At 38.4% G+C, this 144,179-nt stretch overlaps 8 protein-coding genes across 17 annotated transcripts in view; 3 read left to right on the top strand and 5 right to left on the bottom strand.

Annotated features, from left to right (window-relative positions):
- Positions 1-213, bottom strand: part of wdr35 (WD repeat domain 35) — a 31,314-nt gene extending 31,101 nt beyond the window's left edge. For both annotated transcript variants that reach the window (XM_079843551.1, XM_079843552.1), the window contains exon 1: positions 1-213. This exon is cut by the window's left edge and continues 36 nt beyond it. The gene's annotated coding sequence lies outside the window, so the exon portion shown is untranslated.
- Positions 214-1,058: 845 nt separating this feature from the next.
- matn3b (matrilin 3b) lies at positions 1,059-5,370 on the bottom strand. The gene is given in 7 exon segments (XM_079842416.1): positions 1,059-1,463; positions 1,699-1,800; positions 2,012-2,143; positions 2,397-2,972; positions 3,635-3,902; positions 3,908-3,981; positions 5,162-5,370. Coding segments are annotated over 7 exon segments (1,383 nt in total). The 5' UTR covers positions 5,343-5,370; the 3' UTR covers positions 1,059-1,413.
- Positions 5,371-5,725: 355 nt separating this feature from the next.
- Positions 5,726-11,315, top strand: mtres1 (mitochondrial transcription rescue factor 1). Of its 2 annotated transcripts, XR_013818501.1 has the most exons (5): positions 5,737-5,817; positions 7,693-8,132; positions 8,367-8,439; positions 8,659-10,174; positions 10,214-11,315. XR_013818501.1 is itself a non-coding variant. In XM_079843676.1 (4 exons), exons 2-4 carry the CDS (start codon positions 7,702-7,704, stop codon positions 8,839-8,841), a joined length of 687 nt encoding a protein of 228 aa, XP_079699802.1. In that variant the 5' UTR covers positions 5,726-5,817; positions 7,693-7,701; the 3' UTR covers positions 8,842-10,364. The 2 variants fall into 2 exon arrangements, 1 of the variants encoding a protein (XP_079699802.1); XM_079843676.1 differs by having other exon boundaries at positions 5,726-5,817; positions 8,659-10,364.
- On the bottom strand, positions 10,369-17,204 carry bend3 (BEN domain containing 3). 3 transcript variants are annotated; one of them, XM_079843675.1, is made up of 5 exons: positions 16,869-16,998; positions 16,428-16,667; positions 16,075-16,129; positions 13,830-13,984; positions 10,369-13,138 (listed from the first exon to the last, which is right to left on the bottom strand). In XM_079843675.1, the coding sequence occupies exons 3-5, from the start codon at positions 16,124-16,126 to the stop codon at positions 10,886-10,888; spliced, it is 2,460 nt and encodes an 819-aa protein (XP_079699801.1). In that variant the 5' UTR covers positions 16,127-16,129; positions 16,428-16,667; positions 16,869-16,998; the 3' UTR covers positions 10,369-10,885. The 3 variants fall into 3 exon arrangements, with proteins under 3 accessions (XP_079699801.1, XP_079699799.1, XP_079699800.1); XM_079843673.1 differs by lacking the exon at positions 16,428-16,667 and having other exon boundaries at positions 16,869-17,204; XM_079843674.1 differs by having other exon boundaries at positions 16,075-16,667; positions 16,869-17,002.
- A 7,351-nt stretch (positions 17,205-24,555) lies between these two features.
- Positions 24,556-64,613, bottom strand: pdss2 (prenyl (decaprenyl) diphosphate synthase, subunit 2). Its single transcript, XM_079842395.1, has 8 exons — positions 64,034-64,613; positions 51,162-51,296; positions 44,867-45,065; positions 37,142-37,216; positions 32,097-32,258; positions 31,820-31,948; positions 29,014-29,049; positions 24,556-24,984 (listed from the first exon to the last, which is right to left on the bottom strand). The coding sequence occupies exons 1-8, from the start codon at positions 64,258-64,260 to the stop codon at positions 24,829-24,831; spliced, it is 1,119 nt and encodes a 372-aa protein (XP_079698521.1). The 5' UTR covers positions 64,261-64,613; the 3' UTR covers positions 24,556-24,828.
- Positions 64,614-72,726: 8,113 nt separating this feature from the next.
- Positions 72,727-118,181, top strand: sobpa (sine oculis binding protein homolog a). Its single transcript, XM_079843553.1, has 9 exons — positions 72,727-73,066; positions 83,814-83,885; positions 85,136-85,271; positions 87,687-87,884; positions 94,579-94,730; positions 95,714-95,737; positions 105,625-105,708; positions 111,083-113,131; positions 115,838-118,181. Exons 1-8 carry the CDS (start codon positions 72,971-72,973, stop codon positions 113,123-113,125), a joined length of 2,805 nt encoding a protein of 934 aa, XP_079699679.1. The 5' UTR covers positions 72,727-72,970; the 3' UTR covers positions 113,126-113,131; positions 115,838-118,181.
- Positions 118,182-127,710: 9,529 nt separating this feature from the next.
- slc66a3 (solute carrier family 66 member 3) lies at positions 127,711-132,134 on the top strand. The gene is made up of 7 exons (XM_079843554.1): positions 127,711-128,210; positions 128,964-129,046; positions 129,126-129,195; positions 129,335-129,392; positions 130,443-130,563; positions 130,641-130,682; positions 130,755-132,134. Exons 1-7 carry the CDS (start codon positions 128,065-128,067, stop codon positions 130,844-130,846), a joined length of 612 nt encoding a protein of 203 aa, XP_079699680.1. The 5' UTR covers positions 127,711-128,064; the 3' UTR covers positions 130,847-132,134.
- The window catches only part of rock2a (rho-associated, coiled-coil containing protein kinase 2a), a 60,245-nt gene continuing 47,971 nt past the window's right edge, over positions 131,906-144,179 (bottom strand). For 2 of the 6 annotated variants that reach the window (XM_079843549.1, XM_079843548.1), the window contains 8 exons: positions 144,007-144,179; positions 143,749-143,917; positions 143,339-143,409; positions 140,719-140,807; positions 140,508-140,586; positions 140,118-140,373; positions 137,844-138,057; positions 132,108-133,394 (listed from right to left, as the gene is read on the bottom strand). The exon at positions 144,007-144,179 is cut by the window's right edge and continues 19 nt beyond it. In XM_079843549.1, coding sequence (XP_079699675.1) covers positions 133,391-133,394; positions 137,844-138,057; positions 140,118-140,373; positions 140,508-140,586; positions 140,719-140,807; positions 143,339-143,409; positions 143,749-143,917; positions 144,007-144,179 — 1,055 coding nt within the window. In that variant the 3' untranslated portion in view covers positions 132,108-133,390. Of the gene's footprint in view, positions 134,807-135,203; positions 135,592-137,843; positions 138,058-140,117; positions 140,374-140,507; positions 140,587-140,718; positions 140,808-143,338; positions 143,410-143,548; positions 143,611-143,748; positions 143,918-144,006 lie in introns of those variants that run through there. The other 4 variants (XR_013818490.1, XR_013818491.1, XM_079843547.1 and 1 more) reach the window with 4 other exon arrangements.

The following is a 144,179-nucleotide window of genomic DNA, read 5'->3' as shown; positions in this document are numbered from 1 at the left end:
TTAGCTTGTTAGCCTGTCACAGCGTTTATGGACCGTTTTTGGACGCTTATTGGGTTTTTTGGTCCCGATGACTGTGGGTGATTTCAGCGCTGTCTTCGTTTAAAGGAACTGCATAATAAACCAGTTCTTCAAGGCATTAGAATTTTCTGTGTATTTTCCATGTGTGTATGCTGCTGTAAAGCGGTTTGCTTGGTTTCTAGGTAACCAAAACCCGGAAATGGTGTTGTTTGATTATATAGAGTTCATGGTATTTGTAGTTCTCTTCTAGTTCTCTACTCATGGCATTATAGTATTTTTTTACGGTCAATGACCGGTACATATACTTTTTACATTTATCGTTTGTGATAATATTATTGTAAATTTTTTTCAAATTAATCATACAATTATTTTAATAGATTCTAAGCATAGTTATAATTATGGGTTTTGGAAAACTGACATTTTGAAAAGGACATTTCCTGCAGTGTGACTGGTGTGGCCTGCTAAACTCCATCTCAAAGTATTTAAACAGCATTTGTATAGTTATTCAGTAATATCCACTATGTTCAATATTTACTACATGGACTAGTAAATGTAAAATGCTAATTTGACGTTTTTCTTTAAAATAAGCATTTTTGTCAGTCTTCTATGTATAGGTTTCTACTAAGTACTGGAACTTCTGAATGGGCTGAGGCTGGGATTTTGTGGGTTTGAAGTGAAAGTATTTTATGAACGTTAACTATATGCGGAGAGCATTCACTCAGTATTGTTATCTCGTTTTTGACCGAAGTGGCTTTTAGAGGCTTTTGCATCTGAACTCTTCATATATATATACAGTACTTTTATAGTTATTACAACACCAGTAAGACTCTAAAATATACACTTACCTATTGATACAAGTTGAAGGTTTTTTGTATTTAAGCTAAAAATGAAGGTTTATTTAAAAAAACTGTTATGCATCAACTCATGTATATCCCTATGCACTCATGTGTCTTTGAATATACATACAATTACAATATTTGAATATACATACAAATTCAATTACAAAACCCATCTTATAATATAAAGACATCACAGAAAAAGACATCAAATAATATTTTATTTGTTCATATATATTTCTACAAGTATCCAAAATAACGAACAATATAAAATAATGTGCATATACTTTACATATTACCATCACTTACATATGTACTTTTACTATTTGTTCCCAAATTAAAAGGAAACTTATTCGGCAAAACATTTAACATTTTGTGTCAACAAAGTCAATATGATATATGTTGATAGCTCAAAAATCATACTCAGAAGATACTGATATCTAAAATAATAAGCGCAATATGAATTAAGACATTTAACAGATTAAATTAACAAAGTGAGGAATGCTACAATGAGAGATTAAATAAAAAAAAATTTTTATTGTTTGAACAATCAGTTCCACTAGGCATGACGGAGATCAAACTGCTGCACTCTGTTTGTGATGTCATCCAGTAAGAACAGTTAAGAAAAACACACCACACATCATGATCATCATGGTTCGTTTTCTGAATAAGCCCATCTTTGGACAGAAAACAATATAAAAATAGAATGACGAATAAAAGACATCATAAATTTGAATCGTTATGTGAAAAATGGCATAGAATAGAATGCACAGAACGTTTATTAGACTGAGTGGTTGAATTAGGATAGGTGATAAACAAATGCTGTATTAATCTGAAAGGATATGTCTGCTGGTGAGCATCTGTATGCTGTTGTGAACCTTCCTCTGAAATGCGATTTGAGCCTCACACATGCAGGCATTCTCAGTCAGATCTCCTCTTGCCTCTTCTGAAAGAGAAACAGGCATGTTTTACTGTATACACACTCCTCAATTTATAGAGCACATTAAACATACAATTATTTTGATTGATCTGATTTTGATACATTTGATATTTATATGGTATTTAGTTTGATGGATGCATTTCTTTAGAATGCATCATATTCTTTACATTATGCATCAAATTTTTCAAATAATTTGATGCATATTTTTATGACAAACCGTTGGCCTGCTTAGAGCATGTTTTCTTGTCAGAGTTGATAACATATCCCTCTCTGCACTTGCAGAAATAAGAAGCATTGTTGTTGACACAAATATGTTCGCAGTTGTGCCCAAGTGCACAAGCGTCGAAACCTGCAAAATCAGCTGAATGAGCAAAAATCTTCAATAATAATATAAAATATTATACAAATAATATTATGTATGAAAACATTAAAAATATTTCCTGATGCGTCAGTGAGGCATTCATTTCAAATGTATTTTAAATTTAGTTACATACAAATAAAAATATTATTCATTATAATTAGTTATAAAACATATATTATTTTGATTGCCTTATGATTCGAGATTAAATTCAAATGTGATCCAATTCCCTTGATTCTCTTACCACAGAGTGTCTCCCTGAACTTGGATGTGAGTTTCTCAATCACGCCGTATGTTTCCACATAGAACACATGGTCATCGAGAGGCTGACTGGCCATCAGTTTAAGAGACCGCATATCTGCCCTGTCCACTCCAACGGCGTATATTTCAATCCCAGAAGCCCTAGCTGCTGCTGCCACCTCTTCAACTTTATCTTGCGGCCTTCCATCGGTCACGATAATGGCCACCTTACCGATGTTCTTTTTTAGTGGCCGGGCCCCAGCAGTCTCTGTGAAAACCAGCTCCATGGCGGTTTTGATGGCCAGGCCAGTCATGGTTCCCGTTGAGAGCGGATCGATACGGGAGAAGGCCTGCTTGACCTCGGCCTTGCTAAAGTACTTTTTCAGAAGGAACTCAATGGAGACGGTGCTGGCATAGTTGACCAGGGCGACTCGTGTGGCATCGGATCCGATATCTAGAGAGTCGACCATTTCAGAGAGGAAGATCTTGACCTTCTCGAACTCTGCAGGACGGACGCTACGGGAACTGTCGATGATAAAAACCAGGTCTAGCGGACGGCTCTTGCAGAGCTCTCCTGGAGCTGTGAAAGAGAAATAATTCATTAATACTGAAAAATTTTGTCATATTATTATGATTAAAAAGGACTTTTTTTAAAGTGTGATGCTGAAAGAGATTAATATGTAAAAACGTTGATTGTTTATGTAAAAGAGAGGCTCCTCGGTTAGCAATGCAGCACTGTGTCTGAAAAAAAATGGAAAGAAACTGATTCCGTTAATTTGATTTGTTCTAAATAAAAAGCAGAATATGAGGACAATATACACAAATAGCATTAAGGCGATAAAAATAACATTTTATCATAATGTTGATTAATGATAAAAACTTTGACATCCAATCAGAATCCGTCCTGCTTTAAAGAGCTTCAACATTTAAAGCGGCAGACAACATAATTGACAACGAGTAGTACAAGAGCGTTATTGTGGACGGCGCTAATGGTTATCGTTATAATTATCCTTCTTAGTGTCTTTAATGAGGCCGTTAGTTTTACTAATGCTGAATTATATATATTTTTTCTAATTAATTCTATTTGTGTATAGAAATATTCCACAATCCTGCTTGTTTAAAGCTTCTTTTTTTCATGAATTCTCCTTGAAGAGAGAGAGAGAGAAAGAGGAGCAAATGATTAAGAGGGACTGAAGAGGACCAGACGGGTCGTCTGCACCCGGTGGGGAGGGATTGGTCTACCTGGGTCAGTGGGAGGTTCGGCAGGGGCAGCAGTTGTGTCACGAGGGGTACTGACCGGCTGTGGAGTGGTTGTAGTGGTTGTAGTGGTTGCAGTCTGTGTTGGAGGTGGCGGGGGATGGGTGGCTACCGTGACGAGTGGCATGGGCACTGTAGGGGCAGGTGACACCACTGGCATTCTGGGCTGTGTGGGCACAACTGTCCGGACAGGTTGGACAGGTGAGATGGGCCGGACAGGCGAGACAGGACGGTGGTAGATAAAGGGAGGCCCTTCCAGGGCGGCCGCTGGTGATGATGTTGATGAGGGTTGCGATGATGATAGCTGTAAAACCTGTGATTAAAGCCATGAGCTTTGTTTGGTTAGAGAGAGAGAGAGAGAGAGAGAGAGAGAGAGAGAGAGAGAGAGAGAGAGAGAGAGAGAGAGAGAGAGAGAGAGAGAGAGAGAGAGAGAGAGAGAGAGAGAGAGAGAGAGAGAGAGAGAGAGAGAGCGCAGGTGAACAGATATATTGAAATACATTGGAAGAGAGTGAGAGAAAGAGAGAAAATGAATCCACAGATAAAAATGAAAAATAGAGGAGAAAGACAAATAGGTGGATTAAAAGGAGTTTCAGAAGGAGAGAGAGAGAGAGAGAGAGAGAGAGAGAGAGAGAGAGAGAGAGAGAGAGAGAGAGAGAGAGAGAGAGAGAGAGAGAGAGAGAGAGAGAGAGAGAGAGAGAGAGAAAGGAAAGAGAAGAGATACATTAAAGTTGGTTTAAAGCAGTATGATACTGATGTGGGTTTTGTAAAGACACTTTTTGATTGTTAGTAAAAGCATGAGCAAGATCTTTGTGAATGACTGTAGGTCTATATCCTGTCAACCTGAAGGAAAAACATGCTGTAGCACCAGATCCACTTAAAACTAAATATTTATTTATTTAGGGGGACAGAAATAGATAGCATAACTAGATTAATGATTTCAGTTGGACACTGTCAGAAATGTAGGGGGGGGGGGGGGGGGTAATTGTAGTACAACTTATATATCATATGTGTAGAAATATATACAAATCATGTAGATTGTAGCTAATACAGAGCTTATCATTTTGAGAATATGAGAGAAAAAAATGAAAATCGAAAAACATTATACGATTTTTGGGAAGAATAAGGAAATGTCATTTTTTTCCCCCCTGTAAAATAGTCAATAGAACCACTGCTCACAGTTTTGGAAGTCTAAAGGTCCCTGATCTGTCATTAAGCACTTTAATGGGCTAATAATAGGCCTACTGTAAAATGAATGTCCAGCTATGTGTAGATTACATCATTTCAAGAGACTGCAGCAGTAGGTTACTCAAACTTTTTAAATCTTTTTAATAAATAAATAATAGGCCTACTCAGTGTTATTATATATTTAAATGTAAATTTAAACCAAGGTTTGAAAATAATTACAAGTATATTTCACTTTTTTTTTATGTAATAATAATTATTATATATAGGCTATAATATATAAAATATATATAAAAATGACAAATAATAGTAATAAAATGATTCGGCTACCTCCAAAGTTGATGGAGTTGCCGTGTCCAGGCATATTGGGGAAGAGGTGAGATCTCTGCCGATCCGCGTACAGCTGGTTGTGGTTCTGGTTCTGGTTCCGTGCATAAGGGCCATACGTGCCCTCCACTTCCATTAAAAATGCAGACAGACAAAAGACAAAAGTGCCAATAAAGGATGTCATGTTGATGAAGATGGATGCAGAAGTGTCCGTTCTTGTGTATTCCGCCTCACGGTGAGAGTTTTGACAGGAGGAGGCGCTCACATGATGTTTTAAAGCCGCTGGCCCCCAGACGTCCACCGCCAGCCACCAATCCAGACAAACAAGTGCGTTTGACTGGGCGGGCGTTTACTCTTCTACAAAATGTAGATGATATACTAGAACGGCATATATAGTACATATAGAGCACAGCAAATTTTGGAAATTCTAAAAAATAAATAATAATAATAAATACCAATGTAGCCTATATTTATATAACTTTATATGATATCACCATGTGCATTATACCAATTATTCTGCATTGTGAATACTAATTCATCCCGCCTCTAGATGGCGCTGTAATAAGTGCACTACTACAGCAGCAACGCCTGCTGGTTTGTTTTTACTGTGCTCGTTGGTCAGTTCGAGAGTCAAGGGGAGATCACGCAACTCAAAATAGGTAAAATCCGCCTTTATGTCGTTGTTTAACACAAAAGTGCTGTTTTTGCATTTGTTGATGTTGACCTATCCTTAAGTATCGGCCTGAGCAGTGGTGTGGGGTTGAGGCACATTATATAGTTGCTGTCTATGCAAATTCTAATTATGTTGTCATGGAAATGAGTCCGATTTTTACAAATGATATCACGCTATTCCTTATGTCTGTATCAGGTCTGTATATAATAATGCTGCCTTCACGTGCTATAGGACATTTCATACTTCCGACTTCTAATGTCGTGATTACGAGCTCATCGCATTCAAGTTTTGACTTGAGAGGGCGTTCACTTCATGTCCAATTTTTCAAAGAAACTTGTAACGTTAATTACGATAATTCCGAAAGTGCGTGAAGGCAGCATAAATATAATTTTGGTTCGCACTGACTAAAAAAATAGAAGAAAAAATAAATATATCAGAACACTCATTCGCAATTTAGTTATTTAATTTTGAGAAGTGACATGTCCTTTGGCATTAGGCTATATGAGGTTTAGATAAAATGAAAGCCATGTCATAGTTGCAAGTGCTGTCAGCTGCATGTCTTTCATGTTTACAACTTAACCAAAATGTAGGTGTTGAAATTCAGCTGAGCTTTCATGATGATAAATACAAACTACAAATGTGTACAAAATAGACACTTTATATATATGCTGTCAAATCGATTAATCGCATCCAACATAAAAGTTTGTCTTTACATAATACATGTGTGTACAGTGTATAATTATTTTGTATATTTTAATGCACACATACATGCATATATTTAAGAAAAATGTGCAGGTATATACTGTTACTGTGTATATATTTATAACATTTATATTATATATAAATATAATTAGTTTATATATAAATATTACAGATTTTTCTTAAATATAAACATTTGTGTGTGTGTGTGTGTGTGTGTTTATATATATATATATATATATATATATATATATATATATATATATATATATATATATATATAATAATTATACACAGTACACATATATTATGTAAACACAAACTTATTTTAATGCAATTAATCGATTTGACTGTATATATTTAAAATTTGTATGTGATAGAATAAATTATATATAAATTGTGAATGATGTAAATGATTCACAAAATTAAGCATACATAGGAGCTCCTTTATACTATTAAAAAAGCATTCTAGGATGCACCTCATGAATGTTTGCAATGCATGTTACTAGATCTGCACGATTCTGGATAATTGAGAAGCATGAATTTTTTTTATTCTTTTTAACAGAGATCCCGTTTCCCCCATGATTCTGAACTAAACAAAATAACTAACATTAACAGTTTGATGTTAAAATGTTAATTTCTGCATTCTAATTAAAAAGTTTAATTAATCAGAATCAGAATGTTTTTTTTTTTTTTTGCCAAGTATGCTTCCACATACAAGGAACTTGTATGACAGAAGCTTCCAGTGCACAGCGACAAGACAGATAATAAAAGTCAAATAAGTGAATAAAAATAAAAATATAAAAAAAACACAATATACAAAATAGACAATAGATAGTATATATATGTATAGTATATACTTATTGTGAATAAGAGTTATGGATTGGAATGCTAAATATAAATAAACTTTAGTTATGTTTATTTCCCAGTGGGGGTATTTAACTGTTCATGAGGTAGATGGCCTGAGGAAAGAAACTTTTCCTATTCCTGGCTGTTCTGGTGCTCAGTGCTCTGTATTGACCATACGGCAACAGTTTAAAGAGGAAGTGGCCTGGATGTGAGTGGTCCAGAGTGATTTTGTCAGCCGATCTTTTACAGATTAATCCTGCATCTCTAATGTTGCCTTATTTCCATGATCTCTTCCGCTTGTGTCTGCGTTCAGAGTAACAGTATGCAGAGTCTGTCAGTGCAGGCACTGACTCTGCGGCAGCTGGGCAGACTGAACTCCCTGCAGCTGCTCTCTCCGTGCCATGGCTCTGGCCTCAGCATGTGGTGCCCACGGACGTTACATGCTCGTCAGCTGTGGGGTTCAACCACTCCCCAGACACACCGGACAGCTATGTGGCCCAAATCGTGGGATGCTCGGCAAAGCTGGTTGCTCCATCAAACACGGCTCAAGAGCACAAGAAGGAAAGGGAAGCAGAAAGCAGTGCAGCAGGAGGAAGAAGAGGAGGAGGAACAGGAGGCCGCAGAGGCTAGTGATTATGAGGACGAGCTTCAAGATGACCCAGGCCTGCCAAAAGACTACAAAGACCATGAGAAAACGGTCCAGTCTCTGCGTTTCGATCTGGTTTTGAAGGCTGGATTGGACATCGCACGACAGTAAGTCAAAAAATTGCTCATCATGCTCACAGTTGATGATTGAAGAAGTGTTTTCAGTTCCAATTGCAGCTGTGATTATGTAGTTTAATCTATATTTAGCAATGGATGAATTATTTATATATATATATATATATATATATATATATATATATATATATTATTTTTCTGTACTTTTAGTGTGTGGTGTTTTGGCCAGTGGCAGTGACTAACATACACCATGTATCTCTTTTACAGTGGTGTGGAGGATGCTTTTTATAGCCTCAAATTGAGACTGAATGGTCAGAAGCTCTCAAAAAAGAGCAAAATGGTGAGTCAGCGCCCCCTAGTGGTCCAATCAGAAGAACTTTCCTCATAAATACTGTATGTAAAACCAGCTAAACAAATTATGGACAAAATAATGAAACGTACCCTGGTTGTGGTAGGTGTCCTATTACTGGCTTAAATAAACGGATGTGAGTAGTGACTGCGTAGTACAAGCAGAAATGGCACCTTAATATAACAGTCAATGGTCTGCTGCCTCCTACAGGTTAAAGTTGGGGATACACTGGATCTGATTCTTAATGAGGACAAGGAAATGGACACAGTCTTGATGAAAAGAGTGATCTTAAAAAAGGTGGTTGGAGAGACAAAAGATGCAGAAAAGCAGAGAGTCGTTCTAAGAAGCTGGAAACACCTACAACTTACCAGAAAGGACGTGTACAAGCAGTGAAGACCAATGCGTTTTATAGGCGAAAGATCAGAAACTGGGACAAAAGTGGTATTTCCTATTCCACTCTCCAGCCGTATAATTCAGAAACTGCAGATTGGTGTTTTCACAACAAAAACTGAAGGTCTTTCTCGCATCTTTTCACAGACGAATAGTTCTCATAACTGTTTAATACTACTTGAAGATGGATTTTATGAACTTTACAGGTCACAAATGGAACACAAGCACATCCTATATTGTTTAGAGGTGGTTTAGGTTATATGTATTTTTATTATTATTTGGTATTTACTAGATTCACAAAAATACCATTGTGAGATCGATCATACAGTTTTTGAGACATCAAATGTTTTCAGGATTTCTGATCCCGTTTATAGCTTATTCTGCTTCTACTATAGATTTTCAGTGGGCAGTTTTTTTTTCAGGAAAGGTACGGAGTGCCTCTGCCTACAAGTGCACTGACCAAACCAGACTTAATAAAAATGTTTTGCACAGCATGTTTGCAAATGATTCAAAATTGAGTCCAAACCCAAACAAATACAGGTTCCAAAAGTATATTTATATATTTTTCTTTCTTCATTATGATGCAAAGAACACGAATTTGATCAGTCTTGATAAACATCAAAGATAAAATTATCTGTCCTACACAGAGAAAAAAGGTGTCAAAATTGTACCCAAGGTGTCAAATATGTACCTTTTACAACAGCTTGTCACTGGGGCAGTATCCTTGAAACAACATATTTGTACCTTTTTTACTTCTAAAAGGTACATATTAGTAGCCTGACAAGCCAGACCCACATCAAGATGTTGGGTCTGGGAACTCACCATTGGCATTGCTCAATCCGAGGGGCGGGATAAACGGTTGTCTTTCAAATTCCCTCTGCATGCAATATGATAGAGCTGCAACCAACTAGAGCAACGAATAAGGTGAAGCGGAGCTAGTTGATAGATTAAACTTTTGCCGTATCCGGTCGTCAAAACTCCGAACACATCTTCCTTTCTTAAGAATGACTTCAGTGCCGTTCTTTATTCTTTTCTCAAAGAAAAGCTTCGTCTTCCAGAGTCGCGGCCAAAGCCAGTTCGAAAGACCGCTGTTCACCAGCTTCTTTGTTTACAAGTAGCACGCGGAACCGCGGCAACTCTCCCGTCATTGTGTTAAGCCCGCCCACTGGCTCTACACGATGTGATTGACCTGACCAGAGTTTGGTTTTTCCAGCTCGCAAGCCAACGGAGAGTTGCTAGACTACCCTGGCTCCAAATTAGATTTGCTGCCGCTAGGGTGCGTCTAGATTTCTAAGCTAGCATATTAGCACCTCAGAGTACAAATATGTACCTTAAGGTACTACAATGAACCTTTTTGTGGTAAAAAAAAAAAAAGGTACAAATATGTCCTTTTAAGGATACTGACCCAGCGACAAGATGTTGCACCCTTTTTCTCTGTGTGTACCTTAGGATTTCTCTGAGGATAAAACGCTCCCGCTGACCCTCCCTTGTGTATATGAAATATAATAAAAAGGATCATGAAACCCATCTCGGCTAGGAAGTGAATTTTTATTTAAAAATATATAACATATAACCTGGTGCTATAGTTTAGTACAGATGAGTAAGATTGACTTCCTGTAAGGCAAGACATACTTCAATATGTTGATAATTAGAAAAAGCCAGTGCTGCAACTTAAAACTTTATATACCTTCTCTGCCCTCACCCCAAACTAAAGTGATCTATTATTTTTCAAGAACTAAATGTTTACATTTAAGTTGATTTAGGGCTAACGTTAGCTTATCTATTAATCATTAGAATAACATCAATAATATTTTGGCTTATAAATAGTAACACTAATATCTGTCACGTGATAGTGGCTTCAATCACACACTTTTCTGTCAACTACCATCCCATCCTGTTTAAAGGCCATGGACGTGAACTCGACCAGCCGAACTGGACCTTAAACAAGGACAAGTTTCAATATGCTTCAGCTTATGGACTTGTGCAAATAACAGGTATGTTATGTAAAATATAGGACAACAGGTCTGCGCTTTGCAGGAACATTGTTTTAAGAATAAGTCACAGTGTTGTTCGATCTCTTTGCCTTCTTTAGAATGTCACATTTCTTGCGATTGGGGCGCCTGCAGCGCTCGTCAATGCTTGGCACACATTCATAGTGCCACACCTCCTCCATTTTGTCAACAGGGTAGACGGCCTCCACGTAATGACGAATAAGTCGAAGGCGCACAGGGTCCAGCTGTTTCTTGTTGCAGGCCCCAGAGTGGTTGTACTGCAGCCGTAAATTTTCCTGCGTGAAAAGCTCTGGGAAGAGACGGACGAGAAGGCGGGCGGCAAAATTTCCCACAGACAGACTCTGTTGGACAATCTCCCTCACTTCAGCATCCGTGAGCAGGTAGTCGGAAGGCACTGGGAAGTCTGGACTGGACACCGAGAGGTCCTCCAGAGGAATCTTGCAGAAGTCTTTACTGCTTTTCTCCAGGGGTGAAGACAGGACTTCAGAGTCCTCTTTCACACGATCTGAAGTGAGAACATTGATTTGGCTAGCAGTTAGCAGAGAGACCTTTGGGTCAGGCTCTTGGTCGGGCGAACAGGCCTTCCGTTGTTGCTGGTATGACCGTCGTTGGTCAGTATCCCGTCGCCTGCAACGCTCATCAAGTTTGCCGACAAACTCAAGGGTCCACACGCGGTCGTTCTTGGCTTGTGGGTAGAGTAGCTGGACGTAATGTCGGATGAGATTGATTCGCATAGGATCCAGCTGTTTCTTTCCTAGAGATCCGCTGCAGTTGTAGTATTTTCGTGCGTTCTCGTAAGTGAAGAGCTCAGGGAACATGTGAACCAGGAGACGAGATGCAAAGTTCCCAATTGATAAACTGCACTCGTAGTTGCTTTTTAGCTGTTCCTTAGTAAGTAAATACTCCTGTGGAACATCAAAGTCTGGAGGAGGGATCGGTAGTTTATCGAAATCCACAGGCTCGAGCCATGATTTTTTAGACCTGCGATTTGGTTTCTCGTAATCACACAGGTCACCGATCTTAACAATGGAGATGTTATCAGGGAGACGGGTGGTATCATACATCTCTCGGTTGTCACGATCACCGCCATTTACTGAAGGGTTCTCCAGTGCTTCCTCCATTCGTTGTACGCACAACTGGAGCCAGGTTTCCTCCGGGATATCAGGGAAATTGGCCTCCATGTATTTTCGTATAATTTCCAGTCTGTCCGAGTCAATGATCAACTGTCCAATGCTGTTGTGGCCCTCTGGCAACTTGCCCTCCTCAAACACCTCCGGGAAGAGTCTGTTCAACAAAAAAACCACTAGCTCCTCTGGGGAAGTTAAGTCTTCAGAGTCGTCACCAGCAGCCTCATGGGGGTCGAACCCTATATCTGAGCTGACATTATTGGGATGAACATCATTATTCTCTCCAGAGTTGAGGGAAAGACTCTCGTCCTGGGCATCTTCACTGATGAAATGGAAAGTGTGATTCGGTTCCATGTCAAACCCGCCAACCATTGGAGCCTGTTTGTCACACATCTGACCACTCTCCATGTCCTTCTGAGCCCAGAAACGATTCAAGAAATCATTGATCTGCAGCAAGCACTCCGTCTGCCAGACATTTTCATTTTTCACCAGCGGGTAACAGACTTCCACATAGTTACGTATTAACTGAAGGTGCAATGAATCTAATGTCCGTTTAGTTGTAAGGCTGCATGTGCTGCAGTCGTCCTTTGTTGTGAAAAGTTCTGGGAAAAGTTGAACGAGGAGTCTGCAGCCGAGCTCGCCCGCAGTGGACGTTTGCTCCATGAGCTGGGTGAGCTCATCAGTAGTCAACTGGTATTCAGGAGGAGGTTGAAATTCCATGACCATCTCAGAGGGCTTCATCTGCTTTTTAATGCGCGTCACTTCCAACGAGAGCAAGTCCACCTTACTGTGCAGCTGGGTCATACTGGAATTCAGTGTGTTGAGGAGGAAGAACATCTTCTCGATGAGCGGGTAGAGGTGAGAATCCAAGGCCGCAGGAGAACCCGTGACCCCCAAAGTAGGGGAGGCCTTAAACATGTGGTGCTTTTTAGAATTGCCCAGTTTTTGGAAGTGGACACCATTATGGCTTGCTCTGACTCCATTTTGAGCTCCGGCCTGATCCAGATTGGATGCAGATTTACGCTCAGAAATACGATGCGTGATGCTGTAGAGTGGTTTCCTGTATGAAGAGATGGAAATCTGCTCTTGAGGAGATAATCTGTGGCCGTGAGAGCATGACCTGCTTCCATCATCGGAACTGCCGTCAAGATGTTCTCCTGCCTGGAAAGTAAGTGTGAAGTTTTGCTGTTAATAGTTTGCACCAAAAAAAATGTCAGACCAGACACCGCCTGTTCTTTAAAGGGTTAGTTCACCCAAAAATGACAATTCTGTCATTAGTTACTCATTAACCTCATGTAGTTCCAAACCCATAAGACCTTTGTTCATCTTCAGAACACAAATTAAGATATTTTTGATGAAATCCAAGACCTTTCCGACCCCACATAGACTGCAACGTTATTGCCACTTTCAAGACCCAGAAAGGTAGTAAAACATTGTTAAAATAGTCCATGTGATTACAGTGATTCAACCTTAATGTTATGAAGCGACGAGAATGCTTTTTGTGTGCAAAAAACAAACAAAAAATAATGACTTTATTCAACGATTTCTTCTCTTTGTTGTCTCTGACGCTTGTAAACACAGTGCAGCACTCCCGGGTCCCATGTCAGAACGCCTGCTCCTGTGTCCCTATTCCCAAAAATATCTTAATTCATGTTCCAAAGATGAAGGAAGGTCTTACAGGTATGGAACGACATGAGGGTGAGTAATTAATGACTGAATTTTCATTCTTGGGTGAACTATCCCTTTAACAAGTCTTGACAAATTTTATCCCAAATACAATGTTTAACCTGTAGAAGAATTGAAGTTGTGCTTGTAACAAATGTTCCTTTTCATTAAAGCCATTTGATCGTACCTGTGTTGTCACCTTGACCCTCTTCGCGCTAGTGGACCGTTCCACCTCAGGGCCTGCATGTGTTGCGGAACGTTTTGTAATGCGCTCAATGAAGCTCTCCATCTTTCCCTCTGAGTTTTCAAATATGTCCTCTGCATCTTTCTCGACTTTAACTTCTGAAGAAAAACCCAAGCGTTCATAACTATACAAGAATGTGGAGAAATGCTGATAGACATTATCTCTGCACAACTTTAATGAGGTTACAGGATACTTGTTTACAAAAAACTTGCCTTGTTAACACCTGGGGGGTATTCCAGAAAGCAAGGCTATCTTACCGTCATATATACCTTGAACTCGCGCTTGATTAACCCAAACTTTGCTTACTCAAGGTATGCTGGTTCCAAAAACAAGTCCGGGAGTAAGTTCAGCCAACTCAGAGTATGTTCCCGGGTAACACACAAGACATTCTCAACACAGCGACGAATCGATGATTCACCATGGAAACAGATGCTTAGAAAAAGCGTGCCATTCTACTTCCTCTTCTTCTTTTGTTTAATGGCGATTTACCTACTTAGTAACCTACTTAGTGCACATCGCCACCTATTTGGTGGTTATGCAATAATTTTTTCAATGTCTTCGTTTAATGAGTAATCTTCATTCACTGAGAATAAGGATTATATTGTTTATTTGATGCTAATTAACTGAATGCAGATCCATGTGTGAAATGACAAATAAATAATAATATATTTTAATTTAATTAACATTTAAACATTACCTTGTTATTTTTTATTATAATTATTTAGAATTAAAATATAATATTGTATATTATATAACTGAAATTTGGTTATATTAATAACTATATTAATTATATAAAAGACATCTGAATACCTCTTAAGCTCTGGGACCATTTTTGGGATTTCCGTCTAGATTTGGCCAACCCAAATTGAAAATTTCACCCTGCAGACACTTTGGGCTGTTTCCACTAGATTCCAGAAAATAGTGGAAAAATTACATAAAAAAGGTAATATTCCTCCATTCAGATTCATTTGAAAAAATCTTACATACATGATCCACACAAAAACCTTTTTTCCAGTATTTTCTGGAATTTAGTGGAAACAGCCCAAACTGTCTGCAGGGTGCTGGAGCTCACAGGGCCTGAATAACACACTTAAAAAAATTTATTTATAGCCATGTTATGTATATGTATATGTATATACATGTTTATCACTTTTAGCAGTGGCTTATGTAACTTCAAAGGGTTTCCTGTAAAATGACACCAACATTTTGAATTTAGACCACTGTATGTGGGTATGGGAAGCTTTTCAATTTGGGTAGGCTAAATCCAGACGGAAATGGTACCAGATTAATTTAGTGTAAATACGTTACTTTGTGTAAAACAAATGCCAAAGTGATGCATATTTCCAGAAAGTAAAGACTCTAAGAGGTCAGAGCTCCTCCACAGACATTTCAAATTGAAAGTATATACCTGATGATGTCATTCCGGACCCTGTACCGGGTCCGCAGAGTTGAAGTGTAAGCAAACTAACCCTGGAACATAACCTGCTCTGGAGCACGTTGTGTTCAGAGAGTGAGTTGCTATGGCTACTTACATACCCTGAAAGTTACCTCCGTTTTTTGGAACCGACAGTTGAGCTTATCCGCTTACTTACTCTTAAACATACCAAGGTATGTCACATAACCTGCTTTCTGGAATACCCCCCTGGTTTTAAGATCTGTCTTGAGTGATCTGATCACAAATCACCAGCTGAGACAGATGAACATTTATAGCTGGTAGTAACATGCATCTCCTGTGACCATTTACATTTTTATCTTTAATGGGCACTTGAATTTACCCCAAAAAAATGATGATGTGCACAGATAAATTTATAATGAACACTACAAAAAATAAGAATTGTCCATTTTGATTTCATAGTGACTTTAAAGTTGCAAGTTTTAGGGCAGTGGTTGATTTTACAGGTGAGCATTTACATTACAAATGCAATGTCATGCCTTTTTGATGACATCAATATTTTTGATAACTGTATTTATTACTGTCTACTTGATTCCCGTTTCAGGTGATGCAATCACCAGTGATCCTAATGCCAAGTGCACTTTCAATACAAGATCTCCATTTAATGCTATGGCAAGTTTCTCTGGATCATTTGATTTGTTTATTTTGATGTGATGCATGTTAGTACACAGCGAAAGTTGCATTGTTCAGTGAAAGTTCTCAAGGGGCATTTAATGTGAATTGTTATTTACATACTTTTATCAGGCACTTGTCCGTCTGCATTAACCATGCACACAGAAGAGCTCATATCCTGGGAAGAGACACACAAGACCCATGTCTGATTACTGATATGATCTGATAATCACATGATCTGACCACAAACATTGCACTTTTCCTTTACACTTGTCAGTCATCATAGCAGCTGTTCAGGGAATGAAGGTTTAGAAATATCTCACTAAACATGTTGACAAAATATTTCTGTATAATGATTTGTTTTAAAAAGAGGAAGCGTTTGGCCTGCTGAAAGACAGTGGTGTAAATATTACACACGACTGATCATAAATGTCATGGCAAAGCGTGAGAAAATTATGATGCGTGTACAACTTTACATTCCCAGAGTGAATTTTCTCCACGGTGAAGTTCTGTGAGATTGTTTTCCTATTTGTTTTTCATGACTTGCACCGTGAGGTCTCGCCAGAGCACCGGAGAGGCGCTGCTTCACCGTACCGACCCCCGTCCACCGGCTCCACTTCCTCATTCTTCCAGTGGAAACCCCACGGATCGGTACAACCGGGGAGACAGACGGACAAGCGGCTCCCTGCTGCGGTCCTTCTGTGGACTGCATATGCCTTAAGGAAATAATGTACACTTTATGTTTTTTTTGCAGTAACACGGAGACCTGCCCTTCTCTCTCGTGATTCCCCTCCCTCCCCGTGCGCAACTCTCCCTCTTGCGTGACGCGGCAAGAAAAACATCCACCGATGAGTTTTCGCTCCGTCTCCCGCGACACGGCGCGCTTAAACTACCTGCGCGGCTGAAATCAAACTCACCTTTGCGACGCCGGGCAGCCCTGTGCAGTAGGTTAGGAGGCATCAGCCATGGTCGCGTCTTTAAAACCAGTGGATTTATCCACGGGGAACTGTTGTCCGTGTTTCTCTCCGCTGCTTTTTTTTTTTCTCTAGTCAGTGCCCTCTCGCGTGACGTGACGGTACTGTGTCATTTCCGCACAGCTGTGGGTTTGCTGTGGGTTTTTGCCAGCCAGCCCACCCCACGTGAATCCTTGAGCTGCGCCGTGGCCGTGAGTGGCGTGGGACTTCTCGTGACTCGCAGTCATTTCAAGAGGCCACACGAGTCGCGCGCCCAGTTTCATGAGTGTAAAATCGCCTGCGTCATAGACGCGCGTGACCACACAAATGCAGCCTACATTACAGTATATGGTTGAATTTGTTTTAGATAACTTTTAATAACTATTTATGTTCATTTTGCACTACACCATAATGACTTAATGAACAACATAATGAATGCATGTGAATATATTCTCTCTATTACGCAAAACACTGTTTTTATTTTGTACATATAGTGCAAATAGTGCACTGCTGTTTTATTCTAAAACATTGATTTGAAGGTGGTGCGATTAAATAAATGACGTTCTGGAAATTCTGAGTAATGAGATTGGAAATGTAAGCAACACCAAGAAAACCAAATGATAGGCTACCACGAATTGTTTGGGTGTACTTTGTCCTCACAGAAAGTTTTGCAATTTAATATTTGGTTTTCAATTCCCTAAAAGCTTATAATTATTAATTTACTAAAGGAATTCAAATGCTGTCAAAATAGATATCTGTAACATTCAGGACATTTTCTTTTGAGTTTGAACGGACTAAAACAGTTGGTGTGTTTCACCAGATCCGCATTCTGAATAAAGGTTAGCACATATTTAACTTTATCAGCACATAAATAGGTTTTGTCCATGATAGCCTACAACAAGCGAACTACATATTAATAAACTGTCCCAGACTCAGCGCTTTTGTTGTTGTTTACTGCCGGTTACAATGAACCGCCGTCTAGTGGATAAGACAAGTACTGCAGGGCACATTTGCTTTGTATAAATCTGTTTTGCTGTCAAGTAATATTTTTGAATTCTATTGTATATTCTGTTATTATAGCTGTAGTGTTTTTTTTAAAACAGCATTTAATTATTTATTTTATATATTCCTACATTGGAAGCAAAACAAGCATCCAGGAGGTTTAATTAAACTTTATACATGCATATACACTGATCAGGCATAACATTATGACCTGATTATGACTATGAATATAGTGTTGGTCCCCCTTTTGCTGGCAAAACAGCCCTGACATGTCGAGGCATGGACTCCACTAGACCCCTGAAGGTGTGCTGTGGTGGTATCTGGCAACAAGATGTTAGCAGCAGATCCTTTAAGTCCTGTAAGTTGCGAGGGTGGGCAATGCTTTGGTAGGTGGACCGTGTCAAAGTAAAATCCACATGGATGGCAGGAACCAAGGTTTCCTAGCAGAACATTGCCCGAAGCATCACACCACCTTCGCTGGCTTGCCTTCTTCCCATAGTGCCTCCTGGTGCCATGTGTTCCCCAGGTAAGCGACTGATGCTCATGTGCCCAATGTTGGTGCTTTCGGCAGTGGACTGGTCAGAACCAGTATTATCTTTAGCAATTTGAGCTACAGTGCATCAATGAGCCTTGGCCGCCCATGACCCTGTCACCGGTTCACCACTGTTTCTTCCTTGGACCACTTTTGATAGATACTGACTACTGCAGACCGGGAACACCCCACAAGAGCTGCGGTTTTGAAGATGCTCTGACTCAGTCGTCTAGCCATCACAATTTGGCCCTTGTCAAACTTGCTATCTTTACGGCTTTCCTGCTTCTAACACATCAGCTTTGAGTACAAAATGTTCACTTGCTGCCTAATATATCCCACCCACTAACAGGTGCCATGATGAAGAGATAATCAGTGTTATACACTTCACCTGTCATAATGTTATGCCTGGTCGGTGTAAATCTACTTCATGTGATGATCTATGTATAGATGATGTGAGTAACATTGTCTGTTACAAACTAAAACCACAAAACAACATACAGCATTTCGCACTATGCTAGCTAAGAGGTGAAATAAGTGCACTGCTGTCTGAGACTATGTTCTCAGACACTCATCAGTTGCACCCGATGTGGCCAATGTCCCGTAACGCGCATTAGTAATGTCTGCATTAGTGATGTCTGCATTAAGTCATGGAGCCGTGGCTCTTTGAGATGTGGGTGTGATGAGACGCCGGTCATTATTCAGGTAATGTGGGCTGTTTGATCCATCACGCGCTCATGCGATGACGCTCGCGCCTCTGTTCTACGGGACGCGCGCGCAGTGAACGAGAGTCTCGCGCTGCTCGTTAAAGACTCGTTTCAGCATGCGCTCATCTCTTTTTTTTATCTCATGAGAGAAAGAATCACATCCGTCAAATCGAGAGAGAATATTTTATTGCTTTAGTGCCAAAATAAAGAAGAGTAGGCTACTACAATAAGAACACATTTCAAACCTGCAGTAGGCTAGGCCTAAAATACTCTTAATCTTAAATCATGCATTCTATTCTTCAAACTAAAACTCTAATACATCGTATTTATTTATTATTATGAAAATAAAGTCAGTTCATTGTTTTTTGTTTTATAGGCTATTGTAGATGCATGCAAATAAAAAAAGTATATGTTCAAGTATACTTTATGTAGTACTAAGTAGCCTATACTAATATCAATGTGTAGCCTACTAGTAGTAAAATAAGTGTACTATTTCAATACTGCTTGGAAGTAAATGTATAGCCTACGTTTAAGTGTATAGGCTACTATAAGTGTTAAAGTAGTAAACTTTAAATGCACAACTAGGTTTCTCATTCATACTGCATCTGTACTACAAGTGAACTTAAAAGTATACTAGTAGTTTACTTATTTTAATACAAGTATACATTTTTAATTTATGAAAGTACACTTTGAAGTGTACTCTCATTAGTTTATACTGCAAGTACTTATATGTTTTCTTTAAGTGAACATAGCATTATACTTATAGTTTACTATTTCTATATACATTTGCACACCTGTATACTATTATGTTCAAATGTAGATATAATTTTTTATAGGCCTACTTGAAATAGACCTTTAACTGTACTTTAACTCATTTTAAAAACATTTTATTATAGCTTCATGCATCCTTTTTTATCGCTTGAATGTGGGTAAGTTTCATAAAGAAAGGCAACATTTTAAACAAAAAGAAAATACAATTTTTGTCAAAGACTCCATCAGAGTCCATCAACACCCCCAAAGCTTCACAGTAGGCTAGTTTCCTCTTCATGGGTTCGACATTTCATTCATTACAAACTATGTAAAAAAAAAAAAAAAAAAAGTATATTTAATAGGCTATTCAATCAAAAGATTCAACACAATTACAAGCCAAGTATACTTTGAATATTTAAGTATATCTCAATCAAAAGATTGAGTACAAGTATAGCCAAATACCTATACTTAGACTTTTCCGTCAGTATAAGTTATGTATACTTGAGTGCAATTTTAAGTATATTTCTGAGAAGTATATAAAAAGTAGACTGAAAGCTTTTTTCTTATTTTTAGTTTAAAAGTAGTAAGCTATACTAATAGCACATTTGAATAAACTTCTTTTTCATAAGGGTAGGCTGTTGCAGAATGTTATGTTTTGAATTTCAGCCAACCCATAAAGGTTTTTGAAAGCAACAGGAACAGAAAACATGACGTGATGCGAGACTGGTGCTTGAGATGAGTTTACAGATCTGTCTGTGGAGAAACTAGAGCACAAGTCAGCCACCATATTCCTAAAGCAGATTGGTTTGAAAGGTTAACACAAAATGCAAGAGCTACATGAAAAACCGTTTATTCATTTTATTATCTAAGACCTAATACATATGTCGCATAAAAAAAATTGAAATGTTGAAAAATTGAAAAGTTTCAATGCACAGAGACCAAATCTAGGTGACGGCTCTCAGACCAGAGGCCACTCCTGTCCCATCTCTGACCCAAACACATAAAGGAGCCGGAGAGTCGCCTGTGTGATATGGAATAAATTTGTGTTTTAATACAGTAGATTGGAGGTTTGCTGAAGTTGAGCTCCTATGCTCTCTCTCTCTCTCTCTCTCTCTCTCTACCTGTGCAAATCCAGCCACCATGTCATCATGGGCTCGGATAGCCACGAATCGCCAAACCGCAAAAATCATTTCTATGCGCAAAAACAGAGACAGTATAATGTTACCAGGGTGATGATACTGACGGCCATAAACTCACACTGCAAGTCTGTGTATGTCTGACTTCCGTTAGGCTGCTGTCTGACTCACACGTTTGTTTGTTTTTTTAAGAAAATAAATGTCCAAAATACAAACTGGTTGTAGGCTACAATTTCTCAAAAAATAACCCTAAATAACCAAATGATGAACTAAATAAACAAACAACTAAAAGAAAGAAAGAACTAGCCTAAAAACATTGAAGTTGATTCTCTAAAAACAATGATTTATCCCCCAACCGCAAAGGTTTGAAATATTTCATAAATTATATTTGACTGAAATACTTGTTTAGAAATATTTTACCCTACCTAATTTTCAACCAATCTATATTCAACCAATGATAAAACTGTGCCCACTGGTAGGAGCACATGTGTGCAGAAATGTGTGAAAACAACCAAGAACAAGATCTTAAAACTGTAAAAATCTTAAGGATATAAAAACAGACAACTTGTGTGTAATGCATATCGGTGACTAATATGTAGGCCTATTTCAGGTATAGGATTGACATATTTAGAGTTTTGGTATTTGTGCTAGTTTTGTATCAGGGTGTATTTTGTTATGCAGATCTGGCAACCCTGCTAGTAGAGCAGAAATTTCATTTCAGCTTAAAAAAAACAACAACCACCTGAGGAATCTGAGAAGTGTCTACCAGTTTTACAGAACAAGGACAGCGGTGTTGCCAAGCCTGCTTATAAGCAACCTTACTACTGCCAATATATACACGACACGCTGCCGTGAGCCAAGTGAGACATGCTACTGTTGTAAAATGAACACACAAAAAATTACCCGTAGCAGATCTATACAGGTGGAGCTGGGGAAGGTGGAGGGTTTCTGAAGCATGCTGCAAATGCTGACCAAGTATTTGAAGGTTGAGCAATGAGCTCATTTGCTACTGATACAGCAGGAACCAATCAGCTGTGCCCTATAGAGAATGATGTGATAGCGAGCAAGTTGAGTTAAGGACCTGTCAGCCTGCGCCATCTAGAGATTCATGACAGAACTTTGTATTTCACATAAACAACTTACACGAGTACCCTATTGAACCATGGAAATTAATCATTAAAAACATAAATGGAAATCTGTTTTTGGTCACAATTTAAGGTCCAATTTCACTATTAACTATGACTTTTGTCTCAAACTCCTAATTACAGCTTCTTAATAGTTAGTAAGGTGTTAAGATTTAGGTATCGGGTAGGATTAAAGGATGTAGAATATGGTCATGCCGATTAATATGTGCTTTATAAGTACTAACAAACAGCCAATATCCTAGTAATATGCATGCTAATAAGCAACTATTTAATAGTGAGAATTGGACCCTACACTAAAGCGTTACCCTGTTTTTATATACATAATAATTTTAAAATAAATAGAAAATAATTATAATGTTGTGTAGTCTAGACAGAATACATTTTCTCATTGAGAGATTTATTGGTGAGGGGATAGTTCTCTCATAATTTTATTGGAGCCTTGCACACATTACATACAGTTGGTGACAACTATTATACAGTTGCTTGAAGCAGTGCAGGAGATGAAGATAACTTAAAAATGTAAAAAATTCTGTCTGCTGTGCCATTAGAAATATGTTATTGACTCTTATATGTTGTCATTACGTTGCTATTTGACACCAGCCAATCATGGCAATGCTGATCGAGTATGGTTTCGAGTATCGATATATCTGCCCTTTCCAATGAACACGCAGTAATATCAGACAACTTAATCCATATATTGGTTACACTTTACAAGGTTTCATTTGTTTACTACATTAGTTAACATGAACTGACGATGAACAATACTTCTACAGCATTTATTCATCTTAATGTTAATTTCAATTGTAAAAAAAGTTGCTGCCTTAAATTTTTAAGTACAAACAACTTGGTTGTTTAAGTAATTTCAACTAAAATGACATTAAAGTGAATTGACCAATGTGCTGTACATAATACAATGAATTTAATCTTTGAACATTAAAAAGCTGAAAAATGATGAGTTAAAGTTGTTATAACTTAATGATCATATAATTTTTTACAGTGCATTTACTAGTATATTTTAAGATCAAAAGTTATATCTGTTAACATTATTTCGAACTAACATGAACATTTTTATTAACAAAGGGTTAATTAAGGCTGTAAAAAATATAATGCTCATTGTTCATGTTATTCCATTAATTTATTATTAACAAATGAGACCTTATAAAGTGTTACCCAGATATCTTAATCAAATCCGCAAATTCATTTGAAGAACCAAATTAGCCAGAGATCGATTATCACGATAGAAGATCTGGCATCTGTCAAATCATCTCAGATGTTGAAAGTGAGGTATGGAAAACCAGGTTACTGAAGGACGGGTAACTAAGCCAGCAGTGTCTTATGTTGTTTCAGCCATTTATGTCTACTGATTGATCAACTAACGAAAATTGGCAGAAAATTCATCCAATCTGTTAAGCATTAGCCATGACTGATTAAATAAAGCAAAATTCCACACGAAATGTGATTTGTACAATCTCAATGAGGTATAGTATAGAGGCCCAAAACCTACAACTCCCTTGTAATTCCCTTCATACCGTTCTTCGACACTTAGTTTGATATTTGAACCTGTGATAAGGATTTCCGATCACAGAAATTCTAATAATAAAGTCTGAAGGAACTCTGATGAGGACGAGACAGCACAAGAGTTTCCCCTCTGACAGGATGGTGTTGTCAGGTAGAGCTGCTTGTTCTTTCTTTCTGTCCTCAGAGTTTTTCACTGTTGGTTTTCTCAGGTCTGCTTGAGGCCAAAATGAATTTTTCATGTATGACCAGAGGGCTGTCCCGCTCCTAACGTGCAAACTTAGTTTAATATCCTGCCAACAAATCTGAAGCCAGAGAGAGACATGGAAGGAACTCTATGTTCCTGCATCCCTTCACTCTCTGTCCTTCAAGCAATTCAAGAGTGTGTGTGTGTGTGTGTGTGTGTGGTCCAGCGGCTACCGGCGGTGACCGCCACTCCCCTACGCCCCACTTCACACCCTAGTCGTCCCCCCCGTGGTCACCCGGGAAACCGCAGGCTGCCCAAGCTGGCGCCAGCCCTCTCGCTGAGCTGATCAATACTGCAGCATTTCCTGCCCATTCACTCAGGTCACACACTCACCTCATTAATTATTACTGCCAACACTGCTGCTGGAGCACCCCGGGCACCCACAACACACACACACACCCACAACACACACACACACACACACACACACACACACACACACACACACACACAGAGAGAGTCATCGGTTTTCGGACCAATATTTTGGTTAATGCCGCCCCCTATCATACCAATAAGTTCAGTCATAATAATAATGTTTGTTTGTCTTTATAGAAATATTGACCTCCGGTAAGTATCAGGGAATCAGACATTTTAGAATAAAGAGATAAAAGATTTTTTTTCAAAAAGACATCTCATTTTATTTTAAAAAATAAAGTTGATTTGGTGACCACGTGCATAGTGTGGGTGTATGAGTCCAGTAATAAACACTCGTCATTTCCCCATAATCATCATCATCATCATCATCTGTAGAGCAGGTCAGAACCGCAAACATTCCAAAGAAAGTCCTCTTTAAAAAGCACCCCCCCAAAAAAAGAAGAAAAAAACTCCAGGTGGGCTCAGTTTCAGCATCCAACTGAATTGGATTTATATATGCATCCAGATTGAAACCATCTTTAGAACTTGGTGACCGCACAGGCCATGTTTTCCAGCGCCGACCGAGCCTCCGAGGGTGGGAAGCACTTCATGGCCTCTAAGGCCTTGTTGCCATGGTAACTGCACAGGTCAAGTGCCTGGCTCACGCCTCTTTCCATCTTTATCAGGCCCCGGAGCTGCAGAACACGCAACAATGAGGAGACATTTTAATATCACTCACTCCATCAAACTAATGAAACTGAAACAGTAAAAGTAATATCAATTCAAAGAATTCAAATCATGGCAATTTCTACCGATTAACTGGATTTACTTGTGAAACAAATGAAAGTAACACTTTATAATAAGGGTCAAGTTGTGTTTGGTATCATGAACTAACAATGAACAAGTCTTTTACAGCTTTTATTAATCTTAAATGTTAATTTCTACATAATACATTTCAAATAAGATTTCAAATTGTATGAATTAACATGTAGTAATATGAACATAAATTAACTAAGCAAGGGTATATTAATTAGTTCAATGTTAGTTCATGATCCCTAATGGACAAACTAATGCTAATAAATATAATACATTGAAAATAATACACTTCTGTTCAAAAGTTTGGTGTATATATTTTAATGTTTTTGAAACATTATAAAAGTATCTTATGCTCACCAAGGCTGTATTTATCAAAAATACAATAAAATACAGTAATATTGTGAAATCTTATTACAATTAAAATTAACATTTCTATTTGAATTTTTCAAAAAATATACATTCCTAATGTAAGTAGTCTTTGCTGTCAATGTTGATACATTTAATGCGTCTTTGTTTAATAAATCAATGCAATGTCAGTTGAGTTAGTTGTCATATTCTTATCATGTTGTATGCTATATTATGTACAGCACATTGGTCAACAGTTGTTTTAAATGTTGCTTTTGCTGACCCCAAACCTTTGAACAGTAGTGTATATTCAATATGTTATTAGATAATATACATCATAAATAATATATTTATTTATATTTACCGTGCATCCAGAAAGTATTCACAGCGCTTCACTTTTTCCACATTTTGTTATGTTACAGCCTTATTCCAAAATGGATTAAATTCATTATTTTCCTCAAAATTCTACAAACAATACCCCATTAAATAACAATGTGAAAGAAGTTTGTTTGAAATCTTTTTTTAAATGTATTAAAAATAAAAAACAAAAACAAAAATCACATGTACATAAATATTCACAGCCTTTGCTCAATACTTTGTTGAAGCACCTTTGGCACCAATTACAGCCTCAAGTCTTTTTGAGTATGATGCTATAAGCTTGGCACACCTATTTTTGGGCAGTTTCTCCCTTTCTTCTTTGCAGGACCTCTCAAGCTCCATCAGGTTGGATGGGGAGCGTCAGTGCACAGCCATTTTCAGATCTCTCCAGAGATGTTCAATTGGGTTCAAGTCTGGGCTCTGGCTGGGCCACTCAAGGACATTCACAGAGTTGTCCCGTAGCCACTTCTTTGTTATCTTGAGTGTGTGCTTAGGGTCGTTATCCTGTTGGAAGATGAACCGTCGCCCCAGTCTGAGGTCCAGAGCGCTCTGGAGCAGGTTTTCATCAAGGATGTCTCTGTATATTGCTGCATTCATCTTTCCTTTTTTTCTGACTAGTCTCCCAGTTCCAGCCTCTGAAAAACTTCCCCACAGCATGATGCTGCCACCATGCTTCACTGTAGGGATGGTATTGGCCAGGTGATGAGCGGTTCCTGGTTTCCTCCAGACATGATGCTTGCCATTCATGCCAAAGAGTTCAATCTTTGTTTCATCAGACCAGAGAATTTTGTTTCTCATGGTCTGAGAGTCCTTCAGGTGCCTTTCGGCAAACTCCAGGCGGGCTGTCATGTGCCTTTTACTGAGGAGTGGCTTCCGTCTGGCCACTCTACCATACAGGCCTGATTGGTGGAGTGCTGCAGAGATGGTTGTTCTTCTGGAAGGTTCTCCTCTCTCCACAGAGAAACGCTGGAGCTCTGTCAGAGTGACCATCGGGTTCTTGGTCACCTCCCTGACGAAGGCCCTTCTCCCCCGATCGCTCAATTTGGCCGGGTGGCCAGCTCTAGGAAGAGTTTAGTGGTTCCAAACTTCTTCCATTTACGGATGATGGAGGCCACTGTACTCATTGGGACCTTCAATGCTGCAGAATTTTTTCTGTACCCTTTCCCAGATCTGTGCCTCGATACAATTCTGTCTCTGAGGTTTACAGACAATTCCTTGGACTTCATGGCTTGGTTTGTGCTCTGACATGCACTGTTAACTGTGGGACCTTATATAGACAGGTGTGTGCCTTTCCAAATCATGTCCAATTAACTGAATTTACCACAGGTGGACTCATCTCAAGAATGATCAGTGGAAACAGGATGCACCTGAGCTCAATTTTGAGTGTCATGGCAAACAGGCAAAGGCTGTGAATACTTATGTTCATGTGATTTTTTTTTCGTTTTTTATTTTTAATAAATTTGCAAAGATTTCAAACAAACTTCTTTCACATTGTCATTATGCAACATTGTTTGTAAAATTGACGAAAATAATGAATTTAATCCATTTTGGAATAATGTTATAACATAAAATGCGGAAAAAGGGAAGCGCTGTGAATACTTTCCGGATGCACTGTGTGTGTGTGTGTGTGTGTGTTTTTTATATATATATATATATATATATATATATATATATATATATATATATATATATATATATATATATATATATATATATATATATATATATATATATATATATATATATATATATATATATATATATATATATATATATATATATATATATATATATATATATATATATATAAACAATAATTCAATTTTAAGCCAGAATACTCCACACTCTCCCTCACACAAATGGTCTTGTAGGCCTCCACTGTTCTCTACAAACATGTTTTGCTGGAGGCCATTTTACCAAACGAATTCTGGGATGTGTTGTGCTAAGAAGCCCTTGGGGGCCTAGAGTTAAAAACAGCAGAAGAGACCTGCTTTCACTAATGTGAGTGAGAGGGAGACAGAGCGAGACATAGATGATGACATCAACTGCAGACTGATTTCTCACTGTTGTTTGCTTGGCTAAAGTTTTCTTTGACTACAACTTTAAAATTTTCAGTTTGACACAGAGATATGACCTCATGAGTAATGACCCACACTAGACACTTTTTACACACAAAAAACAAAACAACAACAACAATCAGATGGTGAATACTGGAGAGATTAATGTCGCATTTATGTGCTGATAACAGAGATATGTGATGTGTGTGTGTGTGTGTGTGGGTGTGATGTGTCTGTCTGTGTCCTGTTGAAGGAGAATCTCGTGTGATGTTGCTGTCAAACCGTCTCTCTGTCTCCTCTACAAATAAACCTGCCACTCTATCTCCTAATATCCTGTTTCTACGGCGACCCGAGCTGCTTGTGCCCTCCTCCTCTTCCTGCCCCCTCCCCACCTCATCTCTTCCTCTATCTTTCTCCCCGTCTTTCTTTCTGTCTGTCTTCTCCTTCTGACTTTGGAAATCAAATTTCTGAACGTGCTATCAGTTACAGAGAACAAACACCTCCTATCAGCTCACTCTGGACAGTAACCGCCAATATTCACTGCATTGGTCGATCAATATGCACTTTCAATGACCGATTCTTAAACTTTTGCGGTAATATTTTCAACCCCCTAACCCTAAATCTACTTAAACCCTAAAACCTTTTTTTCATTTGCATCTTAAACTTTCATCAAGATATTATTTAGTATGTTTATCAATCTCTTTTCCTCATGGGGACAGCTGGTTGTCACAATAATAGGTAATTTCAGGTTTCGCTAACTTAAAAAAAATCTTAATTAACTTCTCTTTTTGTTTGTTTGTAAACACTGACACACGCTGGGAGCCTGGAAATGATTTCATGACTGACTCCTGGGAAATCGATCTGTATCATAACTGTATGAATGTTTCATCAGAAGTATTGTGGCTGGATTCATTGATCAGTGGTTTGACCAGGAGGATTGATTTCTCTTGAATTCGATAGACAATCTCACTTATTCATTGGCTGAATGAAAATAATCAAAATATTTAGTGGTTTATACAGTAAAACACGCGAACACAAGTTCTCTGAACAAAAAGACACAACAATGAGGCTGTCATTACTTTGTTTTCACTCTCCCTTAATCATAAAATAAAAATAGGAGTCACTCACCTTTGTGTAATCTACCTGTCTAGCCATATTCTGGACCTGAAATGAAGAGAGAGAAAAATGTGAATCTAGAGAACGTCATGCTGACACAATGAAATCTGAACTGTAATGGCGTTTTGCCACCAGTCTAAAGGCTAAAATCTTATTGAATCACTTATATTAATGACAAGTCTCCTCGGTTACAATATCAATTATACTCCAGTAAAATTGACTTGACTGTCTGCTAGCTGCATTGAGACTTCTTCCACCACTGTAATGTGAATAAATGTACTAAAATTGGAATATACACCGATCAGGCATAACATTATGACCTAATATTGTGTTGGTCTCCCTTTTGCTGCCTAAACACAACCCTGACCCGTTGAGGCATGGACTCCACTAGACCCCTGAAGATGTGCTGTGTTTTCTGCCAAAGTCAAAGTAACATCCACATGGATGGCAGGACCCAAGGTTTCCCAGCAGAACATTGCCCAAAGCATCACACTGCCTCTGCCGGCTTGCCTTCTTCCCATAGTGAATCCTGGTGCCATGTGTTCCCCAGGTAAGGGACGCACACACACCTGGACATCCACGTGTTGTAAAAGAAAACGTGATTCATCAGACCAGGGCACCTTCTTCCATTGCTCCGTGGTCCAGTTCTGATGCTCACGTGCCCACTTTAGGCACTTTCGCCGGTGGACAGGGGTCAGCATGGGCACCCTGACTGGTCTGTGGCTATGCAGCCCCATACGCAACAAACTGTGATGCACTGTGTATTCTGACACCTTTCTATCAGAATCAGCATTAACTTCTTGAGCAATTTGAGCTACAGTAGCACGTCTGTTTGAGCGGACCACACGGGCCAGCCTTCGCTCCCCACGTGCATCAATGAGCCTTGGCCACCCATGAGCCTGTCGCCGGTTCACCACTTTTCCTGCCTTGGACCACTTTTGATAGATACTGACCACTGCAGACCGGGAACACCCCACAAGAGCTGCAGTTTTGGAGATGCTCTGACCCAGTCGTCTAGCCATCACAATTTGGCCCTCGTCAAACCTTGTTAAACCTCAGGGATATTAACCTGTCCAATTAAGAAGTATAAGTGATTGTGAATCAGTTTCAACTGCTTTTGTGCAAATGAAAGTGACAAAAGGTGCACTGTTGCACGCCAAAATGGAATTATTTTGCAGGTGGTGGCCATAGACAGTTGCTCTCTCCTTATTCTTCCAGACTAATTTGTCTTTAGCTTTGTTAGGGTCCTTGTCACTGTCTGTAGCATGAGGTAGCTTTGTTAGGGTCCTTGTCACTGTCTGTAGCATGAGGTAGTACCCAATCAGGTTGCATAGGCAGTCCAGCTCCTCCGGGATGGCACATTCATATGTGCCGTTGCAAGGAGGTTTGGTGTGTCTCCCAGCACAGTTTCAAGAGCATGGAGGAGATACTGGGAGACAGGCCGATACACGAGGAGAGCTGAACAGGGACATAGAAGGGCAACAATGCAGCAGCAGGACCAGTATCTGCTCCTTTGTGCGAGGAGCAACAGGAGAAGCACTGTCAGAGCCCTACAAAATGACCTCCAGCAGTCTACTGGTGTGCATGTTTCTGACCAAACTGTCAGAAACAGACTTCATGAGGGTGGCATGAGGGCCCGACGTCCTCTAGGGGGACCTGTGCTCACAGCTCAGCACTGTGCAGCTTGGTTGGCATTTGCCAGAGAACACCAGAATTGGCAAGTCCACAATTGGCCCCATTCCCTCCTAAACTGGGTAAACCCAGCCTGATCTGCCGGCGATTTGATTTCGCCCTGCAATTCAGTCTGGAAACCTGTACATTCAATTCTACTGCTTCTGTTACACTTTTGCGGGAACCAATCACAGACTGGCTCGCTATTGGTCGTATATGGGTCGTTGCCCGTTGCCTGTGGTCTGGTTGGTTGAAGGACTATCCCAATTGCATACGGTGTCATTTGAATTATGCTCGTTTATCACGCCTCTTGTGCAGTAGAAAATACATAGCAGACTCCCCAGACCACTGTTCAATCTTAAACCCAGACAAGTTCTCTCCATGAATGAGAGCACATGAGCACATGTGACAGAACTGAGCACATGTGACAGACATGAAAATGTCTGGAGATGCATGCAAGTTGGATCAGACTGTAACTTCAGTTCTTTACATTGATTTTGGTATGATTTTAAATCCAGCCCTCAGTGTTGATGATTTTGGTTTCCAGTGACTGTTGTCACATAATTTTGTTCTTAAATTATAGAATGTCTATAAATAAATATTTTCTAATGTAATATTTCATTCATTGAGATCAAATGTATGATTTAGGTGTTCCCTTAATTTTTGGAGCATTGAATATCATGGTACTATACACTCCATGAAATGTTACCATTCAAGTTTGTCAGTAAGGTTTTAAAAAATAAATACAAAATTCACCAAGGCTGCATTTATTTGATAAAAAATACAGTAAAAACAGTAATATTCTGAAATATTATTTCATTTTAAAAGAACTGTTTTCTATTTTAATACATTTAAAACTTTATTCCTGTGAGAGCAAAGCTAAATTTCCAGCATCCAGCATTACTCCAGTACTCACATGATCCTTCAGAAATCATTATATTATGAAAGTCTAAGATAAAATCTTACTGACCTGTCAAATTTGTATTTTCTATTAATTTATACTGATTTACAAATACACTTTCAGCATTTTATTTCATAGAGAGTATTTGAAGCATCACACTTGCTTCAATGTCATTTCACAGCATTTGCTTTGCAACCAGTGTGTTAGCGTGCCGGCTTCTACCATTTTGATGTGGTGGTCCGGTACCTGTTTTAGCTGATGCTGCCATCTCTCAGGTCCTATGATCTGTCTGTGGAAGACAACAGGAGCCGAATCCAAACTAAACACAGCTGGCTCTGACCCGCTCTTCACGAACGGCTGTAGATCAGAGTTTAGCTACAAAACACACACATATATCCATGAATGTCATGAAACACTGCGTGTACAGTCTTAAGAGAAAACAGGAGAAAGAAACTCAAGCAGACTGGAGGTATAGAGAAAAAGCTTGTGCCCACAATGCACGTGTGCGAATGTGCATACACACCTTGTGTCCAAGAGTGAGGTGTTTTCCGTACTGAAAAGCCAAATTCTGAGCCTCGGTACCATGTTTGGCCAGCTTCATCGCTGCTTGACAACTCTTGGCAAGCAAAGCACCATGGGACAGGAATGTCTGGTCTTCCCAGGAAGTAACTGTTAGACTGCCCTCCTTCAGAATACAGAAAAACACAATCAAATAAGCATTAATGTTTTATAGTTACTGTGATGTAAACTACAGTAATGACATTTAAAATGTTACAAAAGATATTTCAAATAAATGCTGTGCTTTTGAACTCTTTTAATATTTTAAAATATTAAGTAGCACAACTGCTTTCAACGTTGATAATCTTAAGAAATGTCTCTTGAGTACCAAATCATCATTTCTGAGGATCATGTGACACTGAAGACTGGAGTAATGATGCTGAAAATTGAGCCTTACCATCACAGGAATAAATACAATTTTAAAAAACATTAAAATAGAAAATTGTTTATAAAGTGCCCGTATTATACTATTAATGTCTCCTACAACAGGTTTACAAGCATCAAAGTTCAAAAAACTGTTTCATTCTCTCATAATATACATTGCACATCACCACATTTTTTCAATGAATCTCAAACGACTCGTCAGATGAATCAGTTTCTCTAAATCCCTCATTTCCGCGAGCTACTCTGCTCTGATTGGTCAAATGAACCAGTCTGTGGTGATTGGTCTACTGCTTTCAGCGATAGTCGGAAGCTAAATGCCCATTCTGAATATCAGCTCAGGAGGCTTCCTAAAGCTCAGCGATTGTACACACTTTAAAGACTGTAACGATGACTTTGATTTACCATATCAATCCGAGCACGAGTCCGATGATCAACCCAAACCTTCATCTCAAGGATGACTTGAGCAGGATGTTTCTTGGTAATAGACTACTCATTTTGAGGTACATTCTGAGATGTTGCACCTGTATTTCCTCACCATCAGCATTAACAAGTTTATGTCCATCAACAAAAATATATATTTCTAATTTATTGTGGTGCACAGGCAGGAACTGTATCAATATGACGTGAATGACTGATGTAACATTAAAGTTTGTAAAACAAATCTTGCTCCATCCATTATCTTTACTCAAAGTAGTAAGAACGACAGACAATCTGCATTAATAGACACAGTTTTAGGTAATATTTCACAGCTGCTTAGCAGAAGTAATTCAGTTAGACAGAAATAAATGTAAGTTAGCCGGTTAGCTTGCACAATATAAAACACAAAACTACGTATTTTGAACACCCGGTAGAAAATATATACATCAATAATTATTAGGGATGCATTGAAATTAAAATTCTTGGCCAAAGCTAAGTGAATAAAACACTTGGCCGAAGGCAGAAGCCGAATACCGAACGTGGTTTTTCTTTTTTTTTTTTTCATTTATTTTGCCAATTTTTTCACCATTGCATAAATATTTTTTTTTAAAGATAAATAAATTACAAAACTACAATTGAAAAATATTTATTTAACAGAATATTTTTTGTTGCATTCAAACAGACATTATACAAAGCACAATATAACTTTAAAAAAAAAGTAAAAAAAGAAAAAAAAATTATATATATATGGGTCAAAGACGAAATAGGGGTTTTCAAGCATCAAAAAAATAAATGTGTAATACAGCTTTAAATTTAGTTTTTTCCTGTACATTAGAATGTGTCCTGTTTAATTTGATATTTTCTTATAGAAAATAATGACTATCACACATTTTTTACCATGATTTACAGAAGACACCCACTAAAATGTCATTCAGTGTAACAATATTTATGTATCAGAAAATCTTATTAGGCATATTTAAAACAGGAATCATTTGATGGCATATTAAAGGACTCTATTTAAGTATCAAAGTCCAGCCCACAAATACTAATTCATTGTAATTTTTAAATCTTTATACTTTGCCACTATCCTTCAAACCACTAGGTTTACCTATTTGCCAGGAAGAAGTTTTTGTAAGGAAGTGAAAATCATTTAAAATAGAATAAAATTTTGTATGATCACATTATTTTATATATTTTAATGATTACAGGTTAGAATAAGTATATTGTTTAATTTTTTACATAAATATATCTGTTACACTGAATGAAAAAAGCATTACCCTGAATGACGAAATTCTACTTCAGCTTATATTGCAGGCCATAAGCTGGCCATCTATATAAAAAAATGAGCTTGACCAGTAAAGTTAATCACAATTATTCACAACATCTACTTATTTTTAAAAAATTCTAACAATATAAATGTTTTTTTGGCATTTCACTGAATGACGTGCGGTTTTGTAACTTAGATACCACACCATGAAAAGGTGGAATTATCAAATATTTAAGAGCAATGAATTCACTTTTCTGCTGCACCACATGGTCTTCAGGGGGCCTTTTGATGATGTCACAGACTGTCGAATGACTATCTGTTTTTTATATGATTTCAGAATGGCTTCTTGATCCTGTTACAATGAATGATCTCTTACAAACTGGATTTTCGGGACAAAAGTCCCCTGGTTATTTAAATACTTAAAAAAATAAGTAAGACATAGTCCTTTTAATATAACACAGCCAACACATATTTGAAAATGCCAAGAAAACAAATATTTTTTTTACTTGTTATTTCATACATTTATTTAAAGATGTAATGGCAAAATCAAATTCCGGACCATTACGCTGAATGACAATTTTACACTTTGGAACATTATTTCCCCTAAATGTTGACATTTTATTTTGACAAAAGTTATTTGAAATAGTAAAGTAGACAGTTTACTTGCATTTAACATGTTTTTTATGTATATAAAATGACTTTTGTAAACATAATTTGATGCGGACACCAAAATTGTCACGTCTCGTCTTTGACCCATATATATATATATATATATATATGAGAGTGTACAGTGAGACATTTAAGATTATTTAGAATTTCAATAATATTTCGCAATAATATTTTTCTGTTAATCTATTAGTGCCTTTACATTGCTTTAATGCGTTACTATTTCACTATGTCACTTGTAGCGTGCAATTGGCCATTAATCCTTTTTGCAACATGAAAAAAATATATATTATTCAAAGGATTATTCAGACTGTAGACCCGAAAGCGAGCCAAGACCGCTCCATTTACAATCACTAAACGCTTTTGCTATGTCAGTTTATCGCAATCTCACAAAGTACAAAGTTCAATGAAGCTGCTAATAATGCACAATAAACATCTTCCTTGCGTCGATTCGTGTCTACACTTTGTTTGTTTGTTCATGAGAGGTTTTGCGAGCCTGTCACTGCTGCAGAAACACGTTGTAAATGGATACACTTGACGTTCTACAGACACAAATATGCACTGGAGCATTTGCCAATATATATTATTACAGTATCAACTGAGGGTGCTCTTGCTTGCATTTGAGGGTGCTTAGACACTTTAATGCTTCCACACTTCCGACATGTTTGCTGCATTTAGAAGCGTCCGCGCCTCTCTCTCACACGCGCTGGTTGCTATTTGATCGCGTCATCAAAAACGTCATTGTTTGGTTAAATTTATTCGGTCCTTTCACTTATTCGACCGAACACCAAGTGCAATTTTTGCTATTTTCGGCCAAATAATTTCGGTTGCCGAACAATGGGTGCATCTCTAATAATTATTCATACTTACAGGTTGTGATTCTGAGGAGCAAGCCTGGCCAAATAAACTGAGTACTGACCAATCTTTCAAGCGTTTTGCGAATCCTGCGTTGAACTCAGAGATTTGAGAAGGAGTCATCAGTAAAGGGCAGGTCAAGTTGTTCGCGGCCCGACAAAGTACAACATAGGCGGGCATTATGCAAATGTCTTATCTAGTGACGTAGAACCGTAATGCAGAGAGATCAACTCATTTAGACGGTTCAGAGTCGATTCTTTCTTTTGTGAGACAATAACTTTATGCACTTTTGACTTTCCAACTTTGCAGAACATTTACATTCACAAACAGCTATATTACACACTGCATGAAATTCGAAAAACCATTCACAAAATTATTGTCTTTATTTTTGATCAAATAAATGCAGCATTGGTGAACATAAGCGAAATATTTTGCAAAAAATTGTACCGCCCTCAAACTCTTGAACGGTATTGGTTATTGAGATGGGGAGCTAGAATATATCATAAAACAAGCCCTCCAAGACCACAATCAAAAGGAAACTTCTAGTCAAATTTAATGTAAATTCCCAAACAAACAGAATGTTGCAGTAAACTTTAAGGATGCAATGAGAAAAAAAATGAGAGAGTAAACAAAAACTGATGGTATGAGGGTGGGGGGGGGGAGCTGTAACCGAAGGAAGGAAAGTTGATGCAAACATCTGCTCGGAAACGTCTCCTCTAAAAAGGGTAAAAGAAACTTGAATCTCTCTCTCTCTCGCTCTCTCCCTCCCTTGTTGCATTTCTCTCGCATAAACGTGGTCCTCTCCATCACTTTTCCTCTTTCTCGCCTCACACAGGAAACTTTGTCATTCATTATTTACTAGTGGTTTGCAGATGTTTCAAGTCAGCCTGTGTTTCGCTCTGTTTGGAAATGTTTCGCTTGTCTAGTCGTACGCTCTGTTTTGAAAGCTTTGAATATGAAACATTAAACACTAAAAAGATTCCTCTGCTACTCAATTATAATTGATTTATGAGGGGAATAAAGCTTAGCAATAAAAGATATTACATCTCATAGATGGTACATGTATATTAAAGCAATAAACCACAGAAGCGGTGCCTTAGAGTAATTTACATATGGCTTTGAGTGGTTGCTTTTATAAAACAGGAATATAATAAAAGACAATGTTTCATAAACACATATGCACACTACCATTAAAAGGTTTTGGGGTCAGTAAGATTTTTTAATGCTTTTGAATGAAGTCTTTTATGCTCATCAAGGTTGCATTTGTTTGATTAAAAATATTATTAAGATATAAAATATTTTTGTTTCAATTTTCAGCCGCTGTTAACAAAGATTGTACAAATAGTTAGTTAGCATAGCTAGCTAGCTAGCAAGCACCCTGGTGGCTATATGTGGTAAGTGCAGTGGGCTGAATGCCGTACCTCTGCAGAACTGGAGCTCTCGTGATAGATTCCTTGCACCACATCTCCGATAGCACTGGAGATCAGCTCCACCACCTATAACAAAAATAACATTAGAACACTTAGGGCAGCAAAATATTTTCCGCATAAATGAAGACTCAGAATAAGAGTGTTGATATCAGCCCCATCTGTTCTGAAATGGGTATTTATTAGGACATGAGCTGTTTGGGAATATGGCAAGACTTTTTTCCAGTCCACTCAGTCTAAAAGAGCATCTGAGGGACAGATAGAATAACCAGCACTTCAGTTATTAAACAGATGGCCAGTCAAAACAGTGCAATGTCCAGAGGATACAGAGCTTAATGAGGACTCTGACATCTGCACAAGCTTATTGATTCGGTTTTTTGCTCTTTAAAACACACTAGCACAAAACTGCTCATATCACACAAAAAAACTCAACACCAACTGAAAATCATCTAATATTTGAGTTTTGATTGGGCTGTTTTCTTGAGCAAAAATTGCATGCAAAATACACATTCTAAATGCAATATATAATGGATGGATGGATGCACTTTTTGGGGCTTCACATTTTGGGCTGCCATTTACTGCCATTATAAAGCTTGGAAGAGCCAGGATATTTTTTTATATAACTCTGATTGTATTCATCTGAAAGAAGAATATCATATACACATAGGATGACTTGATGGTGAGTAAATCATGGGCTAATTTTCATTTGTGGGTGAACGATCCCTTTAATTCAATCAAAAACGTTCTAAATCTCTTTAAAACCATGGTTCCGAATAGGACTACTGCAATTATAGGAGTTAATACATTTGTTGCACATTGTTTTAACTTAAATTTTAGTTATATGAATTTAAAACTGAACTGTTTTGAATCATGGTTTGCATCTTTGAGAGCATCCTTTGAGAGCTAGCTTCTTTTCTATTACACAGAACACAATAAGTTGACATGAGGTTGAATAAAAAGTGTTTGAATTTTCTTTTTTGGGTGAATTTAAAAGAAAAACCAACTCTTGAATGTGCAGTGGCTAGAGTACTCCTGAGGGGGGCGCTACTCCGTTACAGCAACTTCACAACAGTCAGCTGGAGTCAGTCACTGACAGCTCCGTCTTTCATCTAATCACATGCTTCGCTATCCCTTCCATCCGTCGCCCTAGGCTACATTCTCCACCTTATTTTCACCCTCCGTCGTTCTTTTCCCTCTTTTCCCGAAAGACCTGCCTGTTGAATCACAAGACCACAGGCTGAATCTCCAGGGAACTAGAATAGCAGAGGCCTTCCATCCAGACACTGCTATTCCTCAGCTATTCCTCAAATTTAATATCATGTTACTCTTCTCCATTCCCCAAACTTTCTCCCTCAAACTTTGTTTTTCTCACTCTTTCCTTCTCTCTCTCTCTCTCTCTCTCGCTCTCTCTCTCTCTTTGCCCTCTGAGTAACCAGATCTTTGAGGAAACAGTGAGGAACTTGACTCCTCTACCCAGAGCCCAGAGAAGACAGAGAGCCCCTATAGCGCAGCCAGATGTGCGGCTTCACACACTCCACACAGAGAAAATTAAAGCGCGTGTGTGTGTGTGTGTGCGAGAGAATGAATGTGTGTTTGAACTGTGTGTTTGTGGACGTCTATGTCTTTTGTGTGAGTTTGTGTGAGTTTGTGTGTGTGTGTGTGTGTGTGTGTGTGTGTGTGTGTGTGTGTGTGTGTGTGTGTGTGTGTGTGTGTGTGTGTGTGTGTGTGTGTGTGTGTGTGTGTGTGTGTGTGAAGTGGGGGGGGGGCTTTTTTTGGAAAGTATCAGATAAGCTGCCCTCCCTCCGTCTCGTCTCATTCCCAAATCCAGCCGGAGTCGTGTTTCGCCGACAGGTCTGTGAGGAGAAGAAAGAGGAGACAGCCGCTTGCGGATCCCTTTACCGTTTATACTAGTGTCGAGCCAGAATCCCACTCTCTCACTCTCACACACACACACACACACACACACACACACAGTCTACTAAGTCAGGATCCCACTCAAGGCCACGATACATAATACAGATCAATCAGGGGGAAAAAGCGCTTTGCTGCGGAGAGAGAACGTCTGATTTCTACCGCTAATGCTCTCACGCTAACTGAACCGCTAATGCAATGGGGCCTCGCCCTCATTTACATGGACGGCAGTTTGAAGAGGGAGATGCATCCGGATGGTTCTAGCTGGGTGAATGTCAGTTACATCAAGGGACTAGGAGAGACACTTAATATTTTAATCTCTGTCACTAATTGTAAATACATCTATGGAAGTTTAAAGAGTCTGATCTCTGATTGGCTGGACATCCTGTCAGTCAGTCACTACTTCAGTGAGTCAGAACAGAGCGTGTGTGACTTTAATCATGGTTCGCTGCACAACAGGTTCAGTTTCACACAAAAAAGGATTTTATTCACACTCACTTGTGTGTGTGTGTGTGTGTGTGTGTGTGTGTGTGTGTGTGTGTGTGTGTGTTCACTAAAAACGAGGGCTCAAAATGACCTTCTGTCCACAGCTGCCAGCCAATGGCGAGTGAAGTGAAAAAATTGGCATTTCTTACCGACTATGAAACAACATTTTGCATTATTTTTTAAAAGTTTTTTTTAATTCAAAAGACATTTTATTCTTGCGACAATAAAATTAAGCTGTTTTTTTTTTTTTTTTTATATTAGTGCATATACAGTACTGTTTAAAAGTTTGGGGTTGGTAAGCTATTTTAATGTTTTTGAATCAAGTCTCTTATGGTCTCCAAGGCTGCATTTTATTTGATCAAAAATTGGCCTACAGTAAATTTAAAATAGCTGTTTCCTATTTTTATGTTTAATTGGTAATAATAAGAACCGTTATACATGTTGAAACTAGTTGTGCTGCTTAATATTGTCATTGTTTTTTTTTCCCCAAGATTCTCTGATGAATACAAAGTTCAAAAGAACTGCATTTATTTGAAATGGGAATCTTGGTAACACTGTAGTTTAGTGTCCAATTCTCAGTATGAACTAGTTGCTTATTAGAAATGGGCGGTTTCTTAGTACTTATAAAACACATATTAATGCCTTATTCTGCATGGACATATTCTACATCCCTTAATCCTACCCAATTCCTAGATTTAACAACTACCTTACTAACTATTAATAAGCAGTAAATATGAGCTTGAGGCAAAAGTTGTAGTTTACAGTCAGTTAATAGAGAGAATTGGATCCTAAACTAAAGTGTGACCAAAATCTTCTATAGCATTATAAAATGCAGTCACTTTTGTAGTCTTACATTCTTACATGTAAAAAATAAATATCTCACTGACCCCAAACTTTTGAAGCTTTAGTGTACATGTTGCCATATGTATGTAAAACATCACCTGTCACAAAATCATCAGCAAGGACTTTTAACTGGACTTTTATAAAAAGTCACCAACAGCAATAGCATAAATCTAAGTATTAAATGTAGAAACCAAATCTTTACAGAGTTTTAAATATCCATTTTTCAATTCTAACTCTCTAACTTTATAAGCCTAATTCTCTAACTTAAATCCTTGGACTCGAATTGGAACACACTTGACCTCTAAACAGGAGGAATTTCCAATTTCGTCCACCAGGAGATGCTATAGAACACAACACAAACTCCTAAACTCACTGTATTACTCCACATTATCTACCTAAAGAGAATGTGTAAATAACACGCAGACACATAATCAGGTGTGAGTTCAGATTATAAGATGTCTGGCTGTCTGCGTGCTGAGCTCCTCTCGAGAAAAAACACAGAATCTGTTCTTCATATTAGTCACCACAATCTGCTGATCATCTCAATCCCCTGCAGTCATTTCCATGTCCGCTCATGCACACATTAAAGTGAGCTTGAGTGTGCTTGCATGTGTCTGAGGCTACGCAGAAGGAAAAGAGTTTGTTTTCCTCCACGGGGAGAGCTGCATTCTAGAGCTGCTCTTGGTGACAGATCCTGTCAGCGTACTGCTGCTTAGTGCATCTGAGTGTGTCTGTGTGTATTAGAGACACAGAGAGAGATGAAATGTTAGGGTTTCTAAGTGCAAATCCCTTTTTACTTAGTCTGTTAATATTATGATATGACAAGCGATATCCTCGAAAACAGTGAATCCCAACCAGGGGTATGTGTAGCCTACTTAAAAGGAACACTCCACTTTTTGTGAGAATAGGCTCTTTTTCATTTATTACTTTTAGCATAGCTTAGCATAGATCATTGAATCTGATTAGACCGTTAGCATCTCGCTCAAAAATGACCAAAGAGTTTAGATATTTTTCCTATTTAAAACTTAACTCCTCTGTAGTTACATCGTGTACTAAGACCGACGGAAAATGAAAAGTTGTGATTTTCTAGGTCGATATGGCAGGAACTATACTCTCATTCCTGCGTAATAATCAAGGAACTTTGAGCCGTCCCATGAGTGCAGCGGCGCAATGATATTACACAGTGCCTGAAAATAGTCCGCAGCGCTCTCTGTGCAAGCAGGTTGTCACGTTGGTTATGTTGACGGAAGTTAGCCTATTTTCAGGCACTGTGTAATATCATTGCGCCGCTGCACTCATGGGACGGTTAACAGTCTAATCAGATTCAATGATCTATGCTAAGCTATGCTAAAAGTGCTACCGCCAGACACAGAGATCGGCTGAATGGATTCAAAAACGGTAAAACTCAACTGTTTAAATCTAGGGGAGAGGGAAAATGAGCCTATTTTCAAAAAAAATGGTGTGTTCCTTTAAAGCTACACTATTTAACTTTTCCGTCCACTAGAGGTCGCCTGTTCAAAACAAAGGCGTAGTTTGATGACGCCACGTTTGAGCGCAGAATCTTGGGACATGTGGTCTTCACCTCAGCCGGTGGAAAAGAGTCAGGATAGGACTCGGGCAGAAATCATGTTCATGGATGCGATTATTAACATTACTGTAGTATGAAGCAGAGCAGGACCGAGTGTTGTGGAGCTGAGCAAGGCCGCAGGAGCGATTGAAGAGCGGGACTGTTATTATGGCATAGTCGCCGGCGGGACTTTTATTATGACACGGTTGCCGGCGCCACTTCCTCTTTTCCAGTCATGAGTATGAGGTAACGCAACTCTGTTTATCGTATTAGATATATCTGAGTGTGTTGAAAAGGAAGTTATGACGTTTGCTCAGCAGCTGCTATGACACTTGTTCACACTGCAGTGAGAGTAAAGTGTTTCACTGAATAAAACCGGAAACCGAGGGTGACGCAGATATGACGCAATCGACAGGCGACTCCCTCACACGCATAGCTCACACGTCCCGGTTCCTTGGTTAAAATAGCAATTTCTCACGATTTACAAATAGTTGGAAACATTTGGGATATTCTAAGTACTCAACTGAACAAAATATATAACACTGGCCTAGTGGTTTTTGGATATTTTACTGCAAAAATCCTACATAGTTCACCTTTAAGCAGGTCTTGTTTTTTTTTTTGCTTTGTTAAAGATCTATAAAACAGGGGGGGAAATACAAATTTAATTAAATACTATGGCTCTGTATAAAAATGGAGTAAACCAAAACCCTAGTGAGCTTTCTTCATATACAGCATTTCAAGGGACCACAGGCATAAAGCAGCATCACATATCCTTCACAGAGAAAGCAATCCCATAATGCACTAAACAAAACCCAAAATGCCAAACAATATGAGAGAATATTGATTATAAATACACTACCGTTGAAAAGTTTGGGGTCAGTAGGTCTTTTTTATGCATTCAATTTATCAGACTTTTACATGGAATGTGTTAACAAAAAATATTTAAAATAAATGTTGTTCTTTTGAAAAATGTATCAGTTTTTATGCAGTTTCAACATTGATAATAATAAGAAATGTTTCTTGAGCAGCAAATTATCATATTACAATGATTTCTGAAGGATCATGTGACACTGAAGACTGAAAATTCAGCTTTGACATCAAAGGAATAAATTACATTTTAAAATATATTCAAATAGAAAACAGCAATTTTAAATTGTAATGATATTTCACAATATTACTGTTTTAGCTGTATTTTTGATCAAATAAATGCAGCCTTTGTGAGTAAAAGAGACTTTTGTTATTTTTAATTTAATACCGAAAAAGTATTAGAAAAATGTAACTCAGAACTAATAAAAAAACTGATAGCACCCCATATGTACCCAGAATGTTTGTGTGCTTTGTATTTATTGAAATAATTGAGTTGAGGCTCCTGTGTGCTTCAGTACAGAGTGCTATTTGTATAATGCATGGAGTTGTTGCCAATGTAGAGACTTTCAAGGCAGTAACTTAATGGTTGATGTCAGTTTGAGCTGCCAGAATGGACCCTATGAGTTAAAAGTAACACACACTACAGGGCTATTTGAGCCATATCAATAGAGTACATACGACAAAATAGGTTGGGAAACAATGCTCTAAAATGTCCTGATGTATTCTGCCATCACTTTACATCTGAACTGGCCATTCATAATGCTGTATGATATTCAGAAAGATGTTCTAGTGAGATGCTGTAACCCTTAGTGGAGAGAGGCAGTGAGGCTGCTGGCCGCATGCAGTTAGACGGTGCTTTGACTGCGACTCTAATTAGAGCTGGAGGAGAACACTGACACTTAATGAGGGGTGTAGGAGACATATGCTCACACACACTCACGCACACACACACACACACACATAAAGAGCGCAAGAGAATGTGGGAGAATATGCAAGTTTATGGAAATTAGCAAGAGAGGACACACAACGTACAGCGTGGCGAACAAAGTCTTTGAGAACTGAAATCAGAAGCCGGTGAAATGATTCTCTTTTTTTCTTTGTGCTTTGCATAAAAACACAAATGAGATGACAAAAAGTAGCATACACCAACATGAAGAGATGCGTCTGTTTATTTTGCTATATTTTTGGTACAACAAAAACAGGAGTAAGCGAAATCTGACAAAACCTCAATTTAGGGATGTCAAGGAGGTTATTCGTTGGAAAAATTATTGATGGTAATAAATGTATCCATTTTTAATCCTGAAAATGTTTTCTTTTAGGGTCCCTTTTCTTTTAGGGTTAGTGGTTAGTCGGTACTATTTATAATTATATTTTATTTTTATATTGTTAAAAAAAACTATTGAAATCTATGCTATGTCCTCATCTACACTATTCAAAAGTTTGGGGCCGGTTTCTTATGCTCACAAGGCTGCATTTATTTGATCAATATACAATAGTGATACTGTGAAATATTATTACAATTTAAAATATTTTAATATGTCATTTAATTATTCCTGTGATGGCAAAGCTGTATTTTCAGCATCATTACTCCAGTCTTCAGTGTCACATGATCCTTCAGAAATCATTCTAATATGACGATTTGCTGCTCAAGAAACATTTCCTATTATTATCAAAGTAAAATTTTTTTTTTTTTTTAGAAATCATAATGTAATTTTTACAGGATTCAAAATAACTTGGTTCAAATGAGCAGTATTGATTTGATATACAAATAGTTTGTAGCATTATAAATGTCACCATTGCCACTTTTGATCAATTTAATGTATCCTTGCTGAATACAAGTATTACTTTATTTTATTTGAAAAAAGACTGACCCCAAACTTTTTAATGGAAGTGTAGATTGCTAAGAAACTGTGTTTGTACTGTTTATTTATGCACAATTTATTTTACGATGGAGCAAACTCGGAGCATGGTTTCTTTCATTACTGATTATGGCATAAGCAATGGAAAAAACCTGGAGTGGACTATTTGCAGAATGCATTTAGTACCTTAGTGTCATTGAGCTGGGCCAATCCAGTGCAGGCGTTCGCCAACAGGAAATCCCCGCTCAGAACGGCCATCTTGTTCCCAAAATGCATGTCTTTGAGGGGGCCGTCCGAGTTAGTCCACTCCTTCAGATTAACAATCCCACGATGCACCAGGAAGGCCGTGTGAATCAGCTCCGTGATCTCAGCCAAGTTCCGCTGACTGACAAAGAGAGAGAAAGAGACATTAAGATTCAGTTAAGAACAGTTGAGATACTATAGCACACTTTATACAGAAGGGTGATTTTCTTCTGCAGAACAAATAACCCAGAGAGAGTGTGAAGTGTCCTGGTGAGCATAATGCACTTCACAAACTACCAACTTCCACTGATTATCAGACGAGCCAGATTATCACAACGCCATCACATGGACGTTATAATCAAATGTTGATTTGGGTTCAGGACCATAATCAGCTTGAGCCATTGAGGTCTCAGCGATAACCACCTTCCAGACACAAGAGAGAGACGTTAGCGCTGATGACCACTTACCCCTCCTTCAGAGCGGGAGACATGGAAAGAAAAGAGGGTGAGAAAATGAAGGAAAAGCGTCTTTGATGAAGGGATTCTCTTCAGTTTGGCAGTATGAGAGGAGCACTGTGACTGTTTCTGCTCACACACACACATGGCTAGTGCCTGGGTAATTACAATGCACTGCAATAATTCTTGTTGTCATTAAATGCTGTTCATTAATGGACCATCTCCTGAGCTCAATCATCCCTATTGTGCAGAGCTCTCTCGTCCACGCATCCGCTGATCCCGGTCAGTTTCACTTCAGCTGACGCGAGCGCATGAGTAAAAACTGATCGGAGATGTTTATGTGATTTACAATAGACAAGGATGACTGTGGAAACTCAAACATACTTTAAACAAGTGTAATTGTATGCATCCAACATCTCAGGACAAGAGTTGTAGAGTTCTACTTGTCTTTATTTATCTTGGTGAATGTGAAATAATGCTTTTTGAAAACCTATTCAATTCTGATTCATACAATTAACCCTACATTTTTTTTCAAAGAATATCCCGTTTACCTCTGAAATGCATGTGATTAAGAAAGTCAAATGTGCAGTGAATGGGATTTCAAGTTAGAAGGTGTGTTCTAGATAAGGTCTCTAGGGCTTCCCTCACATGTGACACAGGTTTGTTCTTTGGATGACACTGTGAACAGGCCAGATTGTAATTTTTTATTAAAATGACAAAATTACATTAAATGAAAAATTAAGACTAAATTAAAAATACAGTGTGAACAGCCCAAAACTCATTAGATGTGACATTTTTAATTAAAATTAAAAAATATATAAATAAAAAAATACATTGTGAAAAGCCCACAATGTATTAAATGTAACAAATTAAAATAAAATAAAAACAAAATAATTCAAAAATATAATGTAAACAGCCTAAACCTCATTAAATGGGACATTTTAATTATGATCAGTCACTGTAAAAATTGTAATTGTAAAAAAACTGCAAAAATTATATTAAATTAAAAAATACAGTGTGAAGTGTCTGAATTAATGTGTGTTTTATCCACATTATCATCCATAATCATTCACCATCATCATTAGCATGCTTTATTTCTATTAGAGTGTAAGACAACGAGTCCACAGAATGCCAATAATACAATTTCGGCCCTTTTCCGCCTCCTTGCCCCCGTTCTTAATTGATGTGTAATTTCACCGCAGCCTCCTCGGAACATCAGGTTCATAATGATTGACTCCATTTATTTAATTTAGATTAACGTGCCAAGTTGGACTATTTTAATGCCACATTTAAAAATTCATGTTAATAGCTTTAAAAAAAAAAAAGGATTTGGGCCTGCAGTGTGAATGAGGCCAAGGTGTGTGTATGTGTGTGTCTTTCTCAGCCCCCATCTGGCTGCCAGTATTGAGTTGCTGATTTGATTCTAATTAGTAATAGTGATGATATTTCTAAAAACTGTTCATTCAAAAATGGAATGAACAGTTTTCTGTCCTGAAATGATTTTTTTTATACGTAGTCTTTGTCTCCTTCATCCTTGGACTGGCTGCAGTGTTTTGGCTGTGTGCAGACAGACGGAGTTGAATCGAAATCTAATTTTCCCCCAAATCTGCAGCTATGCCGTCTACGTTTTTTTGAAGTCAGTGGGAGGGGCAGCACAGGGAGTATAAATAGCCTCGGAACTCAGTTGCATAGCAACCGATGCCATGGCGCAGAGGGGTTCCGCCCCCTGACACGCCCCCTTTCTCTGCTTGCTCTATTCTCTCTGCCAATTTAACCCTGAAGCACAGTCAAGCGTGTGCTTGCAAGCTCACAGCAGATCACCTTAGAGGTCAGGGTGTCAGTTGACCAAAAGCATCACTAAACCTGTCACACAGTGTCTCAGCAGATGATGTTTTAATGAAAGATTGTTTTGCTTCTAAACTTATGATGACACAACACACACACACACACATATAACCGCTAGCACTAGATAAGACCTGCTCCATTCAGCATTATATGTATTAAAGATTTTACGATATCTTTATGAACTTTTTGAAGCATCAAAGTTTCAGTTGCGTAGCTGTTTATGGAGGGACAGAAAACTCTCAGATTTCATCAAAAATATCTTAATTTGTGTTCAGAAGATGAACGAAGGTCTTACGGGTTTGGAAGTTACGACATGAGGGTGAGTAATTAATGACAGAAATTTCATTTTTGGGTGAACTAACCCTTTAAATATGAATATATAGGCCGACTATTATTCAAAAGTTTGGGGTTGGTACGATTTTTAACGTTTTTTGAAAGAAATCTTGTATGCTCGCCAAGGCTGCATTTATTTGACCCAAAATGTGCATTTAAATATGTTAATGGAAACCCAGCTAGTGACTAAACAGGTAGTGTTTTTCGCGTATGACAGAACCAGAAACGGGCTTCCAGGATGCCATAATGTCTAATGTCCAAGCAAACATATAGTGACTACAGTGCTTATATGCAGCTTTCGGACAAAGCCAAAGTCTGCAGAATGTCACACTCTAGTTCCACAACGCAACTTTAAAAGAAATGCCGTGCAATCATTCAAACAGATGTCTCTCTCAGCGAGATGCACTAGTAAACGTACGCGATCAAACACACCCACTAACCAGGAGCATTTCTGTCAAAAGAGAACACGCACACTTACCATCCACCTGACATGTACACACAACCACACAACACTGTATGTGTGCGAGAGAGAAAGTGACTTGAAGGGACATTTTACAAATGCTGCATGTCAAGGAGGAGGAGAGCAGCACAGCAATTCATCCATCACCACCATCAAACACACCTCTAACCAGGAACGAGAGAGCGAAAGGTGTCATCGGAGGAGAGGAGGAGAGAAGGGGGGGAAGTTGAGAGGAAAGAGAGACGACCGACAAAGAAAAAGAACAAAGCGGAAAGGGGGAGAGAAAAAGCTCTAAGTACATGTATGAGAGAAAGAGGTAACTACCACAGCCATGTTTATTCTTTACTCACCCTCATGTCATTACAAACCATGTGACTTCCATTTCTCTGCTGAACACAAAAGGAGAACTTGGTAACGCTTTACAATAAGGTTCATTAGTTAACATGAACTAATAATGAATTGCATTAATTAATATTTGTTAATGTTAATTTCAACAAAATTATCATACTTTTATGGGGGGTTTTTTTCCTGAAGTTCATTAATTTGTATTAATATAGAAAAGAATAACCAGGATATTGTTCAAAAAGTCCCTTCTTGCGTTCCACAGAAGAATGAAGTCACACAGAAGTAAATAATGACATTTTTGTTGGGTGAACGTTCTCTTTTAATTTGCGTATTAAAAGTCATCAAGTCAGGGTTTCATCAAGTCACCTCACCCTTTTTTAACACACACACACACACACACACACACACCCTCACAATGGGTCAGCCCATAGTCTTACAAGTCTCAGGGCAACTACATAACCATCTTGTTTCCATGACACCCACCTACCAGCTGTGGAACTATGAGGTCACTTCCTGTTTGGAGGAAAACGTGGGGTTGTAGAAGCAAGAGAACGAGGGGGAAAAAATATAGGAGTGTAGCGATTACTGCCTATCCCTCCTCTCGCTTGCTTTGACACTCTCTTTCCCCCGCTCAGCGAGAGAGAAAGAGTTCATTCAGACAGCTTACACACACATACACATACACACATGCTGCCAAATACAACAGCCGTTTCTGGTAACTCCCTGGCACTGCAGCCAAAGGACTCGCACACACACCAGCCTGTTTAGAGCAAGAGTCCTTCAGAGGCGCAGCGGTGGAAGTGGTTGCACGAGTGTGTGTGCTGTACGTGTGTTAATTTCGTGTCCTTAACTGGACATCATTTACCCTGCACACTTTCATATCCTGTTTCCGATGATCTGTCTATTACACACACACATGCAACAGCGTGGTTACCATTTTCCAATAAACCTTGTTCTCTCGGAATTCAATCCTATGTTTTTAAAACAAATGTCATCTTTTTTCACTTTCACTTCTGGAGAGAGAAAGCGGCTACATTTCTAATTGGCCTCAGGTGAAATGTGAACCTCATCATCGTCTCAGAAGTAAAATCTTCAGGATTCCTGTAGTTTTCTAGGTGTCCAAATGAAAAAACTTCTCTAAACGTAATGCCGAGATACCAGTCACGAATACATTGTGTTTTTTAATTATTATTATTCACCTCTCTCCAGCTTTCGCAACAACGAACACACACAAGCGACCACTTATACACTGACATTAAATACTTTTGGGAAGTTGACATGTCCTGCGGGGTGACATTCTATACTCCTAGAAACTGACATGCTATAGTATATCTAAAACTACTGTAGACTGTAAAACAAAATAATTGGGGTATGATATATTAAAACGTCTATATTAAAATAGAGCTACAACATTGAAAACCACAACCATTGCATTGCGGCTTGAAGATCCTTCATCAGGGTGTGGATTTCAGCAGGCAAACTTTATTTAAAGAGTTGAAGACAACTTTAACAAACAGTGTCCACTGTAATATAATACCCACAAGTGTCTTAGATTTGTTCCAGAGCTGCAAAGGCTTCTCCACAGAACAGCAGAGGAGATAACTACATATTCTTTGATTGCTTATACAACATTTTCCTATTCTTTTCTATGACCTTTCTTGACCTTGAGAAGCTGCATGAAATATTAGTACTTTTAAATATGCATGTCACAACACCAGACAAACCTGACATAAAATAAAATATGTTTTATATCATATTTGAGACATCTGGCTTTTATGGCTCATATATGATTGTATGATATAGTGGGAATATGGAGCTCACACTCAAAAAGGAAAAAATACCTTAAGTTTATTCCAATTCCTAGGCCCAAACCAAGCAAAAATATGCAATTTGATGCAGATGTTGTTATTTACAGGGCCAAAAGGAAAGATGAAATTCTAATAGCTTGTAATGTGAATCAATGAGATGGTTTGTAACAGTATAGCAGACTACTTAAATAAAATGCATATAAATATCAGTTGTCGCTCTATCTCTTCGAATAATATGACCTCGTAAGATGATATTTAAATTCTTAGTTTTACGATCAAAGCTCTGTAGTTTTAATTGTGTGTGTGTGTGTGGGGGGGGGGGGGTAAAGCATGCAATGCAATACAATAATGACAGTGATACAACTTATACATTCCTCAAAAACCTGTTATATCATTTTTAATACATACATTTTAACACAATTTTTCTTTAACTATAATCAAGTAAACCCAAGTTGCTTTAGTCCAGCAAATGTCCACCTTAAAATATTACCAACAATATAAAAGTTATTCTTACATTTACTTTACAAATGTATTTTTTTTTTTAAATCAAGATTTCACATTAAAAAGACACCATGATCTGAAGGTGAGCCTTTTTAGAAACATACTGTGTGCAACAGGTTTTTCAGCAATGTTTTGATCATGTTTATAATTTAGAGGGCTTCGAAATTAATGCATCAAATATGATACAGTAGGCTTATTATGGTTAAAAAATGGTGACCAAGTCTATAATGTCCATACATAACAAACCCTCCTTTCCCTCTGCATATTCATATCTCTTGTCTTTCACACATCTTTCTGTCTAGTCTCCTTCTCTCTCTTACTATCTGGTGTGTGTGTGTGTGCGTGCGTGCGTGTGTGTGTGTGTGTGTGTGTGTGTGTGTGTGTGTGTGTGTGTGTGTGTGTGTGTGTGTGTGAGAAATCATTTCTCACTAATAGCCAAAGCTAGAAGCAGTTAGGATCCCCATGGCCCTGAGAGAGAAAGGTAACTTTACCTGGGGTAGATGCCGCTGATCATACTGTCATGAATAGGGTCGCTGGTACTGGGACTTGGACCGGCTGCTTTGGACATTAGCAGCACCACAAGACCTCGCATCTGTAGATTATTCCGGTTGTCGAACACAAATCCTCTGTGTAAAAAAACAACAACAAAACAAAACATAAGATTACATTTCACATAACACAAAAAAATTATAATAATATATTTTATTTGATCAATCCTATTCAGAAACCAAATGAAACTGACACAGAGTGAATGAAACAGACTCATCCTTAACAGAAGTGTCCTAGCCAACCCAAGTGTGATCATTAATAGTGTTTTCAATTTTAATATATTTTAAAATAAAATGTATTCCTGAATTGAATTGTCAGCATCATTAATCCAGTATTCAGTGTCACATGATCCTTCAGAAATCATTCTAACGATGATTTGATGTTCAAGAAATATTTCTTATTAATATTAAAATATTGAAAACAGTTATGTTTTTGTTTGTTTTTTGTTTTTTTTGGAAAACCATGATGCTTTGATGAATACAAAATTCAAAAGAACACCATTCATTTGAACATTATAAAATGTCTTTATTGCCACTTTTGATCAATTTCATGAATTCTTGTTAAATAAAAGTATTAAAATCTTTAAAAAAAAATCTTACTGACCCAAAACTTTTGGACAGTAGTACACAAAATATAAATGTATTTTTATGATTATTATTATAATTTTAAATTCAGAAAAATACCACAGCATGGTCCTACCATGTCACATGTCCAAAAATGATGGTGTTACCATCATGGTACTTTTTCATAAGTGCAAAGGCAATATTTAAAAAAAGAACAAAACAACAACTACGTGTGTTCCAAGACAATAGCGTGAACTGTACTTCATATGAGATGTGAGATACATTAATAAGTCAGGCCAACTGTTGGCGGCTAACTCTATGCTGAATGCCGTGGCTCCCCATCAAACCCTTCAGGATAATAACTAATAGTGCTATGAAGAGCAGAAATGTGATTCATCAACTAATTAAAGAGTCATAACGATCAAAAGCAGCCAAGATTGCTGATTTCTCCTGATGGGACACACTGAACCACTGAAATGATATTTGCACTCAAGGCATATAGGCACAACAGCCACGATAAAGAAAAAAGTAATTATTTTTTGTTTATATGTTGTTATATGAATCAAACTATGCCATACATCTAAAAAAAAAAAATCAAGAAAACTCCACTGAACTTCACATTTCTTGTAGGAGGTCAACATGGGTCTCTTTAAAAAAATAGACTTAAAATAAACAGACTTACACTTACTGGACCACAGTATATTCACAGTGTTTGAAATTGACAACCGTATTTACTAGCAGGTGTGACTCTCAAAATATCCTGTTCCTACAACAGCAGCCAGGAACAGCTTGAATACTGTCTGTGTGAATGAGTCAATAAAGTGAATCTCCATTTCTATTCTCATCATAGCTGTAAATACCAACTATAACCATAGTGACAGTTACCAAAGTAAATATAAAACATAAAAGGGCTCACCAAATTCCATCAAAATTTGGACATTCAATCCCATTAGCATTTAGAATGTCATTCATAACTATACTGTGTAAACCATAAATCACCTAAAACTGGATTGACACATGGACCAATTCATAATATCCATTATAAATAGCAACACACTATTTATAATGTGTGTTTATAAATCAGTACACCTCAGTACACCTTAGCAACCACATGACAATGCCTTAGGAAGCACTCACAACAGCCTAGCATTATGATGGTGTCTTTTTCACATGGAAGAACCACCAACCACTTACATGTTCCTCACGAAATATAAAAAAGCCCACTGTATCACACGTGAGATGCAAGTGTGACAGTCAAACATACATTTAGAGCATGTTTACATAGAGAAACAACAGAAAATCAGCGCAGTGTAGAATGTAAAATGCGTTCTGTGTGTGACTACAATTGCACTAATACTGTCATCTGGGACTGGAAGCATTATGAAAATATAAGTTTCTAGTATGCGAGTGCGTGATCAAGTGTGTGACGTGGGACCTCGCCATATCCTAATTGTGTTTAAATGAAATGCACGGTGTCAAACTAACGAGCCAGCATGTCGTTCCAATACAGTCTCGCCCTCTTTTCACCTCCCATCTCTCCATCTTTCACTGTCTCTCTCTCTCTCTCTGTGGAGGAGGAACCAGACACACAAAGACGCTCTCAGGCTTGTTAATCACAGTTCCACGAGGGGGTCTTGAAGGCAGAGGTCATCACTGTTATGAGCTGGTCTGCCTTTTAACATCATGATTAATCTGCATCTGTATGATGGTTGGCGGCTGGTTCTGTGCAAAGGCATCCAAGCCCACCGACCCTTTACTCGGCTCTATTATCGGTTTCAAATATACATAATATAAATAACTTTCTTATAATTGCCTCATAAGGACACAGAGTCACAAAAGGCCTCTTTCCTCTGAGACAAAGATTCTGCATTTTGATCTTTTGAGACACTTATTAATAAATATTTCAAATTTCAACTGACACTTACGCTGCATAAAAAACAACTTTTTAAAATCCCAGTTCCTTTTCTAAAGGAAAACTGTTAGAAAACAGTATAGGCACGTAATCTATTAATAATATAAAACATCCATTATATATTCTACATATTTTCTCTTAAATGAGCACCCTGCAATACTATCATTTTATTTGTTGTAGATACACATTTGAATCCATTCCTGCTAATCAGTCAATCACATGGCAGCAACTCAATGCATTTATGCATGTAGACATGGTCAAGACGATCTGCTGAAGTTCAAACTGTGCATCAGAATGGGGAAGAAAGTTGATTTAAGTGACTTTGATCGTGGCATGGTTGTTGGTGCCAGATGGGCTGGTCTGAGTATTTCAGAAACTGCTGATCTACTGGGATTTTCACACTCAGGCATCTCTAAGGTTTATAGAGAATGGTCCGAAAAAGAGAAAATATCCTCTTTCGGACAGTTCTGTGTGTGAAAATGCCTTGTTGATGCCAGAGGTCAGAGGAGAATGGAAAGACTGGTTTGAGCTGATAGAAAGTCAACAGTAACTCAAATAACCACACGTTGCAATTGAGGTCTGCAGAAGAGCATCTCCGAGTGCACAACAGAGGCTACAATTCACACAGGCTCACCAAACCTGGACATTAGAAGATTGGAAAAACGTTGCCTTGTCTGATGAGTCTCGATTTCTGCCGAAACATTCAGATTGTAGGGTCAGAATTTGTTAAACAACATGAATGCATGGATCCATCCTGCCTTGTATCAAAGGTTCAGGCTGCTGGTGGTGTAATGGTGTTGGGGATGGTTCTTGGCACACTTTGGGCCCCTTAGTACCAATTAAGCATTGTATAAATGCCACAGTCTACCTGAGTATTGTTGCTGACCATGTTCATCCCTTTATGACGCCAGTGTTTCATCTTCTGATGGCTACTTCCAGCAGAAGAGCGTGGTCACAAAGCTCAAATCATCTCAAAATGGTTTCTTGAACATGCATGAGTTCAAATACTCAAATACTCAGCCTAACAGTCACCAGATCTCAATCCAACAGAGCACTTTTGGGATGTGGTGGAACAGCCGATGTGCACCTCATGATGCTCAATATAGACCAAAATCTCTGAAAAATGTTTTCATCATCTTTTTGAATCTATGCCACAAAGAATAAAGGCAGTTCTGAAGGCAAAAGGGGGTCCATCCCGGTACTGGCAAAGTGTGTCTAATAAAGTGGCCGGTGAGTGTATAATAACAAAAGAAAAGCAGTGCAATGCAAAAATGTGTTCTGTGTGAACGTCCCATAATAGTTCTATGAACCTGATGTTTAGTGAGTGAACAAGGCATCTGAGCCGGATCAGTGAGGAAGTGAACTGTCCGAGTGATTCAGTCCATGATGTGCGTTTCATTGGCAAATTGGGCTGAATCTTGTGCTGTGTGTTTGTTTTTGTGTGCAGGTATTAAGTTTAAGTTCCAGACTGTTATTAATCTGATGTAGTCTTATGTAGTGTGCATATGGTCATGTGGATGTACATATCACAAGCTTTCCAGGGATACAATCCTCTCTGGTTGCCGGGCAATGAGGCATAATGCAGTTCCCGTGACGACAAGGGCTGTAATCCCGTCTCCAGGCAGAGAGTCACTTGTCATGAATCACAACTGTGGTAATCGAGATGAGATGACACCCAGACACGCCCACTACCAAAAAGCCCAGAGAGAGAGAGAGAGAGAGAGAGAGAGAGAGAGAGAGAGAGAGAGAGAGAGAGAGAGAGAGAGAGAGAGAGAGAGAGAGAGAGAGAGAGAGAGAGAGAGAGAGAGAGAGAGAGAGAGAGAGAGAGAGAGAGAGAGAGAGAGAGAGAGAGAGTGGGCAGGATATATCATGACAGAATGAATGAATAAAGGAGAGACTGGAGACATTTAAGGTACAAACGAGGAATAGAAATACAGAAAAGTGGCTTATAGCAGGAGAATCAATGAGTGCGGTTACATATATCATCTTACATAGATTATGCTTAATAATAACCCAATACTGTGTAGGTCATGTAATCATCTTAAACTGTATTCTTTTATCAGGTAAAGGCAGGGCTCCAGACTAACTTTTTTCACTAGGAGCACAGTGGCCCCCAACTGAAAATTTTAGGGGCACAACCAGAAATTTTAGGGGCGCACACCGTAAATCCACACCTGTATTACTAATAGGGATCGGTATCGTTAAGGCTTTAATGGTATTACTACTCTTACCAATACTGCTTATCGATCCGGTATTTTAACAGTATTCTTACCGGTTCTTTTTATTATACTTTATATATATTTTTTGTATAAAAAAAAAAAACATAATTAAGAACATAATTAACATGGCTTTATAATCTGAAAAGTAAAATATCTATAGCAAAAGAAACAGCAATGTTTGAACAAAAATATAAAACATCTATTTGTAAATGGACCAGTGTGCAGGCATTCGGAAGGTCTGCTAACATTATTACAGTAAAGAACAAACCTACAAAGAAATCTAATAAAGTAATGAAATGTAAAATAACACTGCATAGTTTTCACTGTATAAATTGTTAGATTAATGCTTATAAAAGCTAAAGTTATTAATTCAAGAGATGTGAATATTTTCTATTTGCCTTTTGTTCGATTCGAATTAATGGCTCAATCGTCAGCAGGTTTATTAGACGCTGCCCCTTTAAGACCGATCGAATGTAGAACTAATAATATCATATTCTCCTATTTCTCCAAACTATTTGAGCCCGTTTAAGATATAAACTGTTAAAATAACTACTCTCCAATCTGGTCATTTTGACACCGGCTATTTGTTGTTTATTTGATGGTTTAGACGCGCACACGAAGCCTAAAATATAATGTGCAAATCGGTCCATTTCACAGCACACACACATAAGCCGCCTTGAAGTTGGAAACAGCGTCTCTTGCGCGGATTATTGTGCATTTAATAGCTCTTTATTATCAAACACATCCCGCAGTTTAGCAACAGTACAAACTGCAGTTTACAACAATCACTGAATCTGACGTTTAGTTTAGGTTTAAGGAGAAATGACAGCGCAAGGCTGTGAAGGGAAGGATGAGCTCGACGAACACGGCTATAGGAATAGTTTTACCTCATATCATCTTTTTATAATTCTTGGAAGCCGAAATCGAAAATAAATTTATTTTATTATCACAGCACATCCCTAAAGTTTAAGCAGACTAAACTTTTGTGTAGTTCTCTTGGCCATCGTCACTCATTAAGCTGACTGTGGTGTTGTGTTCGCTGTAGCTCCACATGAGAGAGCGCTCGCTTTCTCTTCTGGATTGCGAATGGCAAAAATGCATCACGGATAAATGGTTTAATATTATCTCATATAGAAACGGCTGGCAAAGATAGAATTTGCCAGACATAACGTCTATCAATTATAATTAGTAAGTGTATTTTCTTAATTTCTCCAGTACCGACAGCAGGCAAATTTACTGGTCACACATGTGCGACTGGATGTAAAATTCAGTCGCACACTCTCAAATTTTAGTCGCAAAATGCGACCATTTAGTCGCACTCTGGAGCCCTGTAAAGGTCATAAATGGTTTAAGTGAAACCCGATCAGATTCAGCACACACCCATTACTCTGTTTTTAGCGTTCTGAGTGGCCAGTGTTATTTTAGTATTATTTACAATCTATTAAATGTTTAATTTCATATTTTCATATACATTATACATTTAATAAATGTTTTATTTAATACATTTTTAGTTAACATTTCTAGTTAAAGTTTTAGTAAGCAATAACACTGTTGGTGGCTCATTCACTTAGTGCACGTATGTTTAAGATATGATGTCTAAACATAAAATATACCACGTATTCATGTTTTTCCCAGTGTTGTTTGGTAGTTGATTTTTGATAGCTATCTTTCTTATGTTGTTCATGTACACGCACTCAATCAAGCAGCCCTCATACACACCAAGTCACATCCCCAAGATGTGAAAGACCATCCCGTCCTGTCCACCAGCCGTGTTGCCTTTAGCTAATATTTTAAAAACGTACCGACACGAAGGTCAGACTAGAGCAGTCTGAAATAATCTGGTCACATCCACCACCCAGAAACACACACACCATCACTCAATCAGATAGAAACTGCATCTCAAAACATGCACATAAACACACACACATCATTAAATCACAAACTCACTGCAAAGTGAGGAGCAGGGAGTCATTAAAACAAGACAAGTGGTGATAAGAAATGATTGGAAAGAGGGAATGAAAGAGTGATGGGACGTTACAGACCAGCTGGAAAGTGTTTATGACCCTCACGAACAAGGAGTGCGCAGTGAAGTAAATTTAATATGTGTGAAACATTTTAAGGTGCTGTTCACACAGGAAGCAATTTTTTGGTCAGCCAATGAAAACATGAGCTAGATAGATGTCTTTGGCCCCTATAGTGAATCTTTCCGTTTTTTCCACATCTTGTACCACGAGCATTACATTGTAATGATGCTATGTCAAGATAAAACTCTGTCACAGGGGATAAAAGTCAGTCATAAAACAACTGACCAATCAGATGAATCTGGGGGCAAGATTAGCATATTTACATATTTATAAGCATATTTACAAATCTGTAGACCAGCGGTTCTCAACCAGGGTCCAAGGCCAATTAGGGGGCTTTAATAAACTTCCAAGATGACTTAAAATGATTTAAAATTAAAAAACTAAAAATCAAGATATTTATTAGAATTTTGTTATTTTTATAATGAATATATGTCTTTCTAGTTATGCCAAGCTCTAAAATACTTTATTGGGTAGAAATTGTTAGTGGGGGGGGGCTTTCATATATTGTTGTGAACAATATTTGGGCCTTAAAGTTAAAAATACTGAGATGCACTGCTATAGACAATAGTGTGTGGGAGATAATAAACATATACTGTGCTTTGTCTAGCTGCTTTTACCACATTAATGTGTCCTGTGTGAACGACCCCTAACAGCTAAAAATAAAACTGCTGTAAATATCAATCAAAACGCCTCAGCGAATGATGTCATTGGGAAAATGTGACATTACATCACTGCACTGTTCGTCTGGAATATTATGCGCGTATGCAGCCAAGCCTTTGCTTTAATACATGGAGAATGGGACACATTTTTTTGGGTAGGCACAATAAGTGTACCATAGAACAGGGGATTACGAACTGGGGTCCGTGAAAAAGTTTAGAGAAAAACTGTGTACATTTTTTTTTTTTAAATGAATAAAGAAATAAAAATAAGAAGAATAAAATAATAAATAATATATACAAATGTAAATCAATTAAAAAAAAACAGTACAGAACTATAACGATTAGAAAAATATGTGACTTAATAGAAACTAAATATTTCCCATATAATATTTTATACATTTAATATTAATTTCTCACAGTATAAATTAGGTCTTTATACAAAAATCTATAGATGTCCCTTAAATTTTAGGATGGGGTCCCTCGCATGAGGATAATCATATTTTGGGGGGTCGTAAAAGATTGAAAAGCCCTGCCATAGAGGACCCCAGAGAGGACCTGTGTATGGAAAAAAACATCTGTGTGTGGAACTGTGAAGGTCTTCCCCTGACGTGTCACGGACATCTCCGCAAGCTCCTGCCGCAACCGCAAACTGCTCGGAACTTCGCTGAGGTCTGTGCTTTTTTTTTTAAGAATGAACCGAAAGGCGAAGCGGAACGTGAGCTGGCATTGCCCGACTCGCCAGCCAGCAATTGTGCGTATAAATATCTTTGGCGCGTCTTAGGAGACGGCTGAATCTGCAATGATGCTGAGGGGAGAAGACAGGGTCCCCTCCCAAATGGATTGTCATATCAGATTTAGGTGTATAGGTTATTACACCCTTGGGCTACTGTTTCCAGCACTGTCGTCTGGATGGGCCGGATTGAGTTCCTGAACTCTCTCTCCTTCTAAAACCAAGCGCGCACACACAAACACTGAGTCTTTTTTTCCTCTTAAAACTTTCTGTATGTCATTCAGTTCGACAACACTCAGGTGAAAAATAGTTCAAAGGATAGTTCAACAAAGAAAATGCATTCTGTCTTCATGTTGTTCCAAACCTATATGACTTTCTCTTTTCTGTGGACATAAAATGATGTATGTGTGCTTTCTGTCCACACAATGGAAGCCAATGGTAACCAAAACATGTAACAAATATAAAAACTGATAAGAATATGATTTGACTCAGCCAACTTGTTACACAAAACACCTAAAGCTAATATTCACGCACGGCACATCACAGGCTAAATTAAGGAATATTCGTTGGTCCTGGAGTGCTGCTGTCCTGCAGAGTTTAGCTCCAACCCTGATTTTTTTTTAAAAACTCACCTCCTTGTGGCCTTAGTAATCCTGAAGAAATTGATTCGCTTTTTTAGGTGTGTTTGATTAGGGTTGAAGCAAAACTCGGCAGGACAGCGGCACTCGACCGGCGTTGCTCATCCCTGGTCTACAGAGACAAAGTGAAGCTCACAGCAGTGTAAAAAAAAGTCAGTGCTATACTAAAAAAAAGTCAAGAAATGGACAGAGTGGGCTGTCTGTCTCAAAGTTGCACAAAATCAGACTGGAACTGCAAATGGCAGCCACTGGGGGGAGCCAGCTTGAATTTGGCCATGGCTACTTGAAAGTGACTTTTAAGTACTCTACTTCCAGGGTATCTCCTTAGAGGTTAAGTGCCTTCCCTTGCTCAAGTGAATTCAATAACTCTCCCATTTCTAATTCGCCACTAAACCGGTGACTTCTGCAGTCAAGATGCAAAACCATTAGGTAAAGTTCACTTGTAGACCTAGGAGAGGACAAAAGTTTCATTTATTGAGCCTTCCACACTCAATGTACGTGCTTTAACTAGACTAGCCTTAAAAATACAATTCGTACACGTTATTTGACATATGATTTGTGGTTTCGGTTTCAGTTTCATTCTTTTACCAACAAAACAGCTTTATGTGTGCTAAATAAATCAATAGCCCAATACTATAGTGAGGAATTAGAAGTAAACATCAACCAGCCTATTGATTTATAGAAATTACTAGACTTGCATTGATTCTCAATGAAGAAATTGAACAGGTCAGCACCTAGAAAGTCAGCAGGGTGTAAAACTCTTATGACGGCTTTTAATTTGTCCTCTGAGAGTCAAGAGCCACTTGTGCTAATGACCTGCATCTTTAACCACTATATTCAGGTGATACTCCAGTGTGTAAATCAGTTTGTCACTTGAATGCACATCAGGGGCTTTTTTACACACTATGATCTTTCATGAGTGGTGGTTCATTGTGCCAGGCAGAAAAATTACCAATCCTGCTAAACTCGAGGCTTGGCTCATGTATACTAACCAGGTTACGTTATACTCATAGCTGACTGGCTGAAGTGCAGACGATTTGCAAATTGGCACTGGTCAGGAATTAAGTTGAGCAACGCTACTATTCATTAACTATAATTGCGTCACGTGGCAGGTCATTCCAATAAGGTAACCCTGCAACATCAGAATGACCTAATCAATATTCATGAACTAACCCTTATCCATATAATTGGCCCCATGACGGCTAGAAGACGTACATGTTGGTTGCAGAAAGTGTGATTTATAATGAACTGGTTCGTTTGATCATTCAAACAAAACAATTCAGTGTTTTTTATGTTGGGCACAATTACGTCATTATGCAGTCCTGACATTGGCGTGCTGTGAAAACTTTGCAATAAAGTTAATAATAATTTGTGTGTCCCATTTCAGTGTGTTGTTTTGGGCATTTACACAGTAAACCACACTAACAAACAATATCTTAGCTGAAAAGGTTTTGCACATTGTAATAAAATGCTATTACAACCAACTCTGTTTCATATGCATGTTGATAAAACTGTCAAAGACCCTATCCTGACTAGACTACTGTTCAACAAATTTGGGGTCATTAAGATTATTTATCTTTTTGTTCTTCTTTTTTTTTATAGGGTTGATTACAGACAAAAGCTGAAAAATATGCATTTCATAAAAAGAGCACATGCTAATTTGTATCTCAGGTCTCTAGAGATGCTTTTCTAAGAAGAAGAAAAAAATACTACCAACCCTGCTTACTTTAAGGTAAATATTTTAGCTAATGTAATTAAACCAGAGCTTAACCATCATTATAAAAGGCTTTATATCAAGCATGCTTTAATTTCAGTTAGAGTTGGGAGCCCTTTACAGAGAAAGCTCTTTGTCCTTGTATGGTCATGCGGTTGTTAGTCCTATTTGCACCTGCTGTACTCCTGGTGGCTCTACTATTATCATCCTGTCTCTTAACCAGTTTACATAGAACCAGTGGTGCCTTATTGTGCAAACATATACAAATCTATTTTATATATGACAAATATATGATAATCGTAAAAATAAGCATACTCATTTGATGATGCCATCAATTTGTTTTGTTTTTATCCATTATTTTTAGAGTTTATTTTCTGTTTGCAATTGTTCAATGTTTTTTACTGTAACTCAAATTTTCAACTGTTACTATTAGAACCCGACCGATTTATTTGCGATTTAGCCTGTCGCAGATATATCGGCATCTGCATATTTGCCGCAGATATGCCGCCGATAAGAACGCGCAGCCAAGTGTCTCACAGCACGCGAATATTCACACAAAATGATGTCAAAATGCCTGTCTTATCGAGTATCATCGTAAAAATAGTCGGTTATGCCTTAAGTGAACATAAACATAAAATTGGCCACTCACCGCCAGCGTTTTTGGTCATTTTCACAAGTTTCATGGCTCACAGAATATCTGAACATGCAATATATCAAAAGAAAGAACTCAACAGGCCCTCTGTTTTATTATAGCTTCATACGTTCTTTTTTATCAACACTTGAATGTGGGTCAGTGTCATTAAGAAAAGCAACATTTTGAACAAAAAGCTGAGAAAATAATTTTTTTGTCAAAGACTATACAGATAGGATTAAGAACGATGATCAAAACACAGATGGAGTAGATCGAGTCCATCAACACCCCCAAAGCTTCACAGTCCTATAGCTCGTCCTGGGTCGACATTTCATTCAGTAACATTAGGCAGTTTTGATTTATATGATGTTTAATGTTATGTATGCATCTGCTTATGAGATCGGTCGTCTCTGCTTCTTCTTCACCTCTGTTTTGATCTGGAGATTCTGTACTGGTTCAGATGTGTAATAGAGTTTTTCATTTGCGTTTGTTCGGCTCTAGTTACTATTAAAATGATGAACTGAAATTAAATATTGTGTTGCTGTTTGCCATTACTGTACAATGTTTTACAAATTAACTACTTTTAACTAAAAAAATTATCAAATAAAATACTGAATGGAAATAAAAACTGTTTAATTCTCATTTTTAAAGGTATTTTACATTTGCAATGAATTGGTTAGGCCAGGGGTTTTCAAACTTTATGCCAAGGACCCCCAAATATGATGAACCATTTATGAGGGACCCCCTTCCTAAAGTTCATCTATATATTTTTATGTATGAAAAAACATTTAAACTTAGATAAATAGTAAGTGTGACATTATAAATACAACATATTGTTTCCAAACATAAATTAGTTATACTTAATGTTGGATGTATAAACCTGAAGAAGAATATTTTCAATTAAAAATGATTTGTATAAGAAACTTTCGCAATAAATGTATGTAAGCAGTTTACGTACTGCATTAAGAATACCGCCTTACAACCCCAGTGAGCAAGATAAAGGGGACTATAGTGAGAAACTCACTAGAAAGATACAAAGCAAACATATACAATTCTGGAATGTATACGGCAAGAAAGGAGAGAAACATTTAGAACTGAAACAGTTAGAATGTTCAGTAGACTTTATTCATTTTTGCTTTGTCTTTTTATTCTCTGAAATTTTCTGGGGACCCCTTAGAACCTTCTGGAGGACCCCTGGGGGTCCCCGGACCCCAGTTTGAAAACCCCTGGGTTAGGCAGCTTTACAGCATTACGGATGGGTGTCTCAACTGTACTCGGGTACTGTACATGGGTACAGTTGGAACAAAAAAACTTCTTGTGTTTATGAGCTAATTGTGGCAAATATGACCTACTTATGAATATTAATAATTATTAATATTTTAGTAGACAAGTAAAGGAAAAACTAAAACAAAGAAGTGTACCAACTGTACCTGGTCTACCCCAATTACAGCATTTTCCCAGAATTTTGGCAAAACATATTCTATAATTGATAGATTTAGTGAGTTAATGGAGCTAGTATATCATTAAGGAACTATATTTCTGAATAAAATTAATATCCAAACTGTAGATATCCTTTACTGATGAATTTGGTAATATCTTTAAAATTGAAAAAGATGTAAATGTCATTAAAGCATTGTCTGGGGGCCAGAAGACAGTCACGTTACCTGGCGGTGTTTAGCAGAGGATGTTTCGTTCCCACCAGCTTCCTAACATGCATGGCCACGTTGCTGAGCTCGTCACTAAGTAAACAGCGTAAACTCATGAATGAAGTTGGATATCCTACGATCTTCTCCGCATCAGACACCACTTTAGTCCAGTTAGAGGCAGAAGGGTTGGAGAAAATACTCAGATGCCTCCGTCCAGTGTATGACAGCCGTGACCTCCAAGCCATTTTAAAAACAAATCAAACTATTAGACCAGTTATTTAAATTCATTCATGTTCATTGGTACTTTCAGATAAGTTCACATCAGGAATCTGACACTGTCTTTCACTCATTGAGTGTCAAATCCAGTAGCCTCTGTCTGTCCTCCCCAATGTCACCTCCTTATGGAAGAAAACATAATCTTCTTCAACACAGAAGTCGCCTCCTCTGCTCCAGCGATAGTTTCTGGTTAATACAAGTACATTTGTCCAAACCGAAAGTCTGTGCTGTTTGTCAAGTGTCCGGTTCTACGAAATTAAACTCTCACGTTTTGACAGCTGTACCGGGTCGCCATCTTCTTCGAATCAGTTTACGGTCTGTCGTAAAGACTGCGCGGTTAACCCCTTCGTCACCAAAGCCGTCTTCAACAAAACCTTGTAACCACAATTTTGATACTATCCGACTAAAGAAAAGAAAAAAATCTTAAATAAAAGTATTTTTTATTTTTCTCAATCGGTTGGAAACAGCAATCTTTTCAAGGTTTTTATATCCGTTTTTCTTATTTTACATTGGACAAGAAAGTAAGTCCCCATGAAATCAAAATTGAATTTTTTTGGCTTTTAGTATAAATATGTTAGACTTACTGTTATCTATAAGCTAGTGTCCTCCAAATCAATGACAAAATTGGCATTTAGAATATTCAAAACTTACAGTATCACTTCCTGATCAATGATTTTGATGACATCACTAGCCTATATGCACTTCAGCTTCTCACCAGATTTTCTGTCCTATCAAATGCTCTCTAGAATCTAAAGCATCCCACCCCCTACATAATAAATAGATGCTGAAGCTGCGGCTAAAGTCGGTCACTTGTTCAAACATTTACTATTTTTTACATGGTGAATGGCAGGATAGGGAACGATTCAGACAGTGTCAATCTGCTTTCCATGGGGCGAATGAAGTCTGGTTTTATGTTAGTGTCACGTGAACCACAGCAGCAAGCACACAGTCTGCTCCAGTCAAGAGACACGATAGTACAGAGCGGGTCATATGAGTGAGTCGGCGCAGACCAGTATAGCTACGTATCAGATTTGAATTCTGCACAGAATGCTAAATTTTAAAGCGATATGGAGGAGATTAAGAGGAGAAACGTAGAGATTAGGAGGAAACTGCAGCTTTACTGAGGTCAATGGCTCTGGTTGAGCTGTGATATAAACTAAACGCTATTGGCTCTTTTAAAAAAAGGGGAGGGGTTTGATATGTTCCGCCCTGTCTTCCTGTTTCAGTGGAAATTATGTCAACACATTGAAAAATGCTGCACGTTTCAAGGCACTTCAGTGGGCCTTTAAAGGTGGGGTAAGTGCTTTCTGGTAACCGATGTTGATATTTCAAATCACCAAAACAAACATGCCCCTATTTTGATAGCTCCGCCCCACACATACGTAACCCAGGCAACGACTATGGGAATCTGTGTGTTATATGGTAATCCAGGCCAAAAACACAAACAGTTCTCATGAACAACTAGATTGCACGAGCACAACAGTCCAACTAATAAACCTATTACAATTATGACAAGATTAGAGGGATATCGAGCATGAAAAGAGGAAACAAACATATATTAGGAATATATTGTTCAGACACACTTTAGGAGCTGACGCTTGAAACAGACAGTGGAGGAGGTTTAGACGCTCCAGGCTTATACGGTGTGGAAATGATTGGGTATTTGTCATAACTGAAGTGAACGACAATACGATCGCAAAACAAAATCAATGTTACTCGCCTATCGAGAAGAAATAAAGCAACCTTGGCCTTTACTCCTGCTCCAGCACTGGAAAGCTGATACTTCTTGCCTGATCGTATAGCCTTCTTTTGTTCTATAGACATCTTCCACGTTTGTTTTTTTATCTGCCATCTCTCTTCCTGTCATCGCTCAGCTAATGTCCGTCCTGTGTCATGTCTTTTGAATAATGATGTGATGTGCACTAAGCGATCTATTCTCCCTGTCATTAGTAGACACGCCCCCTTACTGCTTATTGGCTATCAGTTTGTTATGGTACTCGGCCCAAGTCACATTTCTAAAGAAGTTTTGAAATAACACTTACCCCACCTTTAAGGGGCAACCCACCAGAGTACACTATTTAATGTCGTTTGGATTACATCGTTTGTTTGTTTTTTATCTTTAGCTTAGTTTTGTTTAGCCTGTCTATGTTGGTATAACATAATTTGTCTTGTGTTATCATTCAATTTGCACTAAAATACTGCACTTGTTGATTACACACATCCTTTGATAAAAAAAACAATGAATCTTAAAAACATCTTCATAATAAAATGCATATTAGAAAAACATTGTCAACTCCTTTCTGCTTCAAACACAGTAACCCTGAAAACTAATGTTTCACGTGGTAACATTGTGGCCATACGAAAATGTCACCATCTGTGATAGGATTGAGCAAAAACGAGAATTTCCCAACAAAGGCTGCAGTGTCCAAATAAATACATTGTCAATTACACAATTCAGGTTGCGTAAAAAGTAACTTTTGACATCATTAATGTTCTTGTGCTTAAGTGAAACTCCCTTCTGGCTTTTATCAGTTGATACAGCTGATTGTTATCCCATGGGATTCATTTGACTGGCATGATGTCAATATGGGGATTATCACAAATCCAGAATAATCACTCTACGACATGCAATACAGAGCGGTGTTTCTCAATCGGGTGGGTCATAACTCAAAAATGGGTCGCAAGTGTATTCTAATAGGGTCATGTAGACTAGAAACAATGGGAAATTAAAATAATAAAATATAATCACTATGCCTTATCAGCCTTAAAGGAAGGAGAAAATTCCTAATTTACTTCAATTGAACTAAACTGTGACCGTGACCTTGCATACTGTATTTCATTCTATAAAATGATGACAGTGAAGTTAAAAGATTAAGATCATTAGTCCAGTTCAGTCTGGTAAACTGATGCCTTAGGTCAAATGAATAAGTGATATGGTACATTTCTGCAGATTTCCTATTTGATTCTATTGCAGGGTTATTTTAGTCTTTTGGAGCTGATCAGGAATCTGTAAACATGTATGACAAATAAAATATATTTCAAATATATTCTAAATATATAAACAAGGCTGCTTATACAGTAGGCGCATATATATATATATATATATATATATATATATATATATATATATATATATATATATATATATATATATATATATATATATATATATATATATATATATATATATTAAATGGAATATATATATATATATAAATGGAATATATATTTTATTTAAACCTTCAAATGTCAAAATATATTACAAAATGTACTTTAAGGTTCAAGAAAGTACATTTTCAATTTGAAATACATTTGAGGTATATTTAGATTAAAAAATAATTATAAAAATGACCATTAAAAATAAATATTAGTAACTAAAACTCTTTATACATGTATGAAAACATGTTTTATAATCTATATTAGTAATATACACAACTCAAAAATTTAAATTTAAGGGAATACTTAAATCACACAATGGATCTGAAATATTCAATTTGAAAATCTTTATTTATATACATTCTATAATTTGTTAAGAACAAAATTATGTGACAACAAAATTAGGTGACTAAAACCATCAACACACTGAGGGCTGTATTCATGCCAAAAATCAATGTAAATAAAACTGAAGTTACAGGCTAATCCAAATTGCATAAAGTTCATCACAGCTACTCAAAATGTACATCAGTAGTGTGTATGACGTGCCTGTCTGCACTCACAACAACATCTGGGCATGCTCCTGATGAGATGGCGGATGGTTTCCTGGGGGATATCCTCCTAGACCTGGATCAGGGTATCAGTGAGCTCCTATAGGCACTCTGTGGTGCTACTTGGCGGCTTCAGATGCTCCGATACATAATGTCCCAGAGGTTCTCAATTGGATTCAGGTCTGAGGAATGTGAGGGCCAGTCAATGGCATCATTGCCTTCGTCATTTAAAAACACTAGCCACATGAGACTGGGCATTATCATGCACCAGGAGGAACCCAGGGCCCACTGCACCAGCATATGGTCTGACAATGGCTCTGAGGATTTCATCCTTATACCTAACAGCAGTAAGGGAACCATTGCTTTTGCACATTCAGGTCTGTGCGACCCTCCAAGGATATTCCTCCCCAGACCATTACTGACCCACCACCAAACCGGTCATGTTGGATGATGTTGCGAACAGCATAACGTTCCCCACGGCGTCTCCAGACTCTTTCACGTCTGTCACATGTGCTCAGTGTGAACCTGCTCTCATCCGTGAAGAGAACAGGGTGCCAATGTACTTGTATTCGGGTGTTCTCTGGCAAATGCCAATCGAGCTGCACAGTGCTGACCTGTTACCACAGGTCCCACTAGAGGCCCTCATGCCACAGTTTGGTCAGAAACATGCACACCAGTAGACTGCTGGAGGTCATTTTGTAAGTGCTTCTCCTACTGCTCCTCGCACTAAGGAGCAGATACTGGTCCTGCTGCTGGGTTGTTGCCCTTCTACGTCCCTGTCGAGCTCTCCTCCCTAAAAGTTTAATGGACTTGGTGTTATTTTGTGATGATTAAGTGTTCCCTTAATTTTTTTGAACAGTGTATTTATGGCAATTATTTGTATATTTTTACATTAAGAGCCATTTAGTATGATCATATATATATTTCTTGCTGTATATGGGATCCCCCTGAGTAACCTGGGATTAAGAGTATAATGCAGGGATCAAACTGGCAATTTTCTGACAATGTTAACTACAATACCACACCACCTAATTTTGTAGACACGAAAAAAGAACATATAGGTTTGAGAATATTTAGAGAGATACTTTTAAAAGCAGGTCGATGTTTAGCAGAGAATTTCTAATGTGATTACACATTCACACATGCTGCTTTGGGCATAGAGAGAGACTGACAGAAAGAGAAGAAATGAAGGGTCTCTCTGCTCTCCTCTTGCTTTGAAATTCAATAAATTCGACCTTCTGTTTAAGACTAGGTTGCATTACTTTAATCAACAACACATGGCACACGAATCTCAGATTCCCCCCTCAGCTATTTTACTGCGAACTGTCTCAGACGTTAAGACTGTGGTAACTCTGGTAGATGCCCTCATCATTACTGATATAATGGCACTTATAAAAAATGTTGATTTCTTAACAGTGGATCAATGAATCTGTCCTTCTGTTTGGGCTTCTAGAGAGTTTCCAGATCATTCCACACCACACCCACTTCATGCTGTCTCTGAGTTTTCGATATCTGTCTAGGCTGAAGCAACCTGGTGCATAAACCAGGAACCGAATCAGTCCAGCCTCAGAAATTGTTTCCTCGTTACATCTCTGATATATCAACTGACCTGTTTTGTTCACAACCTTCACGTTTAGCATATAAGTTCTGCTCATATGCCAACAAACACCTCTATAAGTTCAAAAACTGTTTACTGCATCTACAAATCCTCCATTCAGTTTTTCTAATGGCACTTTTATACCAACGCCGAAATAACCAACCATCTGCTACATGATTCCTGCAGTAGAACGCTGCTTTTCGGGTATACACGTTCACTTCACCTGTCGTTCTTTATTTTCTGCAGTACAGTGTTTGCTCACGGCTTCATTTGTCTCTTCGATCTCCTTTTAGTCATTCTTTCAATTGTTGTCACTTATGATTAATTAACAAATTAAAGCTGTAATCATCACATAATTAAGAGGTCTGTTGTGCTCCATGAAGTAATTTAATCAAACCGAAATTTCACAAAGCGACATTTGCCTTTCTGTAGAGTTGTCTTAACCAAGACAGAAAGCTGTTGTGGTATGTTTGAAAGTTCCTGTTCAACCATAGTATCTGATTTAAAGGTAGACCTCAGAGCATCAAGAGGGATTTGTGGAAAAAATGCACTGGTGCTATATGGCACTAAAAGTGTTTTTTGGCTCGTAATCATAGGGGAACCACTTTTGGTGCTATATAGCACCATATCTTAACAGGTTCTGTATATGGTAGCGGTGCTATATAGCACCTCAGTCATTTAAAGAACCTCTGAAGAACCACTGAAGCACCAAGATTTGGTGCTATACAGCACTTAAAGTGGTTCTCCATATGATTACGAGCCCAATAACCACTTTTAGTGCTATATAGCACCATTTTTTTAGAGTGTGTATATGCAAGGTTCATGATTGATATGGACAACAGAATTTCTTTCATTTAAAACCTGAGTGCCAGTTGTCTTCATTTAAAGAAGCATAATATCTAAGGTAAAATGAACAGTTATTAAACAACTGAAAGCGATCTGCACTGGAAACCCACTTGCATGTACTTTTCAAAGCGCTGTTTTTGAATTCCTGAAAAGATTGAGTTGACCCTCATCTGATGGCGGTTGTGTGTTTCAACGGAGAACTGTATTTTGCATAGACCCTGCGGGTGATCCGAGTCCCATTTAAAGATAATATAAGGTGAGTTGCTGTCTATGAAGGGAGGAATTCAGCTGTGCTGCGTATGTGAAAAAAAGATATGATGCGATGGCGGAAGAGACTGTTATACACAGGCATCTCGGAGAGAAGGTTGCATTTTTCAAAGCTTCATCTGTCCCAGTGATTGTAAAACGAATGTTTATTTTTCACAAACCAGTGACGGATTCGGCATCCAGCTGTTTTACATCTACTTTTAATTCCTTTTGTAATACTTCCCTCTTGTAGAAATCCCATAAGTATCTTTTTGAAATGGAGACACACCAACACACGCATTCTCTCGCACACACTTGAGCGGACACAATGAACACACAATATAAACAAGCAGGGATTACAATGAGAACAAAAAAGGCTGATGTTGTCTCATGACCACACTTTTTCCACCAGGCATTTCCCAAGAGATGTAAATTCCATCCTCTAATCTTATTTGTCATTGCATATTAGGGCCTTACTTGTGTTTACAAACCATATTCCTCTGCACTTGATACACAAGGCTAAGAGCTATGGAATCGAATCGGAGTGAAAGCCAATCCACGCTGGAGAAAACACAGTTTGGCCTGTTAGAGAAACGGGCTGAAGCACCTCCTCTAATATCAAGAGGGGTAACAGTATCCCTGCTAGAATGTAACTGTTTATCATGGGCTAGTGTTCGGCAAGGGCTGCCAGAGCTGTGTGTGCTAAACAATGCACTCATTCAAGCCGTGGCGCATCTGCTAGTGATCTGGGACGGGACGTCGATACGCTCTCAAGGACGACGGCCTCTGGTCCGATCCAGAACAGAGAGGAGGTCTCGTGCCACCGATACGTGTGCCATGCAAGAGAGCGAATTCACCAGTGGGCTGGAGATGCATAAAACCAGAAGGAGGGAAACAGGGAGAGATGTATTTTTGGATAAACATAAACAAAAAAAATTCATCTCCATCTTTACAGTCCATTAGCTCAAAGTTTTAGGCATGTTCCTCGCAGAATCGCAGGTTTGATTGGTGTCTAAGATATCAACCTTACGTTAACTATTGAAATAAAAGTGATGAAGAGGCATTTGTTTGTTGCAGGTGGACCTGTGTGCACTTTGAGATGCCCCCCCAAAGTGATTCCTAACTAGTTTGTGAGCCCCAAATGGGTCACAGGTCAGTTCTGATAAAGTTGCATGACAGCAGGTGAAAAATAATGTTAAAAACACATAATAAAATGCAACTCACCATGCAATGTTATTAGCATTAAAAGTAATGTCAAAACATTTTTTTATATATATTTTGCTGCAAATTCACCTTTTTAATACTAATGCAACATCTAGTTTGTTTGTTCCATGTTTCTACTTTATACAAATTCATCTTTTTTTGTCATGCTTTGCCATGTTTGCTTATTGTTGGACCTTTGGAATTCATGGTTATTTTTTAAAAAATTTGATTCTTAGAACTTTTTGTTCACTTTTTTGTTCACTTATTTCAAGCTTCAGTGAAGGTCTGATAGCCTAATTCAGACTAAATGTGTGTGTTTGAGTGAAATTTCAAAATTTAGTGTGTCATAGGCATATATCTCACTCTCTTGCTTGTAACACATTTGTTTGGTCCTTGTAACATATTTGTCTGTTACTCACACGCACCTCCAGCGTGGGTTTTAATTACCTGCAGATATCCGTCTCATAAACACCAAAACCCATTATGACAATTCCTCCCGTGCAAAGACGTTTAATTAAAAGGAAATGATTAGGACCCCTCGACTGTTTCATTTCCATTAATTGTCTCGTACGACAATATCAAGCACCCCCTGCGGAGCGCTGATAACGCGCGCGGGGTGAATGATAACACATCAGACAACGGCACCTATTCACTCCTATCGCGCGACAACCTCCGCCACGCGTGGAGTCCTGAGTGAAAACCGATCTGTGGAAAATTGGGGAGGAAATAGCCTTCCCGGGATCAGCGTGGCCGTATAGAGTTACGGTGGAGGCCCCTCCCCCTGTCTGGCTCGCTCTTTTTTTCTCAACCTCTTGGTTGGCTTTCCGAGAGGGCTCGATCCTGCTCGCGCTCAGACCGCTGAGAAATAGCAGGCAGAAGATGGCTGACTCGACCGGGCACGGTGAGCCCGCAACAGCAGCAGCAGCAGCAGCAGCAGTACCAGCAGCAGCATCAACTTCACTAGGGCTTCTCGCGCGCCTGCCATTCGCTGCCACTCCGCAACTCTGAAACGGCCCCGCCTCGCTCCGTGCCGTGCGCCCGCGGGGTTTTACCCCCAAATATTGACAGAGATTTAAAGAAAACATGGCTGAGATGGAGAAAGAGGGAAGACCTCCGGAAAACAAGAGGAGCAGAAAGCCAGCTCACCCCGTGAAGAGGGAAATTAACGCAGAGATGAAGGTAGGTTGTGCGTGCGCTCTCTCTCACTGGCGCCCATAAAGGCATGTCATTTTTGGATGCGTTGAGCGCACCGCCGCTCCGCCCTCGGACTGAATATAGAGAACCGATTCATTCAAGCGCTGTGTGTTTGGGGTTAATCAGCTAACTTTGATTTTTTTTTTTTTTTGGGTTGCAGAACAGGTCGGCATTATTTTCCTCGCGTTTCTTTTTGAGCTTGATTCACACACCTTCCAGACTCGCTTTCCATTGCTTGAGATCTATTTTGTTTATATTGACTCGTGGATTTGATTTAAACACGTATTTGAATGAGTTTTTCTAAATCATTTGCACGTCAAATATACAATGTTCCCAGTCACATCACGAGATGCCTTGGGTGAAATCCCCCTTGTTGGCTCCACTGTTGATGGAAAATCCGGTGCGTCAGTCTCCGCGTCAAACTGCTGCGTTACTACTACTACTAGCGCGTTACTATCACTCTGCTAAACAACACAGAAACATCAGGACAGACTAAAAACTCAATAATGAGACGGAAAGCATGTTGGAAGGGTGCATCTGTCCAGCTGTTCTGATGGGAAGCGCCGGTCACTCCAGATGTGCATCTGTTCAACACTGACAGAGCGCTGTCTGCTCGTGACAAATGCACATTTCAAAAGCCTTTGGGGGGTAATTTGCAACATGCAATCATGTTTTCGTTTATTAAGGATCTAGGAGACTCGTTCACTTTTTTTGCTCTGTCTGAGAAGAGCCGTGTGTATGTTTTGAAGGCGCACACAGGCGCTTTGTCTCCTGGTTGTGTGGTGCTCATTGTCTGAAGCGTTTGCATCAGCTGCCATGCAGCCTAATGTTTTGGAAACGCCAAAATGTATCTGTGCTCTTTATCTGATCAAGCTTAATTCTGATAGCATCGCGGGACGCATTTCATTATTATTATTATTATTAATCTGATCATGTGTGTAGGTCACTGTAAACGCGTGTGTGGCTTTGGTGATTTGGCTCCGTTCGCTTTCTTTCTCGTCAGTGATTATTTGACGGAACCTGCGCGAGGCACACCGGTCCACCGGGGCTCTAAATTTGACAGATATTGATCGACCTGTAGCGGAGATACACGCGTGCGTCTCCCCGGTCTCCTTAAAAGCCCCCGATCTTTCAGTTTGACGTAACTCACACACACACACACACACACACACACACACACACACACACACACACACACACACACACACACACACACACACACACACACACACACACGCACAAACACACACACACACACACACACACACACACACACACACACACACACACACACACACACACACACACACAGCAATGCTGCCCTTGCAGAAACGGACTTATTCTCGAGCTGTGAGGTGTAAATTATTTGGGACTTGAGGGTCTGACCCCTCCGATATCATTTCCTGTTTATGTCAAATGACAACAAAACCGCTGCACGCATGCTGCACTTAGCTTTAATGCCAATAATAATAAATGATGCCAATTTTATAAAAAATTATATTGCTCTTCTGACAATTACACCACTTAGATGTTTATGATTGTCAAAATTAATTTTAATTCAGAAATTGAAAACTGCTCATCATAAAAGTGGTGTGTGTATTATCTGTATGAACTGCATTTGTAATTCATTTTGAAAAAATAGATCCAGACAAAAAAAAAAAGTCACATCTGACCTGTGAACTTGATAAGGACTGTTTTCCATCTGTTTTTTTTAATTTAATTTAATTTTATCAATGAACTAAGTGAAATAAATCATATGTAGGCCTAACAAGTTTGAATTGTCTTTCACACTGCTGACCTTTCCTTTAATAAGGAATCCATTTTTGTACAATCAGTTTTTGACAGCAAGGAATTGGAACAAATATCTTGCTGCTCAAATAATCTTCCATATGTTGAAATATTGTTTTGCTTGCCTTCCATTATGTCCTTTACATTCCTTGATATTGTACTAAAAGTAAAACTGATTTGGCATTCTGTCTGCTTAGAGCTTGAGGATGAAACTCAACTCAATCTGTAACATACCCCTTTGGGTTACTAAAGGAGTTAGGCAGATGGACAGATGCTGTAAGAATTGTCACCTGAGTGAAGCAGCGACTTTCTTTCATTTAGAACTCAAAGACTGTGGCTTCCACATTACAGATCTCACCTTATGCACTGCCCTTGTCTACAATCCATAGTGTAAAATTCTCTGTTTCTCCCAATACTTCAAATCGGTAAAACAGTGTTTAGTCTGCACTGTGCACGCATCTCCAAAGGTCTGTGGTGAGCGTTGGCCATTGTCAGCGGTGTTGTGTGTGTACAAGTCAGGCACAAATCTGTCATTTCATCCGTAGAGTTGTCATTTTGACCACAGGGCTGTGGATAAAGCTGATTTCTGCCTTGATTTTGACAGAGAGTTGACAAATAGACTGTCTGAGGACATCCAGCATCCAACAGTTGTCAGCAATTTACCTGGGATGAATATAGCCTATACATAATATAACATAGCCGGTGATCAGGCACTACTTTCTTTAGTAACGCATACACAAACATGCATATTTAACAGCAAATCAGAGTCTGCTCTGTAATGGGCGGTGCTCCTGTATACACACACACTCAAGTCTGAGATATAGCCTATCAGTTCTGTCATTTAGAGTGTACTAGCTTGCTGATATGCGTCATCATCAAAGAAACTTCTCAAATAATTGACAGAAGTTTTTACCCATATTTCCCTCAGCTATCCTGAAACACAGGTGTTTTTCAGAGACAACCACCCACAAAAAACCTTTTCACCCTGTGATCTCTCCGATAGGACTTTGCAAAAATGAATAATGAAGAGTACGTGATAAAGTATGAGATTGGCTCTGATGTTATACACTAATGCTTGTAATGTCAGGCCACTTGCATCATTTAAACGTTCTGTTTTTCTGTTCTGTTACAGAGTTTTAGCTAAAAAATGTACATGTTTTTGCCTGAAAGATAACTTAAAAGATCATACACTCTCAGAAAAAATGGTACAAAAGCTGTCACTGTGGTGTGCCCTTACTAATATATACTATTTAGGTACTAATATGCACCCTTTAGGAGTATACGGTACCTTTTGAAACGGGTTGCACTCAAGTTAAAGATTTTGTACCTTTTTCTGTACCCTAAATACTCTCCGTGTATCAAGATTCCGTTATAAAAGCAGGGTCGTAACTACTTAGACATTAAGTGGGATATATTTCCCATAGAATTTTCTTATTTCTTAAATAATTAGGCCTACTTTTGGTTGTCCGTAATTCAGAATACGTGATTTCATCCGCACAGCAACATCCTATTCATCTTCACCAGACACATGCAGGTGCCCTAGATACCCCATGCAGATACCCCATATAGTTACTGCAGATAGACCACAGAGACACCGCCAAAGCTGAGGGCGGTGGTCCCATGCATATGCAAACAGCACCGATGAACAATGTGCGTGTGTCACGCCCCATGTAACATGAAAAACAAGAAACAGCAAAGCCATGGAGACAAAACAAAACTTTTCCCCAAACATTTGCGTCAACAGACACACAGATCAGGTTCTGTGGAATCAAAGCTAAATTTGATATGCGGTGTAGAGTAACCAGAGGAGGGTTTAGAGCAAGGGTCTGTTCAAGGGGTTTGAGATACATGCGCGAACAGGTGTCGGAAATCGCAGCGAGGCTGAATAATTCCATCCCATCTGCATTATCAAAACGCGTCTACAGGCTTTCACTCATTTTTTTGGTTCTTTCCCTCTCATTGACTTCCACTTTGAGCTCCAGGAAGTCTGGTTGCTTGTTCTTTAAAGGTGGAGGAAAAGTGTTCACTCACAGCCACTTCCTATTTGACGGCCGGCACCTATGTAAATAACTCGTGACATGCACAAAGAAAGCATACTGTAACACTTAAAGAGCGTGTGTGTACAAATACAATCTGCGTTTTACTCTGCACTTCTCTCTTATTGCCTCAGTGAGAACTTGAGACCTGAGCATTATGAATTTCTCCCTCTCACGTATCAGATTTCCACCAACACACACACACACACCCTGCCTATGAGGAGTCCCTCGCTTTGGTGCTGTTTAAAACAATTCTTTGTTTAATTTTTCTCTTACTTCCAAGAAACGAGACAAAAGAAAAATGGCAAACGCAAAGAACAAGAGAGACACGGAAGATTGTGGCCTTGTGGAGGATTATACCTCCGAGAGAGATACAGAGAAGAGGCGTCTGACAGTGTTGCCTTCATCTCCGTCTGCTTTCATGTGCAGCATGGTAAAATAAGCCCCGTGCTGGTGATTGCCCCGATGGAGAGGGGGATGAGAGAGAGAGAGAGAGAGAGAGAGGGAGAAGAGAAAGGAATGTATACAGCAATAGGCAGCCTAAGCTGTAAAAACTGAAAGCTGAGAATACAGGCCGGATCGAATATCAAGGAAGGTAGATGGAAATGAAAGCAGAGCATAGTGGTGGGGGAGAACGAAAGAGAGAGAGAGAGAGAGAGAGTATGGAAGAGTGAAAAAGAAAGTGATATTCAGTATGAGAGAGGGACACGAGAAAAAAGCAAGAAGGGAATGGAAAAGTGTGGGTTGGGAGGAGAGGAGAGAGAGAGAGCAAGACTGGGAAAGAGAGGTTGGTCAGAAGGAAAGTTGGTGAAGGGAGGAGGGAATTTTATCATGGTGTACAGTGACCTACTCTTGTTACTGCGCGCAGGGTGTCCGATTCCCCCCGCCGTCACAATCACGGCAAACAGAGAGGGAAGGCGGCAGAGAGGGAATGAGATTTGCTGCTTCGTATCTTGTAACTTTTCTCGCTGATGTTTCAGTCTGCCGTGAAAAGAGTTCTCTCCAAACATGTCCGATTTGATTTAGTCTCTATAGGGAAGCAAATACAGTGGTCTTTTTTTCTCTCTCTTGTCTATTTTTTTCTTCAGTGTTTTTTTTTGTTTTATCAGAGCATGTGTAATTATTAGGTGGCCTTCAGAGGGGAGGAGCGCGGGGAATTTCAGATTGCAATAATGTGTATGAGTGACATTTAGTGCAGAACCCAGAACATTTGACAGAAATCATGCTGATCTGCAGCACTTAAAAAAGACAAACACACAGCAACGCTGGACGTTTTAAATGGTCAGTTTTCCTCTGTGCTTTGTAACATTTTCTAAACATATTCGTTTTGTATTGGTCACATGTACATGCATAGATTTGTCTATGCAATAGGATTGGATGATTAAAAAACACATTCTATCTATTTAAAGGATAGAATAGTTTAGAATTAACCTTTTTATTGTGCTGCACTTAAATAGACTTTTCTCCATTTTTAAGAGTATAAATATTCAGTTTGTTCAGAAATTCTCTATTTATTAGGGATATAGTTCACCCCAAAATGAAAATTCACCCTCAAACCCATTAGACTTTCGTTCCTCTTCGGAACACAAATGAAGAAATCTGAGATCTTTCTGTCCCTCCATTGACAGCTACTCAACTGACACTTTGATGTAGGGCTGCAACTAAAGATTATTTTGATAATCAATTAGTTGGCCGATTATTTTTAGATTAACTTTTTTTTGTGACAAAACACACTATTCCCTTCAAACAAATGTGTCAGCTGAGTGCTATGATTCCATACATAGTGAATATATCCCAAAATTAACCATAGTTTTACGACAAATAAAATAAATAAATAAATAACAATACAAAATAAACAAAACAGGGTTATTAGTTATTCAATGGTAACCACAAATTAACCATGTTTTAAATCCATAGTTTAACTATGGTATTTGTGTGGTTATACAAATGGTGATCTATAAAAAAAACATGGTTTTACTATAGTAATACTATAGTTTACTATAAATCCCTACATAAAAATGATATTAAAGAAAAAGAAAAACACTAACTCAGTGTTACCAGATAAGAGGAATGTTCTGCAGGAACACACACACACACACACACACACACACACACACACACACACACACACACACACACACACACACACACACACACACACACACACACACACACACACACACACACACACACACTACTGTCATTTCTTTATCCTGTAAATATGCTATCCACAAGTTTCCTACGCCCCATGAAGCCTTGCGTCGAAAGTGGGAGCGTCTTCCGGTTCGAAGTAAACAAGCGGGACTTTATGCATTTCCATCGTAGTTTATGCGCACGTTTTCGAATCGGATATAACATTTATCCGACTCAAACGACTGCATACATTTTTTATGTGCATTTATAGAATTCATTTGCATCTTGGCGTTTCCATTCAGCATTTGTTTGATGCAATAACGTTATCCCAAAATGCGCATAAAAATAGGTGGATGGAAACAAAGCTTATTGACATTCAACAGTTGCAACCTATTCAAGCTCTCCAAATTTGCTAACGATGTGGGAACACAACCTAAACGAACTTTCAAAAGGGTGAAACAGCAGTAACGTTTATCCTCCGCGGTAGTTGGGAGGATGACGTGAAGAAGTGGCCTCGTGTCGCGTACGGTAGCGTTTTAAGCTATTTTCTAGATTCAGTAGCCTGTGATGGTAAGTCGATGAGCAATTTGAAAAGCTCAGAGGTGTATCAGTATCTGTCGAAATATCGGAAACGATCTAAAAGCGGACATTGAGCTGAGTCTGAGCTACACGTATCCCATCGCAAGGCATGTGTGCTAGCATCAGTGACAGGTGAAGTACAGACAGCGGTTGTTCATGAATTAGGGCCAGGACGCTGTTGTAGTCATGCAGCAGCACTTTGGTGTAAGGTCAGTAAAGTAAGGAAGGAAAATTAAGAACACGAAAATTGTATTGTTTATTGTATTGTGATATTATTAATTAACTAATAAATGTACTAAATGAAATGTTTAGTGTGTGTCATTCTGCAAATGTTGCTTCACAGTAACCTTCACTTAACCCTTGTGGCACCATCTGATTAAAAAAAAGACGTAAAAATTATCATTTTGAAACCTTGCTAATGGTCCGAAAAACACTAGCCTCTCCACTAACTAGCACACAAAATACCATTGGAATACTACTTCCGCCGCCTCACCGGAAGTTGTATCCACGTTCTTATTTACAGTAGCGCCCCCCCGAAACAGGTGGATAAGAAACGTCCTACATTTGTATTCAATTAAACACTGCTATCCCCTTTACAGTTACTATCTTAAAATACTTGAATTACATGTTGACTTTTAAACCTAAAATTAGCATCCAACAGCAGATATTTCACCTAAATCAGTGTTTTTGTGATGAATATTAATTGCGGCCGCCACTCGTTCAGTGAAGTTTGAAGCTTCGGACTGTCAGGACGTGCTTTCATGCAAAATGGAAATACTTGCGTGAATTAGTAACATTTACAGATGAGGATATAACCTGTAAAATGAACGTTTTGCGCTGAGGACGCACACGCATCTGTCAAAGCGCATGACAGGGTATGTTAAACTCTAATGCATTAGCTTGAAGCTTAAAATAAAGAATTGTTATGTTTTGAGTGCTTGGATCATGTACCTTTCCTGCAGAAGCTCACTCTGTTTCCACTCCACTATTTTTAGATGCATTTTGTCCATAGAAATGCGTTATTCAGTGCTGTAATTTGGCGCGACTGGTGGAAGTTTTCCGTGCACAGAGGGCAGACCCGACTAATCGATCATGTGAATTGTCGATGACTTTCATTATCTATTATTATCGATTGTATCGATTAGTTGTTGCAGCCTTACTTTGATGCTTCATAAAGAGATCATAAAACTAATCCATATAAATTGAGCGGTTTAGTCCAAAAATGTTCTGAAGAGACGCGATCACTTTATATGATGAACAGATTTAATTTAGGCTTTTATTCTCATATAAACATTCATCAACTTACACATAAGTTGTGGTAAACATGAGCTCAAGCATGTTCACTTGACGTGCGAGAACCAAAGAGGTTCATTCTCATGTGTTATACGCAGCACGTTTGAGATTCATCAAGAACTAGTAAGGATTCATTCTTGTGTTATGCAGCACGTTTGAGCTTCTGCAAGAACCAATGAGGTTCATTCTTGTGTTATGCAGCACGTTTGAGCTTCTGCATGAACCAATGAGGTCCATTCTCTGTTATGCAGCACATTTGAGCTTCTGCAACGACCAATGAGGTTCATTCTCGTGTTATGCAGCACGTTTGAGCTTCTGCAAGAACCAATGAGGTCCATTCTCTGTTATGCAGCACATTTGAGCTTCTGCAACGACCAATGAGGTTCATTCTCTGTTATGCAGCACATTTGAGCTTCTGCAAGAACCAATGAGGTCCATTTTCGTGTAATGCAGCACATTTGAGCTTCTGCAAGAACCAATGAGGTCCATTCTCTGTTATGCAGCACATTTGAGCTTCTGCAACGACCAATGAGGTTCATTCTCGTGTTATGCAGCACGTTTGAGCTTCTGCAAGAACCAATGAGGTCCATTCTCTGTTATGCAGCACATTTGAGCTTCTGCAACGACCAATGAGGTTAATTCTCGTGTTATGCAGCACGTTTGAGCTTCTGCAAGAACCAATGAGGTCCATTCTCTGTTATGCAGCACATTTGAGCTTCTGCGAGAACCAATGAGGTCCATTCTCTGTTATGCAGCACATTTGAGCTTCTGCGAGAACCAATGAGGTCCATTTTCGTGTAATGCAGCACATTTGAGCTTCTGCAAGAACCAATGAGGTTCATTCTCGTGTTATGCAGCACATATGAGCTTCTGCAAGAACCAATGAGGTTCATTCTCGTGTTATGCAGCACATATGAGCTTCTGCAAGGACCAATGAGGTTAATTCTCGTGTTATGCAGCATGTTTGAGCTTCTGCAAGAACCAATGAGGTCCATTCTTGTGTTACGCAGCACGTTTGAGCTTCTGCAAGAACCAATGAGGTTCATTCTTGTGTTACGCAGCACGTTTGAGCTTCTGCAAGAACCAATGAGGTTCATTCTCGTGTTTTGCAGCACATTTGAGCTTCTGCAAGAACCAATGAGGTCCATTCTCGTGTTTTGCAGCACATTTGAGCTTCAGCAAGAACCAATGAGGTCCATTCTCGTGTTTTGCAGCACGTTTGAGCTTCTGCAAGAACCAATGAGGTTCATTCTCGTGTTTTGCAGCAGGTTTGAGCTTCTGCAAGAACCAATGAGGTTCATTCTCGTGTTTTGCAGCAGGTTTGAGCTTCTGCAAGAACCAATGAGGTCCATTCTCGTGTTTTGCTGCAGGTTTGAGCTTCTGCAAGAACCAATGAGGTTCATTCTCGTGTTATGCAGCACATTTGAGCTTCTGCAAGGACCAATGAGGTCCATTCTCGTGTTATGCAGCACATATGAGCTTCTGCAAGAACCAATGAGGTTCATTCTCGTGTTATGCAGCACATATGAGCTTCTGCAAGGACCAATGAGGTTAATTCTCGTGTTATGCAGCACGTTTGAGCTTCTGCAAGAGCCAAAGAGGTCCATTCTCGTGGTATGCAGTACGTTTGAGCTTCTGCAAGAACCAATGAGGTTCATTCTTGTGTTACGCAGCAGGTTTGAGCTTCTGCAAGAACCAATGAGGTTCATTTGTGTGTTACGCAGCACTTTTGAGCTTCTGCAAGAACCAATGAGGTTCATTCCCATGTGTTACGCAGCACGTTTCAGCTTCCGCAAGAGGTTTGTTCTCCGTGCCAAGCAGGTTCGGTTGAGCTTCTGTTTATGTTCACAGATCAATGTTTATATGTGAATAAAGCCTCAATTCAATCGGTTCATCATATAAAGCGATATAAAGTCTCTTCAGAAAACTTGGACTAAACCCCTCAATTCATAGTTTTACGATCTCTTTATGGACTTTTTGAAGTGTCAAAGTGTCATTTGCGTAGCTGTCTATGGAGGGACAGAGAGCTCTCAGATTTCATCAATATTATTAAATTTGTGTTCCGAAGATGAACGAAAGTCTAACGGGTTTTGGAATGACATGAGGGTGAGTAATTAATGACAGAATTTTGGGTGAACTATCCGTTTAACTCCCTCTCTAATAAATATAAATGTTATACATTTTCAAAGTAAATATATATAGGTACACTGTGAGTCCGGTCAGCCCTCTTAAGGAATTTCTGGGCACCTCTACGCTCAGCTCAGCTGGTGTTCCCAGACAATCAGGACTCATGAAGTGCCCAAAAACTTCAGAGCAGAGCTCAGGTGATTCTAGATTGATACGTGCTGTACTGATATAGTCTAGTAGGCTTTCCTGTGGACAGGGTGTGATTACTGCATTGTGACTGACCTTGTGAACTCGATCCTAAAACAGAAGCCTCACCTTACAGACCAGAGGCAGGACAGACACCTGGTGGCTATACAGAGGAAGTGCAGGGAAAGAGTGGAGAAGTGCTGTTCAACAGTTTGTACTGGAAACGAACATGCTTGTTGTACTGTGTGCTTTTAAATATGCTGTACAACGATTCAAAACATATATAAAACATCATTTGGTTGTTTGTTAGGCCTCAATAAGAATGAATCCCTCATTTGGCCTGCTTTCTTTTAGATTATAGCTATGTCTGTGTATGTTTATTATTGCTGTGCTAGTTTATGCTGGAGATTAAACTTGTTATTATACGATGTAGTGATACTATAATAAATGTTAAGTCCCATCCAAATAACATTAACTAAGTATGTGTATATATATATATCACAGAACAATAAGTATGCTGCTTGACAGTTAATGCGATTGACTGACAGTTTCTATGTTTGATTGACAATTGTTGACTCGTGTCTCATCAGGTCCCGTCCAATCGGCCCCTCCCAGGGGCGGGGCAGACAGGCAATCTCCATGGCAACTCGCCCTACTTGATGGTGAGAGCCTCCCTCAGATTGACTAAAACAGAAAAATGACAAAAAATAAATACTACATATATGGGAATAAAAAAATATCTGAATCTGAATGTGTAGGTGCTCATTTACTGTATGTCTTAGAGATTAATACACTGAGATTGTAAAACAGATGGTAAAAATAAAATTCGAATTTAATATAATTTATAGCATAGATTTAATGTGATCGTATAATATATTGCATATTGGTTAATATCTAACACTTTATTTTGATGGTACCCCAATAGACATTCTATTGACTGTAGTAACTTTGCAACCGCATGTAAATTATTCTACTAACCTGAACCTAACACCTAACTCTAACTTAACAGTCTACTAACACTCTACTAATACTCTAATGAGAGTTAATTGACATGTAGTTGCAAAGTTACTCGAATGTGGACCATCGAAATCAAAACCTAAGTGTAACCTTTAATTTATACTTATAAAACTAACACCATGTGTGCTCTCTACACATAATATAAGCAGGTTTTTATTCATTAAGCAAACATTTACAAAGATAATTGACATGTATAACTACTTTTTTGAAGTGATGCTTTAAAATTAGTCAACTTCGAATTGGGCAAATGGGTATTCAAATCTAATCTCAAAGTATAACCCATGTTTTTTGTCTGTTGATGCTACATGGATTGTGCTCTGGTCCGGTCAGCTCTGATTTGTTAATAATGCTTCTTCCTTCTCAGCTCTCTGGCTTAAGTATTGTTTGCTAGATGTTTGTTTGATGCCCTGGTCAGTCTATAGCCTCTCCAGATTTTGTTCTTGAAGGGATATGGAGCTGAAACGTTTGAAGCTATTTTCAGTCAGATTTTGTCTATTGTTAAGCTACTGTAGCGGATTTCTTGGATGAAACTACTTTTGGCCCTGGTTCACAGTAGCCATGCAAACATAAGATTCCCTGTGGAGATTTTTGTTTATCCGCATTGCAAAATCTGCCACTCAGAGTTTTTTTTCCTTTTTTACATCGATTGTCTCAGTGCAGTACACCTCCAAAACAGACTGCAATTATTTACTCTTTCAGATTCCCTGTGTGTGTGTGTGTAAGCATGTTCTGTAAGAATGGATAATCAAATCAATAATTTTGTAATATAATTTTTTTTTTTTTTTAGATTTAACCTGTGATACATAAGCAGTATCTGCAATGTCATAAATTAGTTGTATCCATACAGATAAATAATAGATCAATTAAAATTGAAAATTGTTCTCTCTCTCTGCAGAGTTTTGCCGAAAACACCATGAATGAGTTGCTTGGATGGTACGGATATGACAAAGTGGAGTTACGAGACTCAGAAGACATAGAGATCCGCAACTACCCTGACGGGGAAATGCGGCAACACATCTCTGTCCTGAAAGGTGAGATCTGACACAGATAGGCCTTCACAACCCTGGACAGGCAGGCGAAATGAGATTTACACCTATCAAATAGATGGTCTCAAATGCTAGCACACATGGATGAAAAACCACAAAAGTACTCATTCAAAAGTCAGGGGTTTTTTTTTTTTTGGAAAGAAATTAATACTTTTATTTAGCAAAGACGCATTCAATTCATCGAAAGTCACAGTAAAGATGTTCGTAATGCTGCAAAAGATTTCTATTTTAAATAAATTCTGCTCGATTGAATTATCCATTAATCAAAGAATCCTGACTGAAATGTATCACAGTTTCCACAGTTCTCATTTCAGCTTTGCCATCACATAAGTACATAACATTTTAAAATATATTAAAATAGAAAAGTAATTTTAAATTGTAATGGTACTTTAGAGCATTAACATTTTTTTACTGTATTGTGATCAAATAAAAATGCAGCCTTGGTGAGCACAAGATTCTTACAAAAAAAAAAAAAAAACTTTTGATTAGTTGTCAAGACAATTCTCTTCTTGCTCTGCACACTTATGAATTCAGAGAAAGTTTCAGGATCTAACTATACCTTCTGGACCCTCTGAACACTTGACACTAATATGCAGAACTTGCTTTTTTCCCTTTATCTTATTATCATCATCCCTTAATTCCCCATAGGTTCTTTGTAGCAGGTTGATTTCACAAACCTGTTTGCCACCAGAAAGAGCCTAGAGGGAATTCTGGGATGTAATAAGACACAAAATCCTGACAAGGACAGGACCCAAAACAAGGACTGTCAGATTTTAAATGTTGTTAAATAGTGAATGCACTGTTAAATTCCTGAACTTCCTCTGTCGTTCCCCCGGGAGCACTCCGATTAACCCACAGCTTTATCTTTGCACCGTCCATGCTGTCTCCTGGCTGGCCTCCGTGCCAGAGCATTAGAGAGTCTTAAACTGTCAGCCATTTTTTTCTGCGGCCCTGTGGGGACAGAGAAAGAGATGCCGAAACAATGAGCTGGCTAATTCCTTGCTAAGTCCATACTCCAGCTTCCATTAAGGAAAATGGTGATTTAGGCGTTAGACGTTTCCAGCTAACGTGCACTCAGCCACATTTCTCCAACCTACCATGCCTGCCATGCGACGCTCGGCGTAATTACTTTCCTTCCGTCAGACAAATCCACGGCCACAGATTACGATATTTCACTATTGTTAGTTGACGTTGCTGGAAGTGGAGAGATTAGGCGAAGGACAATCAGACTTAATTAACTCGTTTAGCTGTGATCGTCTCTAAACGACCCGTTAGAGTAACAAATGAGCTTTTCTGCTATCTAGCGGTAATCTGTTTGGGTGCTCTTGTTGAATCTTGTCTTATTTGCTGCAGGTGTCGTATGGGAGTTTTTTCCTCAGGACTCTGTAAGAGCTATTTAATCAGTTTTCTGTAATGTAACAGGTCAAAACAGTAATATGAGGTGTGCGTTTGAGATATCGCTTGTCTCAGGCTCCAGAGTTGTGAATGACTTGTGAATTTAAAAATGAAACACTTCTCATGAAGAAAGATGTTAGTTGTGTTTTAACATCTTCATTCACAGTAAATATTGAACATACTGTCTTTAGTCAGTATATAACCCTGTTTTAAAAATGTTTTTTTACGTCTGTAATGTGATATTTCCACAGAATATTTAACAGGAAAAATGTAGGCCTAAATAATAATAATAATGAATAGTGCTTTCAAATCAATTAATCATGATTAATCACATCTAGCATAAAAGTTTACATAATATGTGTGTGTATATATGTTATTTATACTGTATACACACATATTTATACATGTGTGTGTGTGTGTGTGCGTGTGCGTGTGTGTAAATATAATAAATACACACATATATTATCTAAAAAATAAACTTTTATGATTTGACAGAACTAAAAAATATATAGGCTATCAGTACTTGATTTTTATCAATCAGGAAATTATTGGATAGTGACAAGTGAGTGTTATATACCAAAAAAGAGCCAGACCTGAATGCTAGATTGTTAAAATAATTCCAAAATAACTATATGGCTTTTTCAAACAGCCCCTGTGGCCTAAGTAATGTCAGCGGAAAAGAAAAGCAATTTCAGAGGAAGAGCAAGTTATTTGATCTCGATTAAAGGTTATAAGCCTTTTTTTTCTCTCTCTCTTTTTTTTTTGAAAAATTTGGAAGAACATGGATCAAGGTTTGATTTCAGTCATTTTTTTAGAATGTAAATAGAATCAGTTATGATTTCTTATTGACTACAATGAAATGTTCACGACCATTTGAATTTGATGACAGTCAAACCTAAGAATGACATTTCACACAACAAATAGCAGAGATTCCTCTAACCTCATGTAGTTCACATGTATTTGTGAGACATAAATGACTCGCCATTACCCCTCTCTCCTCTCTAGAGAACTCTTTGCCAAAAGCATCCACAGTGGAGAACAGCAGTGGTTCTCCTCCACACGCCAACAGCTCTTGCTCTACTCCGACATCACGGAATGGAGTGACAGGCGAAGCATCTGTAAACCCCTCCTCCTCTAAAGAGCACGGAGGCCTGCCAATCATAGTGCCCTTAATCCCGCCCCCTCTGATCAAAGCACCAGCAGGTAAGAAACACAAATGCACAGACAGTATGTGAGTTGAGTATCTAACTTACTGTATACGCACTCATACAACTGTACAAAACATGTTTATGGCATTTCATACTTTCTTTTTAATGCTGGGTAAATGTAATCCTGGGTTAAATAGTTTATCCGTCAGGTTGTGAACTGTGCGTTACATTCTTAATTGCATATTTATGAGGCTAACAACTTTGATTTTATAATACCCCTTGCATCTACGACGCCACTACACGAGCTGTGAATGTGAGTTTGCAGTCCGAATTGAATCACAATTGAATCAATGGCAAGAAAACACGTATTGATTTGTCCGCTGGCTGAACACAAAACAAACCTATACAGCTCGGATAGTGTAGTTTGTTTCAGAAACAAATGACTCTAATATCCTGGTTCTTTTTTAAGTAAATCAAAAACAAACAATGGAACCAGTGCATTCCGATTCACAAATAGGCGACTTTTATGAGTCTTTTAATAAATAGTTAAAAAATACATTTTTACTATAAAGAAGGTGAAAAACTGTATGTGAAAAGAGTAGTATGTCCGAATGAATAATATTAATGAAACAGTATAGGCAAAAAGTACCGACTCAGAGGACCTACTAATGCTTCCTTCACTTCCCACTTCTTAATGCCCGGTACACATTGTATGATTTTGGGCTGTCCCAGATGAAATATGATAAACCGTGGATATTTCTGTGGTCTATTTTTCCTATGTTGGACAGTGAGAGAGGTTCAAAGACGGCCGTTGTCACGGTCTTGCGACCGCCTGTGATAATTTTAGTGTCAGAAATTTAGCATGATCATCTCACAGTGTGTTTGCCGCTACAACCTACATCTGCTGACTAGCCAATAAAAATGCTGCATGAAATGGCGTATTGATCAACACAACATGGTGCTAAAACTTAAAACTACTTACCTCAAGCTCCATTAACAAAATTGGCATGCCAAGTTGGCCTCTTTTCCTGTGCTATGACCACATCCATATTCTCCTCTTTCGTTTCCTTGTGCTCCCATTCATTGAAAACCATCAGAGGCGGACAGTGGTGAAGAACTTTTACTTTCCAAGTAATTTTATTTTTCAAGTATATGTACTTTATCAGTGTTCTTCTTTGGAAAAGTTTAACTTCACAACATTCCAAAACATAATGTAATTTTTACGTTTCATATAGAATATCATTTAATATTTATTTACATAAAAAATGTAGTACTGTATACTTTTACTCAAGTAAAAGTAATTCAAAGTTTTACTTGAGTAAAAGTAAGAGAGTACTACATTTTTTATGTAATTAAGTATTAAAGTAAAAAAAAAAAAACTTTTTTTTATGAAACGTAGTGTAGTAAAAAGTATTTTGGAATGAAGTGAAGTAAAAGTTTTCCAAAGAAAATTTAAAAATACTTCACTACTGTCCACCTCTGAAAACCATATAAACATTCACCGCGATAGTCAGCTTGCTTGGTCAAGTACAGGCTATTTTTGCTGTGTTTAAACATACAATATGCTTCAAATGATTATTATGATTATATGTAAATATGCACTACTTTATCCACAAGACAAGATGATGTAGCTGTTGTGGAAAAAACTAATAAAGAATACCAGTCAAAGCAGCAATCATTCATTCATGTTTATGGCACGCCCAACTCTGGAACTTGGGTATCAAAATGATCCCTGAGCTTCCCAGTGGTAAATGAGATTTGAGATGGTGTTCATGTCCAATTTTTACCTGAGAAACTCGCATTTACGATAAATGAGATAGCATGCGAAGAGAGCCTATGTACGGGAGTGTCCAAACTCAGTCCTGGAGGGCCGCTGTCCAGCAGAGTTTAGCTCCAACTTGCCTCAACACCTGCCTGGATGTTTCTAGTATGCTTAGTAAGACTTTGGTTAGCTGGGTCAGGTGTGTTTAATTGGGTTTGGAGCTGAACTCGGCGGGACAGTGGCCTTCCATGAGTGAGATTCTGAAGTATGCATCCAATGACCACTTTACAATCCCATGAGGCCACGGGAGAGGATTTGTGTCTGGCAGTGAAGTGATAGATGAACTAACGCTGGGAGGTCACATGACAATGATAACATGACGAATGTAGTACATCTGGATTACTACACACAATTATAACATATAGAACATACCTTTTTAACAGTTGCAAAGTAATTACTCACTCAAAAGAAGTACCTAATCAGAGAGTACGTGATTTCGGACACAGCCCATAGTTACAGGCTTGAATCAGTCTACCGAATCTTTTATTGAATTAGCTCATTGAATCATTCAGACCAATTACTGAATCAACATCTGACTCACTGAACCGCAAGTTATCAGTGATATATTTTCAGTTATGTCTGTCTCGAAATAAAGCATGTTTTGTGTATTTGAGATTTGTGAAACTTATGTAATTAATGACGGGTTGTTCTTTCAACATTCTCAGTCAGAGTTTTTATTATTCAGTATTTTTAGTATTGTTTATATATTAAAAAACGTCCTTTAGCATAAATGTAAATGTAATGCAGTGTGCTGGCATTTTGACACTGAAAGTCCCCTTTCATTGTTGGCTGAGAGTGTGTGTTGTAGCGCAGCAGACCAAAGTCATGGTGTCTAATGGGGCGGCACCATAGTGAGGTGCATCCCTAAACCGGTGTACTGTGCACTGGTGTAGTTGTGTGTGTGCCTATGTATGTGCGCTTGTATTTATGTGTGTGTTAATGTGTGTGATGTGGTGTGAAACAGATGGTGTAGACTCGCTAACTACCACGGCAACAGAAGCCAACTCCCCCCTCCCCATCCCCGCCCCTTGCCTGTGGCCCTGTTGAATAATTCATAAGCATGCGCATAGTGACAGAGGGCTTTTGAAGTGCAGGTATGTGCTGCTCTACCACTGGATGTTCCACAAACACACACACACATTTGCACAATCTCTCTTAAATTCAGGATTCAGATGGAGCAATGAGGCTGTGCTGAGGAAAAACAAACAGAAGTTCCATGGCAACCGTTTTATATTAGGATGTTTGTATTTTGAGGGTTGTAGAGGAACACTTTGAGTCTTTGTTGCACTGTATGATGCTGTTTATTAGACGAGCTCTTTCTAACTTAATCTTTTTATATACTTTTTCCAGCCTGCTGAATCAAAGCTTCCATTGCCTTTTCTTTAAAATAATTAAAATTGCTTTAAGACATAAGAACAAAAAGTACATTCGAATTTGTTGAATTTTTAAGCTTGAATATTATACCGCATAGTCCAAGTTTTGGAATCATAAAGGAATAATTCTTGCAAAATATATAAATTTTGTCTATTTGTCATTTACAATTAATTTATTTATTCTGTGGAAGGTGAAATTTTGTTTCTCTTGTGCATCTGCAGCTCTTTTAAATGAGCTGGGGAAGACCATTAAAGGAATAGTTCACCCAAAAAATAAAATTCTGTCATAATTTACTCACCCTCATGTTGTTCCAAACCTGTATGAATTAATTTCTTCTGCTGCACACAAAAGAAGATATTTTGAAGGATATGGGTAACCAAACAGTTTATGGAACCCATTGACTTCCATAGTAGAGGTAAAAATGCTATGGAGGTTTGGTTACAGACACTCTTCAAAATATCTTCTTTTGTGTTCCGTAGAAGAAAGAAATTCATACAGGTTTGGAACAACTTGAGGGTGAGTAAATGATGACACACTTGTCATTTTTGGGTAAACTATCCCTTTAAGCTCCAAAAATGCACTATAACAGTGGGTGAATTCAGATAATTTGGTCCACATTGAAAAACAACTCCTTTTGTTTTCCATAGAAGAATGACAATTCGTTTGGAATGACACATGGGTAGGTAAATGATTACAGAATTTTCATTTTTGAGTGTTCTATCCAGGGCATTAAATTAAAGCTTTGCCAATTTAAATATTGAAGTGCAAGAAGATGCGAAAGGGAACTTAATTCATTACTCGCACACTAGGGGAATTTTTCTGTGCCATCCAACATCCAGAAAGCCGCATTTCAGACTGGACTCGAATACTGAATTGAGCTCTCTTTCACATATTCTTACGCTTGAAAGGACAAATTTACACAAAGTAGCCTAGTAAACATAGATGTCTTAAGCAATGTTTCCCACACATAGACTAATTTGTGGCGGTGCGCCACTGAATCAACACCGTGTCGTTATTCATTAACATTTTTAAATCTAACACCAAACTGCCAAACCTGCTTTTGATACGAAAGTCTAAGATTTTAAAATTGAATACGAAATTCAAACAATAAATAGCGTTTTGGCGCCAATGTGGCATAATAGTTAAAGCCAGAGGTGTTGAAAAACAGAATTGCGACATGCTCTCATCTCCCGGCGGTGTGCACGGTCACGTGGTTCACGGAGCTTCTAAACAAACCAGCGCTATGTCAATGCATTTGAATTGCATAAGCGGATACACAACAGTTTTACTATGCAGGTATTTGCAGCAATTTTTTATTACGTCAACCATATTTACAGGATCATTTTATTATGAAGAGGGATGGAGATGCAACATTGTTAACATTAATGTTAATGTTTTTCTTGTATTTAGCCCTCATTTCTTATTAATTGGTCACACTCATACTCATTGGTGGTCAAATGTGACCATACACCTTAACTGTTTTTCAATTAAATGAATGTTCTATATTTTAGTTTAATAATATGTATTGAATATTTTGAGGATATCTTTTGGAACTAAATAGGCCTACTATTTGTGCAATAATTATGGTCCATTAATGACCACTTAAAATATTTTGTATTATTTAAATTACAATTAGTGTAGTTATTAAGGTTAAAATAGAGAATTCCAAATAAAATAGAGGCAAATTAGAGTCATTTTGTGGCTGAAAAAATAATAATTTTCATTTGTAAAGCCATGGTTAACCTAGGTGCTTGTATGGCTCTTTAATAAATATACATGTATCTAGTCTGGTTGCTCAAAAAAGTATTGCAGATCATAACTGCTTACTTATTTTTAGGTTTTGCATTTGAATACATATTTAGACATTATCAAACAGTAGATTTCTTTAAATGTGAAATTTTAAAAAGTTAATAACTTGCATCCTAATATTTTTTATTAATGAATGCAAGCAAATATAATTTAACCCAAGAAAAGTTTAAAATAGTGCTAAAAAGAAAAACTTATTTTTCCTTATATGTACAGTAGGATATATACATACGAATTGATACTGAATCAAGATCGAAATCGATATTTGTGCCAACCAAACACCGCCATTGGCAGGTGTGTCAAAAACTTAGTTTTAGGCCCTTTTTCTATCTCTTTAAATCATGAATTTCTTGTTTCAAACAGTAATTTAGTCAGGTATCCCTGTCCCCCGCAGCCCAAGTCGTTGGTTGAGCAAATTCTGTAGGGATGCTTAAACAGATTGCAATAATTTGTTTTTCCACTGGGATGCAGAAATGACTAAGAAAAAATGTACTTGATTTGGGTTTGTGGTCTGACTCTTCTCTCCTCCCCTAGCTCTAAGTTTGATTTGTTTGGTCAGAAGTGGATCTGATTACTGAAGTACACTTTATGCTCTGACTTTAGCCTATGGAGAAATGTTTAACATAATTCTGAATTGATATCTATCTTAAAATATAATTTGCTACACACAGTTATTACAAAAGACGAGGAGAAAAAGAGAGGTGAAAAAAAAGGTTAAGTCTAATGGGCAGACATTTTCTCTCCACACACTTAGATTTATCTGATCATTAAGCAGCTGCTGGAGGGTGAGAGTGTAAAAGATCTCTGAGGAGAAATCATTTGACATGGGCAGATGCATTAAAATGAATACATTACATACTGAATCTGAGGTTGGGAGTCACATCTCAGAAGATTGAAAACGACAAAAAATGAGCAGTTTTCTGTTGTGGCAATGCCAGTTATATTTGACTCAATGTGTGTGTGTGTGTCTTTGTGGTCCCTAGAAGCTCGCTCGCCCCTATTCCCAAACACACACACATGCATGCAACACACTTCAAACATCCAAACCAGAACACTCGTGCCCGCAAGCCTCTGGTTGTAAGTGGAGCACAATGGGAAAGATCTAATATCTTGTGGCATGTGATGTAGGCAGATTGACTGACACACACACACCAAGAAACATGTGTATATATTCTTGATGTGTGTGGGGTGATGCATGATGACAGGTTTCTCTTAAACCCTTGTGGATTGGTGAGGGAAAGATTCCCTCTGGTCATTAAACACACTTTACCCGGGGTTAAGCACAATGTAAAAAGCCCTACTGAATATATGTGTAACTGCATTATATACTGCCTGTCTGGAATATGTAAAAAAAAGTATGAATTGAATTCATGAATTGCAAAGGCACTTCAGTCTATCTCACTTCTTTCTAATAATATTAATAATAAAAGAGAATATTAACAATATAGGAAAATAATTATATCACTATTATTATTATTACTAATAAGTATTTTCATAATTGTTGTTGTTGTTATTAATCATGTGTAAATGTCTGTATCTATATATAACATTAAGGCTTTGGCTTTGTTTTATCATGAATTGGATTCATGAAAGGAGTTCAAATTTATGGTATTTAGTTGCATAAAAACAAATTCTCTGTGTTTCAGTCAACATCGATGTATGTTGGCTATCTAAAATTTGACAGTGTTTGAAAAAGTTGACTGAATAGGTCCTTATATATTCTTTATTTCTCTCTTTCTCTCTTTAGAGGAGGACACCTCTAATGTTCAGATAATGTGTGCGTGGTGTCAGAAGGTGGGAGTGAAGCGTTATTCTCTCAGTATGGGCTCTGAACTGAAGAGTTTCTGTAGTGAGAAATGCTTCGCTGCCTGTCGACGTGCCTACTTCAAACGCAACAAGGTAAATGCCCAGTCTCCGCCTCTTCCTGTCCTCTCAGCCAATCAGGCTCCTTCTGTCTGATGTCACTTTTTCTGTTCTGCCTTAACCTTGTTCAGTGTTACTAAATTCTTTGGTTCACAACTTTAAATGACTCTTACTCTGTTGTTATTTTTTTTTTTTTACATGATTTTTTCTGTAGAGTTTAAACACATATCTTTAGTAATCAGACAGAGAAAAATACATATAGTGATTCACTCATAACAGTTCCAGTCATTTTTACACAACCAACAGTCTATGTCTATAGAGTCCTTATTAGGTTAGTATTCTTATCAGCCTAAACACTAAGTCAGTTTTCATTTTAATTTGTTGGTAGGCCTATTTTACTGATACTTTTGAAAGTGGTTGGTTCACAAAGACAAGCTGATGGCATGGCTTTTTTATGCAGTACATTTTAATGTCCCCATCAAACATAACTGTATAAATTATAATATTGGTTCGTTTTTTTGTCGTAAAACACTTTTCGTTTTTTATATTATTTACATTATTTATAGAATATATGACTTTTAACTAAGAAAATGCAATCATTTTGGTGGAAAAACACCAAAAGCAGCATTGATTATTAGAATTGAACTGGATTAGATTATCTCTGTGATGTTTTGTGATATTAGGTGGTTTGTCTCACTTCACCCTTGTTTGATAAATTTACAGAAATTATAAGATAACTCTCAATCCCTCACAGAGAAATTGCTACATTTATTTACATCCTGTTCATTTTCTTCCAATTATGATAACAATTAAGTTATGATTAATAATGTGTATGTGGCTGAAATTTACCAGAGTATAAGTCTGATTTACTCAAATTATTTCCTTAAAGTACAACACAATAATTACTTTTTTTATATTTTATAGTATAGCAAAGTACAGCAATGAATCTCATTTAGATTTAGACCTCATGCCATCAGAGTGAGACGGATATTGATTGTGTGTTTTCTTTTCTATCTAAGCTTGGATATGTGAGGAATTGCAGTGTAAGTATACTGTGTTTGGATTTCTCCTCTCCTCGTGTGTGTTAGAGACTCTCTTGTACACTTAATCACACACTGATGGAACTCATAATAGCAGGGACGCATGCAAACACACTCCCAGACATACATATATTTTGCACATACACATGCATACAAAAGTACAGGCTTATGCACAGGTATACAAAAGCACACGAATGCACTATAACACATGCATACGTACACACACAAGAGTCTCACATGCATGCGTACACACTCCCACATGCATGCATGTTTGTTCACAGCCACCCCTCGCTTAGTGTGTGGTGTGTTTGAGGATAGATTGGACAGCATGAAGAGACCAACAAACATGCAAACATGACCAGAGCTTTACTGACGCTACCACACACAAACCCAAATGTATACAGTACTCTCTCTGTCACACACACACAAAAACATGTGGATACACAAAACAGACTCAAACAAGTGTCTAAATGTCATGAATTGTTGAGCAGTATAGAAGCCCAGGGGCATAGAGACTCATAGAGAACATACTTTAGTATTTTTTCTTGACATTAGAAGACTTCTAAGTTAAGATTACAAAAAACTATAACTCACACATTTTAATTGACATGCTCTTTTTTTAAAGAACGGTGGTGGTTTTGTGACAGAATATACATCTATATGTCTGTCAAATTGCAACAACATTCCAATCAACCAATCAGATTTGAGGGACACGTTTACAGTTAATGTCAAGTTTAGTCTTACAACCAGGGTTAGGTGCTTCTTCATCAGTGTTATTCACCTATCATTTCCCTTTTCTAGTGATAACCTATTGGTAGGGTTAGGTTAAGGGGTAGGCAAATGATTAGGACTCAATTTTTGGACAGGAATGTTTTTCCAGGATCAACAAAAGACGTTGATACAGGAACATGTTGTACTTGGTGAAATCACGCTCACCAATTTGACAGACATATAGATGTACATGTATATTATGTCACTGAAAACCACCAACTTTTCTTTAAAAAAGAAATAAATCAGTCAAATGAAAGAGAGAGAGATAGACAGAACTAAGTAAATGTGCAGGCAAAAATACACAAACACAGAAGGGCGTTTAATTTGTGAATTCACAACAACGGTCAAGCCATTTTTATAGTCTTGGGTTATATTTCAACCCATAATCAAAAAAAAAGAAATAATATTTTTTGAAAAATGAATGGGCCTGAAAATGAAGCCTATTTTAATGAACCATTAATTTTGCATTGTGACATTTCATAACAGTTTTAATTACGCATTAATTACGTATTCAACATAAAATGTTGATTATTACCATCTCATTACTGTACTGAAAAGAAAACAGTGATGCATTTAAATTGTAAAATATTTATATGTCATGGTAGTATTTATTATATCTGCCTGAATTTATGCCAATTAAAAAATGCACTACAGTAATGATAATCTAATAAAATTTCCACCAAAAAATACCTGAACATATTATGGTAAAGAGATTTTTGTGGGGAAAATGTGCTAACTTGCAATGAAAAAAAAAAATATATATATATCAGTATGATTTTTTGTTTATTTATTTTGTTGTTCATTATGTGACCTGGACCTGGAGATATTCGCCCTTTTATAAATTTGTGAAGTCATTTTGTTAGTTTGTTTCAGCTTCTGTAGATGATGTCCTTGGAAGTCGTTGGTGGCTTGGGTATGTTTTTGTGAGATTCACCTGAAAATTGATCCAACCAAGTTCACAGCAGAGCACAATCGGGTTGATGTGTGTCTTCTGCCTGTGCTTTTTTTTATCATAAAAATGTGAGTAGATTTCTTAAAGTCCAGTTATTAAACGTGATTAGAGTCCAGATTTCTGTAAATAATAAAGAGAACAGTGTGTGCTGAATGACATCATCTGATATGGGGGTCAGTGTAGTCTGTGATTATTATAGTGTAAACTGTGAGGTCGTCTTGGCACGTCTGTAGACATTTGGATGCTGTATCTGGTTCTCTGAGGAGACACGTCTGTGGAATGCCAAACAAACGTCTAGCAGGAGCATGTTCATTTCATCCCACCAATCATAGAGCTATTTACTTCGCTCCTTTGACGATTCTCCTGGCGTTCTGCCACCACTGCGACTTCACCTTTATTTCTATAATTCATTAGGAGGGGGAACTTTATTACGCTCTAAGGTTATATGAAAATTGTTTCTTTCTAATTTGTAATGTACACCACAAGGTCAGCTGCGAAGATGAGCAGTGTTGACTATGTGTGTGTGAAATAAGACACTGGGAGGGGCGGTGGGTCTGCTCGCGGTCTGATGTTACTGCAGTAAATACCTGCAGCTGCTACATCTGCAAAACTCAAAACGGAAAAAGAGAAAGCAACACGTGAATACGTGTCTTCAGTTTCAAGCACCGGCCCACCTTAGGTAGTGAAACATCCTCACACCAGCTGCTTCAGGTGATTATAATTCCTCCCCATTAAAGGTGTGTGTGTGTGTGTTTGTTTTGTGTGTGAATAAGGAGTGTCTTCCTCAGAGGAAATGTGGTAAACCTCTGTCAGACACACGCACAAAAACAGTATTGTTACTGTATTGTGTTTATTGTGTCAGACGGCGGGCTCGTTTTATGATGTCCAAATCCTCAGATTTGCGTGTGTGTGTGTGTGTGAAGGTGCTGAGCTAATAAATTTTGACAAGATATTTTTAGCCTCATGAAACCTTAGAGTAACTGAATACTTTAAATTCAGAGAAGTGTGTCCATATATGGGGATTTGTTCTGGACTGAGGTGAATAGGACTGAAATGTGTGTTTGTGATGAATAAGGCTGAATAAGTAGAAAGACCTCGGGTCGCTCTAACTCAGTTACAGTGAGAGTTTATTGTAGGTCTTCAGTGGCAATAGGCATTAGGAAAACACAATTACAGTGAGGATATATGAAAGATGATGTCGGAAAGTCTCAATGTTAGCCATCATTATCAAAGAAGCATAAATAAGTCCCATAGTGTTATGTTTTTCAGACATGTACACTTTTGGATGTGGTTTAAGTATTTTTTTATTCTTTGAGTACCATATAAAATACTGTTTTATAAAACAGATAGTTCAGACTTTACAAATTTTAATATCCTTTATATTTTATTGGAGTAGCCTTTTTGTAGTAGTTGTAAAAATTCAAATCTACAAATATATTTTTAAATGTTTTGAAATATGTCTCTCATGCTCACCCAGGCTGCATTTATTTGACCAAATAAACAGTATTAAATATGATTACAATTTAATCATTTGATGGAATTGAATAGAATTCATGAATTTGATGGAATTTTAAAAGATGAATTTGCTCCAGTCTTCAAAACAATAAGTTCAGATCAACAAACAATTCGTTTCACACCGGTTTTGAATTTCTTATTGCAAATTTTTTGGCACATTCTTTTGCAAACCACAAGTACAGTTAAAAGTACAATTAGTAAGTACAATTGTCTACAGTAACAAAATTCACATGGCTTGCTGATGAAAACTCATGTTTATTCTCAGTGAAATTGTCATACTCTTCACAACTTATAAACATTGTTTCATCGTATGAGCCATCACATGCAAAATGATCATTCAGTTCAGATCTAAATCAAATAATTATGGCATGAAAGTTTTCTTTTTACACTTAACACATTGCTACAGAAATAAATGTACTTTATACATATATAAATGTGCATATTCTTTTCCTGTGTTGTACTGACTTCACTCAAAAAACACTGTTGTTAGTGGCACTCAAATCATCCTTGTTCACATTACTTAAAAAAGTCAAGTAACTAAATTAACTTACATTTACTGAGTTGTTTCTACAAAAAATGAGTATTGTCAGCTTAACTTAATAAGTGTTTGTTCGGTCAACTTAACATTGCTGAGTGAAACGAACAAACTGGGCAGTGGATGTGTAGTTCCCAGCATGCTTTGCAAGGGACTGCATTAGGAGAGTAAATTTAGGGATTCAAGTGTTATTTTATGTTTTTCAGTAAAGGGAAAGATGTTGTTAGTTTATGTTAGTGTTTAATGTTCAGTTATGTTGGACATTTAGCAGAGTTTCTGTAATTTTGTGCATGGTTAACATTATGCAGAAGAGTGGTGCCTGCGTGTTTAGGCTGTGGAGTGCCCACATACACACGTTTATTGGATGGCCTTTTCTTTCTTTTGTTTCTTAAAACTTTGTTTTCTTAACTTTTGTTTCTTAAAAGTAACTTGTAGAGCAAGTAGTTCATTTAATTAGGTCAATTAAATCGATAAATGTGTTCACCTAACATAATAAACTTTTATACATTTAACATAACATTATTAAGTAAACTACACATATAAATATTATGTAACAGTGACAAATTCAAATGGTTTGTATTTACTTAAATACATTTTGTCAGCTTTACTTGACTTTCTTTTGTTCATTTAACTAAACTGTTATTTGTAAAAAAATTACTCAATATAGTTGTGTGGAACCACTTGAGTAAATTCAACAAGTCATTTTTTTGAGTGTAGTAAGTTGTGTTGAAATCTGTATCTAAAAAACTCATAATGATACACAAAATCAATCAGCTTGATAAAACTTACAGTCAGTGTCAAAAAAAAACCCAAAAACAAAACAAAGATGAAATTTGTATATGACACACTTTTTCTAATTTTTAGTATTTCCAGGGCTGACTGCCATGGGGAAAAAACTTCTAAACATTTTGAACAGTACGGCTCACACTGTGACGTTAAGGCTTAGATTAAGCCAGGATTAGGCCTTAGTTCAATTAGGACATTTAAAAAGCTTTTATAAATTACTGGTGTGCATTTTGAGACAAAACAATGGCACTGACATATTTTAAGATATCTCAGTGCAAGTTGCTTTCAGTTAAAACAGCTCAAACATGCATTTTAGTCTGGGACTAGACTTGTCTGTAAAACCTGGGCAGAAAAAAATCATTTTGGTGACATTGGCCAATTTCTTGACACAATAACTGTTTAGAAGCAATTCAATTAAATGTTTTTTGTGAGTTACTACATTTTGCAGACATGCAATAGTTGTAATGACCAAAAGAACAGTTGCACATACAGTTTAGAGAATGTTAAGACTGTTTTTTGAGGAAAAAAACTCCATGTTGAAAGAGTTGCAGAAAAAATATATATTTTATGGAAACTGTGATGCAGGATTCTTTTATGAATAGAAAAACGACTGTGAAAAACTGTATCATAGTGCTGTTGGCACCATTTTATAAAAACAAGCTGCATTACAGTGACTTTACCATTTAGGGATAATTTATCCGTACAATCACTGTAATGCATGGCCTCAAATTGCTTATTGCTTAAGTAAATGATAATGGGAATCATTAAGTCCCATGGTATATATCAAAATACATTGTGTTATTATTAGTGTAGAAATTACCAATGTCCTCAAAACTGTTGCATGTATTTAAAAAAATGTTAGTGTGAAAGAGTTATTAAAGAAAACATGTACTAATGAACTCGGAACATCTGGGCAAAACAATCCTTTTTAAACAGCCTAGCAGATGGACACACAGACAATAAATCAGTAACACCAAGTGTGTGCTTCATGCCATAAAACAGAATTAAACGCAGCTCTGCCAATAAGAGCAAGAGAAAAGATGTAGACTGAAAATGTGTGTGTGTGTGTGTGTGTGTGTGTGTGTGTGTGTGTGTGTGTGTGTGTGTGTGTGTGTGTGTGTGTGTGTGTGTGTGTGTGTGTGTGTGTGTGTGTGTGTGTGTGTGTGTGTGTGTGTGTGTGTGTGTGTGTGTGTGTGTGTGTGTTTTTCAGTATTTTAGTGTGTGTCAACATACAGTAAAACATTGAGTGTTAGGTCTTTAATTTATGGGACAGAAAATATCTAATTTCTCATTCTGTTCTTCATTTGATCCATTCATGCTTCATTCTGCCTGTTCTTTTATCCTGCGGTGTGTGTGTGTGTGTGTGTCAGGTGTTCGAGAAATTGTCTTTTAAATGTTAAATTTGATTACAGTGTTTAAAACTGTGATGTTGATTTATATACACACATCATAACAAATGTGAACATGCATGCATAGACATATAACCAGTAACTTAGTTACTGCAGGACTCACTTATTTTGAACGTTGGAGTACAATTTCTCATTCTCTGAAACAAAATTCTTTTACAATTTGTCTGCGTGTGTGTGTTGGAAGCTATTGGGCCTCTGCTTCCTGAGGTCTTGTTGCCATGGTGTTGTGACTCATGGTGCAGGGTGATTATTTCATAGCTGCTAGCCAAGAGAACAAATATACACACTCTGAAATCACTCTCACACATATATAGACTTACACATATTAGTGGACGCACCCTGGGCAACATGTCAGAGCAGTGGAGAAATGCTTATATAGAGTTAAGGAGTTAATGTCAACTGCCAAATGCGTTGGTAAATCATCACTGCTTTACCAATATGACATAGTAAATGGTATAAGTAGGGTTAGAGGTAGGGATAGGGTTAGGGTTAGGACTATATTTTTTGACAGGAATTTTGTTCCAGGAACACTTCTTACTTGCCAAAATCACGATGATAGACAGACAGACAGACAGACAGACAGATGATGATGATAGATAGATAGATAGATAGATAGATAGATAGATAGATAGATAGATAGATAGATAGACAGACAGACAGACAGACAGACAGACAGACAGACAGACAGACAGACAGACAGACAGACAGACAGACAGACAATGATAGATAGATAGATAGATAGATAGATAGATAGATAGATAGATAGATAGATAGATAGATAGATAGATAGATAGATAGATAGATAGATAGATAGATAGATAGATAGATAGATAGATAGATAGATAGATAGATAGATAGAGAGACAAAGATAGATAGACAGACAGACAGACGATAATAGATAGATAGACAGACAGACAGACAGACAGACAGACAGACAGATGATGATAGATAGATAGATAGATAGATAGATAGATAGATAGATAGATAGATAGATAGATAGATAGATAGATAGATAGATAGATAGATAGATAGATAGATAGATAGATAGATAGATAGATAGATAGATAGATAGATAGACAGACAGACAGACAATGATAGATAGATAGATAGATAGATAGATAGATAGATAGATAGATAGATAGATAGATAGATAGATAGATAGATAGATAGATAGATAGATAGATAGATAGATAGATAGATAGATAGATAGATAGATAGATAGATAGATAGATAGATAGATAGACAGACAGACAGACAGACAATGATAGATAGATAGATAGATAGATAGATAGATAGATAGATAGATAGATAGATAGATAGATAGATAGATAGATAGATAGATAGATAGATAGATAGATAGATAGATAGATAGATAGATAGATAGATAGATAGACAGACAGACGATAATAGATAGATAGACAGACAGACAGACAGACAGACAGACAGACAGACAGACAGACAGACAGACAGACAGACAGACGATGATAGATAGATAGATAGATAGATAGATAGACAGACAGACAGACAGACAGACAGACAGACAGACAGACAGACAGACGATAATAGATAGATAGATAGATAGACAGACAGACAGACAATGATAGATAGATTTATAGATAGATAGATAGATAGATAGATAGATAGATAGATAGATAGATAGATAGATAGATAGATAGATAGATAGATAGATAGATAGATAGATAGATAGATAGATAGATAGATAGATAGATAGATAGATAGACAGACAATGATAGATAGATAGATAGATAGATAGATAGATAGATAGATAGATAGATAGATAGATAGATAGATAGATAGATAGATAGATAGATAGATAGATAGATAGATAGATAGATAGATAGATAGATAGATAGATAGATAGATAGATAGATAGATAGATAGATAGATAGACAGACAGACGATAATAGATAGATAGACAGACAGACAGACAGACAGACAGACAGACAGACAGACAGACAGACAGACAGACGATGATAGATAGATAGATAGATAGATAGACAGACAGACAGACAGACAGACAGACAGACAGACAGACAGACAGACAGACGATAATAGATAGATAGATAGATAGATAGATAGATAGATAGATAGATAGATAGATAGATAGATAGATAGATAGATAGATAGATAGATAGATAGATAGATAGATAGATAGATAGATAGATAGATAGATAGATAGATAGATAGATAGATAGATAGATAGATAGATAGATAGACAGACAGACAGACAATGATAGATAGATTTATAGATAGATAGATAGATAGATAGATAGATAGATAGATAGATAGATAGATAGATAGATAGATAGATAGATAGATAGATAGATAGATAGATAGATAGATAGATAGATAGATAGATAGATAGATAGATAGATAGATAGACAGACAATGATAGATAGATAGATAGATAGATAGATAGATAGATAGATAGATAGATAGATAGATAGATAGATAGATAGATAGATAGATAGATAGATAGATAGATAGATAGATAGATAGATAGATAGATAGATAGATAGATAGATAGATAGATAGACAGACAATGATAGATAGATAGACAGACGATAGAACGATAGATAGAACGATAGATAGATAGATAGATAGATAGATAGATAGATAGATAGATAGATAGATAGATAGATAGATAGATAGATAGATAGATAGATAGATAGATAGATAGATAGATAGATAGATAGATAGATAGATAGATAGATAGATAGATAGATAGAGTTGTACAGTATAAAAGTCAAGTATATGGAGAGTCCTCATAAAACACAAAAACCCAATGTGTATGTGTGTTATTTGGCCTTCCACAATGTGCCTCATATGTGTTCCCTTCCATGTCCTTGGAGAAGTACATTGTACCTGGCAATGTGCAAAACTCTCTCTCACACACACACACACCTGGGCTGGGTTGTGTGATGCCCAGATGGTGGCTGGCATAGATGTGGTTGAAATGCTAAAGCCCAGGTGGCATAACACGCACAAACTGCTACAATTTGGGGCATGATTTACAATATGGAGGCACAGAGTTGTCTTCATATACTGTCCGTCTCAGCATCTCTGCAGTTTTTGGTTACTTAATAAGCCGTCAGGTACACTGAGTTTTGTGTGTCTGCATGTGGCTTTATCTGTGTGATGGTGTGTATGAAAGAGTCTTGATGTGTGCAGTTATTTCTTGGAGCACCATCATGCCTCAAGTCATTAAGACTGCGGAAATGCCTTTTGTGCATGTGTATGTGTGTGACCGTGTGTGTATGCAGCCTCATTAGTGCTATATGTAAATGAGTTGGCCCAAGTCCAGAGGGGTCACAGACACTACACAAAATAAAGACTGAAGATGGCACAAGTGTGTGTATCCGCAGACTGATGTTCTTCAGTATATTTGTGTGTGAGGGGTTTGTCAGCAGTGGCATTGAGATACTCAGCTGTCAGCTCAGAGAGAATAAATCGTTGAGAATATGAAGTATTGACAATAAAACACATTGCTTTCTTGTAAGATCCGTTTTCAGTGTTATTTTAGTTTTTTAGTGTTTCTTCTTTTTTATCATATATGAGTGTTTTAGCACTACTTTCCCCCCAATTTTCTAGAAACATTTTTGAATTAATTTTTTTCTGCTTTTGAGATATTTCAAGGTTTTCAAGTATACGTTTATTGTTTCAATCTACCCTACTATTATATTATGTAGTACAAACCGATTCTGAACAAACACAGACACACACTCACACACAGACTCTTTTCTCTATATATTTGTCTATTCAGGTCAGCACATGTTGTTTTTATTCTCTCACTCAATTCCCTCATTCACATCATTCTTTCTTTCTTTTCTACATCTGTTATGTATGTGTTTATTTTCAGTTTTGGCCATGCATAAAAAGGGACATTATGTTTTTCCTTTAGGCCAGAGAGGAGGAGGGCGTTCCACACCACAGCTTGTCCAAAGACACGCCCAGACTTGTCCTCAAGACAAACAGCGATGTGCTTGTAAGATATAAACCATTTAACACCCCAAAATTAGAGATGTAGAAACAACAAATGCATATTGATTTTAGAAATATGGTGTGATTGTGACCATGTCTGAAAGTCTTAAATCTTAATTCTGAAATATGCTGTGAACAAAACTTTTGACCTGTTTGTTCTAATTTTTAGTGAATATGTTTTGGAAGCACATTTTTTTTAATCGTGACATTGTTTTATTTGGTATGCAGTAATATTTAAATCCTAGCCGATACTAATCATCCAAAAATGATTTTTTTTATGTTATGCCATAAATAGCAGTCCATAAATTACAGATGCATTTAGGGATTACAAATAAAATATATAATATATACAGAATGAAAAATTACATACATTTTTTAAATGTACATTTAGCAGTGATATGAGTGTTTTTAAAGATTATTTTTTAATATCGTACATAAAATAAATATTAACTTTAATATCAATACCTATAATAATAGGTACTATAGGTCTGATATCACGTGTTAGTCAATATTGTACTGATATCATACCCATATATCCCTAACTTTTATGCCAGTTATCAGTATTAATAAAAAAAAATATTTTTTAATTATTATTTTATTTTTTTGCATTACAGTAATGAGAATAATGTCACAGTTAAAAAACATGATGCCTTTTAAATAACTTCTTATTGTGGTTGTTTTATTTTGGAGTGAAATATGACCCAGAAACATTATTTTGAAAAATTGTTTTAGCTTCTGTTGATCAGGTCAAATCACACCTGCACTGTTAACTCAAGACTAGATCATGAGTTGTTCTGCTTATCTATTTTATTAGCTGTAAAAACAGTTTGTTATACATCTCTGACATTCCATTTATCATGTTTTTATTTAAACATTGTCAATCTGCATTGAATGTTACTGTTTACCACATGAATGGACAAGTGGGATATGTGCATGTGTGTGTGTTTGTGTGTTTGTGTGTGTGTGTGTGTGTGTGTGTGTGTGTGTGTGTGTGTGTGTGTGTGTGTGTGTGTGTGTGTGTGTGTGTGTGTGTGTGTGTGTGTGTGTGTGTGTGTGTGTGTGTGTGTGTGTGTGTGTGTGTGTGTGTGTGTGTGTGTGTGTGTGTGTGTGTGTGTGTATAAAATCAGCATATGGCTGGTCGAGAACAGACATTCTGGGGACAGAGGGTGTGTGTGATGGGAAAAGAAAAGCATTAGCACAGAAACTTCCTTTCTAACATTGAGTTGGCAGCCGTACGTTAGCAGGTAATTACAGTAAAAGAGCGCACAGCTACTCGCAGCATGGTCACGGACATCGGCTTAACGGCTACAGCAGAAGTAAATGACAGTAATTACCTCTCAACCATGTTAGAGAGAGAGAGAAAAGCAAAATAAGGGTGAGTGAAAGATTAAGAGAAAGAGAGAGACAGTGGATTGAGAGAAGGAGAGAGAGAAAAGAAGTCCATTAGGGTAATGTGCAGTAAAATTTCTCTTAGAGAGCCGTGACTCGTTAAGTGGTCTCCATCTGTCTCGCTTTTTAAACTCAGGAAATATGAAAATCATTTATAATTGAGAATATCCAGGCTCGCCTCAAGCTGGTTTGTGCTTGTTAACTGGCATGGTTAGAGCTTCCATATTTAAAACGTAAAACTTCATTACGTAGATTCATGAATGAGTGGCATCTGTCAGCCATATTTACATCCACATCACCCTGCGGCAGCCAGCTTCTTTCATATCATAATTCAAGTAAGATTGGATTACTGATTCAAAATCAGATCTACATTTGTATGTAGATTGTCTGTCAAATTGATTTAATCTCCTCAGTTGCTGTATGTCGTGTCAAAATGTATTTGTTCTACATGGATTCTTATCAAAAAAATTGTGACCCTGGACCACAAAACCAGTCATAAGGTTCTTTTTTTTTTAAAATTGAGATTTATACATCATCTAAAAAGCTGAATAAATAAGCTTTCCATTGATGTATGGGTAGGACAGTGTGTTAGGATAGGACAATATTTTGCTGAGATACAACGATTTGAAAATCTGGAATCTGAGGGTGAAAATCTCCTTTAAAGGGATAGTTCACCCAAAAACTATTTTTTTATGTTTATCTGCTTACCCCCAGGGCATCCAAGATGTAGGTGTCTTTGTTTCTTCAGTAGAACACAAATTAAGATTTTTAACTCCAACCGTTGCAGTGTGATAGTCGTATAATGCATGTCAATGGGGCTATTTTAGAGTATGAGAGCTATGAGAGTAAAAACACATAGACATACGAATCCTTATTAAACCATGCGGCTCGTGGCGACACATTGATGTCTTAAGACACGAAACGATCGGTTTCTGCGAGAAACCGAACAGTATTTATGTAATTTTTTTACCTCTTATCAGCTGAATGTCATCTAGTATTCCCAGCGCCATAACTTCCGGAGAATAAGGTCAAAATAGCGTGATCAAAGATATATAAACGTAGATGCCTCATTCGACCGATCCACGCAGGCACTAATGAGGAATCTATGTATATATCTATGATTTTGCCGGTATTTTGCATGTATTTTGACCTTATTCGCCGGAAGTGATGGTGCGGGGACGGCTGATGCAGAGCCATAGAAAAAAATGAAATACATTTTTAAATATGGATATTTTTCTTACACAAACGCATCGATTTGCTTCAGAAGAACATGTGGACCATGTTATTTGACAGACAGATGCATTTTTTATGGACTTCAAAAACAGAGCAACTATTACTGCTATTATAATGCTTGGATTAGCCAGAACATTTTTAATATAACTCTTTTTATTACATTTTTATCCGTCTGAAAGAAGAATGTCATACACCTCGGATAACTTGAGGGTGAGTAAATCATGGGCTAATTTTCTTTTTTGGTTGAACTATCCCTTTAAAGTTGTCGAAATGAAGTCCTTGGCAATGCATATTACTACTAAAAATAAATATTTGATATATTTACGGTAGGAAATTCACAAAATATCTTCATGGAACATGATCTTTACTTAATATCCTAATGATTTTTGGCATGAAAGAAAAATCTATCATTTTGACCCATACAATGTATTGTTGGCATTTGCCACAAATATACCCGTGTGACTCATGACTGGTTTTGTGGTCCAATTAATTAATTTTAACAAATTTAATAATCAGTATTTTAAAGTAAAAATATCTAAACATCATGACATAAATGTTGTCATGAAGCAAAATAATATAATAATTTTAAGTAACTTATTTTAAGTAAAAAACCTCATTGTAATAGCAGAGCTGTTCATACAGCAAACTAAACTATTTGTGGGGGAAAAAAATAAAAATATTTTCTCTGAAAAGCCTTATTTTATGCAGTTATCTAAAGTAAATACATTTTGGGGTTTTTTTACTTGAAAATAAGGGGAAACTGATCCCGGAAATAATGTAGGGGATGGATGTATTTGAGTGTTTGAATGTTATGCTGTGTGAATATGAATAATATTCATATGATCCAGCTTTCCCCTCCCTCCCTTCTTCCTTCCTTCCTTCCTTCTCTTTCTTTCTCGCTCACGCTCTCTTTATCCGTGTGATGAATGTCCATCATTGACAGTAGTGGCATATGATAAATGCCTTCATTATCTTCAGTGGAACTCTGGCTTTGGCAGTCAATTCACTAGTCTTAAGAGAAATCTCTGTCTCTGCAGTCCGCTCAGGCAGGCCTGAGGCAAATCATATTCAGATTCAAAAAAGCATTGTTAGTTTTAAAATCAAAGGTTTAAAGTTGCCAATGCATTAGTAAACAGGACACACTTTTGGACACAACAAATAAGCAGGCAGCTATTAGATTTTCATTGTGTTCAGCGTGTGTGTAGTTAGTGTAATTTTGTTTCTATCTGATATTGAGGCAGATTCGCCACTGCAGCACTTATATATGATCTATAATGATATAATGATAATCATAGATGCTACAATCTAGCACGCAGAACTGACTCGTAAGATTTAAAGTTTGTACGAAAATGTTAAGTATTTGGGTTGTGTTTGCACCATTCCTTAATTTGCATAATTCTTTTAGTGAATTGGGAGCTAAAACAACTTTAAAAAAGTGCATGCAAATAAACAACATAATTCCTTCTCTGTGAATTCCCTCTTCTGTCTGCAGTTAGTTTATTGCCAGGTCTGTCTGTGTCTACTTGTCTGTCTTTTTGACAAGCCAATGTTTGCAAACCTCTTTCTATGTTCTCTACTCGCCAGGCCTGAGGCAAAATGTTCTCTATCTGCACTCAACTTCTTCAACTGACCTCCTCTCTGGAGATTGACAGCCTTATCAACTCCAAGACACTTTTGTTTAGTGGTTAGACAGGCAAAACTATCCTATAAAGAGAGAGGGAGAAAAAAAGTGTTTAATCATTTAGTAGTATTTCTTTCTTAAAGGATATTCATGGCTATGTTCATCTTTCTATGTATCTTTCTATCCCCCTGTGTTAAATGACTCTATTATTTGTCTTAGCAGAACACATCATATCCATGAATTACCCAGAGATCCCTCTACCTTTCTATTCTGTCGTACTCATACATGTGCACGCAAACCAGGTTTAAGCCCCTCGTTCCTGTCTATCTCAGGCTGTTGTCATTGTCTTTCTCAGTTAGTGTCACCTGCTGTGCCACAGATACACAGACACACACACACACACACACACACACACACACACACACACACACACACACACACACACACACACACACACACACACACACACACACACACACACACACACACACACACACACACACACACACACACACACACACACTTAGAATCAAGCATAATTGCCCCTTGAAGGGAAAACCTTTTAGTCGTGGCTGTCAGTTTGACCCTGCAGCTTGCCTTGGGCAGCTGACTCCTGACATCTTGTAATGAGTGTGTCTATGTGTGTGTGAGGATGTGTGTGTGTTAAAAATACAGAGAAACATAGAAGAAATAATTTTACACACTCCCTTTTAGCATTTTCCATACTTATTAATTAAATATTGAATTGCAATATGAGTTATTTTAATATGATTATGATTTATATTATTCATTTATTTTCATTTTAATTATTGTATTTTTTATTATAAAATATTACTTTTGTATTCTGTGAGAGATGATCATCTGAGAGCTTGATTTGATTTAAATATTAAATCAAATATAAGTCGTTATAATTAATGCTAACTCTTTTATCCCCTAAAACCTATAATCTTATAGATCTGACACTTTACAAAACACGCACACTCTCCACATACTGTGTGTTATAAGTCATAAAGAAGGACAGCCATACTCTTTAAATGATGTCTTAGTTCATGGAGTGTTTGTACTTTAAAATAGACATTGTGAAGAATTAAGCTCTAGCTTACATTGTTCACTTTGCCGTTTGTTCGTGTTACAGGTCTGTGATTGGTGCAAACACATCCGCCACACTAAGGAATACCTGGATTTTGGAGCGGGTGAGAGGCGGCTTCAATTCTGCAGTGCAAAGTGTCTGAACCAATATAAGATGGACATATTCTATAAAGAGACTCAGGCCGCACTGCCTGGGGGTCTGTGTAACCCTCCTCACCCCACGAGTGATATGAAATCAGAGAGTGGAGCAGGTGTACAGCTTCTTACACCTGAGTCCTGGAGTGCACCTCTAAACGAGCTCCGCAGTCGCAAGGTACCTTCCCCAGGGGGTGCCACCTCTGTAGCTGGACCTTCTGGATCCACATCAGGGTCACCATCTGAAACCGGAACAGTGTGTTCCTCCTCGTCCTCGTCATCCTCCACATCATCATCTACAAAAATCCCCACACCACGGCCACACGAAAGCCCTGCGTTACCGCCACATCCTCCTCCACCTCTGGGAGGTTTACATCCAGCTCTGGGTATGCCGCCTGGCAGCCCGCCAATGGTCATGACACCCCGTGGCCCGGTCCCTCTCCCTTTTTTTATGGAGCACCAGATGATGCAGCAGATTCGGCCTCCGTTCCTACGTCCCTCAGGCCCCAACAGCCCTCATTCCAATCCCATGATTCCTGGCATTGGGCCGCCACCACCTCCTCGGACTTTGGGTCCTCCATCAAGCCCCATGCACCGCCAACTCCTTTCCCCCCACATGCACCCATCCTCCGCCCAAACCCATCCTGGGAACCCTCCGGGTATGATGCCCCCTCACCCTGGCGGCCACATGCCAGGCTTCCCTTTTCCCCCAATTAACATGATGCCAGCTGGACACATCCCAGTGCCTCCCATTATGAACATTGGCATGCCTTCTTTGGCCCCCTTAGTGCCACCACCAACATTATTAGTGCCCTATCCAGTGATTGTGCCATTACCAGTCCCCATACCCATTCCGGTGCCCATACCTTTCAGTCCGCAGGCATCAGGTGACCGACTGGGAAACGACGGAACACTTCCGAAAGCTGCGAGCGAGCGGAGCAATTCAAAAGCACCGGCGTCATTTTCTCCTGGCTCCTCCAGAGGGGAAGAGAGGGACTTTCACCAAGACCCTCCCACCTCAGATACACTCTCACCGGGATTTTTCAAACAAATGGACCAGGGCAGGACAAACATGGCGGATCTGTTGGTTAAAACAGAAAACTCTGGTTGCAAAAGCTCTGGACACTCTCATAAAGACACACCAGCAGATGGAGTCATTGATCTAACGACCAGTCGCCGTTCCCGGCAACAGCTAGTGATCCAGAGGGCTGTGTCCTGCGTGCAGGTAAAAGCAGAGCCCGGGCTAAGCCCACCACCTGCACTTTTAAGTGAAACTGAGATGGATGGGTCAGCTGACACTAGCATAGGTATGATAGAAGATAAAAACAGAGACAGAAATGGTGAAAGCCCATTGGCTAGTGTGGCTCTGCCTTGTGCTGACCCGTCCTACTGCAGCGGCACGCCGCCACTTTCTCAGCCAATCACGTGCAGTTCTAGCAACACCACCACAGCTAAAACCGAGCCTGGCTCTGCTACCCCCTGCAATGTGATCGTTAACGGGAGCTGTAATGTGCCTCCAGCAGAGAGTTTGATCAGAACGCCTCCGTTAGAGCAGCGCCCTCTGGTGGACCCCTGCCGCAGGACTGCTGCTGTGTGCGACGAGCCTGCAGGGGCAGATCTAGAAGGAGAGGACCTGAAAGAGAACAGCTGCTTGGCCACAGAAAGAGACTTGGCAGGTAAGAGAAGCTCAAATGACCAGTCTGTCATTACAGCAGGTACAGGGGAGGAAAAACCTCAGAGCCCTGAAGATGCCCCATCTGGTGAGGACCATGCTTACGCCCTGCCCCTAATGCCCAAACCTGGCTGTGTCATTCAGCCCGTGCCCAAACCTGCTGACAAAACTGCTGCCATCTTGCCCTGTGGCTTGACAGCCCCATTAACAGGAACCGTTCCAATGGAAATGGAGCCCCCACTGAAGAGAAGGTGTCTGCGTATCCGCAATCAGAACAAGTGAGGACAGGTGAGAATCAGATTTTGTCAACTTTGTTAGTAGTCATAAGATTTATGTCTTTTTTTTCACACTATGATTACGTTAAGCGCTACAAAAGCTGTCAAATATTCCTGTGCTTAGTTACAAATCCATTTTAAAGGAATAGTTTATGCTAAAATAAAAACACCATAATAGCATCACAAAAGAGTCCATGGCTGCATCCAAAATCGCATACTTCTATACTATATAGAAGGCGAAAAACAGTATGTCGCAAGGAGAATTCACAGTACGCAAGAGTAAGCAAAAAGTATCCGGATAACCTACTTCCGAAGTGATTCTGAAGTATGCATATGATGGACACTTTAATATCCCATGAGGGCACTGGAGAGGATTTATGAAGAACAGTAGCCAAGTTTCCATTACAGATTTACGCAAAACTTTTGCGATACTTTCTAAATGTCGATAAAAAACTATTGCGAAATGACAGCGTTTCCATTAACTGACATTATGCGACTAAAACTTTTTTTGAATGCTAAGTGATTCCAAAAATTATGCCACGTATGTTGGTAGGTTTATGTATATCCCATCCACTGCACTAGCCATTATTTTAAATGGAAGGATACGTACGCGTGTTATCCAAGCATTAAAGGGGCACTTCAGCGTCATTTATGTAGTAGAAATGTGAAATAATTTTTAATTTGGTGCCTTCTAGACTGAGAAAAGACAGAAAATGTATTTTTGTCTCTTGCTTCGCTGCCCTACGAGGCCACTCCCAAAGCCATCGCTATTGGTTATCACTTGCCTACCGCGGCACCGCCCCCAAACTTCGTTTTGATATTCATAGTAATAAAATAACTTTGTTCATTTAGAGATAAGACACTACAATTAAAAATGGAATGTGTCTTTTTAATAAAGTGTGAGTGAGCCGAACGAAAGTCACGTCACAGATGCAGCAGGAGTCACATTTCATTCCTCACAAGAGAAGAGCTGAGCTGAGCAGAGCTAAGCGTGGCTGTCATTCACGGCGCGTGTCCAGTCTGGCGCGTTATCAGATCGCATGTGGAAGCTAAACTTTCATAGGAATTAATTGAAAAGTTGAAACACTGACTTAGCTCCGTACCGCTCCATTATGAATGCCCGAGCCGAGCGGCAGCGGCCCTGCGCATTTACATTCTGTGAGTGAGATCCCTCCCCTGTGGGCGAGTTGAAAACATGCAGAACTAGCTCCTGTAGTCTCTAGGCTCTGGCCAAAAATCCTCAGATGACGCAAAATGATAATATTTGCATCATCTGAGGATTTTTTCCAGAAATAAAATGCATAATTCTCTCGTCTCAGGGGGTTATGAGGGGGAAAAGTACCATAATTCGAATATACTACCGGGTTTCTACTGATACAAAGCTTAATGCTAAATAACTGAAGTTACCCTTTAATGGCAAGGAAAGCACCTTATACTTGTATGAGGTGTTTCTGGGTGTTTCTCCCTCATATCTGCTTCAAGGTCTTCATGATCATTTGTGGCATTTCTTTGTTGTCTAGAATCCAGTATTCCTGTAATTCTACTCTAAAAACGTCATCTGTAAAGAATGATCGATTTTTACATACGCCAGGTGACCTGTAAATGCGAAAAAACTTTTCCATTGCAGGTTTGCGAAAATGTCCTTTTTCGATATTGCCTGAAAACACCCTCATAGGAGCGTAAAAACATTTTTGCGATATATGTGAGTTTTTGCGAAATAGACGCATTTCCAATGGGCATATTTTCAATTCGCAATTTCAATTTACGCAATTTGAAGGGTAATGGAAACGCGGCTAGTGACGTGATGCAACTGATACTGATGGTCACGTGACAATGGCAACATAGTGAATATACGTCCAGATTACATTCATATAGAACATACTTTTTTAATGGGCGCAAAGTAATTAATGGTACTTATTCAAAATAAGTATCTACTCAAGAGAGTATTCGATTTTGGACGCAGCCCATATATACATATATACAATAAATATATCATACATTATCCTTCTAAATTTTGAGGTCTTTTATGCTTACCAGTAGCTACTATTGTAAAATATTATTACAATTTAAAATAACCATTTTAGGTTTTAATATATTCTAAAATGTAATTTATACAGTACACAGATGTTGAAAACTTTTTAAAAGAAAAGTTTTATTTAATTAAAACATTTTTTGTTTAATATATTCTTTGATGAATCGAAGGTCCAAAGGAAGAGCAATTATTTTAAAGGGAGTTAGGGATATAATATTGAACAATTAATCAGTTGATCTGGTTAAAAAAAAAAAAAACGGACTAAATGCCTAATGAACAACATGAGGGTGAGTAATTAATGACAGAATTTAAATTTTTGGGTGAACTATCGCTTTAAAATAATTGCTCTTCCTTTGGACCTTCGATTCATCAAAGAATATATTTTTTTTTAAATGTTTTAATTAAATAAAACTTTTCTTTTAAAAAGTTTTCAACATCTGTGTACTGTATAAATTACATTTTAGAATATATTAAAACCTAAAATGGTTATTTTAAATTGTAATAATATTTTACAATAGTAGCTACTGGTAAGCATAAAAGACCTCAAAATTTAGAAGGATCTCTGAGTTGTTCCTTTAGCCCCACGAGCCATTCAAACTGATCCAAAAAGACCAACCAGGCTTACTGCAATAATTTACCCATCACTACCTCTTCGTCTCTCTTTAATTTTCCCCACCTCTCTTTCAGATATTAACATCTCGCCAAAGGGATAAAGAGGACTGCACTACAGCAGAGACCATCAGCTGGCCACAGACTCCACAATTCAGCCAATCAAGATGTCAGCCTTGTTTTCTCCACCTTTCCAAACCCTCACATACACGTTCTGACTTAATACGCACACAGATAATCCGGATTGGGCAGAAGTCAGCTCCGTCTCCACCCCTTTCGGCTAAACTAAGACTGACACAATGTGTTAATCTGAGAAGTAGATTGGCTGTGATGTTTGACCTAACTTGCGATGTCTTCGGGCATAGTCTGTTCTCAGTCTACTTGTTGATGAAAGAGATATTTCCTATCCTCTTCACTCGACCCCTCCATCCATGTCTTGTTGTTGAGAGGACTTCCCCCCTACTGGTTGGAGGCGGCATTGCAGTGCAAGTCTATGGTGTACATATCCAGATTTCTAAGAGGGCGGAGCTTAAGACAAACACAATAGGTCTGCCAGGCTGCCAATCAAACAAGCTCATGAATAACTGAGAATAAATTGGAACAGGGCCAATCAAATCCTGCCACAGATGGATGGACCAGTTTTCTGCTTTGTATGTGCATTCAAAGAAGCCCGGTTTAATCTGTCCGTACGTTTGTGGTCTGATCAGTTAGAAAGACTAATACAGATGCAGAGCCGCTTTAAAAGACGGACAGAAAACTCTCTCTGAATAGTCTCTCGCTCTCCCCCTCACTTCCTCTGACTATGTGTATCAGTATCTGCAACACCAGCAAAACACTCTGTAGTCTTTCTTAACCTCTTTCCTTTCTGTCCTTTCTGAGGGAGAGGTGTTCTGGAACTGGACACCAAAAAAAAGACAGGAAGAGAGAAACGTACACAACCTGGAGGGAGTACAAAAATCACAGCGGGAGCACAAAAACAGAAGGATGAAGTGAACTTTCATTTTATCCCTAGGACGATGCTGGAAACAACTCATCCACCGTTGGAGAAGAAACCTAGAAGATAAGTAGTCTGCACTACTGAAGAAACGTGTTTGTGGATTGTTTGCTTGGTTTATTGTGCAATGAAAATTCATCTACACACTGATTTGACTTGAGGATTACAGGGTACAGACATCACCAAGCATTTTGGCGAACTGTTAAAATGGCTTTGTGGCCATTGGCTTGGAGACTGTCCCACCCAGTCTGTTCCATCACACACGCTCATTGCCATGCCGCATGGCTCAACCAAGAGTCTGTCTAACACTGCTGGTGGGTTGTGTACACACTGTCCTGACGTATCAGATGGCTAGATTGAAATCAGTGTCCACGGGGGCATTTGGGTTGGATTTCTCATTATTTATATCATTTTCCATCATATCGAGGTGCTTTTATTTAAGACAAATCCCTCCTGGGTTTCCTATCAGAGTACAATCAAAACCAGTGGAGAGGTCAGTAAGTGTTTTGGGCAGCATTGAGCTGGTGTCAAGGGTGCATTCCTGAGGTTCATTCGTGTTTTCTTATGCTTTATATTTTGCCAAATCCCAATCAGTGCTAAATTATGTTCATCACTTCCTTTCCAGCTACGGTTACAGGAACAGTTTCAGTTAGTTCCAATGTGCCTCAGTGTAGAGTTCACTTACACCAGATGCCAAGAACGTTTTGCTTAAAGGTAGACTGAGTTGGCTAGGTGGACATAGAGCCAAAAGAATTTTAGTTACATCGAGTACTGTAAGATCTGAACGCACGGTTAGCACCTGAGTGCACAGGTTATTTGTTTTGACTAAAGCCGAGGAGTGAAAGGTAAAGCCAAGCACGTGTCTGTGTGTGTGTGTGTGTGTGTGTGTGTGTGTGTGTGTACAGGTATATGTGGTTTATGAGGACACAAATGTGTACAATGACATGGGTATTACAACGTAAACCAAATGGCTTAAAAAACATACTAAACAGTGTGTTTTTGAAATTCAAAAAATGGCAAACCTTTTGTGTGAAGGGTAGGTTTTGGGGGAGGGTTAGTGTAAGAAGATTGAATAGGGCTCGGGCGCTGCGTTGCATTCTGGGACGTGGCGGCCATGTTGATGGCCTCGCGAATGTAAACATACAGCAAATCGAACGAGGAGAAGCAGAGTTGGGAGAAAGAAAAACTATGTTAAAATCCCGAAAAGGATGTGGAATTTACCGGGATACGTTAAATAGGGAAGCCAGGGACCGGTATATGGACAAAATTGGAACTATTAACGGTTTGGATTCATATGAAATTTGCAGTTCACAAATGGATGGGTTCAGGAGCTGCAGACCATGAAGCCTATGTAACGTTAACCTTTTACCTTGAAGCATTCTGCACCGTTCTGTGTTCTCGGGTTGCACTACTTGCAAATAAACACTGAAAAATATCGGATTGTGTGACACTTCTTGCTTTTGCACATTATACGGTTATTGCGATTGTGTGACACTTCTTGCTTTTGCACATTATATTGATTTAAGTATATTTATTTTGAAGATTGTGGGTATGGATGCAACAGACACTTATGGCTGTATTTAATGCACATTTATTTTATTTCAACGCTAGGGCTCATGTTTGTCAGAGCACAACATACAGACACAATCTTATAGAGGAATGTCATGTCTTCGTCCTTGCTTGGCAACACCATGTGAATCGTTACTTTATCTGACAAAATAGTGTACTTGTTGCGGACGGTTACAATCACCCTTTCCACGTGAATTCGGAGGTGGGCATTTTTTCTTGTGCTCCCCACATCTCTTGCATCAGCTGACAGCGTTCTTTTGTGAAAGCAGGGATCTTTACCTCGGCACACATAAGTCCCACACTGTCCTTTATGTCAAAGCCGCGATCAGCCAACACCATATCCCCAGGTAACAGTTTGTCTTACAAGCGCGATCCAAGCGAGCCGACGACTCAGTTAATCCATTTTCGAACTTTTTCCCATGGCGATTATGTGATCTAGTGTTACACCCCACAATGCAGCAACGGTTTACCATGGTTTCCAATAATAACGCCAAATTAAGACACACGACTGAGAGGGAGCACGTCTATAAACAGTGCGCAGTAGTCCGAGTAGCAGCAAATGAGGCCATCAACATGGCCGCCACGCAAAGTAATGACGTCATACGCCCGAGCCCTATATACAGTATAGAAACCATTTCGCCTATGAAGAGTCCCCGTAAACCACATATTCAAGAGAGTGTGTGTGTGTGGAGTGGAGTGGGAGATGGTGTATCACATTTCTGGCCAAAACAGAGTTCAGTTTGACAAAACATTCAAGTTTGCCAATTTATTTTGGGAGAAGGTCTAAAATTCAAGTCAAAATTTTGGATAAAAATGAATGATCCAGATCAAGCATACACTCTCTGGTCATTTGACAACACTGATAAATACTCTCTGAAGGGCAAAATTTTATATTCTTTTTGTTCTTTTTTGATTTCAACTGGCCAACACTGACCCAAATCTCCACTCTCTTGCCTTCAACCTTTACCACTTCTCTCTCCCTCTTTTCCCCTCTCCTTTTTTCCTCTCTGCTCTTGGACGATGTACAAAGAGGAGTGCAGTCCTACCCTATCCCTCTGTACTTTTTGCTGCAGGATTCAGTTTCACAGTGGTATATATTTTTTTTAAGAGTAGGCTCAGAGGTCTAATTGTGACTGGTTAGAGTAAGGACTTGATTTCTCTCTGGGGTTTGTATGTGGCGGAGTCTCATTCCAGTGTCAGATTTAAACACACACACATTCCTGTGTCAGATTTATTTTGTCAGTCCTGATACGGCTGGCTGACCCTCCGTCTGGATTGAGGTGTTACAGAGAACAGATTGATAAAAAGCGCAAAATGTCAGCAAAGCGCAAACACGCACACCCAAAGTACACGGTCAGTCACTGTGTTTGTTGTGTTTATGTGAGTGCAAAGGAGAAACAGTGAGTCTCAGTGTTGATCTGAGATTTTTGATACTGTGTGTGCGGTGAAACCAAAACGTACTTTACATGTCTGGATTGGTCGTGAGGAGCCAGCAACAGCATCATATTTCGCTCTCATTATTGACTCAAATTTCCTCGCTTTTTCCCTCTCTCTCTCTCTCCTTCTCCTCTTTCATACTCGGCCCTTTTACTTCTCCCTTCTTATTTGATTTCTTTTACTTCTCTAAGTAATTATTTAACACGTTAATATTTCAAATATTCCATAGTGAACTACACTGTAAAAAAAAAGTTGCTGCCTTAAATTTTTTAAGTACAATCAACTTGAGTTTTTAAGTCATTTCAACTTAAATTACATTAAACTGTCTTAAATGAGCTGAATCTTGTTTAACTTACAAAAAAGGTTGCAATTTGTTAAAGCAATGTAAAAACATGTTGTCATAACTTTATTTTTTTTACAGTGTACCTATGGAAGCCTGTTTTCACCTTAAAAAAAGGTCCATAGTTTTTCTTTACAAAGTGACATCGCCAACTACTGGCCTGACAGCATAATACAGCGTTTTTAGTAATTTTCACGGATCTGTGTGAACAGGAAATGTTTTGACAATGCTGTCGTCTTTACACACAAAAAAGCAAAGGAAATTTTTTTCCGTTTTTCACTCCTCTGTTGTAAGATACACAGTAGCAATTTAGCTAAATCAAAGTTGCAATGGCAAGATATAGTCACATTGTGAGATTTAAAATGACAGAAAGTCGCAATTACCTTTTTAATTTTTTTTACTATGATATCCAAATTGATATCCAAATGTCCTAATAAATAAGGCTGATTAAATAATTCACTCCGACCTATAGAATTGTATTCCCATTTTCAAACTTCTATAATGATTGGCTCTGAAAAGAAGCTGGTACAGATGTTGATTGATGTGTGAAGGACAATTTGAGGTCACGTCTTAAAGAAATCGCTCTTCTTATAGCTGCACACACCACCCAAACACACATTACTGCTTATCTCGCAGACATGAAATATGATTTTTTATCACTTCCCTGCGTGTGTGTGCATGTGTGCGTGTGTGACCTTGCTGTTGAAACCAGAGCAGCACAGACTGGGCTGGGACAGATATGGCCCTGAAACCCAACACTGTTGTAGTGTCTGCGGTCCCACGCAGACAAGACAATGACACCAGCAAAAACGTGCGTGTGTGTGTATGTGTGTGGAACATAGCAGATGAAGCTGTCCTTGACAACAGCATGGAGACACTGTGAGTGTATGTGTACAACATTGTATGGACGAGATAGTCACTGCACTTATGGTAAATACTGTAAAACTGTGTGTCAACTATTATAAATGGCCACAAAACAGTTGTATTTAACCATTTTGATTTGCTGTCCTGCGCTTTCTAAATGACATGATGGTGATTCGGAGTTTCCAGGGTGAAAAATGTCCAGTGTGTCCATTACAGGGTTGCCAGCTCTTTCTAAAAAAAAAAAAAAAAACCTCAACCTAGTCTGATAAAACAAGCCCAAAATAAGCAACATATCTCACCAAAATACACTACCGTGCAAAAGTTTGGGATCAGTTTAAAATGTAATTTATTCATATGATCCTTCAGAAATCATTCTAATATGATAATTTGCTGCTTAAGAAACATTTCTTATTATTATCAATGGTTAAAACAGTTGTCTGGCTTAATATTTGCATGCTACATTTTTCAGGATTCTTTGATTCTTTTGTAACATTATACATGTCTTTACTGCCACTTTACTATTAATTTAATCCTTGCTAAATAAAAATGTTAATAACTTTTGAATGGTAGTGTAAGTATAAAAATGAGCAGTGTTACAACTGCTACTAGCAGGCAGGTCACACTTTCATGAAAAAGAGACTTAATTCTGGAATATGAACCCAAAACAATTGCTATATTTGTAAGTGACTTTATAAAAAACGGACATGGCAACATTGGTCCACTAGAGGGAAGTGAAGCGTGTGCTCTTTCAACAAGCACAAAGCGGGACAGATGAGAAACCCAGTGAGTTAAAATGAACTGAAATAACAAACCATAGAGCTTGAGTTCAATACTGTAATCCAAGAGCGTTTCAAAGGATTTACTAGAGAGGCGCCTGTTTTAGTGGCCAAACTGTCTTTCAGCCCTGAGGCTGGGTACAGAAAAAGCATTTGGCTTTTTCATTCACCAAAATTAGTCAGTTTGAAATGTTTGGAGGGCTTCTGTTTAATCAGACGGGGGGAACATGAGCACTGCTGTGGTGAAAGATCAGCCACATGCACGGGAACAAGATGGAGACACAGAAACTTGTACTCCCCAACTCAAATACCAGCAAAACCAATCAATCAGTGCATCCCTCACCGAGCAGTGTTAAACAACTCAAACAAAACAACAATCACAGCAATGTCAGTAAAAAACAAGAAAACTGGAAAAACCGAGAGGCAGCTTAGATGTGAGTTTTCATCTTAAACAGGATGTGACAAAGGGGTCAGTAATATCACAACTCTCCTGTAGCCATATATATATATAAAAAGCTGTTTTCCCATCATTCCTGTTGGCGGTATTAAGAGGATGGCTTTTTCAGCAGCCAGAATTATGCAACAACAAATTCTTATTTCTGCACTCTATGTGAGAGGCACTACGTCTGTGTAAAATAACAAGAGCAAACTGCAGTTTCTAAGGATCTAATGTTTAAACTTTTTTGAGGTGAACATTTGAGCTGCCTTAATTCTTTGTGCTCTGTAATTAACAACGCCTGCTTGTTTAAAAAAAAAACACTTTGTAAACACACACTCAAACACACACACATGAATAATAAAATCAACTTTGTTATCTGGCTAGTATGGATGTATAGAGGCTTTGTCTGTCCTGTATGAATCCGAGATTTTGCTAAATTTGCCCACCCTCACCAGTCCCACCCCCATCACCCTGAAACCTTGTACATTTTCCCTTGTTGTTGTTTCTCAATCTTTTTTGTGTACTTGCAGAACATTTTATAGTATTATTTATTACTGGCAAGCCTTTGCATTTGCGAATAATAAAAAGCAAGAGAGATGGTTCTTTGAACAGGGTAGCAAGAGGCAGCAAAGCTGCTCAACGAAAAGTATGTCTGTTTTTTTGTTTGTTTCTTTTTTTAAATTAAGGAAGGAAATGGCAAGAGAAAAGAAAAAAGATAAACTTGTCTTTTTGATTATGAAGTTGTTATAAAACTTGTTGCTTTAAAATGTATCATTTTTGTGTTGTAACAGTATTTGTTTAACCCAGTGAATTGCTTATTAAAAACAAATAAATAGAGGCACACTCCAATTCTCATTTCTCCAAGAATGCTCTTCATTTGTATTCTGATTGCTTATTTAATTCATTTGTTGGGTCATTTCTAACTTTCTAATTGCTTGACTTATTGATGGCAACAATAGCATCTCGAAACACCAATGAGCAGACTGAAATCGATACAATATACCATTCATTTGTTTTAATTCAATAACACAAACATTAACTGAAATGTGTCAGAAATATGATAAATAGTTGTAGTAGAGTTCTTATGTTCAGGGAAGAAGGAAGCGGGAACCGGCAAACGTCTAACAGACTTTAATAAGTAAATTAACAAAATGAAAGTAAAAGCGGCAGCCCCTCACGGACGACTGCCGCGCACACACATAACAAAACGTAAACAAAACAATGTAAAGTCCAGGCCTGGTCCTATCTCGTCCTTGACTGTCGTCGCTCCTCCTTTATGCTCCCGTCACTCTTCCGTGAGACTCCTCCCGTCGTCCCGCTCTCACGGTCCCTCAGCCTCGCTGTTCGCCACATTCCCCCATCGCCCTTCGCAGGCCGGGGGGTACTACTTGCTCTACTCCCCCGTACCCCCGATCACGGTGGCCGCGGCACCTGAGGGTAAGGAAAGAGAGCCGAGAGAAACGGAGCCAGGAGCACGAGGAGCGACAGAACGAGAGAGGGGAGAGAGGAGAAAGAAAAAAAAAAACCTGGTCCGGTTCCCGGACACATTGCCGCTCGGTCCTCAGCCAGCCGAGAGGCTCTTCCTCACGGTGCCATGCGATGGCACTGGACGCTTGGTGGATGGCTCGATCCTCCTCCGCCCCCTGACGGCCGGCGGTGGCTCATTCTACTGAGGGCAGCCGGCAGCGAGTCCCGCACTCCCTGCTCCTCGCCTAAATGGCAGACGGCTCACGGCAAGTGTCGGCGACTCCTTCGCTCCCTCTCGGACGGCAGCCACCCCACCTCGAGCTCTCTGTCCCACCGGATATTCACACGCTCCAGCACCACCGCCTCGGGCAGCCCCTCGAGGTCTCCATCCATCCGCGCTGCCCGACCTCCTCAGCACCGCGATCCCCCTCAGCAGCGAGGGCTCTTCAACAGCATGTCCCTCCATCCTCCCGGGTTTTCGTCACCAATGTAGTAGACTTTGGAGAAGAATGACGCGGGAACCGGCGAACGTTAAAAGACTTTAATCCAATAAACAAACACAGACTGAAAGTAAAAGCGGCAGCCCCTCACGGACGACTGCCGCACACACACATAACCAAACGTAAACAAAACACAACGTAAAATCAAGGCTTGGTCCTCTCTCGTCCTTCACTGTCATCGCTCCTCCTTTTATGCTCCCGTCGACTCCTCCGTGAGACGAGACCGGTGTGGCGCGCAGCTGGCACTCATTATCACTCGCCACCGGCCCGCTCTCACGGTCCCTCGCCTCGCTGCTTGCCACAATAGTATTTGGAAAGTCTCTGTTTATAGCGGACACGTTGTCCAGACACCCCTTGGCCAACTCAGAACAGTCAGACCTCGAAGATGAAGTCAAGGCCTACATAGCTGGAGTTGAGGAGCACTTGTCGGCTTCATCTCAGAAGATAGCTGAATCTACGAAAGCAGATGAGGAACGGCAAAGCGTGCTTATATCCGGAAAGGGTGGCCTAAACATGTAAAAGCGGTGCCTGGCGATTTGCAAGTCTACTTAAGCCAACAAGTTTTTGAGCGATTTGACAGGGCTTCCCTTGCACGGGTCGAGAATCGTGATCCCAATTAAGATGAGAAATTAAGTACTTGCTCGCAAATTCACGAAAGCTACCAAGGACTTAGAAAGTGTCGCGAGCAGGCTCAGCTATCAGTATGGTGGCCGGGTATCAGCACTGATCTAAAACGCAAAGTAAGTCAATGCAAGTTGTGTCAGATTAATAGGCCAACTCAACGCAAGGTGCCATAGAGTGGTGCAGGTATGACATCACTTTGTAGGCCAAAACGTGGAAGTGAGTTAGCATTTTAGCACTTCCGGTTCCATTGTCCCAAAGTCAATGGGGTTTTTTTAATAGGATTTTGTTTAAATGGCTGTTATAAAGTTTGTGGTGAACACAAGCTCAAGACACTTTCACGTTTTATTCAACGGCATTACCCCTTTCATGATTTTTGAAGCTGTTACATGTCTTGAAAAAGGTGGTTGCTAACACCTGGCTAAACGGGACTACAGAGGCTGTCGAGGAAATTAAAATATCATCACGCCGAACAGGTCAGCTCACTCCGCTTTTACAGCCTCATTATGCTTATAATTGTGCTCTTATGAACTACTATTCTAACTCAAACGTTCTGGGAAAATGTTTTGAGACAAAAACTGGAAGAGTTGTCAGAAGCTGATGTGACGTTGAATTTGTGGGACCGTGGTGTAGTTCGTTTTTAGCCTACCTTTAGCTTTTTACTTCTGGCGACTGCATGTAGGCTTCTAAATTCATAAAAGTTGTGTTCATCTGTGATAATTATCTTGATGGACAAAACGTGCAAGTATCATAAACTTTTGTTGATCACAGAGCTTGTTTTTTTGCAACCTACGGGAAAATCGGATTGGGTTTTTATCGGTTGGCATACAAGTGACGTCATACCACTCTGGTGACAAAAGTACCCCAAGGTCCATGGAGACACCTTGGGCTAGATCTCTGCGAAGTAGGTGGCCATCAATACCCATTACTTAAGATTTACTCAAATAGCACACTTGATGCGCATAAGCAGTAGACTGATTGGCAAATTAAAGAGTATGTTTGCAGGTTTTGGCATCCCTGAAAGGCTGTGCTCTGCCTAATGCTCATCAGTTCACATCAGTTGAGTTTAAGATATTTGCAGAACAGTATGGCTCTGTTCACATGACGTCCAGTCCTCACTTCCCACAATCGAATGGAGAGGCAGAGAGGGCTGTTCAGACAGCAAAAAAGATAGGGAAGCAGGACGACCCTTTCTTGGCACTTCTCGCATAGGGCAACTCCAAAAGCAGCAACTGGGTAGGCTCATGGGTAGGCTAGGCACCTCAGGACTTCAGTTCCAGTGACAGCAAGTAGCTTGGCTTCAGAATGGCCTGACTTGAAAAAAGTGTGATCTAAGGATCACAGAGCGAAGGAATCTTACAGATAATTCTTCAATTGACATGATGCTAGACCCTTATCGCTGCTACGTCCTGCTCCTAAAGTTGATGGTGAAAATGAGTGACAAAAGGGATTTTGACTTGTCAAGCTGAACAGCTGAGGTCATACTATGTGTCAACTGACCATGGAGAACTTCGCAGGAATCGCAAACATCTCCAAGCCATTCCAGGGAGTACTGCTACTCAACATGAACAAGATGTACCCGACTGCACAACAGATGCAGAGGAAGGTAACCTGCCCACCGTTCCAAGTGAGCAATTACCTGAGGCGAATCAGGGAACATCTGTTCCTTCCTTAGAACCTACAGCTGCTGTGCCTCGTACTCCACAACACATAGTGTCGCCCAAGATGACACGCTGTGGGCGCGTGATAAGAGAGCCTTTGCGCTACCAGAATTTTTTTTCTTGTTGTTGTTTATGTTTATGATGTTCACAGCAGTGTAATGAACTTAATTTTGTTTGTTAAAAAGTTGACATAATATACCCAAAAGGGGGGAGATGTGACAAGTAGTATTTGGGTTCGTAACGAGCTTTCTCGTTGGTTATTATGTATGCGTATGTACGTATGAGGAAGTATTCAGTAAACAGCCAGAAAACACATGCAAGGCTAGCATGGTTTATGACAAGAAAGTCAACATTTTTTTTATGTAAAACACTGTAACACCAAAGACAATTATGACAGAAATGTTAAAAATGAAATAACGTGCACTACTTAACCTGGGAAAATTAAGTGAGTAGATACATTTAAAGCTGCAGTCCATAACTTTTCTTTTGTTCAAATTAAATGATCAAAATTTTGAGTAAGTACAGACAGTGTTCAAAACTATCTCCTTACCTTAGCCCGAGAGTGGTACTGGTGGATTTCTGCGGGAATTTAGAGCGTGTCTTTGGGTCATTAAGTCTGTATACATAAAGAAGGAGTCCGGGCTATATCGCATGTGAGGATGCTGCAGGTAGCGGATCATTTATAGCTTTTTCTCCCAGCAGCTGGAATAATTAAATTTATCATTTTGATGGCGGATTATAATCCAAAAAGGTCCAAACGACAATCATCAGTGACAACTGGAGAACGACCTGTAGTCAAAAGCAAAAGATTAGACTGAAATCTACAAGTAACGTACGCTACACACTAAATACAGGTATTTATTCACACAATGCTTATGTTGTTAACATTAACAATTTGAGAACAAAGTATATAATAATAATAATTTGCACGGTTTGATGTGATGGCGGTCGTTATATTTAATCAGTTGGTAGCGCGATTTATTTTAATATTTTTCTCAGTTTGTTCTCAGGTGAGAACAAAAGTGGCAGATGTTACTTACTTGTTCAAATTACATTTTCTGGTGAAAATTCTCATTTTGGCCACAACGTAGAATCTGTGATTCAGAAGTAGCCTACAGGTGAATCTGACAGACACGATATAAATATTCCTCAAAATATTAGATTCATCCGCGCTGACGAGCCGAGCCGATGCACAACACACGGAAAGTTGATAATTCCGCAAATAACTGCAATTGCAGGTTTCAAACAGAGATGGCGACAAAGATGGTAAACTTACGGACTGCAGCTTTAAAAATCGGCAAAAACATGGGAAACAAGAATTTTATAGCGTTCAGTATAATGTTTGGTTAATTAGGCCTATGCCTTAAATATTTCCTGAATATTTAAAATAATTTTTATTGACAGAATAGTTGTCACCATATTTGTTGCGAATGACCTGAAGGTAAATGCAATCAATGGTAACAAAACAACACAACTCACTCAAGAACAAGCTGAAGATGTGAGCTACGGGCGCTGTGGAGGGTCAAATATCGCTCGCTGATGTGTGCGGAAGTGCCGCTAATTCAGATACTAACAGCTGGAGACGCTTCGTGCCAGGATCCCAGAAGCGGATGATAGAGGGGAATTAAAGGACAGACATGGACGGTAATTTGACCCTGAATTTGGCCAACTTCAGCACTCTCTTCGTGTGTATGGTGCTGAAGTTCCCGCAGATATTCGTGCTGATGCGGGCGAGAGCGACCGCTGGAGTCAGTCTGAACAGTCTCCTGCTGGAGCTTGTAGGGTAAGAACTTCACTGCTTTCAGTAGATTGAGATGAATCTTTTAAGAACTAATGCATGAAAGGCCGGACGCAGACATCCGGTATGAGCTGCATCAAACTGGCATTGATATGTTACTGGCATATATGACATTGAAATATGATTCGTGCATGCATATGCAGGAGAGTTTGATGTTCGGATGCTGCATTAGAGTAATTTTCACCATGCGTCAAATCAACATAGTGTGCATATGACAAACTTATGTCACATATTGTATAAAGCAGGGTTTCCCAAACCATGTCGTTTACAGCGATTTGTGATCGAGGGTTTTTAATAAATACCTTATAGAGCGCATAGATATCGTTAACTAAAACATTTCTGTTACTTGAAACAAGAGACATGTTAAATTAAATATAGGAAAAACATTTTTATTTCAGCTAGTTGCCAACATTTCTCATTTTCATTCGGTATAACTTGAAGTAGCCTACAAAAATAACTAAAACTAAGTAACACATGTCAAAAACACACACCAAAACTAAACCTTTAACTAAAATTAGAGTTAAATCAGAAAATGTTCAAATTAAATCAAAATATTAACAAAAACCATCGATGATGATGCTAAAACAACACTGTCCTGAAAACCTCTGTATTACCATAGTACTGTCAAAAGATTTTTAAGATGGATCCTGGTGTTAAATATCAAATGTATGTGTTTTTATGATGGCCAAAAAGTTTCCAACTCTGTTCTTCCTCTTGTGTGTGTGTGTGTGTGCGTAGGTTTCTAGTGTTCATGTCTTATCAGAAGTACTATGACTACCCACCCCTCACATACCTGGAGTATCCCATCCTCATTGCACAAGGTGAGACGACATCCTGGTGCTTAATCACAAGTGAGACTTTGGATTCTGAGTGTTTATGTTCAATCCTGTGTGTCCACAGACGTCATTGTGCTCCTGTTGATCCTGCACTACAATAGAAACCTGAAGCACAGCCTCATATACGCAGCACTGTATCCTTCAAGCCTGGGTTATGCAGTTTTTCTGGGCAGAGTACCAAAAAAAAAGTCATAATACCAATCAAACCCTGCTTGATTTAAAATTACAAAAAATATTGAATGTATATTCCATCTCCTTTACTGCAAGAATCAGGTTTGTGGGTGGATGGCAGCTGCTTACAGTACAGAAGTGGGTGATTGATCTGGCCATGGTGAGAATGTGCCATTACTACTTCATATGCATCTGCTTTGGTGTCAAATGTACACTTAGCTCATCTTATTTTGAACATAATAGATTGAGATTATTTGCATTAAAGGTGAACTATGTAGGATTTTTGCAGTAAAACATCCAGAAACCACTAGGCCAGTGTTATATATTTTGTTCAGTTGAGTACTTAGAATATCCCAAATGTTTTCAACTATTTGTAAATCGTGAGAAAATTGATATTTTAACCAAGGAGCCGGGACGTGTGAGCTATGCGTGTGAGGGAGTCGCCTGTCGATTGCGTCATATCTGCGTTACCCTCGGTTTCCGGTTTTATTCAGTGAAACACTTTACTCTCACTGCAGTGTGAACAAGTGTCATAGCAGCCGCTGAGCAAACGTCATAACTTCCTTTTCAACACACTCAGATATATCTAATACGATAAACAGAGCTGCGTTACCTCACACTCAGCACTGGAGAAGACGAAGTAGCGCCGGCAACCGTGTCATAATAAAAGTCCCGCCGGCGACTATGCCATAATAACAGTCCCGCTCTTCAATCGCTCCTGCGGCCTTGCTCAGCTCCACAACACTCGCTCCTGCTCTGCTTCAGACTACAGTAATGTTAATAATCGCATCCATGAACATGATTTCTGCCCGAGTCCTATCCTGACTGTTTCCCACCGGCTGAGGTGAAGACCACATGTCCCGAGATTCTGCGCTCAAACGTGGCGTCGTCAAACTACGCCTTTGTTTTGAACAGGCGACCTCTAGTGGACGGAAAAGTTACATAGTGTAGCTTTAAACAGAATTGAAAAAATGACTGTTTTCAGTCATGCCAATGTTGTCCACCCCTGTAATGCAAAAAATAAAGATAGATTGCCTTCAGTGGCACAGTATTTATTTATTTTTTTTTATAAAACATTTGTACACACTACCATTCAAATGTTTTGGGTTGGTAAGATTTCTTGATGTTTTGAAAAATAGTGTCTTATGCAAGTGTCTACATTTATTTGAGGAAAAATAAGAGTTTTCTGTGTTTTGCCATTCTCTCTCAGAGTCTGTGCACATTCATCAGCGCTGGCAGTAAACTGGCACAGCTTCAGTGTCTGTGGCGCTCAAAGGACTCTCAGCAGGTCAGCACACTCACCTGGGGTCTGGCCACATACACATGTATGGGTAAGTCTCACACACACACAAACAAATCATTTCTTCAGTTTGTCTTGTTGATATTGAGTGTTTGCTCTCTTCGCCAGCGCGGATCTTCACCACCCTCATTACCACAGGAGACACACAAGGTCAGTAAAGAGCTCGAGTGTTGATTGTTTGGTTAAGATGTCATCTTTACCTTTCCTCTTTTTCTTCTCTAGTCCTCATTCGGTTCGTCGTCATGACCGTTCTGAACATGTGGGTCACGGTTACAGTGATCTACTACAAACCCCAGGCTGTAAAACAGGATTAAGACTTCACACTTTCTGTTGCGTACAATGTATTCTCTATGTACGGGGTTGGAGGTTTTTTTTTAAAGACAAACTGGATTCAGGTCAGTTGCTATTGGATGTAGCATTTTCTATATTGCAATGTAAAGGATGTTGAGATTTACTGACTGGGTAAGTGTGTACTACAACCGAAAACCTTTTTATCATAATGTCTTCCATATGATTTAATTAGTGCTTGCAAGGCACCATTCATACTTTGTGCTCTAATCTAAATATATATATTTTTGTAAATGTAATACTTAAGAAATTACATTTTAGAAAATTTCCAATTCTAAATGCAAGAGCGATGACAATATTTGCATACTGAATTGCAATTGGTCTAGTCTTCCTTGCATCAATTTTGCCAGGTTTTTTTTTTTTTTGCCACCTTGACACTTCTGTTCACCTTTTATTTTACTGCTATTTTCTTCAGGACATGGAAATGTGGGACAGAATAGTTCTATTTCCAGTATAATTGCTTTGAATCTCCAATGTGAATCTTGTCAGTCCAAATAGTGTTATGAAACAGTGCACACATTCCTAGTATTCTCCCCTGATTCTTCCATTGTTGTTAATACTTCCAGTGAGGTTTCTTCCATGAACTGTTGTTATAAGTTCCTGCATTTGTACATGTCTTCAGATATACTGTTATGTTTTTAAGTTAGTAGTTTGGTAGTTGTCTTTCTTCTCAGAAAGAGTTTTTGTCCAATTTTCAGCTAAAGAACTGTTCAAATTGATTGATATCAGGTTTCTGATCAGACTTTTACTGTAGTTCATACAGGGATGATGTTTACATATGCTGAAATATGCACTGTTTTATATTGAGCTGTATCGTGTGCTGATATAATGAAGGCAGGGTTTTCTGAACTGGATACTTTTCACATATTATCGATGTTGTGATGTTTATAAGATTATTGAAGAAAAAGAACAGGAATCTTCTGAGGTCACTCAGATCAAACAATTTGTTCAAGTACAAGGCAAATGTTTATGAAGATTTATGATTTTTAGGTCTAAAACACAACGTCTCTTTCCTAAGTACTTTAATAGACCTTTTATATTTTATAAATCCTTAAACATTCCTTTTGTGTGGAAATGCTTTGTTTAATTACATATAAAATAAAAAACTATCATTTTTCAGAACCATTCTTTTGTGGTAATTAACTAGATTTTTGTGTTTGCAATAATAATGTATTAAGAATATTATCCCTGTGATAAAATCAGACAGAAAGGAATGACCACATTGTTTATATTAAAACTTTACTTCCTTTTACTACATTCACAGCTATATAACTATTTAACTGACTACTTTTGTTTACAAAAATAAGCAAATGTTATACAAGGTCTCCAAACAACACGGCTACATATGCTTTTCATTTTATGGTCAAACAGTACATCAATATAAAACATGCAAATCTGGAGGCAACGCTTTAAAATAAAAAAAGTGCCCAGACCTGTATAAATAGCAAACCAACTGGTAAGATGGCAGGTCAAATATACGCTGTATATTCATATATATATATATAATGTGTAAAAGAACACAGATATGCATTCACAGCACACCCAGAGATACACACTGTTTGCTAAGGTGAAGATACACAAAAAACAAACATTGACCATGACCACTTCAAATCACAAAACAAAAAAACTTCTCTAGTGAATTTAAACATGGTTTTTAGACATTCCACCGTCTTATGAACATTTGAGTTATGTGCTTGCAAGGTGAATCAGTTTGTCTCAAATCGTAGCAATTTTGATGACCAAATTCATAAACCGACCAGCCAAAAATCAGACTGCAGTTTCATTTCAAATCTGGAAACATTTGGGAAACTCCTGCCCACATGCACAGCTCACATCTAGATGTTGCTCACCGTTAATCATACCCATTAAGAAAGGTTCCTCGTCAGATTACAGTCAACTCGTACTAGGGAGTGAGCAGCACAGGAGTCCAGGAGAGCATTATGGGATGCATTCATGATCAAAGAGGGTTAAATCAAGCTTTGATTGCACAGTGGGGGTAAACAAGGATTAAAACACTCTACAAGAAGAAACACTAGAGTTGCACTTGCATTTATGAAGGAATGAGAAACATATGTAGTGGTGTTTTCTAGCCGTTCATGTGGCGTGTTGCACTACCGTCTATATTCAGCCATTAAAAAGTCAACTCGAAAACAAAACCAAAAAAAAAACAAAGACAGACCCGGTCAGACCCAGCTGTCGTCCACATTCTCTGGCCGGTTCAGTCTTAGCGTTTCAGGTCAACAACTCTGGCCTTGAATGAATAAGAAGTTTGGTGTGATGCTGACCATTCAGTTCTGTGTAGATCTGTTGTGCTCTTGAAGTCGAAGCAACTGCATGCCCAGAAAATAAAAGCCATATCACGACAGCAAAGCCTTCATCAACATTTGTGCATCTCTCACTTTTTTGGGGATTTGCCAAAATGTGCGAAAAGTTACGACAAAGGTCTTTTGTTGATGTGACAGGAAGAACCCCAAATCACCATGTAGCAGCACCAGATTCCCAATATAAGGTTAACTAGAGAATGAGGGAGAAATCGAGAAAAAGAAAGACAAAGAGAAAGTTAGTTTCACCACATTTTAACCCAAGAGGAAAGAAAAATCCTTCGGTAATCATATAAAAAAAATGCACCACAGCGCACATGCCATCATGCTCAAGAAAAGCAGATTAATACACCTGCAAACACACGACAGTTGCAAACTTTTATTGCAAAAGGGAACAAAGACCTAAAAATAAAAATACTGTTTTGATGCACATTCTCTCGTTCTTTTTCCTTTTACAGTACAGTTGAAATGTCTTCTTGATAAACAGTTTGTAAACACGGTAAGCCAATGGACTCATTTGTTCAGAAGGCTGTTGGTAGAGTCTTCCCGCCTCATCTTTGGAGCGTCCAGTCGAGGGGGACTAGGGCAAGAGGGTCACAGGTCAAAGAAGAAACAAGCAGGCCAAATACCAATTCTCTGAACAAACCTCCTCTCCTTCAGTAGTAAATGAGAAAGGATTGGAGAGACTATCGCGCTTCCTGTGGGTTTGGAGTGTGGAGAGGGTGTTTATGAGCAGAGGAATTGGTACAGAAACTTCTGTTGTGTTATGGCTAATTCTCCATATCCCATCTTGGCCAAATATTTCACACCAATAAGAATTCACACTCACACATGCTTAAATTTGCTTCAACACCAAACAAATCCAACTGCACTCCCTGACTGTTCCAAAACCTAGTGGTCAGCCAAGATACTTTAAAGATCATAAAAATACAAATGCACATATTGGATGAAATTATCAATACAAAGTCAAATCAAGTTAAAAATGGACAAAGTCCTCATTTTTGACTATTTTGTGCATATACAACCATTCAAAAGTTTAAGGTTGTACGATTTTAAGAAAAATGTATACTTTTATTTACCAATAAAGCATGAAATTGATCAAAATAAATGTTACAAAAGTTGTCTCATTTTTTAAGCAGCACAACCATTTTTAAAAATAGTAATAACAAATGTTTCTAGAGGACCAAATCAGCATATTAAAATGATTTCTGAAGGATCATGTGACTCTTAAGAGTAATGTTTTACAATATTTCTGATCAAATAAGCTTCTTTCAAAAACATTAAACCTTTGAATTGTAGTGTTTTTATTGTTTTCTGGTAAATGTCTGATATTAAAAAGTAAAATTAGGCATCACATTATAATTGGCATTATAATAACATTCAAATCGTATTAAATCACTCACGTTTTAACAGATTACCTTAGTGTGTAATCTAAATGCAGAATATGTAGGTGGCTTACAAGGTTTTGGAACAGAGCCCCCATGTAAGTGGTTACCCTGTTTCAACCCTACACATGCTCCTCAGAAATTAAACGCATGCTCATAATCTACATCATCCACGTCATCCAGAGCCCAGTGCCAGTCCTGAAGCTCCAAATCCAGAGGCCTGCATGTGGAGGAGAGAGCATTCAGCCAAGCCTCTCTACAGTGAGGTAGTTTGCTAAGGTGAAGCTACATCTTGGCACATTAGAGGTCATTACTACAACTAGCCAAACCAAAAGATAGGCCACGGATCAACGTCTGCTCAAGCTTTGAATCCTGCACATCTCATCTGTAAGCATCTTTGAGTTTGGTGCTAAATGTGCAGTAAAGATGAAGATGTATATTCTCTATGTAAGAAGTTTGAAATCTTCCAATACCCGAGTTTGATACAAAAGAGAAAAAGTGCTTTGTTAATGCCCAAGCTGTCACCTTGCATCCCAAGTTACAAAAAGTAGCCCAGCGTAACACTGTCCAAGCTTTATATCCGGTTAGTCACCATAAGATGTTATTATGCTAGCTAAGCACCGCGATTTAGACCGTGAATGCTCTTGAATGATGTTTCTGAAGCATCCTAACGCTGTCTGCAATAAACATCAATACTTTCTCCATCCAACTCCCAGGCCGGGCTGGTTCTCCTCTCACCCAGCGTTGAACTGGGGGTTGAACTGGTCTGGAGCACAGGGTCTGAGACCTTCATCTCTCGTGTCCATGTGCTCTTTGTGGCATTTGATCTGGCATCTCTGGCATTCCAGAGCCAGAGGAGGTTTGAACATGTTCCACAGGGGTTTGGTACAGGCCTCACAGTTGGCAGGGAAGTGGTAGAATAAAGGGATAAACTCATGACCCTTGTGGTAGATGAAGCCAGATTTCTCCGCACATGCTGTTGGGTCCTTTACGCTGTGCACAGACCTGTGTATCATATAGAGTAGCACTCTAGTGTGTAACTGGTGCCAAAGCTTCTGCATTGATTTTATGCACAGCCATCTTGGAATCAGACTTTACAGAGCAAGATGTTAAAGGTAGTTCCAGTTCACACAAAAAAAATGTGTGTGTAAATTGTCATCATTCACTCACTCTTGCGCTATTCCAATTTGTACAACGCAAACTTTTAAAAGTGGGGAATTTCCCCTGCTTATTAAAAGTTATGTTCATCTCCATTATAGTGGCAAATATCAGATCAGCTGACGGACAAGACACCTCAGCATTTATGCTACAAATGTCGCAACGATTCTTCTGAAACCTGAATATAGATTTATGCTTTGTAAGGCATGCGTATACAACTTATGTCATGTACATTTATTTACTGTGGTTATGTTGTTATAGCCTAATAGTGTTTTTATTCTTACAGTAATTGTAAATGATTCAACAGCGGGGGGGTTTTAACAGCATGTAGTTTGTAGCAGTAAAGATAACGACTAAACGTTGGTTAAATTAATAATTAGCTGAACAATATACAAATAACATGTAATTCATATGCAAAATGTCTTGTAAAAAGCCATAGAATTTGAGCCTACCTGTGGCTTTTTAACGGTTTCCAAGATTCCAAAAGTCTGAAGAGGATGTTGGTCAACAAAAAGACATCAGGAAATAATATACACGCTTCACAACTTATTCAGAGAAATAACACTGACTGCATATGGATTTAAAGCTTAAAGCATTATTTCCAAGCATTTATACGGTCACTCTGAGCAAGATGATGATGGCAAACTTTTTTAATATAGAGCAATTTAGTAGGGGATTGTATGTATTGTCATGTTTAATATTATATATATATATATTCAGATCAATTTCTGATAATAATCCCAGATATATGTTCATGCTTAATATTTCCTGCGTAAATATGTACATAAAGAAATCTATTTTGTGTTAGTTCAGTTACCTGTGTCGGCAGTGTGCAGTAAATGCACCCATCTTAACAATTTCTATATCGCTTATTCTGCCCGAAAAGACCATAAACATTACAGATAACGTTCAAAGTATCAATTAATGTACATACATATAGCTCATGTGCGACTGATACACTGCAAATCGGGTGATTTTAGGTCAAGGTTTTGGCTGTGATGCCCTCTGTTGACAGGGAATCGTAAAATGGCCACTCAAACACGCAATGAGCAATCCAGTCATTTGTACAGATCAGCGGTTACTACATTGAATCATGGTAAAATGTCAGCGCTGTTTCATCTGGCTTTAAACTAGTTTAAATCACAAAGCATTAGATTTTTGGTTTGTATTGGAGAACTCTGCATTAAACTCAATTTGGCCACCTGGGAAAAAGATTCCTCTGATCCTGGGCCAAAATGTTAAGTCTTGAAACGCTAGTTTGACACGTTCGCCGTCAGCCGATTAATGACCATTGCGATCAAATTTTACCTCCAACGAAATTCTGTCAGTGTCAGAAGTTTTAAGGCGCAGTCCTGCAGTGTGGCTTCTCTTACGACAACCATCAAATCAAAAACCAATAGGAGTGCAGTGCGCCACACATCTCGGTTTTTTTTCTTTACAAGGAAAGCTGTGATCAAAATTAACGCTAGAGATTGTTTTTGTTTGCTAGCCACCATTTCTATACTGCATGTAAATGCAGCTCAGTCACTGAACGCGTCAAGGATTGATGGTGTAGCTCCAGACGAGTCTCCGTTTTTAACACTGTACAGTCTGACATTAATGACAACTGAGATCCCACAGTGTGACATGGCTTACAGTGGGGGATCATGTTCGTATAAGTCGTATAACTATAAATCGTAGAGCGTGTACCCGGCTTAAGATTAATAATCATGTAAATGTGAATTCCAAAACCACTTCAAAAGTGATCTGTTCTGTTTTTAAACATGGTTTTGTAGTGTATGTAACACTGGATTGGGCATTCTGCTAAACTTCTCCTTTTGTGACATACAGGAATGATGTGAGGTTGAGTAAATGATGACAGTTTTCACTTTTGAACAAACTGGTCTGAAAGGATCTGGTCACCAAGCGTGAATGTAAACCAGGCCTTTGTGTAATCCTCTTACTCAAGAGACAAACACTGATGAACAACAATCTGGGCAATGTATTTGAACTGACACAGCATACATTCTACATTTGCCACAAGATATAGCTGGACACAGCCACATAATTCTCAGAATTTTGCATTAAAAAAAACGATCATGTCAAGGCTTACTCCTCACCTGGGTTTGCTGGCAGGTATTTGTCGGCTGGGTCTCCTCATGGATTGACTGCTTAGTACTTTAACAGGAGCTCTGGGAGAGGAGCGGTGAGGGGCATCTGGTGCTGGAGGTTTTTTGGGGATCTTCTTCATAAGCCGACTAACCCACTTCTGCTGGTCTTCTTGAGAAAAGGCTAACAGCAGCAGATTTTTAGCCGTAGACACGTCGTAGTTCACTGGGGATGGAGAAGCACAGAAGTATAAATAATATAAATGTTGAAAACAGCTGTGATACTTAATATTTTTGTGGAAAACATGATACATTTAGGGCTGTAGCTATCGAATATTTTAGTAATCGAGGATGCCAATTTGTCCATCGATTAATCGGGTAATCAGATAAGAAGTACTTTTTCTTTATTAAAGAGCAATACTAAATATACAAGAGAAAATAAGACGGGTCTCTTAAAATTTTTCTAAAAAGGAAACAAATTAGTTGTTCATTTTAAGTATATTAATATCTGTGAAAACTAAACCAATTTAGTGCATTCAATTGCCACATTATATCCAAAAGGCAAATATATAAATAAAAAATAAATGTAAAACTACTATTAACTGTTAAACCTACAACCTATAAATCAAAATAATAGTAATATAAATGCCTAAACATTGCATTTATATTGTGCAAATTAACTTTCAAGTTTCAGCTTCAGCTCAGGTATGACACAAGCCTTTACTGTCTTCTGAAGGCTTTGTGGCTTTTGTAAGAAGCAACAAACAAACAAAATTGGACAGGAAGGAAACTTGGAACAAGAACAAGAGTAGAGATGGGCATACTAGAGATGCGCGGATCAGCTCTAACGTCACCGAATCCGCTGTTAAAAACAAACCATCACCCGCACCTGTGATTTTCTCTGATTTAGACCCACACCCGATCGTCACATTACAATTATTCACATTTTCAGGGTTAAGCGCAAAGCTATCATAACATATAAACTACACTGAAGTAGGTTGCTTAAAAAAAAACCTTTGGCAAAATTACATTTCTTAAATAACCTAAACCAGGGTCGACAACATATGCAGCACACGGAGGAGTAACTGCTGGTGCGTGAGGAAACACGAGAGATTGTGTTTTAGTCAGAAAAAGTTTGTTGCACAGATCTAGGTTACATTTTGAGCTAATCGTTCATCATAGTAACACCGCTTGTTTTATTAAGTTAGGAGCTATAAATAGCCTGTGATTAAAGTGTTAGTTTTAAATTACGCAAATCAATGAAAGCACGAGTGCTGCGCATCACACACACAGCAGTTCTGCTATTTGTTGCGCTTAGCTTTGAGAACATTTTAATGGTGTATTTGGGTGATATCAATTATATAAAGTCCCATTAAACAATTCACATACACATCACAATGACGGTGATGCATGTGCAAACTCCATTCATGCTGTTTATGTTTCGATTGCTGGTATCTCTTCAGCTGACGCGCGAAGTTCCGTGATCTGCCGCAAATGAAGCTTATAAGCGTTTTAAATATTCAGCGTCGCATCCTGAAGCTCAACACACACAGTTGTCTTCATTTAAAAATACAGAGACTAAATGATATCACCAGTGCTGATGCCGCTCTCTCTCGCATTGCAGTCTCTGATCTTGAAATGAGTTGAAAACGAAAGTTAAAGAATGACACGCATTCATTGCGTTTTACCGTGAAATGAGAGTCCTGCGTCATTATTAAAATCAACACATTAATGATTTCTCTCATCCACCGCAATCTGCACAGTATGCGCTAGTCCTCACACAATATCTTTCTCCAACATGACGGTGCGTAGTTAAATGCACTACACGAAGGTGCCTCGATGATTTTTTGAATTCGAGTTACTCGAGGAATCGTTTCAGCCCTAGATACATTTTTATTCTCAGGATTTTTTGATGAATAAAACATTTATTTGAAATAGAAACATTATAAATGTAATAATGTCACTTTTGATCAATGTAATATATCCTTGCTGAAAAGTATTAAATTCGTAATATTTCTCACCTTTCCACTTTTTCCAGTAACGTGTTAATTAAAATAGATACATATTTAGTGTTTTTTTAACACCATTTCACAGTACTTTTGCTTTCTCAAAAAGTAATTTCTTCTTGAATAAATACTTTAGAACCCAGGACCCAGGGAACCTTTTTTTAATGCTAAGCATACAGAAATGTATGCATGTAAACACATTTAAATTACCCATTATACAAAAAACATTTACAAAATTTTTGAGGAAACCATTAAGGAAGTAAGAAGAGCCTCTTCTCACCTTTGCAGGGGGCGACAATTTCCTCTTTCTTGTCCATGTGGTCTTTGTGGCACTTGATGTGGCATCGTCTGCATTCTAGGGCTGGAGGTGGTTTGAACATGTTCCACAGGGGTTTGGTACAAGCTTCACAGTTAGTGGGAAAGTGGTACAGGGTGGGGATGAACTCATGACCCTTATGGCAAATGTAGCTGGACTTGTCCCCAGGAAGAGGTTCCTCTTGCTCTTTCTTGCTTTCACCCTCATTAGCGTACAAGATCTGGAGGAACCAATGACAAGTGATTAGAGCTGTCATCCTTATTTGCTTATGGCATATCTTATAAAACCTCTATAGATTTCATGTTTCAAAGTCCCTGATACCCTGCCTGTGGTATCTCTGGTGTGCCATTATACCTGAAATATTCTGGGGATCTCTTTGGCGTCAGCACGATAAACGTCCGTCTGAGTTACCGAGCGCACATGGAAAAGTTTACTAGAGAATACCAGAGAAATAAAGATAAAGACAAGATAACAGAAGACTTAAGTCAGTCAAAATGATGCAGGACAAGATTGCGACAAGCTTGTTTGTTTTAAAGAAATGGATTTGAAGGGTGAAAGGGCTCACTCTATGTCCAACACCATGTAAGGATTGGAAAGCTCTTTGTCTTGCTCGCTGTTGTAGAAGAGAATCTTCTTGCTGCTCACCACAACATACTAGAGGAGAGAAAAGAAACAAAAGACTCACTGAATCCTGCATGATGGGGTTGGATGGGATTTCAGATGCAGAAGTATCATGGTACTGTACAGTCTAGTACTGCAGCTCTAGTGGTTTAGCTCTTGTTTGCAGTCATTTGAGGTTTAGTCCTGGTAATTTTCTGTATTTGTCATGTGGTTGCAGACAACATGAAACTGGTTAATTAATCAAAATCGAACAGGTTTATTTTATTCACTCACTATTTTAGCTTTATTTGAATTGAAAAATGATTTTTAATAGTTTTAGTTAACGATATCAACACTGAGTTTAATAAAAATTAATTTATGGCACTGAGCGTTATGGTTCAGTACAGTACGATTCGGGACGCTAAACCCTGGATCCAGCTTGCGTTTTCAATGCCAACAGCACCCTTATAATAGGCGTGGTGTAGCAATCTACGTCATTCTGGCGCAAAGAAGAAAACACGGTAAACAACAATGGACGACATACAGCAGATCTTGTTCTTGCTTCTCGGCATGTGGCTGTTGTCACAAGAAGACACACTTTGTTTGAGCCAAGGCTACAGGCTGCAGGGAAAAACAATCTCTCTATCAACCGATCATCAGTCTGCAGTGAGTCTAGCTCCACCCTTTAGTACCGGACAACTATGCTAGGTACCCAAACGGAAAGGTGCTAAAAAAGTGGTACGGTACGGTTCAGAATTAGGGTAACATTTACAACTTCTGACAATGGAAATGGACCGTACCAATCTCTGTACTGAACCGTACCGCTCTGTGGAAACGAGCAACTACATTCCCATATACATCCATCCCATTTCATAATAGATCTAAATTGAAGGCATAGTTCACCCAAAAATGTTCTTCGTAAATTGAATATGGAAGTCAGTCTGGCAGTAGCTAGATATTTTACGTTATAAAGTTTTAAATATAGATATTTTTCTTACACAAACCCATTGCTTCGCGTTAGAAGGACTTGATTTAAACCCCCGGAGCCGTGTGGATTACTTTTATAATGGATGGGTGCACTTTTTTGGGCTGCAATTATAATGCTTGGATTAGCCAAGACATTTTTTAATATAACTCTGACTTTCTTCTTTCAGATGAATACAATCATATACACCTAGGATGACTTGAGGTTGAGTAAATCATGGGGTAATTTAAATTTTTGGGTGAATCCCTTTAAATGCTAATGCAATAAAGACTACAGCAATAAGTTACACTGTTTACTTCATTTGCATATTGATTCCACTGTTATTATTTGTTCTTTTTTTTAAAATAAATAGTTTATTTTCTTATTTTCAATTTTCTTTTACTTTTATTTGTTCTGAATAATGAAGCACTGATTACTTAATTAATTGGCCCATTTTGATGTCATGTTAATGTTAGTTTTGATGTTGCATGATCACCAGTCTGATTGAGATCATTGTTTGTTCCTTTATCTGTTGCTGGTTTGAGTGCCACATGCACAATTCTTTAAAAAGAGACCCATTTATAGTAGAGACAAACAGGTTTACATAATGAAATTGTGCGCCTTGAATACATTCAATTGTGTTCGACAATCACTAAACTTGTGTCATGAAAACACTCGCTTGTTACATTTATTTTCAGAAATTCTTCATTCTTAACTGAATAGGGGCACCACAAATATTGTTCCATACTTATCCAGACCTGGAAAGTACTCAAATCAAATTCTATACTATTCAAACTGCTTTGGAACCATGTTAAAGGGATAGTTCACCCAAAATTGAAAATAAAGTCAGTAATTACTCACCCTCATGTTGTTCCAACCATGTAAGACCTTCGTTCATCTTCGGAACATAATTTAGTATATTTTTGATGAAATCTGAGAGCTGTCTCACTCCTCCATAGGCTTTCAGAGGGAATGAAACTTGATGGCCCAGAATAGTAAGTAAAAACGTCATTTAAGGAGTCCAAATGACTACAGTGGCTCTGTATTAAGTCTATCATGCGACGAAAATACTTTTTGAGCGGAAAAACAACAAAAATAACGACTTTATCCCACTATTATTGTTGTTCAATTTGAGCCTCTGACGAGAGTTCGCGGGAGTGCCCCGACGCATGCGCGAGAACTGAGATTACGGCGTTCTTCTTCTACTACTACTGAAAGAGTGAGCAGCCAGTAACAAGTAGTAGTAGAAGAAGAACGCCGTAATCTCAGTTCTCGCGCATGCGTCGTGGCACTCCCGCAAACTCTCGTCAGAAGAATTAAATGACGTTTTTACTTACTATTCTGGGCCATCAAGTTTCATTCCCTCTGAAAGCCTATGGAGGAGTGAGACAGCTCTCAGATTTCATCAAAAATATACTAAATTATGTTCCGAAGATGAACGAAGGTCTTACATGGTTGGAACAACATGAGGGTGAGTAATTACTGACTTTATTTTCAATTTTGGGTGAACTATCTCTTTAATAGTATTTTTAGCATCATAGCATCGCAGCATCCTTATCTATCTGCTTGCTTTAAAAAATGCAATATACTTAATATATCTAAAAAAAAAAAAAAAACATACCTTCCGTTCCCACCCAAAGCGTTTGGTGTTGTTCCTCACTGGTATAGACAGCCAGCCCTCCAGTCTTGTCTCTGTACAAGAGAAAGGAAGACATGTATAATAAAAGCTTTATAAAAATTGCACCACAGAAAAGCCTGTCATGGCAAAGCATGATGTCCCGTCAAGTCTTAAGCGGTCAAAAAGTCATGCACTGAACGCCATGCAGGTCACCTGTGGGCTCAGGCTCTGCAGTGAAGTGAAGGGTGAAAGTTGAACTGAAAATCGGAGCAAAACTAAGTAGAAAGAAGGGAGGGTGACAGAACGATGTGGAGAAAAACAAAAAGAGCAAAGTGAATAAAAAAAGAAAAAGCTATAAAAGAATAGAGAGGAAAACAGAATGAAAAGAGGTTGGGAAAAGACTTTAACAGTACCTGGTAGTGACTCATCAGTGTCCATGTCTGGGCCGCTGCTCATACTGGCCGAGTCGAGCGACTGGATGTTGAGAGAGTTCAATAGGCCGCGCAGCTGCTCAATATCACTATCTTTACTGTCGAGAGCCATCTGCAGCTCGATACGCACCTGAGACTCGTCTGCTGATTGCTGCAGGAAATAAACAAAAATAAAAAACGATTATTCTGGCTACCTGTGGAGCAGCGTGGCATTCTTCAGACACTGATTAGCGGTCATACTGCTTGCATGTCGTTGATTTCTCTCTGGTATTTGATGATGGTGCTGTTGAGCTTCTCCCTCTCAGAACGAAGCTCCAGCTGCAACTTCCTGTTTTCTTTCTCCTTCCTCCTCACGTCTGTATCATTTCCACGGCGACTGCCTCCACCTCTCACCTCCTTTCTGTTCATGATCT

Source organism: Gobio gobio, assembly GCF_949357685.1.
Source record: "Gobio gobio genome assembly, chromosome: 18".
Lineage (NCBI taxonomy): Eukaryota > Metazoa > Chordata > Actinopteri > Cypriniformes > Gobionidae > Gobio > Gobio gobio.
This window is presented reverse-complemented; position numbering and strand designations above follow the sequence as displayed.

Excerpts from the sequence above, each read along its gene's own strand:
- mtres1 (XM_079843676.1), top strand. The coding sequence starts at position 7,702 with ATGCAGAGTCTGTCAGTGCAGGCACTGACTCTGCGGCAGCTGGGCAGA. Across the intron at positions 8,133-8,366 it reads GGATTGGACATCGCACGACA|TGGTGTGGAGGATGCTTTTT; the intron begins GTAAGTCAAAAA and ends TCTCTTTTACAG. Across the intron at positions 8,440-8,658 it reads TCTCAAAAAAGAGCAAAATG|GTTAAAGTTGGGGATACACT; the intron begins GTGAGTCAGCGC and ends TGCCTCCTACAG.
- bend3 (XM_079843673.1), bottom strand. The coding sequence starts at position 16,126 with ATGAGCTCTTCTGTGTGCATGGTTAATGCAGACGGACAAGTGCCTGAT. Across the intron at positions 13,985-16,074 it reads CGGACAAGTGCCTGATAAAA|AAGTTAAAGTCGAGAAAGAT; the intron begins GTATGTAAATAA and ends GTTTTTCTTCAG. Across the intron at positions 13,139-13,829 it reads GGGTCAAGGTGACAACACAG|GCAGGAGAACATCTTGACGG; the intron begins GTACGATCAAAT and ends CTTACTTTCCAG.
- pdss2 (XM_079842395.1), bottom strand. The coding sequence starts at position 64,260 with ATGGCTTGGAGGTCACGGCTGTCATACACTGGACGGAGGCATCTGAGT. Across the intron at positions 51,297-64,033 it reads CCTCTGCTAAACACCGCCAG|AGGATTTGTGTTCGACAACC; the intron begins GTAACGTGACTG and ends TTTTTTACACAG. Across the intron at positions 31,949-32,096 it reads ACCTCACTCTTGGACACAAG|CTAAACTCTGATCTACAGCC; the intron begins GTGTGTATGCAC and ends TGTGTTTTGTAG.
- sobpa (XM_079843553.1), top strand. The coding sequence starts at position 72,971 with ATGGCTGAGATGGAGAAAGAGGGAAGACCTCCGGAAAACAAGAGGAGC. Across the intron at positions 87,885-94,578 it reads TCTGATCAAAGCACCAGCAG|AGGAGGACACCTCTAATGTT; the intron begins GTAAGAAACACA and ends TTCTCTCTTTAG. Across the intron at positions 95,738-105,624 it reads GATATGTGAGGAATTGCAGT|GCCAGAGAGGAGGAGGGCGT; the intron begins GTAAGTATACTG and ends TTTTTCCTTTAG.
- slc66a3 (XM_079843554.1), top strand. The coding sequence starts at position 128,065 with ATGGACGGTAATTTGACCCTGAATTTGGCCAACTTCAGCACTCTCTTC. Across the intron at positions 129,196-129,334 it reads AGCCTCATATACGCAGCACT|GTTTGTGGGTGGATGGCAGC; the intron begins GTATCCTTCAAG and ends TGCAAGAATCAG. Across the intron at positions 130,683-130,754 it reads TACCACAGGAGACACACAAG|TCCTCATTCGGTTCGTCGTC; the intron begins GTCAGTAAAGAG and ends TTTCTTCTCTAG.